We start from the raw sequence: 144179 nt of genomic DNA on the forward strand, positions 1-144179 counted from the left end.
ACTAAATGCTCTAAAGTTGCATGGAAGGGTCTATCAGACAAAAGACTCCAATCTAAAATTCCTTAGATATCTTCCAAAGGAATGGAAACCAATGACAGTCTCATTAAGAAACTCACAAGATTATAAGGAGTTTACTTTGGAGAGACTGTATGGCATCCTAAAAACCTATGAGCTTGAAATAGAGCAGGATGAAAGGATGGAGAGAGGAAAGAAGAAAGGAGGATCCATTGCACTAGTTGCTGAGTTGGAAAAGGAGAAGGAAGTGAAGATGGAAGCTGTTGAATCAACTTCAAGGGTTTGTGAGAAAAAGGGCAAGGGGCTTGCAGTAGAAAGTGAAGATTCTTTGAGCCAAGATGACATGAAGGACATTGATGAACACCTAGCATTTCTTTCCAGGAGATTTGCCAAGCTCAAGTTCAAGAAGAACTTTGGAGCAGCCAAGCCAAATAGAAACATGGTGGATAAATCAAAATTCAAATGTTTCAAATGTGGCTTGGCAGGGCATTTTAACAATGAGTGTAGGAAGTCAGATTCCCATAAGAAAAAGTTTGAGCCCATGGATTATAAGCAAAAATACTTTGAGCTGCTCATACAAAAGGAAAGGGCTTTCATAACATAAGAAAATGACTGGGCAGCAGATGGTCTGGATGAAGATGAAGATGTCAGCTATGTCAACCTAGCCCTAATGGCCAAGTCTGATGAGACAGAAACAAGTCCTTTAAGTAATCAGGTAATTACTACAAACCTTGCACATTTATCTAAAGCTGAGTGTAATGATGCCATAAATGACATGTCTACAGAGTTATATCATTTGCGTGTTACACTTAAGTCTCTTACTAAAGAAAATGCTAAAATCAAATAAAAAAATTTATTTTTAAGTGAGAGAAATAATGTGCTTGAGTCTCAGTTCATTGATTTTGAAAAATTAAGAATTGAGTGTAAAATTGCCAAGGAGGAATTAACCGAGTCCTTGAAGAAAGAGGAAATTCTAAAGAAGCAGCTCGAGCGTGAACAAGAGGTGATTAAAGCTTGGAAAACATCCAGGGATGTCCATGCTCAAATCACCAAAGTTCAAGGAATTAAGTCTTTCTGTGATGAAGCCTGGAAAAAGAACAGAGAGAAACTAGAACCTAATTTGGTAGATGGAGTGCTAACAGATGTAGACTCGACGGATGATGAGGATCATCCGTCGGATAACAAAAAGTGTTATCCGTCGAATGATGAAAATCCTCATCCGTCGGCTGTGAGCAAGCCTATCAGTAAAGCCAAACTTGTTAAGATGAATGAGAAGTATGGGTCTGTTTCCAAGAACTTTGTTTCAGGAGAATCGAGTCAGGTTAAGAAAGGGAAAAAGGCTAATGTTGGTCACATGACTGTCAAACAGTTAAGTGACAGACTTGAAAAGATTGAGGTAAAAACAAAGACTAAAAAGAAAAACAATAGAAATGGTAAAGTAGGGATTAACAAACACAATAACTACACACCTGATAAATATGCTCCTAGAAAAATCTGTATCAAGTGTGGTAGTGTAAATCATTTGTCTGTTAATTGCAAATCTGCCATGCCTACTTCCATGTCTGTGCAACCTCAATTTCCTAACATGAATGCCATGCCTCCCATGCCTATGAATGCTATGTCTGCACAGAATATGAATGCTCAGTTTGCTAACATGCCATTTGCACCTAATCCTTATTATGCTGCATTTAGTATGCCACAAATGCCATTTAGCGTGCCATACTGGAATAACATGTTTACTAATAGCATGCCATTCCCTGTTAATAATAATATGCATGATAATTTTGTTGTAATGAATGGTTTCAAAGGTCAAACTTAAATGACCAAGGATGAATCTGATATCCCTAAGTCAAATGAGATAAAGCCTAAGAAACAGAAAAAGAAAGCTAACAAGGCAGGACCCAAGGAAACTTGGGTACCAAAATCAACTTGATTTGATTTTGATGTGTGCAGGGAAACAAAAAGAATCTTTGGTACTTGGATAGTGGTTGTTCAAGACACATGACTGGTGATTCTACCCTGCTCACAGAGTTTAAGGAGAGAGCTTGTAATATCCGGGATATATCGTGTAATTATTTTTGTTAATAAATAATTAATATATGTGTTCGGTATCTATTTTGTGAATTATTTGTTAAGTGTTAAATGTGTTTGGATGTTTAAAAATATTATTAATTGAGTATTTTAATTTTTATATGTCCAAAATAAAATATAGATAATTGTCATATCTTCCTAATTATTTTTATGTTGATTTATGAATTTATAAGAATCATATGAAATTTATAAAATCTTTTTCCCGGTATTTAAAATCTATTTTATAAAAACAGGAACCAGCCGACGTCATCCATTATTACGTTTTTGGAACCCGAAACTCTTCCGAGAACTCCTTCCTAATCCAATTGTAATACTCCGAGCATATTCCATGTTTCAACTTTTTCGATCCGGCGTACGGTTTGTCCTGCGCGGGTCCCGGCGCAACATGTTCCATACAATATTCGTTTCGGTAAATCAATAAAACTCGTATTTTCGATAAACGGGAGCTTTTTATTAAACTATCCCAATTATCACCTCATAGTACGTGTAACCAGGTGCTGAGACCAAGACCGCAGTACAAATTGTACTGATTTGGATAATTGTCCCGAAAACCGATACCGTTTGGATCAGTTTTTATAAATAAACGTACCATTTTATATCCAGAATGATCCAATGGGATACTAATTTTCCGTAATTATAAATATCCTTTTACCGTATTTTATTTCGTATCAAAATCATTTGCAGTCAGCTAATATATAATTTTCCAGAGAAAAACCCTAAATTCATAAACCTTTCTGAGAATCAAACAGCAAAACGAAGGTGTTATTGATCTCTGTTTTCAAAGCTTGAGTAACCAAAACGAAGGATTTGAGGAGTACTATCAGATTCTGAGCTTCGTTTTACTGCAGAAACTAAGGTTATTTTTCTATATTTTTATTTATTTTCGAATTATTTTTATTAAAAATATGAATTTCTGTTCGGATGATTGCTTGTATGATTTGATGATTGTATGTTGTAGAGCTTGTTTTCCTGATGATTTTCATATGTCATACGACTGATTTGGAGTTCAATAACATGCTCAAAAGTGGGTTTAATTCTCGAATTTTAAAATTAGGGTTTATAACCCGTATGAATGTTTTCAATTGAAATTTGGGGCTTTTTGATTTAGGAGTTATTAGCTGTTGATTTATAGTGGGTTATGTTCCTTCTGAAATTTGTAATCGGTTGGTATATAGCTCGTTAATAGAGGATGTCTGAATCGAAGGGAGTTGTGTTTTGAAAATTTACGAAGTTCGCCGGAAACCGGCGATGTTTTTGGCCAATTTCCGGCCAGGACAGGGATGATTGATGTGTTTTGATTGCATAAATAAGTTCCTGCTAATGTGTAGATTAATTCTGGACAGTTTGGTGGCCTGAGGTGGCCGAAATCGTGTTCTCCGGCCACACTCCGGCAAGTCGGCGGCGGGGGTTTGCAAAATTGCAAACAGGCCCCTGGACTTTTGGGGAAGAAACAGTTTAGTCCCCCAGGTTTCCAGAGTTTGCATATTTTGGATTCCAGTTTACAAATTATATAAAAATCACATTTCCTATTTATTTTAATTATAAAAATTCATTTTTAATTTCTGAAAATTCCAAAAATTATTCTTTTAATTCCAAAAATTATTTTTAATTCAAAAATAAATCTGAATTAATTAGTTAATTAATTTCAGTCAATTTTTAATTGATTAATTGGTCAATTAATTTGAAAATTAATTGATTAATTGATTTAATTAACTATTAATTGATTTTAATTAATTATTTAATTAGATTTAATTATTTAAAAATGACTTAAAAATTTCGAAAAATAGTTCCGAGCTTTAAAATATTATTTTAAATTATTTTCAAGGCTCGATAATTATTATAAAATTGTTTTAAAGCCAAAATGGGCCAACTGAACCCTATTTATTACTCCGAAATTGATCCAACGACCCGTTTTAATTCCGAAAAATATTTTAAAAATCATTTTAAAAATCCGAAAGCCTATTTATGACCCGAGACTTCTTTATAAATGATATATCATTGATTACGTGACGTGTTATGTGTTATATGTGACTTATTGGTTAACTGTCGGTCTGTATATTGGATGTTTACTTGTTTATTGGGTGACACAAAGGGTAGATAGAAGTATGTGTTGCATAGAATCATATGAGTTGAATATTGATAGATGCTTATGATATGTGAGCAGAAGAGGCAAGGCGTGGGAAAGGGAAACAAGTAGTCGAGGAGTAAGACAGTCGTGACTGAAAGCGAGTGCAGTATAATAAGCTAGTACCAGGCAAGTGTTCTAAACTTTCTCAAGATATTATAGTGATTGATAGTCGTGTTTTATATTGCAAGTACTTTGAAGAACTGAACCCTAAACCCTGATTCCAGTTATTGATCTTAAGCTGTAAACCTGATTATTTCTAAACCATTGATTGTTGTATACCCAAATACGAACCTCAAATGTACGATACTACTCCACAAATACATACAAACTAATTATCAAACACTGAACCAGATTGCCTACACACTCAAACCATTGTATCTTATGCTTTGAAAGACCAAATCCTTGAAACCCTGAAATACTGATTCTTTTGTTATCCAATTCTTTCACTACCTAACAGCCAAGCTTTGGAAATGCCATATTGATCTTTATACAGATTGAAACCATTTTTCATTATTGAACGTCCAATTTTATTAATGATCATGTTCATTGTTTAATACTGTTTATTCTGTTATTATGGTAGAATTGGATTGTTTTTATAAATTGTGGACCAGATTCGTGGTCAGACCATATAATGGTCAAGTTAGGCCAATGTGTGTCTTAGATCCAGTAGTTAGAGCAGTGATGTGTGCTTTGCTCGGGGTTAGTGCGTGACTGATTAGCAGCCTAACCTTGGTTTTTAAAATGATAATATAATATCCAATTCTAAATCATAATTCATTGTTCAATTGTTATCGTAACCATATGTACCTGATGATCATTATTCTCAGTTTTGTCATTGTGACTTGCTGAGCTAGTTAGCTCATTTGTGCGCTGTTATTTATGTTCTTTTCCAGTTAAGAAGGAACCGGTTGGTACCGAGGATCCCCAGTCCAGCGCGAGAGCTAGGGGTTCAGGTTGATCGAGTTGAGCTAGTAGGCTTCTTTTGGGAGTAATTTAAGTTTGTAAAAGTTTGTAATAATGTTTAATACTCAGTTCTGAGTTTGGATAGTTGGGATTTGAACGGTTTGTAATATAAGTAACTGTGTTTGGCTTGTGTGTATACTTTAACCTGTTGCGGTCCGTGGTAGTTGGTAAGTAGGGTCACTGCATATTATTATCTTTATCATTGTTATAAACAGGTTATAAATAAGGTGTGTGTGGACCCCAAACTTCTGACCCGGGTTTGGAGGGCGCCACAGGTTTGGTATCAGAGCTACAGGTTATAAGTCACTGACACAAGCCTAGATTGACGGGAATGGGTAGATGGTTAGGATTAGAAGTAAGGAATAAAAAGATAGAACGTCACGAGGCTGAGTGCTACGGTATAACAGGTATTAGTATGATTCGCGTCGTGGTTCGAGATTCTTATATTGCGATATGATTTCAGATAGCAGCGATGGCCGACTCTTTCATCCCCGTATCAGTTGATCACTCAGAGCCTTCAGTTGGAGTATTGTCTTCGGATCCACGTCCTGTTGTTCCACCAATGTTGGCTATACTACCTCCACCTGTGTTGCAGCCCGTACCATTGCAGGCTATTCCACCCCCAGGCATGAGGCCACCTATCAGAGGACCCCCACCTGTTGATTCAGGCTTTACTAGTCATCAGTTTGAGGCTTGCCTAATGAAGCAGTGATTCCTACAGGGTCAGATTCAGGAATTATTGCATATTATGCGTACCAGATAGGTTGGGAGTGGTGAGAGGCGACTCAGAGAGAGGCTCCAGGCGTTTCGTAGAGCAGCTGCAGTGATGATTGCTGAGGCTGCACATGAGGACATCACCCCTGATTTCCTAGTGGAATGGGCTAAGTGGGTTCTAGAGGAGCTTGAGGAGATTGGAGGTCCAGACTTGCCATGAGTCAGAGATTCAGAGATGATGAGCAGTGTTGTTATGTTTGTGTAGTATGTACAGTAGTGTGGAGTGTGTATCAGTAGACTTTTGGGTTGTATTTACAGACTAGCTATGCTCACTAGTGAGTAGGTTGTTGTACCCTTTTGCTTTTACTTTCAAAGCGTCTTTACGCTTGTACTACCCAAAACTTTTGATCTATATATATCAGTACCTTTTTTCCTTTCCAGTATTGTCATTCATTTTACTGCACCTGTTGTACTTTACCTTATTTATTGCACCAGTTATACCCCTGTGATACCATGTACCCTGTTTTCCATAACTGTTTATATTCTGTAAAGAAGCATGCAATTTACTTAGTTACAACTGTTTTCAAAAAGAGATATTTCTATTTTACAAAATTTTTCTTTTCTGCAAAGAATTTGGTTTAAAAGCTAAATAAGTTGTTTGATTCTTTACAGAAAATGCCTCCTAGAAGAAATACCCGCACCAACACCCAGAATGAAGAAACCAACAACAACAATAACAACCAAGATGATACAAAGCAGAATGTGAACCCAGGACCTATAGACCCAGCATTAGCCCAGATTCTTCAAATCTTGGCCCAACAAACAGTTCACCTGGCACAACAACAACAAAGACAGACCAATTCCCAAGTAACTTTCAAAACTTTCCAGGTAGTAAACCCACCAGAATTCAAAGGTTCCTTACAACCGATTGAAGCAAATGTTTGGTTAAAGGAGATAGAGAAGGCATTTGCCTTAGTAAAAGTAGAATACGAACAGAAGGTTGAGTTTGCAAGTTACTATTTGAAGAATGAGGCCACCTATTGGTGGGAGATGGTGAAGATATTGGAAGGTACAGATGTTATTACTTGGGAGAAGTTTAAGGAATTATTTTTAGAAAAGTATTTTCCTCAGTTTGTCCAGGATCAGATGGAGTTGAAGTTTTTAGAACTAAAGCAAGGAAACATGTCGGTGACAGATTATGAAAGCAAGTTTGAGGAATGGTCAAGGTATGTGCCGTCGTATGTGGATACTGACAGGAAAAAGGCTAAAAGATTCCAGCAAGGTTTGAAACCATGGATCAGAGGGAAGGTAGCCATTTTTGAATTGGATACCTATGCAGGAGTTGTACAGAAGGTTATGATCGCAGAGACAGAGAGTGAGATGTCACAGAAAGAGAAAGAAAGCAAGAAAAGGAAATTTGAAGGAAATGAAGGTCAGTCACAACCAGGGAAGTTTCCAAATTTTAAGAAGGGCAAGTTTCATCCAGGAAGGAATTTTAATTTCAAGAGACAAAATACAAGCGATGGAGGCCAGGGCAACCGTCCAGTAAATGCGAATCAACCAAATCAGTTGAGATTAACTTTTCCAGATTGTCAGGTATGTGGGAAGAAGCATGGAGGAGTTTGTAATAAATTGAATGTAGTTTGTTTCAAGTGCATTCAGAAAGGGCACTATTCAAGGGAGTGCTGAAATCAGCCAGCAAGAGAGCCAGTAAATAAAGATCAGTCTATCCGGATTTACGTGCTTTAAATATGGAAAGCTAGGACATATGGCCAGGGATTGCAAGACACCAACCCCAGTCAGTAAAGCATTGAGGATTATGGGATCTACCCCAGCAATGAATGAGACTCCAAGGGCTAGAGTTTTTGATATGTTTGTAAAGGATGCTATCCAGGATACTGATGTTATGGCAGGTACGCTTAATGTGAATTCTTTATGTGCCAAAGTGTTAATAGATTCGGGAGCAACTCGATCATTTGTTTCACAAGATTTTGTTAGTAAGCTAAATTGCCCAGTTGAATATTTAAATAAAATAATGACTGTGGAATTAGCAAATCAAGAACGAGTATCTGTTAATCAAGTTTGTGGGAATTGTGAGATTGAGATTTTTGGTAGTAAGTTTTGTGTAGATTTGATACCATTTAAGTTAGGAGAATTTGACGTTATCTTAGGAATGGATTGGTTATCTAAGCACGATGCCCAGATAGATTGTCGAAATAAGAAGGTAATAGTGAAGACGCCAGATGAAAGAATAGTAACGTTCAAGGGCGAGAAACAAGTAAAGAAGTTCTTAACGATGATTCAAGCCAAGAAGTTACTACGACAAGGATGCGAGCATTTCGTTGCATATGTGATTGATAGGAGTCAGGAGTCAGCGAAACTTGAAGATATTCCAGTAGTAAATGAATTTCCAGACGTGTTTCCCGACGGGTTACCAGGACTTCCTCCAGATAGAGGAATTGAGTTTGCAATTGACTTAGCACCTGGAACAAAACCGGTATCTAAGGCTCCGTATAGAATGGCGACCATTGAGATGAAAGAATTAGCGAAGCAATTGCAAGAGCTGTTAGAGAAAGGAGTAATCAGACCCAGTGTGTCCCCATGGGGTGCACCGGTATTATTTGTCAAGAAGAAAGATGGAAGCATGAGACTGTGCATTGACTATAGGGAGCTCAACAAGCTTACAATCAAGAACAAGTATCTGTTACCCAGAATTGACGATCTATTTGACCAACTGGAGGGAGCCAAGTACTTCTCCAAGATTGATTTAAGATCGGGATATCATCAACTGAAGATTAAGCCAGAAGATATACCAAAGACAGCTTTCAGAACAAGGTATGGACATTACGAATTTTTAGTGATGTCTTTTGGATTGATCAATGCCCCGGCAGCGTTTATGGACCTGATGAACAGAATTTTCAAGGAATACTTGGATAAGTTCGTTATTGTGTTTATATACGATATTTTGATTTATTCAAAGGCGGAAGGGGATCATGCGGAACATCTGAGAACAGCTTTGGAGATTTTAAGGAAAAAGAAGTTATATGCTAAATTCTCGAAGTGTGAGTTTTGGCTATAGGATGTTCAGTTCTTAGGACACATAGTCAGTAATGAAGGGATCAAAGTGGACCCAGCAAAGATTGAGGCAATTACAAATTGGGAAAGACCGAGAACACCCACCGAGGTAAGAAGTTTCTTGGGATTAGCGGGATATTATCATCGATTCGTTCAAAAATTTTCAAGGATTGCAATACCATTGACAAAGCTTACACGGAAGAATGAAAAGTTTATATGGAACGACAAGTGCGAAGAAAGTTTTCAGAAATTGAAGCAACGATTAAATTACAGCACCTGTTTTGTCACTTCCAGATGATCAAGGGAATTTTGTAATTTATAGCGATGCTTCTCATAAAGGACTAAGATGCGTTCTAATGCAGCACGAGAAGGTGATTGCGTATGCGTCAAGGCAATTGAAACCACACGAACAGAAATATCCTACTCATGATTTGGAGCTAGCAGCCATAGTTTTTGCTTTGAAAATTTGGAAACATTATCTGTATGGAGAAAAGTGTGAGATTTACACGGATCACAAAAGCTTAAAGTACATATTCACACAGAAGGAGCTTAATATGAGGCAAAGGAGATGGTTAGAATTAATCAAGGATTACGACTGCTCGATTAATTATCATCCCGGTAAAGCGAACGTTGTAGCAGACGCGTTGAGTCAGAAGGAAAAGTTAAATGTGTTATCAGTACCTGAAGAGATATATAAGGAATTTCAGAAACTGGAATTGGAGATTAAAGTTTGCAGGCCTAATGAAACAAGAGTGTATAGTATGACTTTTCAGCCGGAGTTGCTAGGGAAAATAAAGAAGTGTCAGGAAGATGTAATGGATCAAGATATAAATCGTTTGGTAGGTGAGGAATTGTGCACGCAGAAGGATGACCAAGGTATTTTTAGGTTTTCTTCAAGAATTTGGATTCCACCGGTGATGGAGCTGAAGAATGAAATTTTTCAGGAAGCACATAATTCAAGATATTCAATCCATCCAGGGAGTACCAAAATGTACAGAGATTTAAAGGAAAATTATTGGTGGCCAGATATGAAGAGGGAAATTGCGGAATGGGTTAGCAGATGTTATACATGTCAGAGAGTTAAAGCCAAACATCAAAGACCAAGTGGATTGCTACAGCCATTGGAGATTCCAGAGTGGAAGTGGGAACATATTGCCATGGATTTTAAAGTTGGATTACCCAGGACAAGGGCTTATCATGATTCCATTTAGGTTATAGTGGATAGACTTACCAAGTCAGCTCATTTTCTGCCTATAAGTGAATGATTTTCACTCGACAAGTTGGTCCATATGTACCTGAAGGAAATTGTAGTTCGTCACGGAGTCCCGGTGTATCGTATCTGATCGAGGTCCAAGATTTAATTCAAGATTTTGGAAAAGTTTTCAAGAATGTTTGGGAACAAGACTGAATATGAGTACGGCTTACCACCCACAGACGGACGACCAAAGTGAAAGAACGATCCAGACAATCGAGGACATGTTACGTGTTTGTGCTATTGATTTCAAAGGAAGTTGGGACGAGCATTTACCTCTGATAGAATTTGCTTATAACAACAGTTATCATGCCAGTATTGGGATGCCACCCTATGAAGCCCTTTATGGACGCAAATGCAGATCTCCAGTGCATTGGGACGAAGTAGGAGAACGCAAAATACTTGGACCTGAACTAGTACAGCAGACAAAAGAAGTGGTTGAAATTATCCAAAAGAGATTGATAGCCGCACAAGACCGCCAAAGGAAATATGCAGACCAATCAAGGAAAGACATGGAATTCGAAGAAGGAAGCTTGGTATTACTGAAAGTATCACCGTGGAAGGGACTAACGAGATTTGGAAAGAAAGGAAAGTTGGGCCCAAGATATGTCGGACCTTTTGAGATTCTAAAGCGCGTTGGCAAAGTAGCTTACGGATTGGCGTTACCTCCGCACATGGAGCACATTTACAATGTTTTTCACGTATCGATGATTAAGAAGTATAATCCAGACTCCAGGCATGTAATAGAATATGAGCCAATAGAGCTTCAGGCAGATTTGTCATATGTAGAGAGTCCGATAGAGATTCTAGAGGAAAGAGAGAAGGTATTGAGGAATAAAGTGGTAAAGCTAGTAAGAGTGTTATGGAGAAACCCAAAGGTTGAAGAGTCAACCTGGGAGTTAGAAAGTGATATAAGAGAAAAGTACCCTCATTTGTTTTCTTAGGAGATTCTGAGGACAGAATCCTTTTAAGGGGGGGAGGATGTAATATCCGGGATATATCGTGTAATTATTTTTGTTAATAAATAATTAATATATGTGTTCAGTATCTATTCTGTGAATTATTTGTTAGTGTTAAATGTGTTTGGATGTTTAAAAATATTATTAATTGAGTATTTTAATTTTTATATGTCCAAAATAAAATATAGATAATTGTCATATCTTCCTAATTATTTTTATGTTGATTTATGAATTTATAAGAATCATATGAAATTTATAAAATCTTTTTCCTGGAATTTAAAATCTATTTTATAAAAACGGGAACCAATCAACGTCATCCGTTGTTACGTTTTTGGAACCCGAAACTCTTCCGAGAACTCCTTCCTAACCTAATTGTAATATTTCGAGCAAATTACATGTTTCGACTTTTTCGATCCGACGTACGGTTTGTCCTGCGCAGGTCCCGGCGCAACATTTTCGATACAATATTCGTTTCGATATATCAATAAAACTCGTATTTTTGATAAACGGGAGCTTTTTATTAAACGATCCCAATTATCACCTCATAGTACGTGCAACCAGGCGCTGAGACCAAGACCTAGTACAAATTGTACTGATGTAATAACCCCAATTTTTGGAATTTTTGAAACCCTTATGAATAGTGTTTTTGCTGATTATGCTGAATAAGAAAACTTTTCATGCCACACTTTGTAGAGGTTCTTTCAATGTCATTCTGAGATCTTATTAGTACTCTATATGGTATATAAGTGTATGTAAAGATCGTCAGAATCCAAATTCGAACACTTTGATTTTTCCCAAAAATCCACCAGATACCGAATAAATTGAGTATAAGGTAACAGGATAAAAGGATTTAAATTCAAGGAGTATAAGGAAGGATCATAAAAGGAATATAATGTATTGAGAAAGGTTAAGGAAACCCAAGTAATAAGATCCCGGGTATGATCCCTCAAACGATAAACGAGAACGAAAGTTAAGTGAACCGTATAACAGATCAGCGGTCATTAGCCAAGTAATTAGGAGCTAATCAAAGAGGTTAGTGATGATGATGTCATCACACCAACAAGAAGAGGAAAAGTGTGGGAAGATGACATAGGAGGATGACATAAGCATGACCAAAAGGGAAGGAAGTGTTGGTTCATTATAAACCACATAAATTTTACCATGGTTAAAAGGTAATTAAGCAGAACAAAAACAAAACAATCAAGCCAAGGCAAAACAAATCACAAAATACAAAGTGACTTCACCTTTCCATCAAGAAGCTCTCGGCTTCATCTCTTTTTCAAAGAAAGAAAAACTCAAATTCAAGTTCCAAGCCTTGTTAATTAGTGAGGTAATTATCTAAGGTTCCTTGTACAAAGATATAGATATCCTATAAGTCTAAGCTCCAAATTCCTTCACAATCTCTTCCTATAATTCATTGAAGAAGAGAGTGAATAGTGTTTTTCAAGAACTTGAAATTTTGATCTTGTGTTTTTGTTAAGATAAAGCTTTAGTAAGGATTTTCCAAGGTTGTTTCAAGCTCATTAGTTACTCCTACTCACAAGGAAGGTATAATCTCTTAACCTAGCATTATTATTGAATGTTAAGAAGCTTGTTATGAGTAGTATAGTTCATGAGAAGCATGGTTATTGAATATTTAGAGATTGGTTGGTTTTGTAATATTTTTGGAGTAGTAAATCTTGATTATTAGTTAATGAACTTAAGTAAGCTCTTAGTTCATGATTGAGAAGTAGTATAAATTGGAAATCTTGAGGTGTTGGGTTTGTTGTAGTATTGAGTGGATGGAGTTTGGTTGTAGTAATGATTGTGGATTGATTGTGGATTGATTTGGAGTAGTATAAAATTTGGTGATCGCGTAAACATAGCCGCCGTAATGCCCGAATTACCTTAAACTACTTTTGTTCTTAACATCAGGACCCGTGAACTCACTGTTAGGTTTTGACCATTGCCATGATTAGATAGTTCATGTTACGAGCTTCATTTTGATATGTGGTTCGCTTGAATCCGATGTATGGTTTTGGAGAAACGACCATTTTAAGTAACGGCGTTTCGTGACCGAACCATTACCCCTCGCCTTACTTTAAAACCTTGGTTAAGGCCCTTAAATGACTAATTGGAGTATGAAACAATTATGTAAAGTGGATTAGGCAGTAGGTAGAGTACTCGCAAAAGAATCGCCTTAAAATTCTTAATGGTTAATTTATTAAAAATGGTGGAGCCGAGGGTACTCGAATGACTTATGTGATTCGTTAAGCGTAGAAGTGACCATAAGCGAACGTTAGGGTTCAATTGGTTAAAGTCTAGTTTCTTAAGCGACCGGGGTTTAATTCCGACTTATGTTGTTGTTTATAGGTTATCGGACCCACTCTAAGCTTAAGTCTATCCGGGAACACTCAGGCAAGTTTTCTACCTGTTATACTGTTGTTGTGATGTATGTATGTATATGCATTATCTTATGATAGATGCATGTTGGTTAATTAGCAAAACTTGCGATATATTGGAGCATGCTGATATGGTTTATATGCATGTCTATTTCGAAATCTTGATATGTAATTGTTGATTCAATTGCTTATAATTGCATAATACCTATGCTAGAGATAAGCAGTAGTTGCGTATACTCTTAATATAGGGGACCTAAAGGCGAACATTTTCTAAAACCGGGAGTCGATGTTCCCAAGTATATTATATATATATATATATATATATATATATATATATATAGATAAAGTTTTCAAAACTATTAATCGAATAAGGTTTATTTGATAACTTTATTTTTATTAATAAATATTATTTTGAATATTCATTCAAGGACTTATGACTCCGTTTATTCTATTTAATGAATATTATTTTGAATATTCATTCGAGGACTTATGACTCCGTTTATTCTATTTAATGAATATTATTTTGAATATTCATTCGAGGACTTATGACTCCACTTATTTATTAAATAAGATTCTTTATTTTATTAAAGAATAGTGTTTCAATAATCAAACTTATTTTCGATTATTCAAATAAAGATCGTACTTTCGTATAAGTATATCTTTGGTTATTTATTATTCATTTCAAGTATGAGTTTTAAAACTTCTACTTCAATTATTTTTATAAATATCATCCTTGTGGGAATATTATTTAAATAATAATATTTAGATATTTTCTAATATATCGGGACTGATTTATTTCATTAAATCAGCATTACTCCAAACATTCTTAAAAATGTTTGTGAGTCTTCAAAATGATTTTAAAGTTAGAGCGGATCCCAAAACTCATTTTTATATTTAAGATCTTCCTTTCAAAGGGGATTTAATTATTCGCTCAAAACCAGAGGGATCCGGCTCTGTGGTGTATTTTATATTCGCAACGAGGTTGTTGTTTTGGTAAATGAATTGATTACTTACCCAACGTTCGGGAAGTAAGTCCATCTATTGAGTCAACATAAGCAACATGGGCTCAGTGGGCGTCCATGAAAGTGTAAGTGGCTCAGTGGGATTCCATCAAATGCGTAAGTGGCTGAGTGGCAGTCCAGCATAAGGTCCTATTGCGGCCAGGGTGATGACCAGTGGAGAATTTGTCCATCTACTAGTAGAAAAGGTTACTTATTGGTATCTTTGCCTGATCAGCAAGATATCAGGTTTATGCCAAGGTTTTCTCCTTTCCAAATTCATTGGATATTGCAACTCTGTTTATAATTTTCATAACAGAGGTTTTCAAGGAGTGTATGAAATGTATATATATATAGGTGCATATATATATCGGGACTTAATGAAGTATCTCGTAACTTCATTCTTTCAAATGATATTTCAAAGATTGAATCTATTCAAGTCTTATCTTGTGGTCTCATCTATGGGACGAACTTTTGAAACTAATTATAACTTGAACGGTGGTAGTTCAAGTAGTATTCAGAAAAGATATAAGTATATTGGAGTATCTTGTAACTTCATCTTTTGAACTTATATCTAGTAAATGATTATCTTATGCATATCAAAAATTTTCAGAAAAATGTTGAGACAAGGTTAGATATATGAGATCATCTTGCAACGATATTTTTATACAGTTATAAACTGGAACTCTGTGTATATTATACATGTCAGAGGATTTCAAAGATTGTGAAAAGTATATATATATATACTGAATATTTTGTGACGTGGTCGTATTAAGATATCAAACTTGGTTCATTTCTTCTTGACCAAGACTTTCATGAGTACTATGAGAATGCTCATATATTGTTAGTTATTATACATATTATTTCGGTGGGCTTGTTGCTCACCCTTGATTTCTTCTTCATCACACAACAACAGATTAAAAAAGATGAACAGGACCAAGCTTCCAATTCGCAAGCGGTTAGGCAATATTCCGCAGTTTTCTGGAAGCGTTGATGCCGCCGTAGCTGAGGTAGGAACTACCAATAGGCTAGGCTTTCAACTATTGATGAACCAGACTTATGTATATTATGAATTGTAATAATGGCAAAGAATATGTAAATTATTTAGAAACCCTTTTGAGGTGAAATGGTTTATAATTGTGGAATAAAATGACTTGTGTTATTTTTGGTATTCATCTCTGAGACTATAACTTGTGGTGTGTGTATATTGTGGGGTCACAGTACGCAGCAGTTGGTTGATTGTTAAGGTTAAGTATTATTAAGGGAAATGGAACTCGTGACAACCCGAATCCTCGACCCCGGATTTGGGGGTGTTACAGAAATGGTATCAGAGCCAAGCGTTATAAACCTCAGAGATGATGTGACGTTAAGATAATAGGTTCACTAAGATAATAAGAACTCTTGCCAAGTTCATAGTCGGGCTACCTAACGTAGTACTGACAGTTAAAAACCCTTACAGGAACCCTTATAAATATTATGATAGTAACTGTAATAACCCCAATTTTTGGGAAATTTTTGAAACCCTTATGAATAGTGTTTTTGCTGAATGAGAAAACTTTTCATGCCACACTATGTAGGGGTTCTGATATGGATATTCTGAGATTTTATTAGTACTTTATATGGGATATAAGTGTATGTAAAGATCGTCAGAATCCAAATCCGAACACTTTGATTTTTCCCGGAAATCCAATAGATACGGAAAGAATTGAGTATAAGGTAACAGGATAAAAAGGATTTAAATTAAAGGATTATAAGAGAGGATCATAAAAGGAATACAATATATTGAGAAAGGTTAAGGGAACCTAAGTAATAAGATCTCGGGTATGATCCCTCAAACGATAAACGAAAACGAAAGTTAAGCGAACCGTATAACAGATCAGCGGTCATTAGGCAAATGATTAGGAAGTTAATCAAGGGGATTAGTGGGGATGATGTCATCCAACCAATAGAAAGAGGACAAGGAGGGGAGGATGACATCATGAGGATGACACAAGCATGACATGGTAAGGAAGGAGGTGTGGTTGAATGAGAACCACACAAATTCAAGGGCAACAAGGTAATTGACTAAATCAAACACAAAAACAAAGCAACCAAGCCAAGTAAAATCATTTTCATCAAAATCAAAAAGAAACCAAGGCATTGTTCTTCATGCTCTCGGCCAAAACAGAATCAGAACACTAAAACTGCTGTATCTCCTTCATTTCTCACTCAAATATTGTGTTCTATAGCTCATTGGAAAGGTATTGAGATGGCCTACAACTCTTGTTCACAAGTCTCGTCCAAATAATCAAGGTAAGACCCTCATTTTTACAGTTCTTTAAATCGGACTTTTAGAAACTTCAAAGCCTAACTTTGTGTTCTTGATTTCTTTGGAAAGATCAAGCTTGTAGGAGGCTCCCTAAGGCTTCCTAGCAACTTAACACCTCCCAAGGAAGGTATAAACTTCAAACCCTAGCCTTTACTTTATTTGTTAGTAAGTTTAATGGTTGGTGTTGTGAAATGAGAAGCATGGATTGTGATTATTAGTAGTTTGGTTTGATTTGAAAGTGTTTTGGTAATTGAAGCTTGATTATAGTTCATAGGTCTTGATTGTGGTTGTTTGAGTTGAAAACCTTGGAGATTATGGACTGATGTGGTATGGTTTAGGTGAAGTTTTGTTGTATTGATGGTTATGAGTTGGTTGGTGGTTAATTGGAGTAGTTTAAACATTGGTAATCGCGTAAACATAGCCGTCGTAACGTCCGATTTTCTTTGGACTGTTTTTGTGCATAACATTAGGACCCGAGAACCCCCTACTAGATTATGACCACTGCCATGTTTAGATAGCTCATGTTACGAGCTTCGTTTTGATATGTAGTTCGTTCGATTCTGATGCACGGTTTAGGAGAAACGACCGTTTCAAGTAACGGCGTTTCGCGAACGAAACTTTTCCCCTCGCCTTACTTTGAAACATAGGTTAAAGACCAAAAAGGGTTAATTAATGTATGAAACATTTATGGTAAGTGTGTTAGGCAGTTGGTAAGACACTCGCGAAGGAATCGCTTTAAAACTCGTAAAGGTTAAATTATTAAAAATGGTGGAGCCGAGGGTACCCGAGTGACTTAAGCGAATCAGTGAGCGCAAAACAAGCGTTAGAGTCTAAGTTAGTTAAAGTATAGATTTACAAGTGATTTTGGTTTAATTCCAACTTACTTGTTGTTTATAGGTTACCAGACTCGTCCCGAGCCTTTTATCACCCCAAGTCGCTCAGGCAAGTTTTCTACCCGTTATAACTGTTGTTGTGATGTATATGTGTATATGCATGATTATGCGATATATGCATATTTGTTATTAGCAAATTCTTGCGATATATTGTAGCATGTGATATGGTATATATGCATGCCTGTTTCGTATTCTTTTCATATATATCTGTTGATTCAGTTGATAATACCTATGCTAGAGAATAACGGTAATTTGCATATACCCTTAATATAGGGACCCAAAAGGTGAAAACATTTTCTAAAACCAGGAGTCGAGGATCCCGAGTAGATTTTTTATATATATATATATATATATTTATATATATGTATGGTTATAGTTTTCAAAACTATTAATCGAATAAGGTTTATTCGATAACTTTATTTTATTAATGAATATTATTTCGAATATTCATCCGAGAACTTATGACTCCTTTATTTTATTATTGAATATTATTTCGAATATTCATTTGAGGATGTATGACTCCTTTATTTTATTATTGAATATTATTTCGAATATTCATTTGAGGATGTATGACTCCTTTATTTTATTTATTGAATATTACTTATAATATTCATTCGAGGTATTATGACTCCGCTTATTACTGAAATATATTCTTTATTTTATTAAAGAATAAGGTGTCAATAATCAAACTTATTTTCGATTATTCAAATAAAGATAATACTTTCATATAAGTGTATCTTTGGTTATTTAATACTCGTTTCAAGTATAAGTTTTAATACTTCTACTTCAATTATTTTTATAAAGATTATTCTTTATGGGAATATTATTTAATTAATAATATTCAGTCATTTTCTAAATATTCTGAGGACTGATTTACTTCATTAAATCAGCTTTACTCCAAACACTCTATAAAGTGTTTTCGAGTCTTCAAAATGATTTTTAAAGTCAGAGCGGATCCCAAAACTCATTTTTATATTTAAGATCTTCCTTTTTTTAAGGGGATTTAAATACTCGCTCAAAACCTGGGGAATCCGGCTCTGTGGTGTATTTTATATTCGCAACGAGGTTGCAGTTTTGGTAAATGAATTGATTACTTGCCCAATGTTCGGGAAGTAAGCCCATCTAATTGAGTCGGCATAAGCGACAGGCCGGGGTACGGTCTATGAATGTGTAAGTGGCTGGGTGGCAGTCCATCAACGCGTAAGAGGCCGGGTGGCGGTCCAGCACAAGGTCCTTATGTGGCCAGGGTGATGACCGGTGGGGGATTCATCCATCTACTAGTAGAAAAGGTTACTTATTGGTATCTTTGCCTGATCAGCAAGATATCTGGTTTATGCCAAAATTCTTTTCCTTCCAAATTCATTGGATATTGCAACTCTGTTCATACTTTACATGACAGAGGTTTTCAGGAAATGTATGAGAGATATATATAGGTGTATATATATATCGGGACTTAATGAAGCATCTCGTAACTTCATTTCATTCAATAATATTTCAAAGATTGAATCTATTCAAGTATTATCTTGTAGTCTCATCTATTTGATGAACGTTTGAAACTAATTATAACTTGAACGGTGATAGTTCAAGTAGTATTTGGAAAAGATATAAGTATATTGGAGTATCTTGTAACTTCATCTTTTAAACTTATATCTAGTTAATGGTTGTCTTATGAATGACAAAGATTTTCAGAAAAACGTTGAGACAAGGTTAGATATATGAGATCACCTTGCAACGATATTTTTATACAGTTATAAACTGGAACTCTGTGTATATTATGCATGGAAAGGATTTCAAATATTGTGAAAAGTATATATATGTATATACATATATACTGAATATTTTGCGACTTGGTCGCGTTAAGATATCAACTTGGTTCATTTCTTCTTGACCAAGACTTTCATGAGTACTATGAGAATGCTCATATATTGTAAATCACTATACATATTATTTTGGTGGGCTTGCTGCTCACCCTTGCTTTATTTCTTCATCACACAACAACAGTTAGGAAAGATGGCCAGACTCCAGCAGACCCAGCGCAAGCGCGTGGGAAGCGTCCCGCGTCTTCCCGTTGATGTTGTAGCTGCTATAGCTGCAGAGGTAGGTCTATTGTAGATCAGACCATCTACTTTTGAGAATCAATTATGTATAATTATAACTTGTGGCAGATAATGGCAATTAACTGTAAATTTATCAAGTAATCATTTTGGGTTGTAATAACTTTTAAATTGTGGATTCAAAGACTTGTACTTATTTAAATTTCATCTCTGAGACTATAACGGGTTGTGGTGTGTGTTAGTGTGGGGTCACAGTATAAGGTTATTATTATTAATTAAGTGAAGTGATATTGTGGAAAGAAAGACCGTGACGACCCGGATCTGACGACCCCGGATCTGGGGGTGTTACAGAAATGGTATCAGAGCTAAGCGTTATAAACCTCAGAGATGATGGGACGTTAAGATAATAAGTTCACTAAGATAATAAGAACTCTTGCCAAGTTCATAGTCGGACTATCTAACGTAGTACTGACAGTTAAAACCCTTATGGGAACCCTTATAAATGTAGCGATAGAAGCGTAGTTCGTTATCGTATATGGTAGCGGGACTCCGAACCCTGAAGTTGAGGAACATCAACGTGATGATGTTTTATTATTTATTGGGGATCAGATTATGGATCCGATAGAGCGTCCTAACGCGGGACCGGATGATGTTGATATTGAGGATGTAGCGGTTGAGGATGTTGTCCTAGAAGGGATAGTTGCTGAGGAGGATCCCATGGAGGATCCTGACAAGAATGAATAAAGGACCACTGAGGAATTGATGACCATGGTTAGGGCAACTACCAGAGGTAGGATTGGCCGGTCACTACCGGAGGTTCGTTCAAGTTGTAAAGATAGTAGCCCCTTTAACGCGGCTTACTCGTAAGACTGAGAAGTTCGAATGGACAGAGAAATGCGAGAACAGCTTTCAAGAACTGAAGCAGAGGTTGGTGATGGCCCCTATGCTGGCGTTGCCGGATGGAAAAAGGAGATTTTGTGATTTGTAAGTGACGCTTCGCATAAGGAATTAGGGTGCTTCTTAGCACAGCAAGATAATCGCGTCTGCATCAAGACAATTAAGGTAATATGAAATTCGATATCCCCGCCCATGAGCTTAGGCTCGTGGCAATAGTTTTACCCTAAAGATTGGAGGCACTACTTGTATGGAGAGAAGTGCGAGAATTACCTAAGCCATAAGTGCTCTAGTACATTCTTACGTAGAAAGAGCTCAACATATGCCAGAGGAGGCAGTTAGAGCTAATCAAGAATAATGATTGGGAGATTCTTTATCATTCGGGGAAAGCCAATATAGTGGCTGATGCCCTTAGTAAAAAGGAGAGACTCAAGATGATAATGTCTTTTGGAGAGTTTATAAGAGATTTTGAGAAAATGGAAATAGAAGTGAAGGTAACCGGAGCCGGTACCGAAAAGCTGTTTGAGATTGCAATACAGCCCGAATTATTGGAAAAGATCATATTATGCCAGAAAAAGTTATGAACGAAGGCAGAGAGCCAACAATTAGATAAAAGATTAATATCGAGAAAGATGATAAGGGAATAATGAGGTATTCCTATAGAATTTGGGTTCTGAAAGTTCAAGAGCGTAAGGATGAGAACTTAGATGAGAGCCATAGTTTGAGGAATAAGATTTAGAGCAAACCCTGAACGTGATAGTCAGGGAGGTCGCCATCAAGATAGAAGGAACCCATGACATAATGGAGTGGAAAATGAGGATTTTAAATTAAAAGATGACCCCAATTATGGGGAGTAGGATGAAACATTTCATACTAAGGAAACAGAAAGTCGAGTAAGGAAAGGAGACCCGAGACGGTACTCCTATACGACAATTCATGGACCTATCTAAAAAGAACTTAGACTATTATCCCCAACCACCACCCTGAGGAGACAGTGCGGTGAGAAATTCTTTCAGGACCTTTAAGTCGCTAAGCTCTCAGAGTTCCATGGAACAAGCTGACCCAGCCGAGGCAAGAGCCTGGCTAAAGGAAATATAGGAATCATTTGAGATTCTAAATGATTGACGAATCTCAAAAGGACTGTTTTTGTCACTTACCCTCCTAAGAGAGAGACCACCCGCTGGTGAAAGACCAAGAAAGGCACGGAGCCAGAGGTTATGATAAACTGATTTAAGTTCAGTCAATTGTTTTAGGAAAGTACTTCCCAAGGTTATGGAGATAGTGTAAAAGCTTTAGAGACAGAACAAAGGCAGACGAGTATGATGAATTATGAATCTAAGTTGTAAAAGTTATCAAGATTCGTTCTGAGGACACGAATCCAGAATGACGGGATGTATGAAATCAATGTTTATGTTGTTTTGGTCCATGAAATAATGATAAGAGAAAGGAAAATAAAAAGAAACTGAAGTGGAAAGGAATATAAAGGCAATAGAGTTTGAGGAATGATAAGGGAGTTGGGTATGAGGAAACCCTAAAGACTCGTAGCAATAGACATAGAAAAGTATGTAATCGTCAGGATGAGGGTGATATACCATGAGTTAAATTGATGGTTGAAGGTATAAGAGATACATATATATTATCCCCTGTAAGTTGGGAGGATTCGAAGAAACCTTGAGATAGTTCGAAGGATAAATAATGAGACGCGGATAGACTGAGGAGACAAGAAAGTAAGAAATTAAGAAAATTGGATGAAGGAAGTGACCTTCAAGAATGTGAAGTGTAAGACCGGTGGCTTGATACCCAGGAAGGGAGACGCCAGGTATGAAAGATATCCCAACATTGAGATGACTGTTGAGATAAACAACAAAAGTAAATAAGGATTTATTAAGAAGAAGTTCATGTTGAACACGACCAATATCTTCCAGATCATCCATGTGATCATTACCAAATCAGGAAAGAAAAGCGGATAACCATTTTTATCTTTTGGAGGCCATATGGATTGACCTTAACTTGAATAAGGATGCTATTGTGAAATTCGGTATAGACTATCGAGGTGGAAATGATTGAATAAGATACCCTTATCAGGGATATATGACTTTATTTATCCATGGAAGGATGCTTGTACCTTTTTAAAGGTGGAATTAAGGATAGAACATCGGTAACTTAAAACGAATCCTAGGGGAATGCATAAAGGTTGGCTTTTCACCCTTAATAGGGACAGTATGAGTTTTGACAGGATGAATTAGAAAGGGTTAAGGTAACAACAACCTTTAAGGATCAGTGGAGAAATTTTTCAGAAGTATATAGACAATGGTTCTAGTAATAGTGAATGGTATTTTGATATGCCCTGTATCTAGGGAATACAGGAGGAACGATTGAAGGATAACCTTAGAGGTTTTACAAGGAGAAAGGAAATATTCGAAATTCACAAGAATAAAAATGTTGATAAAGGAAATATGACATAATTATAATGATGCCAAGTGGGGCACGTGTTAAACCACGAGAAAGTATGGATCGGACCAGTAATGGTCGAAATTGTTCAGGGCAATTAGGACTTAAGATAAAAAATGTTCTAAGTATGATTGAGAGTCAGTCTTGACAGTGATTAGCCTCTAAAGATTGAGGCAATAACTTATGGAAAAATGGTGATATTTTTTTTTCTTTTCTTTCCCATCTGATTTTAAGGAAAATATCTTCACTCAAGCAGTGATCGGAAATAAGGTAGAAAATTTATTTGGAGGTGGTTAAAATGACATTGACTGTAAGGAAATTTTACTATCAGAAAAGGCCAAAGAGGTGGCCGACACTTTAAAGGTAAGTGGATAATTATAGGCGCGTATGCCAAAAGAAAACAGTGATGATGGTTAAAAATGTGAAGGTTGAATTATGGTTTGGAAGATTGACATTCCTTCTGATGACTGTGCAATACCCAACCGTAATAGTAGTTGGTAAAGGTTTAATTCGTGTAATCGCCAGGAACGGGCTATCTATCTTAGGAGGTACTATCTTGAGAATAATCCAGGACCATGTTTCAAAAAGGACTAAACGAACCTTTGAGTTAAGTCTTCTATTTAAGGCATATGACTAAGAATGGTATTAACCTGCTATCGTTGCTTTGATTGAAACTCTTCTGCAATTTTATCTACTTCATGTCATGAAAGTACGTCAGAGTTTGGAGTGTTCTTCATGAATTGTGATTGGTGGTTATGTTAACTCCTTAGGAGAATTAGATACGAGATGTATGGACTCCGTATGGTTAGATATTAAGATTTTATGGAAAAGTGAATGACGACAGTAGGTCAGTGGTGGACCATAGTAAGGCAGCAATGATTCTGCGAGTAATGAGCTGATTACAACCGTGAGAGTTGTATTGGAATGGGTGTTGAGATTGAGTACCACTAATCGGGTTGTGGTAGTGTATAAGTTATCATTGATAGACTAATTAAGTAGAGTATCTACCTAGTGAATTATTATTCTTTCTTATCAATAGAGAGTCGTATTATTATACGAGGAAGGTTGCGGTGCAAGCATAGAATTCTAGTAACGATGATGTATAGAATGAGATCCCAGATTCGATTTTCGATGTCGAGGGAGTTTCAAAGGTGATTGTGTATAAGCTCGAGGAAGAGCATGGGTCCATAGAATGATGGACGGGATAGCGAAAATATTTAGGCACGTGAAATGCGATGCTATAATACTTGATGTTGATATAAATACATATATGTTTTGTTCTTCTATGACAAACCTCTATAGTTCAGAGGTAGATTCCAAGCCAGATATTTCATGGCAATAAAAATTTTTTATGAATATACAATTCTCTTCAGTTCGTTCTTTTCTATTCTTTTCATTTCATGTAAGCTGAGAAGAACAACCCTTCTAGAAGGGGAGGTATTGCCGAATGACTATCTATCTGTGTGATAGAAGCCGAGTAGGATACCAGCTATTGTTTAATTGCTTGTCAAGTACTAAAGGCTGGCCACCTTCTGTACTAACTATGCGATATAACAAGTGTTCATGATCATAGTGATCTCTCAACAAATTCCTTTACTTCTATTTGATTGATCAAATTTTGGAAAATAGAAACAACTGAAAAAGGAGTAATAAAGTGGTGGTAGTATGCGGAATGGGAACACATTCGTGATACTAAGGTTGACGTGGTTATTAAAAGATTATAGAACGCTAACGAGCAAAAGTATAACCAGTATAATATTAGGAACGGAAGGTAGTAGCGATTACGAACTGGAAAAGAATGGGTATTGAGAAGCAAAAGCTCTAATGCTAAAAGCTATGATGAGAGTCTGTGTAGTAGACTTGAAAGAATTTGGAATGATCACTTAACACGGATTGAGTTTTCTTACGACAATAGATCATATGTCAGTATTGAGATATCGCCTTATGCGATCCTTGAGGGAAGACAATATCGATCTCCCTTATGTTAGGATGAAGTTGTAGAGCGCAAGATGCTCGGACCAGCAGTAGTCTAAAGGACCAAGGATATGATAGATCTAATCAGAGGACGGCTGGTAGTAACCCAAGATGGACATAAGAGGTATGCTGATTTGACTCAAAAAGGACAAAGAGTATGAAATAGGGGGCCTAGTAATGTTATAGGTATCCCCTTGGAAACCCTTGAAAAGGATTGATGAGGTTCGGAAAGAAAGGAAAGCTAAGTCTACAATTTGTTGGACCCTTGGATATATTAAGACGTTTGGGAAGTTAGCATATGAGCTAGCCCTACCCCCGAACCTGTAGCAAGTTCATAACGTGTTCCACGTATCAATGTTAAGGAAGTGTAATTCGGATGCCAGACAAATAGGGGCATATGAGCGCATAGACATGCAACCAGACGTAACCTATATGGAGCAACCAGGAAGGGTATAGAGTAAAAGGGAACGAGTGCTTAGGAGAAGGGTTATCAAACTAGTAAGAGTTTGATGGTAGAACCACAATGTGGGAAAATTTACTCGAGAGTTAGAAAGTGCAATGCTAAGAGAGTATCCATATTCATTTTCTATCTGATTCCGGGACGGAATCCTTTTAAGGAGGGGAGACTGTAATAACCCCAATTTTTGGGAAATTTTTGAAACCCTTATGAATAGTGTTTTTGCTGAATGAGAAAACTTTTCATGCCACACTATGTAGGGGTTCTGATATGGATATTCTGAGATTTTATTAGTACTTTATATGGGATATAAGTGTATGTAAAGATCGTCAGAATCCAAATCCGAACACTTTGATTTTTCCCGGAAATCCAATAGATACGGAAAGAATTGAGTATAAGGTAACAGGATAAAAAGGATTTAAATTAAAGGATTATAAGAGAGGATCATAAAAGGAATACAATATATTGAGAAAGGTTAAGGGAACCTAAGTAATAAGATCCCGGGTATGATCCCTCAAACGATAAACGAAAACGAAAATTAAGCGAACCGTATAACAGATCAGCGGTCATTAGGCAAACGATTAGGAAGTTAATCAAGGGGATTAGTGGGGATGATGTCATCCAACCAATAGAAAGAGGACAAGGAGGGGAGGATGACATCATGAGGATGACACAAGCATGACATGGGAAGGAAGGAGGTGTGGTTGAATGAGAACCACACAAATTCAAGGGCAACAAGGTAATTGACTAAATCAAACACAAAAACAAAGCAACCAAGCCAAGTAAAATCATTTTCATCAAAATCAAAAAGAAACCAAGGCATTGTTCTTCATGCTCTCGGCCAAAACAGAATCAGAACACTAAAACTGCTGTATCTCCTTCATTTCTCACTCAAATATTGTGTTCTATAGCTCATTGGAAAGGTATTGAGATGGCCTACAACTCTTGTTCACAAGTCTCGTCCAAATAATCAAGGTAAGACCGTCATTTTTACAGTTCTTTAAATCGGACTTTTAGAAACGTCAAAGCCTAACTTTGTGTTCTTGATTTCTTTGGAAAGATCAAGCTTGTAGGAGGCTCCCTAAGGCTTCCTAGCAACTTAACACCTCCCAAGGAAGGTATAAACTTCAAACCCTAGCCTTTACTTTATTTGTTAGTAAGTTTAATGGTTGGTGTTGTGAAATGAGAAGCATGGATTGTGATTATTAGTAGTTTGGTTTGATTTGAAAGTGTTTTGGTAATTGAAGCTTGATTATAGTTCATAGGTCTTGATTGTGGTTGTTTGAGTTGAAAACCTTGGAGATTATGGACTGATGTGGTATGGTTTAGGTGAAGTTTTGTTGTATTGATGGTTATGAGTTGGTTGGTGGTTAATTGGAGTAGTTTAAACATTGTTAATCGCGTAAACATAGCCATCGTAACGTCCGATTTTCTTTGGACTGTTTTTGTGCATAACATTAGGACCCGAGAACCCCCTGCTAGATTATGACCACTGCCATGTTTAGATAGCTCATGTTACGAGCTTCATTTTGATATGTAGTTCGTTCGATTCCGATGCACGGTTTAGGAGAAACGACCGTTTCAAGTAACGGCGTTTCGCGAACGAAACTTTTCCCCTCGCCTTACTTTGAAACATAGGTTAAAGACCAAAAAGGGTTAATTAATGTATGAAACATTTATGGTAAGTGTGTTAGGCAGTTGGTAAGACACTCGCGAAGGAATCGCTTTAAAACTCGTAAAGGTTAAATTATTAAAAATGGTGGAGCCGAGGGTACCCGAGTGACTTAAGCGAATCAGTGAGCGCAAAACAAGCGTTAGAGTCTAAGTTAGTTAAAGTATAGATTTACAAGTGATTTTGGTTTAATTCCAACTTACTTGTTGTTTATAGGTTACCAGACTCGTCCCGAGCCTTTTATCACCCCAAGTCGCTCAGGCAAGTTTTCTACCCGTTATAACTGTTGTTGTGATGTATATGTGTATATGCATGATCTTGCGATAAATGCATATTTGTTATTAGCAAATTCTTGCGATATATTGTAGCATGTGATATGGTATATATGCATGCCTGTTTCGTATTCTTTTCATATATATCTGTTGATTCAGTTGATAATACATATGCTAGAGAATAATGGTAATTTGCATATACCCTTAATATAGGGACCCAAAAGGTGAAAACATTTTCTAAAACCGGGAGTCGAGGATCCCGAGTAGATTTTATATATATATATATATTTATATATATGTATGGTTATAGTTTTCAAAACTATTAATCGAATAAGGTTTATTCGATAACTTTATTTTATTAATGAATATTATTTCGAATATTCATCCGAGAACTTATGACTCCTTTATTTTATTATTGAATATTATTTCGAATATTCATTTGAGGATGTATGACTCCTTTATTTTATTATTGAATATTATTTCGAATATTCATTTGAGGATGTATGACTCCTTTATTTTATTTATTGAATATTACTTATAATATTCATTCGAGGTATTATGACTCCGCTTATTACTGAAATATATTCTTTATTTTATTAAAGAATAAGGTGTCAATAATCAAACTTATTTTCGATTATTCAAATAAAGATAATACTTTCATATAAGTGTATCTTTGGTTATTTAATACTCGTTTCAAGTATAAGTTTTAATACTTCTACTTCAATTATTTTTATAAAGATTATTCTTTATGGGAATATTATTTAATTAATAATATTCAGTCATTTTCTAAATATTCTGAGGACTGATTTACTTCATTAAATCAGCTTTACTCCAAACACTCTATAAAGTGTTTTCGAGTCTTCAAAATGATTTTTAAAGTCAGAGCGGATCCCAAAACTCATTTTTATATTTAAGATCTTCCTTTTTTTTAAGGGGATTTAAATACTCGCTCAAAACCTGGGGAATCCGGCTCTGTGGTGTATTTTATATTCGCAACGAGGTTGCAGTTTTGGTAAATGAATTGATTACTTGCCCAATGTTCGGGAAGTAAGCCCATCTAATTGAGTCGGCATAAGCGACAGGCCGGGGTACGGTCTATGAATGTGTAAGTGGCTGGGTGGCAGTCCATCAACGCGTAAGAGGCCGGGTGGCGGTCCAGCACAAGGTCCTTATGTGGCCAGGGTGATGACCGGTGGGGGATTCATCCATCTACTAGTAGAAAAGGTTACTTATTGGTATCTTTGCCTGATCAGCAAGATATCTGGTTTATGCCAAAATTCTTTTCCTTCCAAATTCATTGGATATTGCAACTCTGTTCATACTTTACATGACAGAGGTTTTCAGGAAATGTATGAGAGATATATATAGGTGTATATATATATCGGGACTTAATGAAGCATCTCGTAACTTCATTTCATTCAATAATATTTCAAAGATTGAATCTATTCAAGTATTATCTTGTAGTCTCATCTATGTGATGAACGTTTGAAACAAATTATAACTTGAACGGTGATAGTTCAAGTAGTATTTGGAAAATATATAAGTATATTGGAGTATCTTGTAACTTCATCTTTTAAACTTATATCTAGTTAATGGTTGTCTTATGAATGACAAAGATTTTCAGAAAAACGTTGAGACAAGGTTAGATATATGAGATCACCTTGCAACGATATTTTTATACAGTTATAAACTGGAACTCTGTGTATATTATGCATGGAAAGGATTTCAAATATTGTGAAAAGTATATATATGTATATACATATATACTGAATATTTTGCGACTTGGTCTTGTTAAGATATCAACTTGGTTCATTTCTTCTTGACCAAGACTTTCATGAGTACTATGAGAATGCTCATATATTGTAAATCACTATACATATTAATTTGGTGGGCTTGCTGCTCACCCTTGCTTTATTTCTTCATCACACAACAACAGTTAGGAAAGATGGCCAGACTCCAGCAGACCCAGCGCAAGCGCGTGGGAAGCGTCCCGCGTCTTCCCGTTGATGTTGTAGCTGCTATAGCTGCAGAGGTAGGTCTATTGTAGATCAGACCATCTACTTTTGAGAATCAATTATGTATAATTATAACTTGTGGCAGATAATGGCAATTAACTGTAAATTTATCAAGTAATCATTTTGGGTTGTAATAACTTTTAAATTGTGGATTCAAAGACTTGTACTTATTTAAATTTCATCCCTGAGACTATAACGGGTTGTGGTGTGTGTTAGTGTGGGGTCACAGTATAAGGTTATTATTATTAATTAAGTGAAGTGATATTGTGGAAAGAAAGACCGTGACGACCCGGATCTGACGACCCCGGATCTGGGGGTGTTACAGTAACATAGTTCATTCTCGTATAGGGTAGCGGGGCACCGAACCCTGAGGTTCAGGAGCATCAGCATGAGGATGTTTTATTACATATTGGAGATCAAATTGTGAATCCAATATAGTACCCTAACGAGGGACCGGATGAGATTCATATTGAGAATGTTGCGGTTGAGGATGTTATCCCAGAAGGGATTGTTGCTGAGGAGGATCTCGTGGAGGATCCTGACGAGAATGAAGAGAGGACCGCTGAGGAATTGATGACCGTATTCAGGGCGACTACCAGAGCTAGAATGGCCGTGAGGGTGGCACTAGAGGATGAAGAGTTATCAAGGGCACAAAGGATAATGAGGGCAGAAGGAGTGGGGCCTTTCACGGCACCAATTATACCAGTATCAGACCCTCTTCCAGAGGTTCCTGTAGACATCCATGAGGTTCCACCAATTCTTGTTCCCTCCCCTGTACAGAGCCCAGCACCTACTGAGGAAATGCCACCTTTATCTCTTGCACCATTGTCACCTGATACCGTGCTTGGTTATTGTAACACCCCCAGATCCGGGGTCGGGGATCCGGGTCATCACGGTCTTTCTTTCCACAATATCACTTCACTTAATTAATAATAATAACCTTATGCTGTGACCCCACACTAACACACACCACAACCCGTTATAGTCTCAGAGATAAAATTGAAATAAGTACAAGTCTTTGAATCCACCATTTAAAAGTTATTACAACCCAAAATGATTACTTGATAAATTTACAGTTAATTGCCATTATCTGCCACAAGTTATAATTATACATAATTTGATTCTCAAAAGTAGATGGTCTGAACTACAATAGATCTACCTCTGCAGCTATAGCAGCTACAACAACATCGGGAAGACGCAGGACGCTTCCCACGCGCTTGCGCTGGGTCTGCTGGAGTCTGGCCATCTCTCCTAACTGTTGTTGTGTGATGAAGAAATAAAGCAAGAGTGAGCCTTACAGCTCGCAAGATAATACATAGTGATAACAATAATATAAGTATCTAAATGGATACTTACTAGAATCTTTATCATGTGTAAGATAATTACTTACTAGATATAAGTAAAAACAAGGAATGAAGTTACCAATACTTCACTACACTTATATCATTTATAAAGCTACTTGAACTACCACCGTTCAAAGTATTATAAGCTTTAAAAAAACATCCCATAGATGAGACCACAAGTTAAGACTTGAATAGATTCAATCTTTGAAATATTATTGAATGAAATAAAGTTACGAGATACTTTATTTAGTCCCGATATATATATATCCACATATATATCTCTTAAACATTTCCTGGAACCTCTGTTATGTAAAGTATGAACAGAGTTTGAAACATCCAATGAATTTTGGAAAGGAAAAGAATTTTGGCATAAACCAGATATCTTGCTGATCAGGCAAAGATACCAATAAGTAACCTTTTCTACTGTAGATGGATGAATTCCTCACCGGTCATCACCCTGGCCGCATTAGGACCTCGCGCTAGACCGTTACCCGGCCACTCACGCGTTGATGGACTGCCACCCAGCCACTTACACTTTAATAGACCGTACCCCGGCCTGTCGCTTATGCCGACTCAATTAAATGGGCTTACTTCCCGAACATTGGGCAAATAATCAATTCATTTATCAAAACAGCAACCTTGTTGCGAATGTAAAATGCACCACAGAGCTGGATCCCCCAGGTTTTGAGCGAGTATTTAAATCCCCTTTGAAAGGAAGATCTTAAATATAAAAATGAGTCTTGGGGTCCACTCTAACTTTAAAAATTATTTTGAAGACTCGAAAACATTTTTAAGAATGTTTAGAGTACTGCTGATTTATTAAAATAAATCAGTCCCGATATATTAGAAAATATCTGAATATTATTATTTAAATAATATTCCCGTAAAGAATAATCTTTATAAAAATAATTGAAGTAGAAGTTTTAAAACTTATACTTGAAACGAGTTTTAAATAACCAAAGATACACTTATATGAAAGTATTATCTTTATTTGAATAATCGAAAATAAGTTTGATTATTAACACCTTATTCTTTAATAAAATAAAGAATATATTTCACTAATAAGCGGAGTCATAATACCTCGAATGAATATTATAAATAATATTCATTAATTAAAATTAAGGAGTCATACATCCTCAAATGAATACCCAAGTAATATTCAATAAATAATATAAAGGAGTCATAAGTCCTCAAATGAATATTCAAGATAATATTCAAATAATAAAATAAACTGAGTCATAAGCCCTCGAATGAATATTTGAAATAATATTCGATTAATAAAATAAAAGAAGTCATAAGTCCTCGGATGAATATTCAAGTAATATTCAATTAAGTAAAATAAAGGTATCGAATAAATCTTATTCGATCAATAGTTTTGAAAACCATATCCATATATATATAAATATATATATATATATAATATACTCGGGAACATCGACTCCCGGTTTAGAAATATATTCACCTTTGGGTCCCCTATACTAAGGGTATACGCAACTACTGCTTATTTCTAGCATAGGTATTATGCAACTATAAGCATTGAAATCAACAGATAGATAACCAGATTACGAAACAGACATGCATATATACCATATCAGCATGCTCCAATATATCGCAAAAATTGCTAATAACAATCATGCACTTATCACAAGATAATGCATATACATATATTTACATCACAACAACAGTATAACGGGTAGAAAACTTGCCTGAGCGACTTGGGGTGATAAAAGGCTCGGGACGAGTCTGGTAACCTATAAACAACAAGTAAGTTGGAATTAAATCAAAATCACTTGTAAATCTATACTTTAACTAACTTAGACTCTAACGCTTGTTTTGCGCTCACTGATTCGCTTAAGTCACTCGGGTACCCTCGGCTCCACCATTTTTAATAATTTAACCTTTACGAGTTTTAAAGTGATTCCTTCGCGAGTGTCTTACCAACTGCCTAACACACTTACCATAAATGTTTCATACATTAATTAACCCTTATTGGTCTTTAACCTATGTTTCAAAGTAAGGCGAGGGGAAAAGTTTTGTTCGCGAAACGCCGTTACTTGAAACGGTCGTTTCTCCTAAACCGTGCATCGGAATTGAACGAACTACATATCAAAACGAAGCTCGTAACATGAGCTATCTAGATATGGAAATGGTCATAATCTAGCAGGGGGTTCTCGGGTCCTAATGTTATGCACAAAAACAGTCTAAAGAAAATCGGACGTTACGACGGCTATGTTTACGCGATTTCCAATATTTTAAACCATTCAAAACCATCCCAAATCAACCTCAAATCCAACATACAACCAACATCCATCCTTATCACATCATAACAACCCCAACCAATTCAATTTAATCATTCATACTTATGCCTAAGCTTAACTTTAATCATACTTAAGTTCTTTTAATCAAAACCACAACATTTACCATTCCATTTCACTACCATTTCAAATCCCAAACTCTAAATCACAACAACAAGCTACAATAGCACCCTACTAATCAAAATCATATTATAATACATAGGAATCTAGGGTTTGGAGATGGTATACCTTCCTTGAAGTGGTGGGAGGAGCTAGGAAGCCTTAAGAAGCTTTGAGAAGTCTTAGGAATGCTTGGATCTTCAAGGAAAACAAGAAAAACTTCAAGTTATAAACTTGAAAACACTATTCATAGTCTTCTTCTTTGATTAAATGAAGAAGATTGAGAAGGAATTAATGGCTTAAACTCATGATATAGCCCTAATTGAAGCATGAAGATGATTAGGGAATTTACTCACCAATTTAGGAAGCTTGGATCTTGAATTTTTTGAAATTTTCTTGCCTTTTGAATAGTGAAAAGCCGAGAGCAAAGATGAATAAGGCCTTGGTTTCTTTTTGATTTTGATCAAGAATGAATTTTCTTGGCTTGGTTGATTTGTTTTTGTGTTTGATTTAGTCAATTACCTTCTTGCCCTTGAATTTGTGTGGTTACAAAGCCACCACACCTCCTTCCTTCCCATGTCATGCTTGTGTCATCCTCATGATGTCATCCTCCCCTCCTTGTCCTCTTTCTATTGGTTGGATGACATCATCCCCACTAATCCCTTTGATTAACTTCCTAATTGTTTGCCTAATGACCGCTGATCTGTTATACGGTTCGCTTAACTTTCATTCTCGTTTATCGTTTGAAGGATCATACCCGGGATCTTATTACTTAGGTTCCCTTAACCTTTCTCAATACATTATATTCCTTTTTATGATCCTCTATTATAATCCTTTAATTTAGATCCTTTTTATCCTGTTACCTTATATTCAATTCTCTCCGTATCTTGTGGATTTCCGGGAAAAACCAAAGTGTTCGGAATTGGATTCTGACGATCTTTACATACACTTATATACTTCATAGAGTACTAATAATATCCCAGAATATCCATAACAGAACCCCTACATAGTGTGGCGTGAAAAGTTTTCTCATTCAGCTAAAACACTATTCACAAGGGTTACAAAAGTTGAAAATTTTGGGGTTATTACAGTCTCCCCTCCTTAAAAGGATTCCGTCCCGGAATCAAACAGAAAACAAATGGGGGTACTTTTCTAGCATTGTGCTCTCTAGTTCCCAAGTTGATTCTTCCACATTATGATTCTGCCATAGTACTCTGACTAGCTTGATCACTTTGTTCCGAAGCACCTGCTCCTTCTTATCCATAATCCTTACTGGCTTCTCCACGTAAGTTAGATCTGGCTGCATATCCACCTGCTCGTACTCCACTATGTGTCTGGCATCCCGATGATACCTCCTTAGCATTGACACATGGAACACATTATGAACTTGTTGCAAATTAGGGGGTAGGGCTAGCTCGTAAGCTAACTTTCCAATCCGTCTTAATATCTCAAAAGGTCCAATGTATCTTGGGCTTAGTTTTCTCAAAAGTCCCCTACTTCATATTCCTTGTCCTTTCGGGCTAGGTCTGCATATTTCTTCTGTCTGTCTTGGGCTGTTACAAGTCGCCCTCTGATAAGATCCACTATATCTTTGGTCCTTTGGACCACCTCGGGTCCGAGCATCTTCCGCTCTCCTACTTCATCCCAGTATAAGGGAGATCGACACCTTCTTCCGTACAGGGCCTCATAAGGCGGCATTCCGATGCTAGCATGAAAGCTATTGTTATAAGAAAACTCGACCAACGGCAAGTGATCATCCCAACTTCCTTTAAGGTCTATTGCATAGACTCTCAACATATCTTCTAGTGTCTGGATGGTCCTTTCACTCTGCCCATCCGTTTGGGGATGGTACACGGTACTCATATTTAACTTGGTCCCCGCATACTCCTGAAAGCTCCTCCAAAATCTGGAGTTGAACCTGGGATCTCGGTCTGAGACAATGGACGCTGGGACTCCATGTCGCGTCACTATTTCCTTAAGGTAAATGTCCACCAGTCTATCGACTGTGTATCTCTCATTGATATGAATGAAATGAGCTGACTTTGTCAGTCGGTCTATAATTACCCAAATGGCGTCGTGATTGGCTTTCGTCCTTGGCAAGCCTACAACAAAATCCATCGCTATTTGTTCCCATTTCCATTCGGGAATCTCCAGGGGTCGCAAAAGTCCACTGGGTCTCTGGTGCTCTGCCTTTACTCTTTGGCAAGTCAAACACTTTTTTACCCATTCTGCTACGTTCCTCTTCATGTTGGGCCACCAGTAATATTCCTTCAAATCCCTATACATCTTGGTACTTCCCGGGTGAATGGAATACCTTGAACTATGGCTTTCATCCAAAATCTCATCTTTAAGTTCTTGAACATTCGGAACCCAAATTCGGTAGGAGTACCTCATTATCCCTTTATCATCTTTCTCAGTATGGATCTCCTCTCCAGTCATTGACTCTCTGCCTTCATTCATTATTTTCTCCTGGCACAATCTGATCTTTTCCAATAACTCTGGCTGCATTGAGATCTCAAAAAGCTTTTCAGTTCCGGTTCCGGTTACCTTTACTTCTATTTCCATTTTCTCAAAATCTCTTATTAATTCTTCCGAAGTCGTTATCATTCTGAGTCTTTCCTTTCTACTAAGGGCATCAGCCACCATATTGGCTTTCCCTGGATGATAGAGAATCTCACAATCATAGTCCTTTATTAGTTCTAACCATCTCCTTTGGCGCATGTTGAGCTCTTTCTGCGTAAATATGTACTTGAGGCTCTTATGGTCTGTGAAAATCTCGCACTTCTCTCCATACAAGTAGTGCCTCCAAATTTTTAAAGCAAATACTATTGCCGCGAGCTCAAGGTCATGAGTAGGATATCTAACCTCGTATTCCTTCAGTTGTCTCGACGCATACGCAATAACTTTACCGTGCTGCATAAGCACACATCCTAATCCTTTGTGCGACGCGTCACTATATATCACAAAATCTCCTTTTCCGTCCGGCAATGCCAATACCGGAGCCGTTATCAACCTTTTCTTTAATTCCTGAAAACTGTTCTCGCATTTCTCCGTCCATTCAAACTTCTCTGTCTTACGAGTAAGTCGTGTCAAAGGGGCTGCGATCTTCACAAAGTCCTGTACAAATCTACGATAGTAGCCGGCCAATCCTATGAAACTCCTTACCTCTGTGGGTGTGGTTGGCCTTTCCCAATTTGAGACCGCCTCTATCTTGGAGAGGTCGACCAATACTCTTTCTTTATTGATCACATGTCCTAAAAACTGTACTTCATTCTGCCAGAATTCACACTTCGAGAATTTGGCATATAACTGTTCCTCTCTGAGTATTCCTAGAGCTATCCTCAAATGCTCTGCATGTTCTGCCTCAGTCCTTGAGTAGATCAAAATATCATCGATAAAAACTATCACACACTTGTCCAAGTACTTCTTAAATACTCTATTCATTAAATCCATGAAAGCCGCTGGGGCGTTGGTTAATCCAAAGGACATTACCAAGAACTCATAATGCCCATACCTTGTACGGAACGCTGTCTTGGAAACATCTTCGGGTTTAATCTTTAGTTGGTGATATCCAGTTCTCAGGTCGATCTTGGAAAAATAAATAGCATCCTTTAGCTGGTCGAACAGATCGTCTATTCTAGGTAATGGGTACCTGTTCTTTATGGTTAGCTTGTTCAAATCTCGATAGTCTATGCACAGCCTCATGCTCCCATCTTTCTTCTTAACAAATAAAACTGGTGCTCCCCATGAAGACACACTGGGTCTTATCATACCCTTATCCAAGAGTTCCTGCAATTGGATAGCTAATTCCTTCATTTCTAACGGGGCTAACCGGTAAGGCGCTTTTGAAACTGGCGCCGTCCTTGGGGCCAACTCAATAGCAAATTCAATCACTCTATCGGGTGGTAATCCCGGAAGTTCTTGGGGGAATACATCTTCAAATTCGTTGACTACTGGAATATCTTGTAAGTTGGGCACCTCCTTCTGCGTGTCCACCACATAGGCTAGGTAAGCCTCACTTCCTTTTCGTAGCATCCTTTTGGCCTGGGCCATAGTCAAAAATTTATGTGCCTGCCTCTTTCCTCTAAATATAACTTCTTTCTTCCCTGGGACATTTAACTTAACTTTCTTCCCTTTACAGTCTATCTGAGCATCGTTGCTAGATAGCCAGTCCATTCCCAAAATCACATCAAACTCCCCTAATTTAAAAGGAATCAGATCAACACTGAAAGATTGCTCCCCTATGCCTATCTCACAGGCGGGGTGAATCTGGTTAACAGGAATAATTTCATGATTGGCTATTTCTACTTGTAAGGGTTCTATCAAGGGTTCAGCCTTAAGTCTTAACTTACGCGCAAGGTCCTTTGATATAAAAGATTTAGTTGCTCCCGAATCAAATAAAACATTTGCACTGACTGAATTTAGAGAAAGGGTACCTGCTATCACATCTGAATCTTTCATAGCATCCTGGACTGTCATGTTGAAAGTCCTCGCAGTAGGTGGCTTATTAGAAGCAGCCCTGCTTGCTCCCGAAGCTGTTGGTTTGTTCATTGGGCATTCCCTCTTCCAATGACCCGGGCATCCACACAGATGACAATTGGTGGTTGGAACGACGGCAGGGGCTGACGAGGGGCATTTATTTGAGTAGTGGCCTTCCCGACCGCACTTAAAACAGGTTACTGGCTTTTCTTTACACTCCCCAGTGTGATTCCTTCCACATATGTTACAGGCTGGCAATGGGGGTCGAGACTGGTTGGAATAGGACATTCTTGACTTCTGGCCACCCTGGCTCACACTCACACTCATTGGCCGCTTAAACCCAGTGTTCTTTCCTGGTAGGGACACTGCTCCTCGATTAAATCTAGTTGGGAAGCTCCTTCCTGCGGAACCTCCACCCATGCTCATACTTTTCCTCTTTATTCCTTTCTTCTCTCTTTCCTTCTGCATCTGTTCACTTCCGACTTCTACAATCGTTGCCTTTTGCACCAGAGTGGCATAGTTCGTAAGCTCAAGGATTGCCACCCTATTCTGAATCCACGGTTTCAGTCCCTGCTGAAACCTCCTAGCTTTCTTTTCCTCGGTGCTCACAAACTCCGGCACAAACCTTGATAACTCAGTAAATTTCGCTTCGTACTCTGCTACAGACAAGTTATTCTGCTTTAGCTCCAAGAACTTGAGCTCCATCTGGTTTTCCATAAACCTCGGGAAATACTACCCCAGAAACAACTGACTAAATCTCTCCCAGGTTATAATAGCGTCTGTCTCCATATTTTTCTTGGCCTCCCACCAGTAGTTAGCTTCTCCTTTCAGAAGGTAGGTAGCAAATACAGTCTTCTGTGCCTCCTCGGTACTCAAAATCTCAAAAGATTTCTCCATTTCCTTTAACCATGCCCTTGCCTCAACTGGGTCGGCTGATCCGTGGAACTCAGGGGGCTTAAGGGACTTAAAAGCCCTGAAAGAGTTTGCCACTGCATTGTTACTTCCTTGAGGGGGTGGGTTGGGTTGACGTTCCAAATTCTGCCTTAGGAGTTGCATGAACTGGCCCATGGGATCCATGCCTGGGTTTGGTACTGGTTGCTCAACCTCGATTTCTCCTTCTTCAGCCTCTATCTCAAATCCCTCAACATCATATGTTTCCTCTTCCTCTTCATACAGGGAGTCATCCTGTTCCACATAATCCTCATCTTCATCTTCACTGTGTTCTTGGTTTCTATTGTCCTGATTATGGCTTCCCTGGTCCTCAGATCCAGAGTTCGCCCTAGTTCCAATCTTTCTTGGCGGCATGATTCTGATAATAATAAAAAAATTATTGGGAAAATTCAACGTTAGGTCACAATCATATACAACATTGTGCCTTGCACAGCTCTTATAATGGGGAGAACGTATATCGCAATTCTATTATTTTAAGAAAGTTCTAATACGAAGTGCAGTAATAATAATGATAAAAACAGTGATCCCGTCACTATGGAACTGAACCGAAAGGAAACATATATATACATAATGCGAGAAATACATAGTTTGATCTGGTCAAAAGTACAACAGTGCTACAGTCATCTGTCCCAAAAGTGATACACAAGAGTCTACCTGTCTAGTCAGAAAAAGGGATGCTATATACAAGTCAACTATCCCGGAAAATTGGCTCTTACTAAGGCCTCGGCTAACTAGACAACTAGACTATTCCATCATCAGTCCTGAATCATACACCGGAGCGGGTCAGCTCCCATACCCTTTCCATCGCACGACGGAAGATATAGTCGGCCTGCTGCCTGGAGCTCCTACCATGCCTGTCCCCCTGGAGCGATCTGAGCCTCGCTCGGGATGTGAGCTCTATCCCCGTAAGTTCCCTCCTCAAGGATCGGGGTATAGAAGCCCTAGTCTCATAAGCCCGGGTACGCCTACCCGCCCTCTCTACATCCAACTCCCTCCTGGCCTCATCTAGTCGGCCCTCGACAACAGCCACTCGGGTCCTCAGAACATCCTGAACATATCCATGAGCTAACGAAGACTGCCTGTAGGCAGGGTCAAGAGGTGGTGAATCCGGAGCCGCTGAGGGTGCCTCCTCGGTCTGCCTAGGCTCGGAAGTATGGGTCTCTGAGCTGTCATCATCGGGAATCCAAGATAGTGGTGTAGGGGTAGGGGCTCTGACCACCGGAAGTGTGGGTAATGGGGTACCAACATACACTACCATAGGTCCAACATGCTCCTCAGCTACTGGGACCTCATCCAGGTCCTCCTCATCTGGAATAGCAATAACCTTTGTCTCTGACTCCTCTGAGGGGTCCTCCTCATCTGAAATAGCAATGACCTCCGTCTCAGGCTCCTCTGAGGGGTCCTCCTCATCCTCCTCCATCTCAGGCTCCTCCTGATCCTCAACATCTAGCAATGCCTCATCATGCTCACGCTCGAACATCTCAGGGTCCTCTATCTCAGGCGCCTACACATTAAACGAGCTAAGTTACTATCATGATACTTATAAGGGTTCCCGTAAGGGTTTTAACTGTCAGCACTACTTTAAGTAGTCCGACCATGAACTTGGAAAGAGTTCTTATTATCTTTGTGAGTTTATTATTGTATCGTCGCATCATCTCTGAGGTTTATAACGCTTAGCTCTGATACCATTTCTGTAACACCCCCAGATCCGGGGTCGGGGATCCGGGTCGTCACGGTCTTTCTTTCCACAATATCACTTCACTTAATTAATAATAATAACCTTATGCTGTGACCCCACACTAATACACACCACAACCCGTTATAGTCTCAGAGATGAAATTGAAATAAGTACAAGTCTTTGAATCCACCATTTAAAAGTTATTACAACCCAAAATGATTACTTGATAAATTTACAGTTAATTTCCATTATCTTCCACAAGTTATAATTATACATAATTTGATTCTCAAAAGTAGATGGTCTGAACTACAATAGATCTACCTCTGCAGCTATAGCAGCTACAACATCATCGGGAAGACGCGGGACGCTTCCCACGCGCTTGCGCTGGGTCTGCTGGAGTCTGGCCATCTCTCCTAACTGTTGTTGTGTGATGAAGAAATAAAGCAAGAGTGAGCCTTACAGCTCGCAAGATAATACATAGTGATAACAATAATATAAGTATCTAAATGGATACTTACTAGAATCTTTATCATGTGTAAGATAATTACTTACTAGATATAAGTAAAAACAAGGAATGAAGTTACCAATACTTCACTACACTTATATTATTTATAAATCTACTTGAACTACCACCGTTCAAAGTATTATAAGCTTTAAAAAAAACATCCCATAGATGAGACCACAAGTTAAGACTTGAATAGATTCAATCTTTGAAATATTATTGAATGAAATGAAGTTACGATATACTTTATTTAGTCCCGATATATATATATCCACATATATATCTCTTAAACATTTCCTGGAACCTCTGTTATGTAAAGTATGAACAGAGTTTGAAACATCCAATGAATTTTGGAAAGGAAAAGAATTTTGGCATAAACCAGATATCTTGCTGATCAGGCAAAGATACCAATAAGTAACCTTTTCTACTGTAGATGGATGAATTCCTCACCGGTCATCACCCTGGCCGCATTAGGACCTCGCGCTAGACCGTTACCCGGCCACTCACGCGTTGATGGACTGCCACCCAGCCACTTACACTTTAATAGACCGTACCCCGGCCTGTCGCTTATGCCGACTCAATTAAATGGGCTTACTTCCCGAACATTGGGCAAGTAATCAATTCATTTATCAAAACAGCAACCTTGTTGCGAATGTAAAATGCACCACAGAGCTGGATCCCCCAGGTTTTGAGCGAGTATTTAAATCCCCTTTGAAAGGAAGATCTTAAATATAAAAATGAGTCTTGGGGTCCACTCTAACTTTAAAAATCATTTTGAAGACTCGAAAACATTTTTAAGAATGTTTGGAGTACTGCTGATTTATAAAATAAATCAGTCCCGATATATTAGAAAATATCTGAATATTATTATTTAAATAATATTCCCGTAAAGAATAATCTTTATAAAAATAATTGAAGTAGAAGTTTTAAAACTTATACTTGAAACGAGTATTAAATAACCAAAGATACACTTATATGAAAGTATTATCTTTATTTGAATAATCGAAAATAAGTTTGATTATTAACACCTTATTCTTTAATAAAATAAAGAATATATTTCAGTAATAAGCGGAGTCATAATACCTCGAATGAATATTATAAATAATATTCATTAATTAAAATTAAGGAGTCATACATCCTCAAATGAATACCCAAGTAATATTCAATAAATAATATAAAGGAGTCATAAGTCCTCGAATGAATATTCAAGATAATATTCAAATAATAAAATAAACTGAGTCATAAGCCCTCGAATGAATATTCGAAATAATATTCGATTAATAAAATAAAAGGAGTCATAAGTCCTCGGATGAATATTCAATTAATATTCAATTAAGTAAAATAAAGGTATCGAATAAATCTTATTCGATCAATAGTTTTGAAAACCATATCCATATATATATAAATATATATATATAATATACTCGGGAACATCGACTCCCGGTTTAGAAATATATTCACCTTTGGGTCCCCTATACTAAGGGTATACGCAACTACTGCTTATTTCTAGCATAGGTATTATGCAACTATAAGCATTGAAATCAACAGATAGATAACCAGATTACGAAACAGACATGCATATATACCATATCAGCATGCTCCAATATATCGCAAAAATTGCTAATAACAATCATGCACTTATCACAAGATAATGCATATACATATATTTACATCACAACAACAGTATAATGGGTAGAAAACTTGCCTGAGCGACTTGGGGTGATAAAAGGCTCGGGACGAGTCTGGTAACCTATAAACAACAAGTAAGTTGGAATTAAACCAAAATCACTTGTAAATCTATACTTTAACTAACTTAGACTCTAACGCTTGTTTTGCGCTCACTGATTCGCTTAAGTCACTCGGGTACCCTCGGCTCCACCATTTTTAATAATTTAATCTTTACGAGTTTTAAAGCGATTCCTTCGCGAGTGTCTTACCAACTGCCTAACACACTTACCATAAATGTTTCATACATTAATTAACCCTTATTGGTCTTTAACCTATGTTTCAAAGTAAGGCGAGGGGAAAAGTTTCGTTCGCGAAACGCCGTTACTTGAAACGGTCGTTTCTCCTAAACCGTGCATCGGAATCGAACGAACTACATATCAAAACGAAGCTCGTAACATGAGCTATCTAGACATGGCAATGGTCATAATCTAGCAGGGGGTTCTCGGGTCCTAATGTTATGCACAAAAACAGTCTAAAGAAAATCGGACGTTACGACGGCTATGTTTACGCGATTTCCAATATTTTAAACCATTCAAAACCATCCCAAATCAACCTCAAATCCAACATACAACCAACATCCATCCTTATCACATCATAACAACCCCAACCAATTCAATTTAATCATTCATACTTATGCCTAAGCTTAACTTTAATCACACTTAAGTTCTTTTAATCAAAACCACAACATTTACCATTCCATTTCACTACCATTTCAAATCCCAAACTCTAAATCACAACAACAAGCTACAATAGCACCCTACTAATCAAAATCATCTTATAATACATAGGAATCTAGGGTTTGGAGACGGTATACCTTCCTTGAAGTAATGGGAGGAGCTAGGAAGCCTTAAGAAGCTTTGAGAAGTCTTAGGAATGCTTGGATCTTCAAGGAAAACAAGAAAAACTTCAAGTTAAAAACTTGAAAACACTATTCATAGTCTTCTTCTTTGATTAAATGAAGAAGATTGAGAAGGAATTAATGGCTTAAACTCATGATATAGCCCTAACTAAGCATGAAGATGATTAGGGAATTTACTCACCAATTTAGGAAGCTTGGATCTTGAATTTTTTGAAATTTTCTTGCCTTTTGAATAGTGAAAAGCCGAGAGCAAAGATGAACAAGGCCTTGGTTTCTTTTTGATTTTGATCAAGAATGAATTTGCTTGGCTTGGTTGATTTGTTTTTGTGTTTGATTTAGTCAATTACCTTCTTGCCCTTGAATTTGTGTGGTTACAAAGCCACCACACCTCCTTCCTTCCCATGTCATGCTTGTGTCATCCTCATGATGTCATCCTCCCCTCCTTGTCCTCTTTCTATTGGTTGGATGACATCATCCCCACTAATCCCTTTGATTAACTTCCTAATTGTTTGCCTAATGACCGCTGATCTGTTATACGGTTCGCTTAACTTTCGTTCTCGTTTATCGTTTGAAGGATCATACCCGGGATCTTATTACTTAGGTTCCCTTAACCTTTCTCAATACATTATATTCCTTTTTATTATCCTCTATTATAATCCTTTAATTTAGATCCTTTTTATCATGTTACCTTATACTCAATTCTCTCCGTATCTTGTGGATTTCCGGGAAAAACCAAAGTGTTCGGAATTGGATTCTGACGATCTTTACATACACTTATATACTTCATAGAGTACTAATAATATCCCAGAATATCCATAACAGAACCCCTACATAGTGTGGCGTGAAAAGTTTTCTCATTCAGCTAAAATACTATTCACAAGGGTTACAAAAGTTGAAAATTTTGGGGTTATTACAGTTATCCATTTAAATCCCCTGGGTCTGCACCACCTGCACCCCATGGACTGCTAGATGCTACCACTCAGGCTTCTCTTATCGCCGATTATCATATGACTTTGGGTGGCCTGTCTGAGGCCCGTAATGTTAGGAGTGATCTATTGGATCGACTTACTGCACCAAGGATTGAGGGCGGGGTACTTCCGGCAGGATTAGCTTATAGCATGGACAGGATTGAGGCTACCACCCGAATTACAGCTAGAGGCCATCTTGAGGGTCAGGTTGATCCATCTCTACTTGCGACTATCTTAGACCTCATCACCTCTGTGATGGAGCAGGTTAGGGATGTTGTGCGTGCCCGTATTTTTTTGATCCATGGTAGTGTGCAGAGCCAGAGCGATCAGACAAGGGTTTCATGTAGCACCGCTTTTGGAGGATTAGCCTAAGTTATGAATGATTAGTTTTAATGACTAGATGATTATCTATGGTAGTACTTTTGGGATAGAAGCGATCAGATCAAATGATGTAATTCTCTTTAATGTGTTCAGTTGTTGTACCCTCGAACAAATGGTTATGTATATATTTAATTTCAGTTCAGATCAGTTTGTTTGTGATAAGTTCATATTGTTAATTGCACTATTAACACTTAAGAGAGTGTCATGAAGTTTATAGAAATTGAGAATTCATAATTTGCAATCATGCAAGGACTGAATGTAACACCCCCAGATCCGGGGTCGGGGATCCGAGTTGTCACGAGTTCCATTTCCCTTAATAACACCCAATCTTAATAATTACTCAACTACTCTGTACTGTGACCCCGCAATAAACATACACCACACGTTATAGTCTCAGAGATGAACATCCAAAAATAATCACAAGTCATTTTATTCCACAATTATCTGCCAATACACCTTAAAAGGTTTTCTGAATAAATTTACATTTTCTTTGCCATTATTACAATTCATAAATATACATAAATCTGGTACATCAAAAGTTGAATACTAGTCTATTGGTAGTTCCCTACCTCAGCTACAGTGACTTCAACGCTTCCCGAAGACTGCAGAACGTTTTCTAACCGCTTGCGAATCGGGAGCTTGGTCCTGTTCATCTTGTCTATCTGATGTTGTGTGATGAAAGAAGAAAGCAAGGGTGAGCAGCAAGCCCACCAAAATAATATATATATATATAATGATTAACAATATATGAGCCTTCTCATAGTACTCATGAAAGTCTTGGTCAAAAGAAATGAACCAAGTTTGATATTTTAATGCGATGAAGTCGCAAAATATTTAGTATATATACATATATACTTTTCAAAATCTTGGAAGTCCTCTTCCATGCATAATATACACAAAGTTCCAGTTTATAACTGTATAAAAATATCGTTGCAAGGTGATCTCATATATCTAACCTTGTCTCAACGTTTTTCTGAAAATCTTTGTCATACCTAAGATAATCATTTACTAGATATAAGTTTAAAAGATGAAGTTACAAGATACTCCAATATACTTATATCTTTTCCAAATACTACTTGAACTACCACCGTTCAAGTTATAATTAATTTCAAAAGTTCATCACATAGATGAGACTACAAGACAAGATTTGAATAGATTAAATCTTTGAAATATTATTAAAGGCAATGAAGTTATGATATACTTCATTAAGTTCTGATATATATATATATATATATCCACATATACATCTTCTTTATACATTTCCTGAAAACCTATGTCATGTAAAGTATGAACAGAGTTTGAAACATCCAATGAATTTTGGAAAGGAAAAGAATTTTGGCATAAACCTGATATCTTGCTGATTAGGCAAAGATACCAATAAGTAACCTTTTCTACTAGTAGATGGACGAATTCCCCACTGGTCATCACCCTGATCGCAATAGGACCTTATGCTGGACTGCCACTCAGCCACTTATGCATTTGATGGACTCCCACTGAGCCACTTACACTATCATGGACGCCCACTGAGCCCATGTTGCTTATGCCGACTCAATAGATGGACTTACTTCCCGAACGTTGGGTAAGTAATCAATTCATTTACCAAAACTGCAACCTTGTTGCGAATATAAAATACACCATAGAGCCGGACCCCTTAGATTTTTGAGCGAGTATTCAAGTCCCCTTTGAAAGGAAGATCTTAAATATAAAAATGGGTTTTGGGATCCGCTCTAACTTTTAAAAATCATTTTGATGACTCGAAAACATTTTTAAGAATGTTTGGAGTAATACTGATTTATAAAATAAATCAGTCCCAATATGAAAGAAATATCTGAATATTATTTAAATAATATTCCCATAAAGAATAATTGAGGTAGAAGTTGGGAATCTTATACTTGAAATGAATAGCAAATAATCAAAGATATACTTATATGAAAGTAATATCTTTATTTGAATAATCAAAAGTAAGTTGGTTATCGAAGCATTATTCTTTAATAAAATAAAGAATATTATTAAATACCAAGCGGAGTCATAATACCTCGAATGAATATTATAAATAATATTCATTAAATAAAAATAAGGAAGTCATACATCCTCAAATGAATATTCAAATAATATTCAATTAATACAATAAAAGGAGTCATAAGTCCTCAAAAGAATATTCAAGTAATATTCAAATGATAAAACAAACTGAGTCATAAGCCCTCGAATGAATATTCGAAATAGGATTCAATTAATAAAATAAAAGTTATCGAATAAACCTTATTCGATTAATAGTTTGGAAATCTATAACCATATATATATATAAGTATATATATATACATATATACAAAATCTACTCGGGATCCTCGACTCCCGGTTTTAGAAAATGTTTTCACCTTTTGGGTCCTTATAATAAGGGTATATGCAAAATACTGCTATCCTCTAGCATAGGTATTATCAACTGAACCAACTGATATATATAGCAAGGATACGAAACAGGCATGCATATATATATATCATAGCAGCATGCTTCAATATATTGCAACATTTTCTAATTAACCAACATGCATCTATCGCAAGATAATGCATATACAAGTGTATACATCACAACAACAGTATAACGGATAGAAAACTTGCCTGAGCGACTGGGGGTTACGAATGGCTCGGGACGAGTCTGGTAACCTATAAGCAACAAGTAAGTTGGAATTAAACCAAAGTCACTTGTAAATCTATACTCTAACCAACTCAGACTCTAACGCTCGTTTTGTGCTTACTGATTCTCTTAAGTCACTCGAGTACCCTCGGCTCCACCATTTTTAATAATTTAACCTTTACGAGTTTTAAGGCGATTCCTTCGCGAGTGTCTTACCAACTGCCTAACACACTTACCATAAATGTTTCATACATTAATTAACCCTTTTTGGTCTTTAACCTATGTTTCAAAGTAAGGCGAGGGGAAAAGTTTCGTTCGCGAAACGTCGTTACTTGAAACGGTCGTTTCTCCTAAACCGTGCATCGGAATCGAACGAACTACATATCAAAACGAAGCTCGTAACATGAGCTATCTAAAAATGGCAATGGTCATAATCTAGCAGGGGGTTCTCGGGTCCTAATGTTATGCACAAAAACAGTCTAAAGAAAATCGGACGTTACGAGGGCTATGTTTACGTGATTTCCCAAATTTAAACCATTCAAAACTAACCACAATTCAATCCCCAAATCAATCATACAACCAACATCCATCCAAAACACATCATAACAGCCCCAACAAATCCACATTAACCATTTATACTTATTCCCCACATGAACTAAAAGCTTTACTTAGGTTCTTTAACTAATTATCAAGATTTACAACTCCAACAATACCACAAAACCAACTAATCTCTACAAACTCAACCAAACTTCAAACAATCAAGCATCATGCTTCACATATACTATATCAAACATATTCATTCCTAATTACTCAAAACTAAAGCTAGGGTTTGTAGTTTATACCTTCCTTGGAGAGTGGAAAGTTACTAGGGAGCCTCAAAGAACCTTGATCTATCCTTATATAACCTTGATCTTGCAAATGAAATCAAGAACACAAAGTTAAAAATTTGAAAACACTATTCACCCTACTCTTTGGTGAATTAATTAGCTATGAAAATCATGGAATCTTGAGCTTAAACTTATGGCTCATCTAAGCTATGAATTATGGAAGCTAAAGAAACAAACCTCTTGATTTTTGAAGGTGTGTAGCTATGGTTTTGAAATTCTCATCCTTGCATTTTCCAAGAAAAGCCGAGAGCAAAGGCTTGAAGAAGATGAAATGATTTTTGTATTTTGCTTTGTTTTGCTTTTGGTTGGTTGTTTTTGATTTGTTTTAGATTAATTACCTAATTGCCCTTGATTTTGTGTGGTTAAAAAGCCACCACATCTCCTTCCTTCCTATGTCATGCTTGTGTCATGTTGTGGTGTCATCTTTCTCCCCTTGTCCTCTTCTCATTGGTTGGGTGACATCACTCTCTCTAATCCCTTTGATTAACTTCCTAATTGTTTGCCTAATGACCGCTGATCTGTTATACGGTTCGCTTAACTTTCGTTCTCGTTTATCGTTTGAAGAATCATACCCGGGATCTTATTACTTAGGTTCCCTTAACCTTTCTCAATACATTATATTCCTTTTTATGATCCTCTATTATAATCCTTTAATTTAAATCCTTTTTATCCTGCTACCTTATATTCAATTCTTTCCGTATCTAGTGGATTTCCGGGAAAATCAAAGTGTTCGGAAATTGGATTCTGACGATCTTTACATACACTCATATACCATATAGAGTACTAATAAAATCTCAGAATATCCACAACAGAACCCCTACATAGTGTGGCATGAAAAGTTTTCTCATTCAGCAAAAACACTATTCATAAGGGTTTCAAAATTTTCCAAAAATTGGGGTTATTACAGTCTCCCCTCCTTAAAAGGATTCCGTCCCGGAATCAGATAGAAAATGAATAGGGATACCCTCTTAGCATTGCACTTTCTGCCTAGTTTGATAATCCTTCTCCTAAGCAATTGTTCATTTTCACTCTATAACCCTTCCTGGTGGCTCCATATAGGTTACGTCGGGTTGCATGTCTATGCGCTCATATGCCCCTATTTATCTGGCATCCGAATTACACTTCCTTAACATTGATACGTGGAACACGCTATGAACTTGCTACATGTTCGGGGTTAGGGCTAGCTCATATGCTAACTTCCCAATACTTCTTAATATATCCAAGGGTCCAACAATTTGTGGACTTAGCTTTCCTTTCTTTCCGAACCTCATCAATCCTTTTCCCAAGGGATACCTATAACATTACTAGGTCCCCTATTTCCCATTCCTTGTCCTTTCGTGTTAAATCAACATACTTCGTGTTCCCATCTTGGGCTACTACCAGCCATCCTCTGATTAGATTTATCATATCCTTGGTCCTTTGGACTACTGCGGGTCCGAGCATCTTGCGCTCTACAACTTCATCCTAACATAAGGGAAATCGACATTGTCTTCCCTCAAAAATCTCATAAGGCGACATCTCGATAATGACATATGATCTATTATCGTAAGATAACTTAATCCGCGTTAAGTGATCATTCCAAATTCTTTCAAGTCTATTGCACAGACTTTCATTATAGCTTTTAGCATTAGAGCTTTTGCTTCCCAATACCCATTCTTTTCCAGTTCGTAATCGCTACTACCTTCCGTTCCTAATATTATACTGGTTATACTTTTGCTCGTTAGCGTTCTTTAACCTTTTAATAACCACGTCAATCTTAGTATCACGAATGTGTTTCCATTCCGAATACCACCATAATTTTACTACTCCTTTTTCAACTGTTTTTATTTTTGGAAGCTTGATCAATCATATAGAAGTAAAGGAATTTGTTGAGAGATCACTATGATCATGAACACTTGTTATATCGCATAGTTAGTACAGAAGGTGGCCAGCCTTTAGTACTTGACAAGCAATTAAACAATAGATGGTATCCTACTAGGCTTCTATCACACAGATAGATAGTCATTCGGCAATACCTCCCCTTCGGGAAGGGTTGTTCTTCTCAGCTTACATGAAATGAAAAGAAGAGAAAAGAACGAACTGAAGAGAATTGTATATTCATAAAAAAAAAATTATTGCCATAAAATATCTGGCTTGGAATCTACCTCTGAACTATAGAGGTTTGTCATAGGAGAACAAAACATATACGTATTATAGCATCGTATTTCACATGCCTAAATATTTTTGCTATTCCGTCCATCATTCTATGGACCCATGCTCTTCCTCGAGCTTATACACAATCACCTTTGAAACTCCCTCGATATCGAAAATCGAATCTGGGATCTCATTCTAGACCTCATCGTTACTAGAACCCATTTCTATACCGCAACCTTCTTCGTATGGGTAATACTACTCTTTATCGATAAGAAGGAATAAATATATCATAGGTAGATACTCTACTTGATTAGTCTATCAATGATAACTTATACACTACCACGACCCGATTAGTGGTACTCAATCTCAACATCCATTCCAATACAACTCTCATGGTTGTAATCAGCTCATTACTCGCAGAATCATTGCTGCATTATTATGGTCCACCACTGACCCACTATAGTCATTCATTTTCCCTGAAGTCTTAATAGCTAACCATACAGAGTCCATACATCTCGTATCAAATCCTTCTAAGGAGGTAACATAATCACCATTCATGATTCATGAAGAACACTCCTGATCCTGACATACATACATGACATGAAGCAATTAAAATTGTAGAAGAGTTTCCATCAAAGCAACGATAGCAGGTTAATACCATTCTTAATCATATGCCTTAAATAGAAGACTTAACTCAATGGTTCGTCTAGTCCTTTTTGAAACATGGTCCTGGCTTATCTCAAGATAATATCTTCTGAGATAGATAGCCTGCTCATGGCGATTACATGAATTAAACCTTTACCAACTACTATTAGGGTTGGGTATTGCACAGTCATCAGAAGGAATGTCAATCTTTCAAACTATAATACAACCTTTACGGCTTCAACCATTATTACTGTATTCCTCTGGCACGAGCGCCTGTAATTGTCCTCTTACATTTAAAGTGTCGGCCACCTCTTTGGCCTTTCCTGATAGTAATTTTTCCTTACAATCAATGTCGTCTTAACCACTTTCACTAATTTTCTACCCTATTTCCGATCACTGCTTGAGTGAAGATGTTTTCCTTAAAATCAGATGAGTAAAAAAAAATATCACCATTTTTCCATAAGTTATTGCCTCAGTCTTTAGAGGCTAATCACTGTCAAGACTAACTCTCAATCATACTTAGAACATCTTTTATCCTAGGCCCTAATTGCCCTGAACAATTTCGACCTTTACTGGTTCGATCCATACTTTCTCGTGGTTTAACACGTGCCCCACTTGGCATCATTATAATTACGTCATATTTCCTTTATCAACCTTTCTATTCTTGAGAATTTTGATTATTACCTTTCTCCTTGTAAAACCTCTAAGGTTATCCTTAAATCCTTCATCAGGTACACCCTAGGCACAGGGCATATCAAGATACCATTTATTAATACCAGAATCATAGTCTATATACTTCTGAAAAAATTTCTCCATTGATCCTTAAAGGTTGTTAATACCTTAATCCTTCCCAATTCATACTGTCAAACTCATACTATCCCTACTAAGGGTGAAATGCCAACCTTTATGCATTCCCCTAGGATTCATTTTAAGTTACCGATGTTCTATCCTTAATTCCACCTTTAGAAGGTACCGACATCCTTCCATGGATAATTCAAGTCATATATCCCTGATAAGGGTGTCTTATTCAATCATTCCCACCTCGATAGTATATGCCTAATTTTCACAATAACATCTGTATTCAAAATGGGGTCAATCAATATGGCCTCCAAAAGATAACAACGGTTGTCCGCTTGTCTCGCCTAATTTGGTAACGATAACAAGGATGTTCTGGAAGATATTGGTCGTGTTCAACGTGAACTTCTTCTTAATAATTCCTTATTTACTTTTGTTGTTTATCTCAACAGTCATCTCAATGTTGGGATATCTTTCATACCTGGCGTCTCCCTTTCTGGGTATCGAGCCACCGGTCTTACATTTCACATTCTTGAAGGTCACTTCCTTCATCCAATTTTCCTACTTTCTTACTTTCTTGTCTCCTCAGTCTATCCGCGTCTCATTATTTATCCTTCGAACTATCTCAAGGTTTTCCTCGAATCCTCCCAACTTAAAGGGGATAAAATATATATAACTCTTATGCCTTCAACCATCAACTTTAACTCATGGTGAATCACCCTCATCCCAATGATTACATACTTTTCTATTTCTATTTCTACGAGTCTTTAGGGTTTCCTCATACTCGACTCCCTTATCATTCCTCAACTCTATTGCCTTTATACTCCTTTCCACTTCAGTTTCTTTTTATTTTCCTTTCTCTTATCAGTATTTCATGAACCAACATAACATAAGCATTGATTTCAAATGTCCCGTCATTCTGGATTCGTGTCCTCAGAACGAATCTTGATAACTTTTACAATTTAGATTCATAATACATCATACTCGTCTGCTTTTGTTCTGGTTCTAAAGCTTTTGCACTCTCTCCATAACCTTGGGAAGTACTTTCCTGAAAATAATTGACTGAACTTAAATCAGTTTATTATAATTTCTTGCTCTGTGCCTTCCTTGGTCTTTCACCAGCGGGTGGTCTCTCTCTTAGGATGGTAAGTGATAAAAACACTCTTTTGTGATTCGTCAATCATTCAGAATCTCAAATGATTCCTATATTTCCTTTAGCCAGGCTCTTGCATTGACTGGGTCAGCTTGTTCCTTAGAACTCAGAGAGCTTAGCGACTTAAAGGTCCTGAAAGAATTCCCCACTACATTGTTTCCCTCAGGTGGTGGTTGGGAATAAGGTATAAGTTCTGTTTAGACAGGTCCATGAATTTCCGTATAGGAGCACCGTCTCGGGTCTCCTTATCTCGCTCGACTTCTGCTTGCTTAGTCTAAATATTTCTTCCTACTCCCCATAATTGGGGTCATCTTTTAATTTAAAATCCTCATTTTCCACTTTATTATATTTTGGGTTCCTTATATCTTTATTGCGACCTCCCTGATTATCACATTCAAGGTTTGCCCCTAATCTTATTCCTTGTGGGGGCATATTACTTGGAAAAATTTTGAGAATCTCTGGATATTTGTCTTACTTACTTTGCTTAAGTCTTTCCCTCGTTCAGTCCTTGCACGATTGCGAATTATGAATTCTCAAGTTCTATAAACTTCATGACACTCTCTTAAGTGTTAATAGAGCAATTAACAATGTGATCTTATTACAACAAACTGATCTGAACTGAAATTAACGAATATATACATAACCATTTGTTCGAGGGTACAACAACTGAACACATTAAAGAGAATTACATCATTTGATCTGATCGCTTCTATCCCGAAGGTACTATCATAGATAATCATCTAGTCGTTAAAACTAATCATCCGTAACTTAGGCTAATCCTCCAAAAGCGGTGCTGCATGAAATTCTTGTCAGATGGTTCAGACTCTGCACACTATTATGGATCAATAAATGCGGGCACGCACGACATCCCTAACCTGCTCCATCACAGAGGTGATGAGGTCTAAGATAGTTGCAAGTAGAGCTGGATCAACCTGACCCTCAAGATGACCTCTAGCTGTAACACGGGTGGTAGCCTCAATCATTTCCATGCTATACGCTAATCCTGCCGGAAGTACCCCACCCTCAATCCTCGGTGCAGTAAGTCGATCCAATAGAACACTCCTAACATTACGGGCCTCAGACAGGCCACCCAAAGTCATCTGATAATCAGCGATAAGAGAAGCCTGAGTGGTAGCATCTAGCAGTCCATGGGGTGCAGGTGGTGCAGACCCAGGAGATCCAAATGGATAACCAAGCACGGTATCAGGTGACAATGGTGCAGGGGATAAAGGTGGCATTTCCTCAGTATGTGCTGGGCTCTGTACAGGGGAGGGAACAGGAATTGGTGGAACCTCATGGATGTCTACAGGAGCCTCTGGAAGAGGGTCTGATACTGGTATAATTGGGGTCGTGGAAGGCCCCACTCCTTCTGCCCTCATTAACCTTTGTGCCCTTGGTAACTCTTCATCCTCTAGTGCCACCCTCGCGGCCATTATTGCTCTGGTAGTCGCCCTGACTACGGTCATCAGTTCCTCAGCGGTCCTCTCTTCATTCTCATCAGGATCCTCCATGAGATCCTCCTCAGCCACAATCCTTTCCGGAATAACATCCTCAACCGCAACATTCTCTATCTGAACCTCATCCGGTCCCTCATTAGGGTACTCCATCGGATTCACAATTTGATCTCCAACTTGTAATAAAGCATCCTCATGCTGATGCTCCTGAACCTCAAGGTTCGGTGCCCCGCTGCCCTATACGAGAACGAACTATGTTACTATCACGATATTTATAAGGGTTCCCGTAAGGGTTTTAACTGTCGGTGCTACGTTAGGTAGCCCGACTATGAACTTGGCAAGAGTTCTTATTATCTTAATGAACTTATTATCTTAACGTCACATCATCTCTGAGGTTTATAACGCTTAGCTCTGATACCACTTCTGTAACACCCCCAGATCCGGGGTCGGGGATCCGGGTTGTCACGAGTTCCATTTCCCTTAATAACACCCAATCTTAATAATTACTCAACTACTCTGTACTGTGACCCCACAATAAACACACACCACACGTTATAGTCTCAGAAATGAACATCCAAAAATAATCACAAGTCATTTTATTCCACAATTATCTGCCAATACACCTTAAAAGGTTTTCTGAATAAATTTACATTTTCTTTGCCATTATTACAATTCATAAATATACATAAATCTGGTACATCAAAAGTTGAAGACTAGTCTATTGGTAGTTCCCTACCTCAGCTACAGTGACTTCAGCGCTTCCCGAAGACTGCAGAACATTTTCTAACCGCTTGTGAATCGGGAGCTTGGTCCTGTTCATCTTGTCTATCTGATGTTGTGTGATGAAAGAAGAAAGCAAGGGTGAGCAGCAAGCCCACCAAAATAATATATATATAATGATTAACAATATATGAGCCTTCTCATAGTACTCATGAAAGTCTTGGTCAAAAGAAATGAACCAAGTTTGATATTTTAATGCGATGAAGTCGTAAAATATTTAGTATATATACATATATACTTTTCAAAATCTTTGAAGTCCTCTTCCATGCATAATATACACAAAGTTCCAGTTTATAAATGTATAAAAATATCGTTGCAAGGTGATCTCATATATCTAACCTTGTCTCAACGTTTTTCTGAAAATCTTTGTCATACCTAAGATAATCATTTACTAGATATAAGTTTAAAAGATGAAGTTACAAGATACTCTAATATACTTATATCTTTTCCAAATACTACTTGAACTACCACCGTTCAAGTTATAATTAATTTCAAAAGTTCATCACATAGATGAGACTACAAGACAAGATTTGAATAGATTAAATCTTTGAAATATTATTAAAGGCAATGAAGTTATGATATACTTCATTAAGTTCTGATATATATATATATCCACATATACATCTTCTTTATATATTTCCTGAAAACCTCTGTCATGTAAAGTATGAACAAAGTTTGAAACATCCAATGAATTTTGGAAAGGAAAAGAATTTTGGCATAAACCTGATATCTTGCTGATCAGGCAAAGATACCAATAAGTAACCTTTTCTACTAGTAGATGGACGAATTCCCCACTGGTCATCACCCTGGTCGCAATAGGACCTTATGCTGGACTGCCACTCAGCCACTTATGCATTTGATGGACTCCCACTGAGCCACTTACACTATCATGGACGCCCACTGAGCCCATGTTGCTTATGCCGACTCAATAGATGGACTTACTTCCCGAACGTTGGGTAAGTAATCAATTCATTTACCAAAACTGTAACCTTGTTGCGAATATAAAATACACCATAGAGCCGGACCCCTTAGATTTTTGAGCGAGTATTCAAGTCCCCTTTGAAAGGAAGATCTTAAATATAAAAATGGGTTTTGGGATCCGCTCTAACTTTTAAAAATCATTTTGATGACTCGAAAACATTTTTAAGAATGTTTGGAGTAATACTGATTTATAAAATAAATCAGTCCCAATATGAAAGAAATATCTGAATATTATTTAAATAATATTCCCATAAAGAATAATTGAGGTAGAAGTTGGGAAACTTATACTTGAAATGAATAGCAAATAATCAAAGATATACTTATATGAAAGTAATATCTTTATTTGAATAATCAAAAGTAAGTTGGTTATCGAAGCATTATTCTTTAATAAAATAAAGAATATTATTAAATACCAAGCAGAGTCATAATACCTCGAATGAATATTATAAATAATATTCATTAAATAAAAATAAAGAAGTCATACATCCTCAAATGAATATTCAAATAATATTCAATTAATACAATAAAAGGAGTCATAAGTCCTCAAAAGAATATTCAAGTGATATTCAAATGATAAAACAAACTGAGTCATAAGCCCTCGAATGAATATTCGAAATAGGATTCAATTAATAAAATAAAAGTTATCGAATAAACCTTATTCGATTAATAGTTTGGAAATCTATAACCATATATATATAAGTATATATATATACATATATACAAAATCTACTCGGGATCCTCGACTCCCGGTTTTAGAAAATGTTTTCACCTTTTGGGTCCTTATAATAAGGGTATATGCAAAATACTGCTATCCTCTAGCATAGGTATTATCAACTGAACCAACAGATATATATAGCAAGGATACGAAACTGGCATGCATATATATATATATATATATATATATATCATAGCAGCATGCTTCAATATATTGCAACATTTGCTAATTAACCAACATGCATCTATCGCAAGATAATGCATATACAAGTGTATACATCACAACAACAGTATAACGGATAGAAAACTTGCCTGAGCGACTGGGGGTTACGAATGGCTCGGGACGAGTCTGGTAACCTATAAGCAACAAGTAAGTTGGAATTAAACCAAAGTCACTTGTAAATCTATACTCTAACCAACTCAGACTCTAACGCTCGTTTTGTGCTTACTGATTCTCTTAAGTCACTCGAGTACCCTCGGCTCCACCATTTTTAATAATTTAACCTTTACGAGTTTTAAGGCGATTCCTTCGCGAGTGTCTTACCAACTTCCTAACACACTTACCATAAATGTTTCATACATTAATTAACCATTTTTGGTCTTTAACCTATGTTTCAAAGTAAGGCGAGGGGAAAAGTTTTGTTCGCGAAACGCCGTTACTTGAAACGGTCGTTTCTCGTAAACCGTGCATCGGAATCGAACGAACTACATATCAAAATGAAGCTCGTAACATGAGCTATCTAAACATGGCAATGGTCATAATCTATCAGGGGGTTCTCGGGTCCTAATGTTATGCACAAAAACAGTCTAAAGAAAATCGGACGTTACGAGGGCTATGTTTACCTGATTTCCCAAATTTAAACCATTCAAAACCAACCACAATTCAATCCCCAAATCAATCATACAACCAACATCCATCCAAAACACATCATAACAGCCCCAACAAATCCACATTAACCATTTATACTTATTCCCCACATGAACTAAAAGCTTTACTTAGGTTCTTTAACTAATTATCAAGATTTACAACTCCAACAATACCACAAAACCAACTAATCTCTACAAACTCAACCAAACTTCAAACAATCAAGCATCATGCTTCACATATACTATATCAAACATATTCATTCCTAATTACTCAAAACTAAAGCTAGGGTTTGTAGTTTATACCTTCCTTGGAGAGTGGAAAGTTACTAGGGAGCCTCAAAGAACCTTGATCTATCCTTATATAACCTTGATCTTGCAAATGAAATCAAGAACACAAAGTTAAAAATTTGAAAACACTATTCACCCTACTCTTTGGTGAATTAATTAGCTATGAAAATCATGGAATCTTGAGCTTAAACTTATGGTTCATCTAAGCTATGAATTATGGAAGCTAAAGAAACAAACCTCTTGATTTTTGAAGGTGTGTAGCAATGGTTTTGAAATTCTCATCCTTGCATTTTCCAAGAAAAGCCGAGAGCAAAGGCTTGAAGAAGATGAAATGATTTTTGTGTTTTGCTTTGTTTTGCTTTGTTTTGCTTTTGGTTGGTTGTTTTTTATTTGTTTTAGGTTAATTACCTAATTGCCCTTGATTTTGTGTGGTTAAAAAGCCTCCACATCTCCTTCCTTCCTATGTCATGCTTGTGTCATGTTGTGATGTCATCTTTCCCCCCTTGTCCTCTTCTTATTGGTTGGGTGACATCACTCTCTCTAATCCCTTTGATTAACTTCCTAATTGTTTGCCTAATGACCGCTGATCTGTTATACGGTTCGCTTAACTTTCGTTCTCGTTTATCGTTTGAAGGATCATACCCGGGATCTTATTACTTAGGTTCCCTTAACCTTTCTCAATACATTATATTCCTTTTTATGATCCTCTATTATAATCCTTTAATTTAAATCCTTTTTATCCTGCTACCTTATATTCAATTCTTTCCGTATCTAGTGGATTTCCGGGAAAATCAAAGTGTTCGGAAATTGGATTCTGACGATCTTTACATACACTCATATACCATATAGAGTACTAATAAAATCTCAGAATATCCACAACAGAACCCCTACATAGTGTGGCATGAAAAGTTTTCTCATTCAGCAAAAACACTATTCATAAGGGTTTCAAAATTTTCCAAAAATTGGGGTTATTACACTGAACGAGGGAAAGACTTAAGCAAAGTAAGTAAGACAATTATCCAGAGATTCTCAAAAATTTTCCAAGCATTATGCCCCCACGAGGAATAAGATTAGGGGCAAAACTTGAATGTGATAATCAGGGAGGTCGCAATTAAGATATAAGGAACCCAGAATATAATGAAGTGGAAAATGAGGATTTTAAATTAAAAGATGACCCCAATTATGGGGAGTAGGAAGAAATATTTAGACTGAGAAAACAGAAGTCGGGCAAGATAGGAAGAACCAGGATGGTACTCCTATTGGGCAATCCATGGACCTGCCTAAAATAAAACTTATACTTTTACCCCTAACCACCACCTTGAGGAAACAATGTGGTGTGAAATTCTTTCAGGACCTTTAAGTCGCTAAGCTCTCAGAGTTCCTAGGAAATAGCTGACCTAGTCGAGGCAAGAGCCTGGCTAAAGGAAATACAGGAATCATTTTAGATTCTAAATGATTGACGAGTCACAAAATCCTGTTTTTGTCACTTACCCTCCTAAGAAAGAGGCCACCCGCTGGTGAAAGACCAAGAAAGGCACGGAGCCAAAGTTTAGAATAAACTGATTAAAGTTCATTCAATTGTTTTCGGGAAAGTACTTCCCAGGGTTATGGAGGTAGTGTAAAAGCTTTAGAGCCAGAACAAAAGCGGACGAGTATGATGAATTATGAATCTAAGTTATAAAAGTTGTCAAGATTCATTCTGAGGACACGAATCCAGAATGACGAGATGTTTGAAATCAATGCTTATGTTGTGATGGTTCATGTAATGGTTGTAATGGAAACGAAAATAAAAGACTGAAAAAGGGAAGAAGTATAAAGGGATATAAAGGAAATAGAGTTGAGAAGTGATAAGAGAGTTAGGTATGGGAAACCCTAAGAAACCCTTGCAATAAATATAGAGAAGTGTGTCATCATCAGCGCGATGGTGACCGATCATGAGATAAATTCAAGATTTGAAGGCGTAAGCGATACATATAGTTAATTCCCTTGAAGTTGACAGTATTCGATGAAAATTTGAGATTGATCGATTGATTAATAAGGAAACACGGATGGACTGAGGAGACAAGAAAGTAAGAAATTAGGAAAATTGGATGAAGGAAGTGACCTTCAAGAATGTGAAGTGTAAGTAACGCATGTGAATTGATACCCAAAAAGGGAGACATCAAGTATAGAAGATATCTCAACATTGAGATGACTGTTGAGATAAACAACAAAAGTAAATGAGGATTTAGTAAAAAGAAGTTCACGTTGAACATGACTAATATCTTCTAGAACATCCCTGTTATCATTACTGAATCAGGCAAGAAAAGTAGATAACCGTTGTTACTTTTGGAGGCCATATTGATTGACCTCATTTTGAATACAGATGTTATTATGAAATTGGGCATATACTATCGAGATGGGAATGATTGAATAAGATACCCTTATCAGGGATATATGACTTGATTTATCTATGCAAGGATGCAAGTACCTTTTTAAAGGTAGAATTAAGGACACAACCTCAATAGCTTGAGATGAACCAGGGGGGATGCATAAAGGATGACATTTCACCCTTAATAGGGACATTATGAGTTTGGGTAGTATGGAACGAAGGACTAAGGTGACAACAACCTTTAAAGATCAGTAGAGAAATTTTTCAGAAGTACATAAACAATGGTTCTAGTATTAGTACATGGTATTTTGATATGCCCTGTATCTAGGGAATACAGGAGGAACGATTCAAGGATAACCTTAGAGGTTTTACAAGGAAAAGGGTAATATTCAAAGTTCTCAAGAATAGAAATTTTGATAAAGGAAATGTGACGTAATTATAATAATGCCAGGTGGGCACGTGTTGAACCATAAGAAAGTATAGATCGACCCAATGAAGGTCGAGATTGGTAAAAACGAGAAGGACCCAAGATAAGAGATGTCCTAAGTATGATCGAGAGTCAGTCGTGACAATGTTCACATCTAAAGACTAAGGCAATAACTTATGGAAAAATGGTGATATTTTTTTTTCTTCTCTCTCACCAATGCTTAAGGAAGAGCATTTTCACACAAGCAGTATTTTGAAATGAGGTAGAAAATTTAGTTGAAGGTGGTTAAAATGACATTGATTATAAGGAACTATTACTATTAGGAAGGGCCAATGAGGTGGCCGACACTTTAAGTGTAAAAAGACAATTATCGGCGCTCGTGCCGAAGGAATACAGTGACGATGGTTAAAGCCGCGAAGGTTGTATTATGGTTTGAAAGATTGACATTCCTTCTGATGATTGTGCAATACTCAACCGTAATAGTAGTTTGGTAAAGATTTAATTCATGTAATTGCTGTGAGCGGACTATCTATCTTAGAAGGTCCTATCTTGAGAATAAGCCAGGACCATGTTTCAAAAAGGACAAAATGAACCTTTGAGCCTTATGTCTCCTAAATATAGACATATGATTAAGAATGGTATTAACCTGCTATTGTTGCTTTTATTGAAACTCTTCTGCAATTTTATCTGCTTCATGTCATATTTACGCCAAGTTCAGGAGTGTTCTTCATGAATCATGGAATGGTGATTATGTTGCCTCCTTAGAAGAATTTGATACGACATGTATGAACTCCGTATGGTTAGCTATTAAGATTTCATAGAAAATGAATGACTACAGTAGGTCAGTGGTGGACCATAGTAATACAACAATGATTCTGCAAGTAATGAGCCCATTACTTGCAACCATGAGAGTTGTATTGGAATGGATGTTGAGATTGAGTACCACTAATCGGGTCGTGGTGGTGTATAAGTTATCATTGATAGACTAATTAAGTAGATTATCTACCTATTGAATACTTATTCCTTCTTATCAATAGAGAGTCGTATTACTATACGAGGAAGGTTGCGGTGCAAGCATAGGATTCTAGTAACGATGATGTCTAGAATGAGACCCCAGATTCGATTTTCGATGATGAGGGAGTTTCAAAGGTGATTGAGTATAAGCTTGAGGAAGAGCATGGGTCCATAGAATGATGGACGAAATAGAAAAAATAATTAGGCATGTGAAATGCGATGCTATAATACCTGATGCTGATATATATACGTATATGTTTTGTTCTCCTATGACAAACCTCTATAGTTCAGGGGTAGATTCCAAGCCAGATATTTTGTGGCAGTATATTTTATATATATACAATTCTCTTTAATTCATTCTTTTCTCTCCTTTTCATTTTGTATAATCTGAGAAGAACAACCCTTCCAGAAGGGGAGGTATTTTCGAATGACTATCTATCTGTGTGATAGAAGCCTAGTAGGATACCACATGTTATTTAATTGCTTGTCAAGTACTAAAGGCTGGCCTCCTTCGGTACTAACTATGCAATAGAATAAGTGTTCATGATCATAGTGATCTCTCAATAAATTCTTTTACTTCTACACGAAGGACTAAGCTTTCGAAGATGGAGGCAGCTAGAGATGAAGTGGTACCAAGTACGGTGGTATTCCGAATCTAACACGTTCATGATACTAAGGTTGACGTGGTTATTAAAAGGTTATAAAACTCTAGCGAGTAAAGGTATATCTAGAATGGTATTCTGTACGGAAGATAGTAACGCTTACGAACAAGAAAAGAAGGAGTATTGAGAAGCAAAAGCTATAATGCTAGAAGCTATGATGAGGATCCGTGCAATAAACTTGAAAAAATTTGGAACGATCACTTAACACGGATTGAGTTTTCTTACAATGATAGATGATATGTCAGTATTGAGATGTCGCCTTATGAGATCCTTGAGGGAAGACAATGCCGATCTCCCTTATGTTAGGATGAAGTTGTAGAGCGCAAGATGCTCGGACCCGCAGTAGTCCAAAGGACCAAGGATATAATAGATCTAATCAGAGGATGGCTGGTAGTAGCCCAAGATGGACATAAGGAGTATGTTGATTTGACTCGAAAGGACAAAGAGTATGAAATAGAGGACCTAGTAATGTTAAAGGTATCCCTTCGAAAGGATAGATGAGGTTCAAAAAGAAAGGAAAGCTAAGCCCACGAATTGTTGGACCCTTGGATATATTAAGAAGTATTGGGAAATTAGCATATGAGCTAGCCCTACCCCCGAACATGTAGCAAGTTCATAACATGTTCCACGTATTAATAATAAGGAAGTGTAATTCGGATGCCAGACAAATAGGGGCATATGAGCGCATAGACATGCAACCAGACGTAACCTATATGGAGCAACCAGGAAGGGTTATAGATCAAAAAGGGACAAGTGCTTAGGAGAAGGGATTATCAAGCTAGTCAGAGTTTGTGGTAGAACCACAATGTGGGAAAATTGACTTGAGAGTTAGAAAGTGCAATGCTAAGAAAGTATCCCTATTCATTTTTATCTAATTCCGGGACGGAATCCTTTTAAGGAGGGGAGACTATAATAACCCCAATTTTTGGAATTTTTGAAACCCTTATGAATAGTGTTTTTGCTGATTATGCTGAATAAGAAAACTTTTCATGCCACACTTTGTAGAGGTTCTTTTATTGTCATTCTGAGATCTTATTAGTCCTCTATATGGTATATAAGTATATGTAAAGATCGTCAGAATCCAAATTCGAACGCTTTGATTTTTCCCGAAAATCCACCAGATACAAAAAGAATTGAGTATAAGGTAACAGGATAAAAAGGATTTAAATTTTAAGGAGTATAAGAGAGGATCATAAAAGGAATATAATGTATGGAGAAAGGTTAAGGAAACCCAAGTAATAAGATCCCGGGTATGATCCCTCAAATGATAAACGAGAACAAAAGTTAAGCGAACCGTATAAAAGATCAGCGGTCATTAGCCAAGTAATTAGGAGCTAATCAAAGAGGTTAGTGATGATGATGTCATCACACCAACAAGAAGAAGACAAGTGTGGGAAGATGACATAGGAGGATGACATAAGCATGACCAAAAGGGAAGGAAGTGTTGGTTGATTATAAACCACACAAATTTTACCATGGTTAAAAGGTAATTAAGCATAACAAAAACAAAACAATCAAGCCAAGGCAAGGCAAAAAAAATCACAAAATACAAAGTGACTTCACCTTTCCATCAAGAAGCTCTCGGCTTCATCTCTTTTTCAAAGAAAGAAAAACTCAAATTCAAGTTCTAAGCCTTGTTAATTAGTGAGGTAATTATCTAAGGTTCCTTGTACATAGATATAGATATCCTATAAGTTTAAGCTTCAAATTCCTTCACAATTTCTTCCTATAATTCATGGAAGAAGAGAGTGAATAGTGTTTTTCAAGAACTTGAAATTTTGATCTTGTGTTTTTGTTTAGATGAAGCTTTAGTAAGGATTTTCCAAGGTTGTTTCAAGCTCATTAGTTACTCCTACTCACAAGGAAGGTATAATCTCTTAACCTAGCATAATTATTGAATGTTAAGAAGCTTGTTATGAGTAGTATAGTTCATGAGAAGCGTCGTTATTGAATATTTAGAGATTGGTTGGTTTTGTAATGTTTTTGGAGTAGTAAATCTTGATTATTAGTTAATGAACTTAAGTAAGCTCTTATTTCATGATTGAGAAGTAGTATAAATTGGAAATCTTGAGGTGTTGGGGCTGTTGTAGTATTGAGTGGATGGAGTTTGGTTGTAGTAATGATTGTGGATTGATTGTGGATTGATTTGGAGTAGTATAAAATTTGGTAATCGCGTAAACATAGCCGTCGTAATGCCCGAATTACCTTAGACTACTTTTGTTCTTAACATCACGACCCGTGAACTCACTGTTAGGTTTTGACCATTGCCATGATTAGATAGTTCATGTTACGAGCTTCGTTTTGATATGTGGTTCGCTTGAATCCGATGTACGGTTTAGGAGAAACGACCATTTTAAGTAACGGCGTTTCGCGACCGAACCATTACCCCTCGCCTTACTTTGAAACCTTGGTTAAGGCCCTTAAATGACTAATTGGAGTATGAAACAATTATGTAAAGTGGATTAGGCAGTTGGTAGAGTACTCGCGAAAGAATCGCCTTAAAATTCTTAATGGTTAATTTATTAAAAATGGTGGAGCCGAGGGTACTCGAATGACTTATGTGATTCGTTAAGCCATAAGTGAACGTTAGGGTTCAATTGGTTAAAGTGTAGTTTCTTAAGCGACCGGGGTTTAATTCTGACTTATGTTGTTGTTCATAGGTTATCGGACTCACTCTAAGCTTAAGTCTATCCGGGAACACTCAGGCAAGTTTTCTACCCGTTATACTGTTGTTGTGATGTATATATGTATATGCATTATCTTGTGATAGATGCATGTTGGTTAATTAGCAAATCTTGCGATTTATTGGAGCATGCTGATATGGTTTATATGCATGTCTGTTTCGAAATCTTGATATGTAATTGTTGATTCAATTGCTTATAATTGCATAATACCTATGCTAGAGATAAGCAGTAGTTGCGTATACCTTTAATATAGGGGACCTAAAGGCGAACATTTTCTAAAATCGGGAGTCGATGTTCCCGAGTATATTATATATATATATAGATAGATAGATAGATAAAGTTTTCAAAACTATCAATCGAATAAGGTTTATTCGATAACTTTATTTTTATTAATGAATATTATTTTGAATATTCATTCAAGGACTTATGACTCCGTTTATTCTATTTAATGAATATTATTTTGAATATTCATTCGAGGACTTATGACTCCACTTATTTATTAAATAAGATTCTTTATTTTATTAAAGAATAGTATTTCGATAATCAAACTCATTTTCGATTATTCAAATAAAGATCGTACTTTCGTATAAATATATCTTTGGTTATTTATTATTCATTTGAAGTATGAGTTTTAAAACTTCTACTTCAATTATTTTTATAAAGATCATCCTTATGGGAATATTATTTAAATAATAATATTCAGATATTTTCTAATATATCGGGACTGGTTTATTTCATTAAATCAGCATTACTCCAAATATTCTTAATAATGTTTGCGAGCCTTCAAAATGATTTTAAAAGTTAGAGCGGATCCCAAAACTCATTTTTATATTTAAGATCTTCCTTTCAAAGGGGATTTAAATATTTTGCTCAAAACTTGAGGGATCTGGCTCTGTGGTGTATTTTATATTCGCAACGAGGTTGCTGTTTTGGTAAATGAATTGATTACTTATCCAACGTTCGGGAAGTAAGTCCATCTATTGAGTCGGCATAAGCAACATGGGCTCAGTGGGCGTCCATGAAAGTGTAAGTGGCTCAGTGGGATTCCATCAAATGCGTAAGTGGCTGAGTGGCAGTCCAGCATAAGGTCCTATTGCGGCCAGGGTGATGACCAGTGGAGAATTTGTCCATCTACTAGTAGAAAAGGTTACTTATTGGTATCTTTGCCTGATCAGCAAGATATCAGGTTTATGCCAAGGTTTTCTCCTTTCCAAATTCATTGTATATTGCAACTCTGTTTATAATTTTCATAACAGAGGTTTTCAAGGAGTGTATGAAATGTATATATATATAGGCGCATATATATATCGGGACTTAATGAAGTATCTCGTAACTTCATTCTTTCAAATGATATTTCAAAGATTGAATCTATTCAAGTCTTATCTTGTGGTCTCATCTATGGGACGAACTTTTGAAACTAATTATAACTTGAACGGTGGTAGTTCAAGTAGTATTCAGAAAAGATATAAGTATATTGGAGTATCTTATAACTTCATCTTTTGAACTTATATCTAGTAAATGATTTTCTTATGCATATCAAAGATTTTCAGAAAAATGTTGAGACAAGGTTAGATATATGAGATCACCTTGCAATGATATTTTTATACAGTTATAAACTGGAACTCTGTGTATATTATACATGTCAGAGGATTTCAAAGATTGTGAAAAGTATATATATATATATATATATATATATATATACTGAATATTTTGTGACGTGGTCGTATTAAGATATCAAACTTGGTTTATTTCTTCTTGACCAAGACTTTCATGAGTACTATGAGAATGCTCATATATTGTTAGTTATTATACATATTATTTTGGTGGGCTTGTTGCTCACCCTTTCTTTCTTCTTCATCACACAACAACAGATAGAAAAGATGAACAGGACCAAGCTTCCAATTCGCAAGCGGTTAGGAAACGTTCCGCAGTTTTCTGGAAGCGTTGATGCCGCCGTAGCTGAGATAGGAACTACCAATAGGCTAGGCTTTCAACTATTGATGAACCAGACTTATGTATATTATGAATTGTAATAATGGAAAAGAATATGTAAATTATTCAGAAACCCTTTTGAGGTGAAATGGTTTATAATTATGGAATAAAATGACTTGTATTATTTTTGGTATTCATCTCTAAGACTATAACTTGTGGTGTGTGTATATCGTGGGGTCACAGTACGCAGAAATTGGTTGATTATTAAGGTTAAGTATTATTAAGGGAAATGGAACACATGACAACCCGAATCCCCGACCCCAGATTTGGGGGTGTTACAACTGATTTGTATAATTGTCCCGAAAACCGATACCGTTTGGATCAGTTTTTATAAATAAACGTACCATTTTATATCCGGAATGATCCAACGGGATACTAATTTTCCGTAATTATAAATAGCCTTTTACCGTATTTTATTTCGTATCAAAATCATTTGCAGTCAGCTAATATATAATTTTCCAGAGAAAAACCCTAAATTCATAAACCTTTCTGAGAATCAAACAGCAAAATGAAGGTGTTATTGATCTCTGTTTTCAAAGCTTGAGTAACCAAAACGAAGGATTTGAGGAGTACTATCAGATTCTGAGCTTCGTTTTACTGCAGAAACTAAGGTTATTTTTCTATGTTTTTATTTATTTTCGAATTATTTTTATTAAAAATATGAATTTCTGTTCGGATGATTGCTTGTATGATTTGATGATTGTATGTTGTAGAGCTTATTTTCCAGATGATTTTCATATGTCATACGTCTGATTTGGAGTTCAATAACATGCTCAAAAGTGGGTTTAATTCTCGAATTTTAAAATTAGGGTTTATAACCCGTATGAATGTTTTCAATTGAAATTTGGGGCGTTTTGATTTAGGGGTTATTAGCTGTTGATTTATAGTGGGTTATGTTCGATTGGTATATAACTCGTTAACAGAGGATGTCTGAATCGAAGAGAGTTGTGTTTTGAAAATTTGCGAAGTTCGCCGGAAACCGGCGATGTTCTTGGCCAATTTCCGGCCAGGACATGGATGATTGATGTGTTTTGATTGCATAAATAAGTTCCTGGTAATGTGTAGATTAATTTTGGATAGTTTGGTGGCCTGAGGTGGCCGGAATCGTGTTCTCCGGCCACACTCCAGCGAGTCGGCGGCGGGGGTTTGCAAAATTGCAAACAGGCCCCTGGACTTTTGGGGAAGAAACAGTTTAGTCCCCCAGGTTTCCAGAGTTTGCATATTTTGGATTCCTGTTTACAAATTATTTAAAAATCATATTTCCTATTTATTTTAATTATAAAAATTCCTTTTTAATTTCTAATATTCTAAAAATTATTATTTTAATTCCAAAAATTATTTTTAATTCAAAAATAAATCTGAATTAATTAGTTAATTAATTTCAGTCAATTTTTAATTGATTAATTGGTCAATTAATTCAAAAATTAATTGATTAATTGATTTACTACTCCGAAATTGATCCAACGACCCGTTTTAATTCCGAAAAATGTTTTAAAAATCATTTTAAATATCCGAAAGCCTATTTATGACCCGAGACTTCTTTATAATTGATATATCATTGATTATGTGACGTGTTATGTGTTATATGTGACTTGATGGTTAACCGTCGGTATGTATATTGGATGTTTACTTGTTATTGCGTAATTTTCAATCTGTTAATCGGATTTGGGTGAAACGAAGGGTAGATAGAAGTATGTGTTGAATAGAATCGTATGAGTTGAATATTGATAGATGCTTATGATATGTGAGCAGAAGAGGCAAGGCGTAGAAAAGGGAAACAGGTAGTCGAGGAGTAAGACAGTCGTGACTGAAAGCGAGTGCAGTATAATAAGCTAGTACCAGGCAAGTGTTCTGAACTTTCTCAAGATATTATAGTGATTGATAGTCCTGTTTTATATTGCAAGTGCTTTGAAGCACTGAACCCCAAACCCTGATTCCAGTTATTGACCTTGAGCTGTAAACCTAATTCTTTCTAAACCATTGATTGTTGTATACCCAAATACGAACCTCAAATGTACGATACTACTCCACAAATACAAACTAATTATCAAACACTGAACCAGATTGCATATACACTCAAACCATTGTATCTTATGCTTTGAAAGACCAAATTCTTGAAACCCTGAAACACTGATTCTTTTGTTATCCAATTCTTTCACTACCTAACAGCCAAGCTTTGGAAATTCCATATTGATCTTTATGCAGATTGAAACCATTTTTCATTATTGAACGTCCAATGTTATTAATGATCTTGTTTATTATTTAATACTGCTTATTCTGTTATTATGGTAGAATTGGATTGTTTTTATAAATTGTGGACCAGATTCGTGGTCAGACCATATAATGGTCAAGTTAGGCTAATGTGTGCCTTGGATCCAGTAGTTAGAGCAGTGTCGTGTGCTTTGCTCGGGGTTAGTGCGTGACTGATCAGCAGCCTAACCTTGGTTTTTAAAATGAAAATATAATATCTAATTCTAAATCATAATCCATTGTTCACTTGTTATCGTAACCATATTTACCTGATGATCATTATTCTCAGTTTTGTCATTGTGACTTGCTGAGCTAGTTAGCTCATTTGTGCGATGTTATTTATGTTCTTTTCCAGTTAAGAAGGAACCGGTTGGTACCGAGGATCCCCAGTCCAGCGCGAGAGCTAGGGGTTCAGGTTGATCGAGTTGAGCTAGTAGGCTTCTTTTTGGAGTAATTTAAGTTTGTAAAAGTTTGTAATAATGTTTAATACTCAGTTCTGAGTTTGTATAGTTGGGATTTGAACGGTTTGTAATATAAGAAAGTGTGTTTGGCTTGTGTGCATACTTTAACCTGTTGCGGTCCGTGTTAGTTGGTAAGTAGGGTCACTGCATATTATTATCTTTATCATTGTTATAAGCAGGTTATAAATAAGGTGTGTGTGTGGACCCCAAACTTCTGACCCGGGTTTGGAGGGCGCCACAGAGCTGGCCCAAGTATTACTTTTGGAGATGACAGCAAGGGTTATACTGTGGGATATGGCTTGATTTCAAAGGACAATGTCATCATTGAGGAGGTTGCCTTAATGGATGGTCTCAAACACAACTTGTTGAGTATCAGCCAGCTTTGTGATAAAGGCAACTCAATAACCTTCAATTTAGAAGCCTGTGTTGTGACTAATGAAAGAAGCAACAAAGTGGTTCTCACTGGTGTGAGAAAAGGAAATGTGTACCTAGCTGATTTCAACTCATCTAATGCAGAATCTGTAACTTGTCTTCTCAGTAAAGCAAGTCAGTATGAAAGTTGGCTATGGCACAAGAAGCTATCCCATTTAAACTTCAAGACCATGAATGAGCTACTAAAGAAAGAACTGTTTAGAGGCATTCCTCTAGTGGAGTTTTCTAAGGATGGACTGTGTGATGCCTGCCAAAAGGGGAAGCAGATTAAAGCATCATTCAGGAAGAAACTTGATTCAATAATTGAAGAGCCTCTGCAACTGCTTCATATGGATTTGTTTGGACCAGTCAATGTGTTTTCCATCTCAATTGTAGATGATTTCTCAAAGTTCTCTTGGACATATTTCCTAAAGTTTAAAGATGAGGCTAGTGAAATCATTATCAATCACATAAAGCAAGTCAATAATCATCCTGATTTCAAGGTTAGAAGAATCAGGAGTGACAATGGAATTGAGTTCAAGAATTCTGTCATGAGAGCATTTTGTGAGGAAAATGGGATTCTGCATGAGTTTTCAGTATCAAGGACTCCACAACAGAATGGAGTAGTGGAAAGGAAGAACATATCACTTATTGAAGCTGCAAGGACAATGCTTGAAGAATCTAAACTGCCAACCTATTTCTGGGCTGAAGCTGTAAATACTGAATGCTACACTCAGAATATTTCTCTGGTTAATCAAGCTAGATGCATGACTCCCTATCAATTGTTCAAGAACAAGAAACCAACTCTAAATTTTCTTCATGTCTTTGGCTGCAAGTGCTATATTCTGAGAAATCAAACTGATCAAAATGGGAAGTTTGATGTTAAAGCAGATGAAGAAATTTTTGTTGGGTATGTTGTTGGGAAAGCATATAGAGTCTACAATCTAAGAACCAACATTGTTGTGGAATCAATACATGTTGTGTTTGATGATAAAAAGATTGAAGGACTGAAAGATGGAGATTACCATAAGAGCCTCAAATTCGACAATGTGGAGATGGTTAGTGATGATAGTGATGATGAAAGTGATCAAGAAACAGTATCTAAGGATAATGTAGATAAATCTTCTACCAATGAAGCACAAAACTCAACATCTGTCGAGTTACATAATGCTTCATCCGTCGGGAGGCAATCTGCGTTATCCGTCGGGAGACAACCAGCTTCATCCGGCGGTACTCAAAATTCACCATCCGTCGGGTTATCACAAGGAGCAGGAAGTCAAAATAGATCACCTATAGAAATTTCCCCTTTCTCAAATCAAAGATCCACAAACTCAGGGGGAGTTTCTAACAATCAAAACTCAATCACACATCAAGACAACAATGAAGTTTCTTCATCTAGAGCTAATCTACCTCAACAAAGGAAATGGACAAAAGATCACCCCTTTGAGCTTATCATTGGTGATGTTTCTTCTAGAGTTCAAACAAGAAGAGGAACTCAGGAAGAATGTCTATACAGGAGCTTTCTTTCCAAGGAAGAACCAAAGAAGGTAGAAGAAGCTTTGTTGGATCCTGATTGGATTTTAGCTATGCAGGAGGAGCTAAACCAATTTGAAAGGAATAATGTATGGAAGCCGGTGCCCAAGCCTAAAGGAAAGAGTCCAATAGATACCAAATGGGTATTCAGAAATAAGATGGATGAAAATGGCATAGTAGTCAGGAACAAAGCTAGATTGGTTGCTAAGGGCTATTGTCAGCAAGAAGGAATAGATTTTGATGAAACATTTGCTCCTGTTGCAAGACTTGAAGCCATCAGAATCTTCTTAGCCTATGCAGCCCATGCCAATTTCAAGGTCTATCAAATGGATGTCAAAAGTGCCTTTCTGAATGGAGATTTGGAGGAAGAAGTCTATGTCAGTCAACCTCCTGGCTTTGAAGATCCAAATTTTCCAGAACATGTCTATTATCTTTTGAAAGCACTTTATGGACTGAAGCAAGCACCTAGAGCCTGGTATGACACTTTATCAAAGTTCCTTTTGGAAAATCACTTCACAAGAGGTACTGTAGATAAAAATTTATTTTTCAGAAATGTTAATGGCTCTAGTATACTTGTTCAAATTTATGTAGATGATTTTATTTTTGGCTCTGCAGATGAGAAACTTTGCAAAAAGTTTGCCAAATTGATGCAAAATAAGTATGAAATGAGTATGATGGGAGAACTAACTTACTTTCTTGGCTTACAAGTTAAGCAAGTTAGTGATGGAATATTCATTAGTCAAACTAAATATATTTTTGATCTTTTAAAGAAGCTTGATCTAATGGATTGCACATCTGCAAAAACTCCCATGGCCACTGCAACTAAGCTTGAATTAAACAATACTGAAAAGTCTGTGGATATTTCAAGTTATAGAGGCATGGTTGGCTCACTTCTGTACTTAACAGCTAGTAGGCCAGATATAATGTTTACTACATGTTTATGTGCTAGATTTCAAGCTGATCCTAGAGAATCTCACTTAATAGCTATTAAAAGAATTTTCAGATATCTCAAGGGAACACCAAATCTTGGCATTTGGTACCCTAGAGATTTTGGTTTTGATCTAACTGGTTATTCAGATGCAGATTATGCAGGTTGTAGAATTGATAGAAAAAGTACAACAGGAACCTGTCAATTTCTAGGAAACAAGCTTATGTCCTGGTTTAGTAAAAAGCAAAATTCAGTCTCTAGTTCTACAGCTGAAGCTGAATATATTACTGCTGGTAGTTGTTGTGCACAGATATTATGGATGAAAAATCAATTGCTAGACTATGGTTTGCAAGTTGAAAGGATTCCTATTTTCTGGGATAACACAAGTGCAATTGCCATCACTGAAAATCCAGTACAACATTCAAGGACAAAGCACATAGATATCAAGTACCATTTCATAAGGGAATATGTAATGAATGGTATTGTGGAACTACATTTTGTTCCAAGTGAGAAGCAGCTTGCAGATTTCTTTACCAAGCCACTGGATGAATCCACATTCTCAAGGTTGGTAAGTGAGTTAGGTATGCTTAATTACTCTTAAATCTATCTGAGTTAATTTGCAAGTTGAAATGCAGCCAGAAACTTAATTGATTTTTCAGTCTTGGATGAAATTTTGGCTAAGTCAAAATTTACATCTCGACGGATGATCTTTATCCATCGAGTTTGATCATCCGTTGATATATTATTTTCTAACAATAATCAATTATGTTTTTGGAATATTTTATGTCTCGACGGATAACAGTTTATCCTCATCCGTCGAATTGTCTTAATCTCAGCCGTTAATTTCCTGTACATTATCCATCCAGTATACTTACAGTTTATAAGCATAACACGACGGATAATGGGTGGAATTTTTTTTTCAGTTTATTTTTAAATGGCTATTTTAGGCAATTTCTATTGGTTACTTTATTTTACTTTATTATTTTTATCAGTTATTTTTGAGATAGTATAAAAGCTTATTTCATTGCAATTGCTTTTCTTTTAACATTCTCAATTCAACTGCTTTAATTTCATTCTCTCTCAAAGTACTTACTCTCTTTCTCTTCAAGCTCTTATTCTCTAACAATGGCACCTGTTGTAAAGATTATGTCTCAAACTGGGTTCATTTATAAGAAGAACAATTTCACCGCACTAGTGAACAAGGGTATTCAGCAATCTGGAGACTATCACAAGATGATGGACTTTGTGAAGAGTTGCAAGCTCAACTATGCCATGCTGGAATCACCCACAATCTTCTGTGAAGTTGTTGAAGAGATGTGGACCACTACTACCTACAACTCTACAGATAAGACCATCACTCTAACCATTAAAGGTAAAGAATTCTGTATAAATAGTGATGTGATAAAAGCATGTTTCAAAATTCCTGATAATAATGTGACTTCACCACACACTGACACTGATATAATCAATATGCTTAATTCCATGCACTATGCACTTCCTACTTCTAAACTGAGTGATATTAGGAGAATGGGTCTTAGGATAGAGTAGAGTTTCTTATGTGATGTAGTTATAAAGGTTTTCTCAGGCAAGATCAGTAATTTTGATTCAGTGAATATTTCCATGCTCTACATGCTAGTTACAGATAAATTCTACAATTTCAGTGACCTTGTCTTGTTTGAATTAGGTTTTAAATTAGGAGAGTTAAATAAAAGAGGTAAGAATGTGTATTATGCTAGATTCCTTATGTTATTAGCTAACCACCTCTGTGAAGAGATTGTGCTTGAGAATCCCAACAACAAACTAGATTGTTGGGTTCAAGAGAGAAGGCTCATTGCAGATTTGAACAGGGCCAATCATCACAAGGATGTGCCAATGTTCTATTTTCCTGTAATGCAAGCACCTCAGGTAAGTGAGGTAAGTTCACCTATCCCTATAACTATTCCAACCTCCACAATTTCTTTGAGTTCAAGTTTGGTTATGGCAACTGTGTCAATGACCAAACAGTTGCCTACCAAAGCTGTCAAACCTACAATTATTTCAAAATACAAATCAAAAAAAGCCCCCTCTGGTATCTCCTAAAAGATGCTAGTTGAAAAATCCACTAAAACCAAAGAGGGGAGTGTGAAGGAGGGTAAGTTAGGTGAGGGAAGGGGTGAACATAAAAGAAACCCCAAGAATAAGGTTGGAGAGTTGAGTGAGTCCCAGCCAAGCCACACTGCAGTTTCCCAACAAACTGCAGTGCTTAAAAAGGAGAAAAGCTCATTTCTAGCTGCATCCTCCCAAAAGGATGTAGTTATTGAACAAAGCTCTCAACCAAGAGCACATTCCATGAGGGTTAGGGACACAAGCTCACCCCAAACTTATGCCAGAAAAAAGAAATCTAAAACCTTTGGGGATGCACAGGGTACACACACTGTGCAAACTGGTGCTAAAGACACAGTCACTGCACCTTCACAAATTCAGTTTGATATGGCTCTAATAAATGTGGAGTCACGGCCAAAATCTCTAGTTATAGAAGCACCTCAAACACCAAACTCACCAACAAATTCTCTGGATGTGGATATGATAAACACATCAATTCCTAATTCCCCTTCTTTAACTCTGTTGGGGAAGCCAAAATCTAGTGCAAGTGAGAATCATCTTTTAGATGATTTGTTGGCTCACTTGCCAATTCTTTCAGGAACTGTTGTGTCATTTGTGCCTAAAATATCTTCAATTAGCACAGAGTCAACAATAGTTTCAATTCCCAGCTCATTCATTTCTACTCTCTCGATGGATATTGCTCATCCGTCGAGTAGTGATTGTGTCCCGACGGATAAGCCTAACAGCGGTTATCCGTCGGATAGCAAAACCACTCACTCGATGGATATCACTCATCCGTTGAGTATCTATGCACAACTTCAAACTTCTATTATTTCCAGTGTAGAAGATTTAGTGGTTGTATAGTCACTCTTAGGATTGAGAGAGAAGAATGTTTTGAGTGAAAGTCTGGGTTGCTCCCAGGAAAAAGGAGAGGAAATAAGTGAAAATCTGCAATCCATTTCTTCAGGATTGGAAAAAGAGAGTGAGAGGAGTCCCGCCTCAGTAGGTGAAGGTGAGGGCGTGAGGATGGGGAGCCAGGGTGAGACCCTGATGCAACAAAAGAGAGAAAATGAGAGAAATGCAGGTACTGGAGCAATAAGGATGGATGTCATTGCTAGTGAGTCAATGAATGTCCAAGATGTAGACATGGAAGAACTATCTCAGCATCCTAAACCTGTTATAGATTCCACTTCCCTTGATACTAAGGCATTTACTCACCCTGTTCCAGCTTATCAACTTCTAGCTGAGCAGGGCAATGACAATGCAGAAAGGATGCTGAATTTGGTGCATACCACACAGTCTATAATGAGAGCTAAGGATGCCATCACAGCTTTTCATTCTACAGCTGGTGATGTGGACTATGAGACCGGTGGTTCAGCTGATTTCTTTGGAGATGGGAGTGGGGATAATGAAGATGAAGCAATGGACATAGGGGGAGAAGTAGGCTCAAGTTCAAGGTCAGGTATGCTATCATGGGCATTCTCAAAGCACTGTGATGAGCATTACTTCAAGACAACCCTGATCCAGTTAATCAATCAGACAAATACTACTCTTCAAACCACTACCAATGCTAGCACCAAGAAGCTCCTTCAGGCACATCTAGCCTCCCTGTAACTTCAACAAATCCAGGGATTCCAGCATGCTAGGGATGTGAACACCATGAAGGGTGATATTGAGGAGATGAAGAAGGCCCTTTCAGACATGATAGATCTAAACTTCCAGAAGCTACAATGCTTGACATCAAGAGGCAATTAAGAAAAAATACTGATCTGTCAACCAAGATAGATGCCTTGGACACAAGAATGTCAGCAATGGAAGCATCTTTAACTGACATTCATCTCCATCAAGCCCAACAGACTGATCTACTTCAAAAACTGGTGGTTGCTCAAACCCCCTCCTCTACTCAACTTGATGATAACAAAAAGGGGGGGAAAGGATCAAGTGAGGGGGAGAGGCTTCAAATTCAAATCAGTAAAGTAATTGTACATCAATTACTATCTCAAAGTCATCAGTTACAGATAGTATAGATCTGATCAATACAGCAGCAACCAATTTAAGAGCAGCTGATAAGGAAAAGTTGAGTTTAGTTAACTAGGAGAAGATTGATGAGGAAATACAAAAGAAGTTTGAACTTGTCAAGGAGCCAGTTAAGTCATCCATCCATCACTCTCAAGTCAAGCAAATTAGTGTGAATGAGATCAGTATGAACTATCTGGAAAAAGGACAGTCTTCCTGCATCAAATCTCCAAAGGTTGAAATAATTCTTAAACCAAGGGTAAACTACTCAAAATCATCATTGAAGAACCCTTTGGACACTGTGTATGAGACACCTAAGCCTGATGAGAAGAAGCTTCTGTCAAGGTCAATTACTTTATACAAAGATCCAGCTGATTCAGCTTCCAAAAGGAGAATTGCCAAGATTTTCAAAAATGGGAAAGAAATTTGTGTGGTGGCTGGACATCCTCAATTTGCTCAAGCAAAGAGAGAAGAAAAGGCTAGATTGAAGCAGGAAAAGAAGCAAGCTGCTGTGGACGCTAAAAAGACTAAACAAAAGAAAGTGCAGATTGTTATATTGGCCAAGCTACATGCTGTAAATTCATCACAACAAATTCCTTCTCAACCATCTGAAGCTATTGAATCAAAGAAGCAAGTTGAACAACAGAAGAAATCTCCAAGAAAGAAGGAATTGGCTAAAAGAACTAAAAGGAAACTGGATATTGTTGACAAGGAATTGGAAGATCAATTTCCTAAGGAATCCACACCATCTACAACTCAAGCATCAAAGCCCTCTGTGGTATTTGAAGATATCAGGGTGGTGGATCCCTACAGGTATATTCATGGTGAACTTATTGTGCCCAAGGATGAGCTGATAGAATGGGAGAACATACCAATTCCTGACTTCAATCTACCAATCCATAGCAAGCCAAAAAGAACAAAGTCAAGAGCAGTCAAGAAAGTGAAGTTGTCACCTCTCAAATCCAAATCTCAAGTCAAAGATCAATCTAAAGTCAGTAAGGGAGACTATCTGTACTTGTGTGACATCAAAGAATTTTCTGATCTAAACCTCTATCTGGATGAACTAGATGAAGTGAGAGGAATTGATGCATACAGAAACCTACCTGAAAGGTTAGTGTTCAAGTACAAAGGAGGAAAGGAGATTCAGTGGCCTCTTCACAGGATCCTTCAAGAAAGCCAAGCTGTACTGATTAAAGTTTATTCATCCTTCAAGAAGAACTTTGGGTTCAACATTACTGCAAGAAGATTGGTATTGAAGAAGATTGAAGAACTAAGGAGTGTTAGAGCTAAAGATGCACTCCCAAAGACTCTAATCATCCCTTACACAGGGAGAACAGTGCATCCAAGGCCCTACTAGCTGATGGAGTTCATAGATGACAAAGGTATGAGAAGATTCTTCAGATTAGAAGACCAATTGAGCATCTCTAGCAATGAGACTCTTTTGAAAATGCAAGGAAAGCTGAATCTCTCAGAATCTGATGAACTGAAATTCCACAGGCAGCTCCAAAATCAGATTGAGGAAAATAACAGAAAGCTTGGAAAGAGATCCAGACCTTCAAGAAACTAGACAAATCTACTCAGGCTAGAGGAGCATCTTGAAAAATGACTGTGAGCAAAACTTTATACATTTTTGTTAATTAAAGCACTTTTCAGTAATATCTATTTTCTCTTAAAGTTATATTTTTAGGGTGTTTTGTTATCATCAAGTATCTCTTAATTTATGGCTACAATTCCAGTAGACATAAATTGGGGGAGATTGTTGTGTATATGTTGTGTACTTGATGATTTCATGAACAAAACACCTTAGTAGTTCTTACTTAGTGAAATAATGTAGCACTCGATGGATAAGATTTATAGTCCCGACGGATGACTCATTATAGTCCCGACGGATGATCACTTATTATCCATCGAGTGAGTAGCTTATGTAACAATAAGTCTGTAGCACACTTCTGCATTCACCATTGTATAGATTCCGTAAGTAGTATTCAAGTCATGTTGACTTTAACTAGATATGCAGAATAGGTTGATTAATTGTACATAAATGATGTCTTGTAATTCTGCATAAATGAAATGAAGTCAAGTGCCAGTTTGCTACCCGACGGATAACCTATAATGAAGTTGATGGATGATCAAATAGACAACCCGACGGATGTTCAATAACTCGACGGATGATCATGAACCCGACGAATAAAGAATTCAAATATCTGTTGACAGTGACAACACAGTCACATGCGTCGAGTGGATGCAAATGGAGTGTGGTAGCCTATTCAACTGGGTTTTCGAGAACAAAGAAGCATTGCCATTTCCATGCTATTATGAAGATATTCAAAGATGTTGGAATAGAGTAATGAAGTAGCATTGTAATAGACTAGATAGTTTTTGTTTTATTATCCTGTCTTATTACTTTGTAATCTTGGTGATATATATAAACCAAGTAGTAGCAACTAAGACACTATCGATCTAAGCAAGAAAGCAGAGAAATATTTGTAAGCAGGATTCTTAGCATTTCTCTGTAGTCTTAGAAGTTCAATTGTTGTAAGAAGCTGTGAGCATTTTTACACATAGGGTTCTCTCGATATATAATATATATCTCTAGTGGAATCATTCAAATCCACCAGAAAGTTTTTAAAGACTCTTGTTTTTAATTACTTGTGTTTTGATTCACTTAAGTTTTTATTCCGCATTGTGCTAATCAATACACTTATATTTATATTTGAGTTAGAACATTTTATTTCAAGAAAAAGTTTCAAGAATTCCATTCAACCCCCCTTCTGTAATTCTTGTCATATTGTTAAGGGACTAACAGCCTAGTAACTTAAAGTCTTTTATAGTTTAGGATTGCTGACCCAACATTCACTACATGGGTATTAATTCATAAATCTTTAGAAATCTCAACTATTGCACAACTAAATAAACCATTTAATATATTTATGTGTGTATAATATGGTTGGCAAAGTTTGTTGGAGGTCATAACTCACTTACACTAAATTCACCCAACCTTAGACCGAGCTTGTGGAGTCTTATGGTGGTCGTAACTCACTTACATTGAGGAGCCACCCAACCTTAGACCGATCAGTAAAAAAAACCATATGTGTATATAGTAGTAGTGTTGTGGAGATAAAGAAAAACATGGAAATCCCTTGTTAAACTTGACCGATAGATAGTGCTAAGTAATGAAGTGTTCAAGATCTATTCTAGTATTCAACCTGGGGCTATTAACTCGTGTGACTTGTCATGTTGAAACTTGTGTGTCTTTCTTCTTGGTTCATTAGAGAGCGTTTTTTTAATCTAAGCCCACACACACTCTGTACTTGTTTTAATTATATGGTAATATTGTGTATGAGCTTGATATGTCTAAATTTGGTGCATAAGCTGAGGGTTACATCTGACTTGACATAAGCTATTATATTTGAGATCTTTTTTATTGTCAATCATTTAGGTGCATCCACCGTAACCTGAAAAATTTATAGTCATGGTCAAATTTTTCATGCTTAATATCTTATTAAGAAACAGTTTTACAAAAGTAATGAAAACTTTGTTGGGTCGGTCAGTATTACGATACCCGTTCTAGCGAAGTTGCAGTTCCAAGTATTTCGCCCTTCACTTTGGAAGTAAAGGTTTATAGCTATGGATACAAGCACAAGCTTACCATCTGCGAGAAAATATTTCCCGCTTATGATGTAGTCTATATAACTGCACGCATAGTCTATATTCTCTTGTAAAAACTTAGAAGGGATTCCTAGTTTTAAAATACACCCGGAATGCGACCGTTCACAATCAAAAAATTAGAATATAGAATACTAGAATCTATAAGTTTGGTCGGTAGTCTGTCTGATTACCGTAATTAGGGTAATATTGAAAATAAAATACTTTTATATATAGATAAATATGCACAACAGAATTATAATATGTCTAACTGTTTTCGTTAAACACAAAAATAATATATAAAATTCACCCGGCTGGGCTAACAAAATTATAATATTAATCCAATTTTATATAAAAAACTAAAAAAATTACATATACTTAGTTGAATTTGAAAAAATAAATATTATTGATCCCGCTAAAAATATTATATTATTAAACCGGACTATAAATAAATAAAAATTTGAAAGAAAATTCGTGGGATCGATATAATGTCATCAAACTAAAATAAAATAATACATATTATCAATTCGGTGTAAAATAAAATAATAATCACCTCGAGCTAAATAAAATTAAACAAAATAGTAAGTATAATTAGCTGGATTTGGCGGCCGGGCTAAACAAAGTTACACTCTTGATCCAATACTAAATAAAAAATTATAAAACTATATATATTTAGATGGATTTGAAGAATCGGGCTAAAATAAAATAATAAATATTATTGATCCCGCTAAATTTATTATATTATTGAACCAGACTATAATAAAATAAAATTTTGAAAGGAAATTCGTGTGGTCGAATGTCATCAAACTAAAACAAAGTAATACATATTATCTATTTGGTCTAAAATAAAATAATAATCACCCTGGGCTAAAATAAAATAAACAAAATAGTAAGTATAATTAATTTGATTTGGTTGATATAACGGGTCTCAAGCTAACATAAATTTTTGTCATTAACACATAAAATTTTATTATTGATCTGGGTTTAAACATATTAAACTAACATAAATCTGAATATAGTTAGTTGGATTTGGTCGTTTAACAGACTAATGACAATTTGTATATTATTGATCTCAGCTAAAATTTACCTTTTAATTAAATATAATAATCATTCGTAAACACACCTATAAATATCAATAAAAATATAAATTTCAATCCTTATATTATTTTTTAAACTGTAGTATCATTAATTAACTTATACACCTTATGTGTATATTAATAAGTATTATCAAATTATATTATTAAAAATTCAAATAAATAAATTTCATAACTTAATTTTTTTACTTCAAACTAAATTTTAAAAAATTTATGTAATATTAAAATAATCCGTACGTGACACGGGTTTTAGACTAATCTATATTATATTATAATAGACGAAACATTAAAAGTTTGGTAGTTGGTCGGTACTTGCTGAAATTACTTATTTACCCTTAATTATTATTCTAATTCTAATTGGCATGTTGGTGGATCAGTTAATTTTAATTATAATTGATATTGAAGTCAATTTCCTTCACCAATTTAAATTCTATTTCATATTCAACTCTATATTATTATTAATTGATATTAAAGTCAACTTCTTCTACCAATTTTAAATTCTAATTCATATTTAGTTTTATATTATTCTTATTGATATTTCGGACTAAAATCAATTTAAGAAAACTAAATATAATTAGTTGAATTTAGTTTGATATAATGTACCCCAGATTAAGACAAAATAATAAATACTACTTATACGACTAAAAAATTATATCATTAAACTAGGATAAAAAATAATATATATTAGTCATCCAAGTTAAAAAATAATATTATACAATTGATCCAAACTAACACAAAATTATAATCAAAATATAATTCAACCAACTAAAACAAAATCATATATATTAATTATCCAAGCTAAACAAAATTAACTTATTGATGCGAACATAAAAAGTTAAAATTAAACTAAAAATAATTAGTTGAATTTGGTCAGAGAAATGGGTCTCGGGATAAAATAAAATAATATAAACCGCTTATACGGGATAAATAATACTAAATTAATTATAATTCATATTCGTTGGTACTTGCTGAAATTATTTAATTAGCCTTAATTAATTATTCTAATACTAATTGATCAGTTAGTCGATCGGTCAATTCAAATTCTAATTGATATTTGAGCCAACTTCGTCTACCAATTTAAATTATATTCACATCCAACTCTATATCATTATTAATTGATATTAAAGTCAACTTCTTTTACCAATAATAAATTTTAATTCATATTTTATTCTATATTATTTTAATTGATATTTAAGACTAAAATCAGTTTAAGCAAACTAAATACAATTAGTTGAATTTAGTTGATACAATGTGACTCGGATTAAGAGAAAATAATAAATATTATTGATCTGGCTTAAAAATTATACCATTGGATTAGGATAAACAAAATAATTTATACTATTATATTAAATACGAAATAAAGAAAGTTTGGTTTGTAGTCTAGAAGATATAATGTCATCGGACAAAAATAAAATTATACATATTATCAATTCGGTCTAAAACATAATAATTTTTTTCGGGCTAAAATGAAATTAAGCAAAAACTAAATATAATTAGCTGGATTTGATTGACATAACGGGTTTGAAACTAAAACAAAGATTTGCTACCTCGGGGTAAAACAATATAATAAATACTACCGATCTAGCTAAAAAGTATTTTATCAAACCGGGTTACAACATAATGCGTTAGTCGATATAATAACATCAGAATAAAATAAAATATATTATCTATTCGGCTTAAAATAAAATATTATTTAACCAGAGCTAAAATAAAATTAAAAACAAACTAGATGTAATTAGATGGTTGATATAACGGGTCTAAAGCTAAAACAAAATAATGTATATTATTGATCTACGCTAAAACTAAAATTAAATTCAAACTAAAGGTAATTCTTATATTATTAATTCTTGTTAAAATAAAATTAAAGTTCACCTAATTTGTTGTTAGGTATAACTAAGATCCGACTTTAATAGCTGAAATATTAAAAATTTGATTAAAGATATGTGTGTAAAATATTTAGGGTTATATAGTTACAGGTTTTTTTCAATTTCTATAATATATAAAACTATTTAATAAAACTGAAAATAGAGATGATTGATTAGTTAGTATAATATGCTATTCATCTGTGCTAAAAAAATAATACAATTAAATCATGATAAATCAAAATTAAAATAAGAAAATAACTATATCAGCTAAAATAAAATAATATGTACTATTGTTCGGGTTAACATAATTTTTTATAATTGATATATAAACTTTTTATTATTGATCGGAGTTTAAACAAATTAAACCAAAATAAATTTGAATATAATTAGTTAGATTTGTTCGGTATACCAAATTAAAGATAATTCGTTAACTACTGATGTGACCTAAAATTTATCTTTTAATTAAAATATAGTTATTTTTTATAAATATACCTATGAATTTGAACAAAATTAAATCTTTCCATCTGTGATATTTATTTAAAAACTAAAATTTCACTAAATTATACACATATATACATATTTAAAATAATTATCAAATCATATTAACAAAAAATTCTAATAAATAAATTTCAGAATTTAAAATTATCACTTCAAATTAAATTCAAAATTTATATAACATTAAAAACAATCTGTGCATCGCACGAGTTTTAGGCTAGTATGTATATATAAGTGAAATAGAAAAATATCTACGATATTAAAGGTACCTGGAAGTCTCTTTCGCCTCGTATTTTTTTATTCGCTTTCCGATAAGGTAGCTGCCTAAAAATAAATAGAAATATGTAATAAAATTGTTAGCGCATAACAGTGAGAATATGCATGTCGTCATAAAAAATGAAATAAAACAGACTTAAATAAAATGGCTATGATAATTAAAATACAGAGCATATTACTAGTTGTGTAGATTAAGATCAAAATTTAAAAATAAGATTTAAATAAATTAAAATGAGTATGGATCTGAAATTTTGAAAATGAAACATGCATCCTTTTTGCACAGTTTTTACACACCTTTTGCACAATTATTGCTCATACTTTGCACATATTTTATGCATACCTTCAAATTCCTTTTGCAACAAAAGATATGTATGTAACTTGACTTGAAGAAGACGAGTACGTAGAGTGTGTATACATAGAAGTAGAGGACCTTCTTAACTAGTTTAAACGTACACGGCCACGGCCAAAATCAGTGGAGATTGTACTAGGTTCATGGGTCATTCGATTCGTAAAAAAATGGAACTGACCCAAATTCGTTATTAAAGTGGAAATTTGAGCTCAATATCAGGCTTCAAGCTATTTTATGAAGCCAAATTCGAGGCTTCTGGATTCAAGTCATAACTACGCGGTACATGAATATAATTGTAAATTTTATTCATCTAGCCGGAAAGGACTAGTACATAATTATATTATTTTTACATTATAAAATAGATCTTTAACTTCAGGGATGTGCGAATGGGCAGGTACCATAATCTGAATAAGCAATGAAAATTCATCAAACTCAAAATTTACCGTGTTATTAATTTTTTTTTTCACATGAGGTATATAAATAACTTATTCAGATCGGTCCAAGTTACGATCCCCGTATTACGATCCCCGTATTCGAGAAATCACAGTCCCATTCACTTTTACCTTCCTGTTAAAAGTACAGATTCATCCTCTGGAGGCATAATACTCTTATTAAATATAGTTACATAATTTTTTTGTTCTTCTAAATAAATTTATAATTTTCAAATTTTTATACAAAAAATTAAAAAATTTTACGGAAATATACTTCTTAGTTGTCTTAAAGTACGTGTCAAACATGTGAAAAAAATATAAAAAAATGAAAGGAACGGAGGTAATACTTTATATATTGTTAATAAGAGTTGGTGCATTGGTCGATAGTTTTGCTTTTCTAAACATAGGTTAAAAGTTCAACTCACTCACTTGTATGCGTGTGCGTTTATTTAACTGAAAACATAATTTTTATATATTTAAATAATTTGACTATTAACGTCAAATATAATAAATTTAATTATCGATAATTATCCAACATCCTAATTATAACTATTAGATTTAAATATTTTATGTACATAAATATCTGAATTTTTCGGGTTTCGAGTTCTAACCGGATTTGGAACGGGTTTCGGGCCAAGTCGGTTGATCCAAATCCAGATCCAATCTCTTTCGTTTCTAAAAATAATATCCAAATCCAAAAAATTGGGTTCGGGTAAATATAAATGGATTGGAACAAGTCGGGTCTCCGTCGGTTCGGGTAAAATTGTCATCCCTACTCTCATCCTAAAATAAATATATTTGACACAATTTCTTATTATTTTAATTCGAATTATTAACCGTACTATAGTCTAATCGAGCCTAGTCACATTGTCAGGCCCATCTCGAACTGGATTAAAAAAGTTTGATCTTGAGCTCGGATTCAAGTTTTACCTAATTTTAGATTTCAAACTCGAAATTCAGCTCCTAAAATGGTCCGGTAAGTTCGATCCAACTAAATATATAAAACACAAATAAAAGCTTATGATCGATTCAACTCGAATTCGATCCGACTAAATTTATAAAATACAAATAAAATATTAAATATTAATATACAAATAATTTTTTAATAATTTGGTTTTTACAAAGGCTAGATGAGAATTTGAGAATTTCACAATCTACCTAGACTATAGGGATTAGGGACTCTAGTCATTAGTCATGTTTCAAGAAAAGGGGAATTACTCGTGTAAGAAATCACAAATGGATGATTGAACCCGGCATAGAAAGTTTGAAGACAGGGCCATTTTAGCGAGGGCCGTGGAGAAAAATCGAATTAAAACCGAAATCGAACCGAAACCGGTAAAAACCGCACATAGCTGAATCGTACAAAACGAAACTGAAATCGAAAATTTAAAAACCAAACCGATATTAGTGGTTGCGATTCTGGTTTTAGATTAAAACTGAACCGAAATAAACCGAACAAAATCGATTATTAAAATAAATAAATAAATAATATATATATATATATATATATTAAAATAAAAATTATATTCATATATTATTAATATATTATAAACTATAGTTTTATATGGGCATCAAGAGTCTGGGATAAAACAGAAGACTAGGTTCTGACTTGGTACCGCAACTCATTTTTATTGCTAATGTTATTAGCCATATATTCAGAAGTTTAGCCTTATCTATGGTGATTATAATGGTACAGTACAAATTAAAAAAAGAACAAACTAATATACTACTGTGTATTCCATCATTGTAATTATAATTATGTAAAACAAAATTAGTTTTTCTTTTTACTTTCGGGTCTTTACTATTAATTTTAGACGATAAACATTTTTCACATTTTTATTTTTTGGATTTTATAAGCGAAAGCGAACCGATTAAAACCGAAAATCGAAATTTTGAAACCGAAAACCGATCTGGCGATTTGGTTTTCGGTTTTTAATTTTAAAAACCGAGATTATGCGATTTCGGTTTCAATTTCGGTTTAATTTTAACATAAAATCGTACCGAACTAAATCGTGCTCTCCCCTAATTTCAGCCGCATAACAGCTATAATTTATTCCTAAGAACAAGTTTAGATTAAAAAAATCTCTAACATCCGATACTTTCGACCTCAATCTCTCTCAACTACACTTTCAACCTCCGTCTCTCCCACTTTTCATTAAATTGAATTAGGGTAAACTTCTCACTTTTCACTGTGTTGAATTAGGGATTCTTTTATAAGTGGGGGTGTATTTAATTGGGATTTTGAAGGATTCTTATGAATTTTAGAAATCATGGGGTATTTAATTTGAATTTTAAATAATCCTTTAAAATCCGAATCCGAAGGTATTCAACAAGAATTGGAAAAAATCTTTTAAAATCTGAGTGTATTCAAATTAGATTTTAAAAAGTCAATCAAAATTTGGTGGTATTCAATTTGGATTTTAAAAAATCTATCAAAATCCCGTGGTATTCAAAAATTCATGGATTTTCTTTTATTTAAAAAAATTGTGGATTTTGATGGATTTGCTAGTACATTTTTAATATCTTGAAATCTCTTCAAAATACATGAGATTTTGATGGATTTCTAAAAGACTCCACAAAAACTGCAAAACTCTGCAAAATTTCGGATCAACTCCGTCAAACTCCACGAAGAATTAAAATCAACGAAAATCTTTTAAAATCCATAAATTATTAACAATCTTTTAAAATCTGAAATGAATACAAAACCTCTCTTGTATTCTCTACTATTCTTTTGATTTGTCTTCTCTTAAATCCTAGTTTAGTTTTTATTTCTCTTTTACATGTGTTTCGGTTTTCAGTTAAAGTTTTAGTTCAAGTCACAAATTAGGCTTTCAATTCCCTGTAAAATGGGGAATATTAACCTACATGTTTGTATGACTTGTGTTTTTGTGTTGGTCATTTTTTAAATTTCTGTTTTTTTGTGGTCGTCCTTTTATGTATTTTTTGTGTTTTATGTCCTGTTTTCTGTCTTGTAGTGAGTGAAGTTTTGTGTTTTGTATTTTTTTCTCATTATTATTTGTTTGTTTAGAATTCAAGGTGTTTATAGTTTTGTGTCTTGTACAGTTCAAAGTTGTATAATTGTTTTCTGATTAGGTACTACTAGGGACTACTTACATTTTTTCTGACATAGGCTTTGGTTCAAGTATTTTCTATGCAATGTCGAAAAAGTACTGAGAATTGTTGCAGTTGTTTATAGATTATTGAGTTTTTGAAATTGTTGAAGTTTAGTACTTTTAAGTTGATTTTTAAAGTTTATATCAACTACGTGGAATTTGTACATGATTTAATACACACCATCTTAATTAATTTTGGGAATATTTTCTGTTACCACTGTAAAATTGGCTTTTCTCATTCGTACCATCAAATTATTGACTTTTACGGTAGGTGACCTGTACATTTGATTACCCTTATTAGTTATTAATATAATTAACTTGGGGCTGATTAAGGACATAATTTGATCTGGAGGAATTTGTTGGTGATTTATCTGTGAGGAGGATACTGCCCGGTACTATTATTTATGATTACTAAAATGTTTCAAATTTTTTGAAGTATCTTTAGTACATAACTTTAACTAGTGACGGAACAAATGACATTTGGGGAAGCGCTATGTTAGTATCTTTTTTTAGGCACATTTACAAACTGCCTGATTTAATTTGTGTGCTACAGGTCTGAGTCTGAGTCGATAAAGAGGATACAAATAGTTTTCCCAATTATTTTTCCCCTACTTGTGATGCAAAATAATTTTAATGGTCGAAAAATCACATATATTTGTACTCTGTCTCTTTGAAACAATGTTAAATTACACACAAGTTCTTGTAAAGGTTTACTTTAAGACAGTCATTATACTTCAATAGTTGATTTACAAAGACTTAGAAAACCATTGGTCTCAAACTTCATGAAATTGTAGTAGAAGTAAACTTGACAAATGTTATTTCTTAAAAACTTGTTCGGATATCTTCAAGGTTAGAACGGTTCTTGTTGGTCTGATGACAGATGAATGCTCCACAGTGTTGTCAAGGTCATTGAAATTGATTCCTTCTAATAGTGTTGTTCATTTAGTGCCCACATGCTGGCAGGGGTTTATATGTGGTTTACTTTAGTGTAGAGTGAGGTTTAAATATAGATGCCATGGTCAAATTATTCTTTAGTGCAATTCACTCATACAGAAATTGCTTGTAATATCCATGCTGGAAGTATGAACTACTATCTTCTTAAGAAATTATTCAAGTAGCCCTGTAGCCTAATGGTTCAAATTCATACTTGTAATTTTACTAGAATGATCTATTACACCAAGTATCTTGAAATTTTTGGATCAAAATAACTTTTCATGTGATTATAATCGAGATAGGTGACACTATTCTTCATATGGTCTTCTTGATTCTGAAATTAATTCTGGAATTTTCATGAACTTGTATTCAGCTTGCTTGACAATTGCTATCTAATAAACGGACTTGATGAACAATGATTTATGTGATATTATGGAAATTAGAGTTACCTTGGAGTTTGGGAACTCAAAGCAAACCCTTAGCTTTCTTTATACTTTGACTACACGCTAGAAGTTTTATACTTGAATTACAGCAAAAATCTGATTGTACTTTGCACATTAATCTGATCTAACTCGGTTTCTCATTTAACACCTTAAGTGTTATTTTTTCCAACTTAAAAAAGTTGTAACCAACAAATTTGCTACTTTTCTTCTTGGGTTTTCTCTTCATATATGCTTATCGAAAGTTGCACTATCTTGCAAGTTTCTTGTAGAAATTGTAAAACCTTTTTCAACTAGGTAATATACTTTATTAGAGAGCAAATTTATATTATTCTCAACTTGGATTATGTTAATGCCTATTGGAAGTCATTCAATTCTTACTTGCAGGTTTTAATTGCAACGATATTCAGAGGCGGATCTAGGGGAGTTGGGGGGTTCTGGCCCCCTCTAAATTTCTGAATATTATTGTTGTAATATTAGAAAGAGTTGTATTGTTGGCATAGCTCAGTTGGTTTTCTCCCAGTGTTATGTGATATAAGGTGAGAGTTCGATTCCATCTACTGTTCTTAAATTTTATTATTTTTGCTAATTTTTTTTATAATTTTTTTTTACATCGAGTGATCTGATAGGTGTTGAGGCCAGAGGGACTAGTCTAATTTCAAGAGGAAAGAACCTTAGAAAAACCGGTCTGTTGTTTTTGCTCTTACAGATCGATTAAGCATTCTCTAGGTTTGGTAGCACCATCCATACAATGTAATCTCATTGATCAAATGAAGTCTGTGCACAAAAGTTTATGTTATTCTTATTTAACAAATTTGTAATGGCAGTATGTATTATCTTTTTCATTATTGCCATTTTGGGTATTTTTACTTCCATAGTACTGTATTATCTTTGTCATTATTTCCATTTTGGGTATTTTTATTTTCATCATTTAGAGCTTGAGTACGATTCCTCTTTTCAGCCTATCGTAGTTAGTTCAGAAGTGGAAGCATTTTTCTGTTGATTATATATGTGGAAACTCATCAATACATGGGTATGATAGATATGGCCCGTGTTACCAGGGGCGGAGGCACGCTATCGCGAACATCAGCGGCCGCGTACCTTAAAATCTGACCAAACCTTAGCAAGTAGAACAAACCTTTATGTAATCGGTGATTTGACCAACCAAATAAATAGTATATGTTAGGAACCAATTTTCTGCACGGACGGTCTTCGACTGGAACTGCAAGGAGAAGAATGTGAGGTTCTGCCCCTGATTCACTTACGGTATGAGAATCAATAATGGATTTTTCGTGTGTAAGATGGAACGTACAAGTATTGTAAGAGTCCCCAAATAGTGTATGAATTTGTATATATTAAATTGTGTTTGTCTCTCTACCAACCTGGATGAATCCTTATACTAAGTATTCTCCACTCTCGGTGGACAGTTGAGTGAACTCCGGATGGTCAATGTTGAGGTAGAATGTGGCACGTTAGTTTGTTCCCTCTTCTTCGGCCTTGGACTGCTTCTTCCCCTTAGGGCTTCCTTCAGACTGGGTTCCTAATGTGGACTTATTTCAGTCCGGCCATTCCTGGGCTTTTATGTCTTCGGCCCATAAAGTAAAGGATTTATGCCCGCAAAAGGGTTTAATTCAGCGGGCTCCAACATGTCCCCTGACTTCGGGCCCCCTCTAAATTTCTGAATATTATTATTGTAGTATTAGAAAGAGTTGTATTGTTGGCATAACTCAATTGGTTTTCTCCCAGTGTTCTGTGATATAAGGTGAGAGTTCGATTCCATCTACTGTTCTTAAATTTTATTATTTTTGCTAATTTTTTTTACATCGAGTGATCTGATAGGTGTTGAGGCCAGAGGGACTAGTCTAATTTCAAGAGGAAAGAACCTTTGAAAAACCGGTATGTTGTTTTTGCTCTTGCAGATCGACTAAGCATTCTCTAGGTTTGGTAGCACCATCCATACAATGTAATCTCATTTGTCAAATGAAGTTTGTGCACAAAAGTTTATGTTATTCTTATTTAACAAATTTGTAATGGAAGTATGTATTATCTTTGTCATTATTGCCATTTTGGGTATTTTTACTTTCATAGTACTGTATTATCTTTGTCATTATTGCCATTTTGGGTATTTTTACTTTCATCGTTTAGAGCTTGAGTACGATTCCTCTTTTCAGCCTATCGTAGTTAGTTCAGAAGTGGAAGCATTTTTCTGTTGATTATATATGTGGAAACTCATCAATATATGGGTATGATAGATATGGCTCGTGTTACCAGGGGCGGAGGCACGCTACCGCGAACATCAGCGGCCGCGTACCTTAAAATCTGCCCAAACCTTAGCAAGCAGAACAAACCTTTATGTAATCGGTGATTTGACCAACCAAATAAATAGTATATGTTAGGAACCAATTTTCTGCACGGACAGTCTTCGACGAGGTTCTTCCCCTGATTCACTTATGATATAAGATCAAATAATGGGTTTTTATGAGTAAGATGGAACGTACAAGTATTATAAGAGTCCCAAATAGTGTATGAATTTGTATATGTTAGATATATTTGATAATGTCATGTCTAATATGATTTGTGTTTAGTTTTCAGATCTTATTTGAACAGAACAAATCAGTACTTAACTGAAATCAGCACTTCTACTGAAGTTAGAACTTAAGATATCAGTACTTAAGGTTCAGGAGATATTTATCAGGAGATAATATCAGGACTTAAAGGAAACTTTTAGATAAGAAAGGCGGCTGATTGAAAGGAAAGAAGATCAAGATAAACATAAGAAGAGATGTGCATGAAGAAGGAATTCTGTGAAGAATGGAATACTTGGAAGAAAAGATAACTGATTGATATATTTTAGGAAGCAAAATTATTTTCCATATCAATTAACGATTATCTTGTAACTGTGTAGTATATAAACACAGACATAGGGTTTATACTATATGTGTTATCATTATCGAGTATATCATTTATTGTAACCCTAGCAGCTCTCGTGATATTTGTTCATCACTGAGAGAGGACAGTTCCACATTTGTAAGAGAGTTTAGTAAAGTTTGTTTTCTGTTACTTGTGTTCGTTGAATTTGATTTGATTGTGATATTTACTGTATTCAACCCCCTTCTACAGTGTGTGTGACCTAACAAGTGGTATCAGAGCCTATCTGTTAACACACAAACAGTTTAAGATCCAAAAACAATCATGTCTGAAGCAGAAACTCCAACCAAGCCCACCAAAACTGAAGAACCTTCAAAGACTCAAATCCATAGTCGATATGAGGCTATTAGAGTTCCCATACTGAAACCATCTGAATATCCCATATGAAAGGTGAGGATGACTATGTTTCAGGAAGCTACAGATCCAGAATATCTTGACAGAATCATTGAAGGACCTCATAAGCCAACAAAACTCGTTGTTGTAGTTGCAGGTGAAGCAGCAAAGTCTGTACCAAAGGAGAAGAGTGATTACACTGCTGAAGATATCGCATCAATTGCTAAGGATGCTAAGGTACGACACTTGCTGCATAGTGCCATTGATAATATAATGTCAAACAGGGTAATTAACTGCAAGACTGCAAAGGAGATATAGGATGCCTTGGAGACAAAGTGTCGGGGAACTGATTCGATTAAGAAGAACAGGAAGACAATACTCACTCAAGAGTATGAACACTTTGACTCAAAGCCTAATGAGTCATTGACTGATTTATATGACAGATTTGTCAAACTCTTGAATGATTTGTCACTAGTTGATAAGGAGTATGATCTTGAAGATTCAAATCTTAAATTCCTGTTAGCTCTTCCTGAAAATTGGGATTTAAAGGCCACAATTATAAGAGACAACTATAATCTTGAAGAAACAACTCTTGATAAAATTTATGGGATGCTCAAGACTCATGAACTTGAGATGGAACAAAGAAGCAAAAGGAAAGGAGGAAAGTCAAGAACAGTTGCTCTTAAGGCTGAGGAAGAATCCCCCAAAGCAGCTACCTCAAGGAAAGGCAAGGGAAAAGCGCTCATCACAAAGTCTGATACTGAGTCATCAAGTTCAGATAGTGATGATGACTCAGAAACTGAAAGCTTGCCTGAGATGGATGCTGATGAAGAGATGATGAAGCTGTGTGCTCTTATGGTGAAAGGAATCACAAGGATTGCATACAGAAAGTTCAGGAAGGGAAAGAAGTTTTCCAGGAAAGGTGCAAGTTCTAATAAGAAGAGTTTCAGAAAATCTGAAGGCAAAGGAGGGAAGTCTGACAGAGGAGATTACACAAATGTCAAATGCTACAACTGTGGTGAGAAAGGCCACATATCTCCTGATTGCAAGAAAGTGAAGAGTGACAAAGGCAAGGCTCTTGTCACAAAGAAGAAAAGCCGGACAGACACTTCAGATTCTGAAAGTGAGGTGAACTATGCCTTGATGGAAAATACTGATAGCAGTCCTGAAGCTGCTGAGTAAAAGGTATCTCAAACTACTTATGCCTTTCATACTGATGATATTAATGAGTTGAGAAGATATCTTAAAACCATGTTCATTAGTTATAGAGATCAAACTTTAACATGTGAAATATTAACTTCTAAAAATCTTGCTTGTAAAAAGAGAAATGATTATTTAGAAAAAGAGTTAGTCATGTTCCATCAAACTCAGAAAGATAGAGATGATGCCTTCTATTTTAGGGATGAAGTACTTAAAATGAATGAATCTCTAAAAACTGAGTTAGAAAAGGAAAGAGAGATTATCAGGACTTGGACTAACTCTGGCAGCACAACTCAGAATTTGATAAGTAGTGGAAATTGGAAAGAGGGCTTAGGTTATGGAGATGATAAGAATGATAAAGGAACTGTAGAAATTAAGCCTATAGTTGTTAAACAAAAGCCAAAGTTAAAACCTGTTAAGTTTGTAGTTGTAAAGTCTGGTACTGAGAAATCAGAAGTAAAAGAGGAATTAATTTCTAACAAACTAAAACAGGAAAAGATAACTGAAGTTAACGTAGGCTTAATGACAAAGAAGCAGCTTAAGCATAAGCTGAAAGATGTTAAGAATGTAAACAAGGTAAAGTCACCTAGGAAAAATAGGAATGGAAAGGAAGGTGTGAATAAAAGCAATGATTATAAGCCTGTTCCTAGTGCTCCTAGAAAAACATGTCATAACTGTGGAAGTTCTAACCATCCGGCTTCTTTTTGCAGGAAGAATAAGAACATAAACTCCTTACCTTCAAAGTCAGGAGTTAAGAGTCAGTCTGTTAGATATAGGCCACAAAATCCTTGTTTTCATTGTGGTAGTTTATGGCATTCTATTTATACTTGTAAGGAATATCATAGTTTGTACTATGATTATTATCAAATAAAACCTTCTTTAAAGAAAGTTAGCACTGTTCCTTCTAGTGCAAGTTCTGATACAAAGTCTGATAGTGTAAATGCTGATAAGAAAAATGTTAACATAAACTCTGATGCTAAATCCGCTGCAAATGTTAAAAAACTTAATAAGGCCAAAGGATCCAAGCAAGTCTGGGTCCTTAAAACTAATCTTTAGTGGACTTTGTGATTGCAGGGCAACATGAAAAATATCCTAGTTCTGGATAGTGGATGCTCAGGATATATGACTGGAAATAAAGCCCTGCTATCAGACTTTATGGAGAAAGCTGGCCCAAGTGTTTCTTATGGAGATGACAACATTGGAAAAACACTGGGATATGACAATATCACTCTTGGGAATGTCATCATTAAAGAAGTAGCTCTAGTCTCAGGACTTAAACACAATCTGCCGAGTGTTAGTCAAATCTATGACAGAGGTTATCATGTGGATTTCTTTGAAGAACACTTTGAAGTTGTAAGCAAATCTACAGGCAAAGTTATTCTGAAAGGATACAGGCATGGTAAAATTTATAAAGCCAAGCTTTCAACAAGTACTGATGGTTCTGCAATCTGTCTATTGAGTAGAGCATCAATTGGAGAAAGCTGGAATTGGCACAAGAAACTCTCTCATTTAAATTTCAACAATATAAATGAACTAGTCAAGAAAGATCTTGTGAGAGGACTGCCAAAATCAGTATTTGCTCCTGATGGCCTTTGTGATTCATGTCAGAAGGCTAAACAAAGAAAATCGTCATTCAAGAGCAAGACTGAATCATCAATTCTTGAGCCTTATCACCTACTACATGTAGATCTATTTGGTCCAGTGAATGTCATGTCTATTGCAAAGAAGAAATATGCTATGGTCATAGTAGATGAGTTCACCAGATACACATGGGTGTATTTCTTGCACACAAAAAGTGAAACTGCATCTATCTTGATTGATCATGTCAAGCAACTGGATAAATTGGTCAATGATTTTGTGAAGATCATAAGAAGTGATAGTGGCACTGAGTTCAAGAATTTGATCATGGAAGAGTTCTGCAAAGACCATGGAATCAAGCAGGAATTTTCTGCTCCCGGAACTCCACAGCAAAATGGAGTTGTTGAAAGAAAGAATAGAACTCTTATTAAAGCTACATGAACTATGCTTGATGAAGCAAAACTACCAACCTATTTTTGGGCTGAAGCTGTGCAGACTGCTTGCTTTACTCAGAATGCAACACTCGTTAACAAGCATGGAAGGACACCATATGAGATGGTGAAATAAAAGAAGCCAAATCTGAAGTATTTTCATGTATTTGGATGCAAGTGTTTTGTTCTTAAGACTCACCCTGAACAGCTATCCAAATTTGATTTAAAAGCTGATGAAGGAATTTTTGTTGGATATCCACTTTCCACAAAAGCCTTCAGAGTCTACAATTTAAGAACAAGGGTTGTCATGGAATCTATCAATGTCTCCTTTGATGATAAGAAGATTAATGGACTTGAAGATTTCAATGATCATGATTAGCTGAGATTTGAAAATGAAGACTTAAATTCTGATACTGAAAATCCTGACAGTCAAAATCCTGATACTGCAAACTCTGATGGATTAAACTCTGATGTTATTGAAACTGTGGTGACTACGCCAAAGGAAGATGCACCTGTGCAGGGGGAGCATACTGAAGATATAACCACATCTCAAGAAGCATCAGAACATTCAACTGGCTCTTCAAGTTCTGATTCATCAAGTGATAATAAGCCAAGTTCTGATAATTCTGAAAACTCAATTTCTGAAGGATCCAACTCAGAGAGCATAGTTTCAGGGGGAGCATCAGAAAATGTTGATGAAGATAGCATGGATCATGGGGGGGCATCCAGTTCTAGAGAAAACCTTCCATCTGCAAGGAAGTGGACTAAATCACATACACCTGACTTAATTATTGGAAATCCCGATGCATGTGTCAGAACTAGAACAACTACTTCAAGTGAATGTCTCTATAATTCTTTTCTTTCTCAGACTAAACCAAAGAAAGTGGAAGAAGCTCTTCAAGATGCTGATTGGGTGCAAGCAATGCAGGAAGAGTTAAATGAATTTGAAAGAAACAAAGTCTGGACCCTAGTGCCAAGACCAAAGAACAGATCTGTTGTTGGTACAAAGTGGGTGTTCAGAAACAAAACTGATAGTGATAGCATAATTACAAGGAATAAAGCAAGGCTGGTTGTAAAAGGATATTCTCAACAGGAGGGAATTGATTATGATTAAACATTTGCACCAGTTGCTAGATTGGAAGCCATAAGGATATTTTTGGCTTATGCTGCTCATAAAAAGTTTACTGTCTTTCAAATGGATGTAAAAAGTGCTTTTCTCAATGGAGAATTGGAAGAGGAAGTATATGTTGAACAACATCCAGGCTTTGTAGATTCCAAATTTCCAAATCATGTCTATAGGCTTGATAAAGCACTTTATGGCCTTAAGCAAGCTCCAAGAGCATGGTATGAGACTTTAGCTCAGTTTCTTCTGGAAAGTGGATTTAACAGAGGAACTATTGACAAAACTCTGTTCTACCTCAACCATGAAAAAGACTTACTTTTGTTTCAGATATATGTTGATGATATCATCTTTGGTTCTACAAATGACAGACTTTACAAGAAGTTTGCCAAACTGATGCAGTTAAGATATCAAATGAGTATGATGGGGGAACTTAGCTATTTTCCGGGCCTTCAAATCAAGCAGAATGAAGAAGGCACTTTTATTTGTCAAACCAAGTACACCAGAAATTTGCTGAAGAAATTTGGAATGCAAGATTGTTCAAGTGCATCCACTCCCATGGCCACTGCAACAAAATTGGATAAGGATACTGGTAAATCAGTAGATATTACTGATTACAGAGGTATGATTGGCTCTCTACTCTATCTAACTGCTAGTAGACCTGATATCATGTATGCTACCTATCTTTGTGCAAGATTTTAAGCAGATCTAAGAGAACCTCACTTAACAGCTGTGAAAAGAATTTTCAAGTATCTTAAGGAAACAGCTGATCTGGGATTTTGGTAACCTAGAGAATCAGACTTTAAGCTAATAGGTTACTCAGATGCAGATTTTGCATGTTGCAAAATTGATAGGAAAAACACAAGTGGAAGCTGTCAATTTCTTGGAGGCAGATTGGTTTCTTGGTTTAGCAAGAAACAAAAGTCAATTTCCACATCAACTGCAGAAGCAGAGTACATTGCTGCAGGAAGCTGTTGTGCACAGATTCTTTGGATGAAGAATCAGTTACTGGATTATGGGTTAACATATTTTAAAATCCCTATTTACTGTGATAATCAAAGTGCTATTGCTATGACAGGTAATCTAGTTCAACACTCAATGACAAAGCACATCAACATAAGGTACCACTTCATAAGGGAACATGTGGATGAAGGTACAGTGGAATTGCACTTTGTTCCCACAGATCAACAACTAGCAGATATCTTCACAAAACCACTGTGTGAAGCTACTTTTACAAGATTGGTAAATGAACTTGGAATGGTTTCAGGTTCTTTCTCTAAAACTGCTTAGTTTTTGTTCTGATGCATCAGACTTTATGATCAATATTTACAGATATTATCATCTTTGTGTAATCTGTGCTTAATTGAAAATTGCTTAAGTACTGATTGTTGTCTGATGTGAATTTCTAAACTCTGATAGTGATATGAATGTTTCTGTGATTATTCAATCCAATGAGGATAAATATGCTAAATGTTGGCCTAGTAGTCTTTAATATACTAACAAATCCCATGTTTGAAGTAATTGTTTATGAGGAAATCTGTTGACACGAACAAATTATGGTATTGAGCTTAGTTCAGTTTACTTTGTGATCTTATTACTAAGTCAAAAACTAGAATAATGCTTCTCATCTGTTAAGTTCTGATGCTAGTAAATCTTGTGAATGTACTAAGTGCTGATAAGCCTCACTTATCAAAAGAAAAGGAAAAGAAAAAGAAATAAAAATCAGGTACTCCTTTGAGATCTAGAGTAAAAATTGTGGAAGGGAAGACCCAAGTGCATTGCTGGTATTAAGTAATATGCATCAGAAAAGCAAAAATAAATATTTTTTTGGTGACTTTTCACACTCTATGATTACTGGAGAAATACTCTGATAATAGCATAAATTCTGCTAAGTAGTCGTGACTCACTTACACTGAGAAGCCACTGTAAAATGGAATTTCAAAAGATGCATAAAATAAGCACAAAACAGTTGAGGTGGACTCATGTATGAACTCATTCTAAAGTAGACTTCAGAATCATGACAGATTTTGAGCAAAGTTCTTAGTTATGCCTTATTTCTAAGATGTACTGAAGTGAATCAGACTTTAATCTTTATCTGATATTTAGCTTACTGCACACACATACACTCTATATGAATGATGAAAATTACTGTGGTGATAAATGTTGTTTTAGATAAATGTTTAAGTGTCAGTTACATAAATTCTGAGGACAAGTTATGATGGAAGTTCTGATGACTAAGTTCTGAAGAAACAAAATCAGAATTTGTGTGAAGAATTACAGAAATAGGCATTCACTTTTCGAGTTAAGAAATCATGTTCTGATGACTGTTAAGTTCTGATATAAGTCTAAGTTCTGATATTAAACTCTGATTCTGTACTTGACTTATTTGTGGTTAAAATCTGAAACAGTCTTCTTTAAAATCAGAATATGATTGGGTAAGATATTAATAGTCAATATAATTTGGGTTAATGGTACACGTCTATGCACAGTAATTTTTAATTGTTTCATGTGCGCATTAAATCCTATTTTAAACATCCAATGGCTGCTTTTATTCTCATCAGTATAGGGAGATGAGGTAGAATTACTTCTACCTATAATCATTCAATTTCCCTCGCGTCTCTTGGCATTCTATTGGCTATATAAACCAACACCTCATTCCATCCAAAACATCTCTCATTTTCTCTCAAACTCATTTCTTTTTCACTCATCACAACCATGGTTCATTACAATTTAGTTTTGAACTATGACTCCTTCACTATCAATATGAGGTGTACAGAATGGCAGCAGGAATGGCATGTCACTGCCATTCCTGATGAAATTTGGGACTCAGTTCCCCAAGAGGTCCTCACAGACCTCTTGTTCTTCTACATGGACTACCATCGCCATCTTGAGCGACTGGAAGAGGAACGGCTGGAAGCTCTCAAACAGCAGGAGCGTATTATACGTCTTGCTGTTCTTTTTGTTGAGAGTAGGAAGAAGAAATAATTTCTGCTCCCTGTTTCTCTTCACCGTTAGCTTTGTCTGGCTTCTTAGCTTAGGACAAAAGCTGTTGATGTTAGGATTTGTAGCTTAGGACAATCTTGTACTTTTAAGCATGTAATTTAAATTTCATAAAATGTATTTGCTCAATATATTAATGAAATTTTATATTTTTGCAAGATTTTGTCTCTGAGTCATTTGATATTCTTTTAAATCCTGATACTAACCATATTCTGATGACCTTTTTAGCACTGATACAAATCAAGTTCTGATTCTGACGTGGCAGTATTTGTTTACTTGGTTTATTAATGGTCATTTTCTTATTGGTTATAATTTTACAGAATATTGGTAAGGCAGTAATAATTTTAAGTGGGAACAGTTTTAAAATTTAAAATAAAACTGAACACCCTTGATTAATGGGATTACTTGTTAAGTGGAACGGTTTTTCCTAGAAAAACTGCATGTGATAAGTAATGATTACTGAATACCCGTGCCCATTAAATATCTTTTACTGCTGCATGTCTGACAGGTGTCTCAACGGTTACTTTTTCTACCGTGTATAAGTAAAAGAGTGAAAAGATTGTAAAATCTTTTATTTACTTTCATATTTTCTCTCTCTCTCTCTCTCTCTGTACTTCTATTCTCTCTCATCTACTGACGATTTTTCATACAGACATTTTCTCAAACACCTTACAGGAAATTTTCTTTCTCACGAATTCTCATGGCACCCAAGGACATAATCTTCGATGGAGCAACATTTGTTCCTAATAACTTCTCTGCTATTCTTAGCAAGTCAGAAGCACCCTCTGAACTTCACTTCATTCAGGACTTTCTTGCTAGTTCTGATATTGGGTATGCTCTGACTGAACCCGAAGCAGTTTCTGGTACTCAAGTACTGGAGTTCTGGAGAAGCGGTGTGTATGATGATGGTGGTGCTCAAGGGTCCCCAAGTATTATTTTTTCATCTGGGGAGGATGAGTATGTTGTGACATTGTCTACGGTTCGACAAGCACTGCAGCTACCTGAGAACTGTGTCTATTCTACTGTTGACGAGCCAGTTCTTCAAAACATGATGGTCAGTCTGGGATATGAAAGAACATTGGCAAAGCTGGGCCAGTTGAAGAGATCTTTCATAAGGAGGGAATGGAGTTTCTTCTTTGATTGCATAACTAAAGCTTTTACAAACAAATGTTCCAATTTTGATGCAATTCCCATATTCAGCCAACAAATCGGGTATGCTCTTATAAATCGAACTAATTTTGATTATGCACGTGCTGTTTTAGGTTTTATTAGGGATAGAATGAATGAAGATAGATCTACTATTTATTTTGCTAGATTTTGTCAGCTTATTTATAGTTTCTGTTGTGATAATAAGCCTCAAGGTTATGGTGAATTAATTTCATCATTCAGAATAGCTAAAAGAGCTTTTACTGACTTATTATCTACTGATAATAAGAAGGCTGTGTTAAGACCCCTCTTAATTCCTTTATCTGTCAAACAAGCCTTAATAACCTATGATCCTGTTAAGTACACTGCATTATATCCTGATGTTCAACCATCTGAACCTCATCCATCAGCACCTACCACCTCTACTCAACCACCACAAACTTCTCAACCTCAACCATCAGAACCCACAGTGTAGCCTTCATCTTCCAAACCTAAGAGGACTAAGAAAGTACCTCAGACATAACAGAAGAGAAGGAGATTCATTCTGCGAGATGAATCAGATGCTGAGGAACAGGTTCCTGTATCAGAACCTATTGTTCAAGAAGCTGAGAAGGTCTCTTCTCAGAAGAATGATGATGTTGGGAGTTCTAGGCCTCTAAAAAGGCTTAGAAAGCATAATACTGATGATACAGCTCCTAGAGTCACCTTAAAAGCTAAAATATTCAAAACATTGGCAAAAAGGCCTGAAGATTCTGGTAAAGGAATGGAAGCAGCAGGTAAGGAAGGGGATCAGGAATCTCTGATCTCACAAGACCCTGTTGACGCTCACAATTCTCCTAGTGCTGATTCAGACCCTCATGCTACTCATCACTCACCACTACATGAGCTAGAATCTATTCACATTCCTACACCTCCAGTATCTCCAGTAAATGCTGATACCCAGGGGCCAAGTGATGAAATTGACATTCATAACTTGGAATTGCCTCAAGTTTTGCACCTAGAAGCTCCAACAACTCAAGTCACTCCACCAATAACATCAATTTCTGATGCTGATTTCAATTAAGAATTGCCTACAACACCTTCTCTGCATCTAGATACTGAAGATCAGATTTTAGGTGAGCATCAGAATATGGATGTTGATCAGAACTTAGTTGGAGATCAGCCCATAGAGGATGATGTTGAAGCCTCCATAGCCTCTCATACTGTACTTTTATCAGAGGATGCTGAAGATGTTGACTCTGTAAGTTCTGATGCTGCAAATGTTGATGATACTGGTAATGCTGCTATAAATGCAGATGCTGATGCAGCTGGTCCTTCTGGACATGCACCTCTATAAGCTCCTTCAAAAGCCGAGATAGTCAAGAAGTTTGTTACAGGGGAAGCACCAGTTCCTTGGATTGAAACTCCTAGAGGACAGGAGTGGACTAAGGAGTGGAACACAATTACTTTTGTTCCTTCTGAAAAGATTCTTGCTCAACACTTGGCAAAAGCTGATGAGATGCTAGTCAATGATGATTTCAAGACACAACTAAGAGTTACTGCACTTAGTACAAGGCACCTTCAAGGTCAACAATCAGTAACTCAGGCCAAGGTGGACAAGACTCAAGAATCCTTAAATCAGCAAGATACAGTTGCCAAGCTGGACAAGAAGATATTTTTCAAACCTACCTTTGACAGAATTGCCTACATTGAGAAAAACCAAGAGAAGCAACAGTCTCAGATTGATGAAATTTTGAAAAATCAAGCTTCCCAGCAAGATCAACTCAATGAGATCCAATCCTCAGTGGAATTGCTTCTCTCTCTTCTTTTACCTGCTGATGCCAAAAAGGGGGAGAAGGTAATTAAGTCCAAATGCAAACCTGTTAAGACACTGAAGAAAAAGGATGATGGTAATGATCCGGGAAACTCTGGAATGGGTGGAGGTCGTGGTCAAGGTGGAGGTCTTTTATCAAGTAGAGCTGGAACTACAAGTCATAGAACAAGTTCTGATACTGGGAGAAGAATAACCTCTGATACTGGTAAAAGGATAAGTTCTGATGAACTTTTGGAACTTGATGAAGAAATTTCAAGACAGTTATTTCTGAAAGAAAATCCAGGAATGGACTTTGAGAGTCTAATGGAAGAAGAAGCTAGACTTAAGTTAGAAAAGGTCAACTCCAAATTTGAAGCTTCTGTTGTTAAAAAGAAACTTCCTACGGCTAAAGGCATTGTGATAAAAGAAAGGACAAATCCTGTGGCAACCAAGACCAAATCACAATTGCAGATAGATCCAAGGTCCAAGGGCAAAGAAAAAGTTGGTGAACCTGTAAAGGTTTATGTGCCTCCTATGGATGAAGAAATTTCTGTTGAAGATGCTGATCTTACTATGACTTCAAGGAAGATTTCTAAAACAACCTCTGACATGGCTCAAGTTGTTCAGAGTAAAGATATAGTTAGTTTTGATATAACAATGAAGCAAGCAACCTCTGACATAGCTCAAGTTGGCTTGATATCAGAAGATAAGTCAATGGAAACCTCTGACATTGCTCATGTTAAATCCTCAAAGTTACTCCTACCAGGATTCACTAAAGCCACACAGACTCAACCTTTGAAGACTGCGACAAGTGGTTTTGAAGCAAGAGTGGTTACTAGAAAGGAAGCAAGAGATAAATCTGGATTGGGTAGTGCTGATGAAAGAAGAGTGCAAAACACAACCAATGATCCAACTTCCTTAAGTGAACCAGGTATTGGAGCAACTCCTGAAAGATTGAATCAACTAGAATCTGTACAGATGGTCTACCATACTTTCTTGAAACAATACATCTTGTTATATTTCATGACAGATGGAAGGGTTTACCATATAAGAGAAAATGCTATACCACTGAAGTATTTTGAGGAACTAGAACATGTTTTATTCTTACTTCAAGTGAATGACAGAATAACAGAAAGTGCTGCAAATTATTTGAAGACTCAAATTCAGAGACAGAAAAGGCTTTATTCTGTAAAGTCTGACAACACATATTGTCCCAAGTACAGAGATCACAGGGGTGATATTGTTGATATGAAGCCTAATACTGCAAAGATTAGAACATATCTTGGTATTAAGGGACTTGAATTCAATCTAGAGTCTGACAAAGCCTATATCATAAGACTAGATCAGGAGTTGAGAAAAGCAAAAATTAATATCTCAGATATGCTATCTTCCAAACTGGTGAAGATACTGCAGAACTCAAAGATGGTAAAAGGAGAATGATTGATGAACTCAGATATGCTGAGAGATGTTTGTTAAAGAACTATCTCAGAATAACTCCTGACATCGAAGAGATCAGAAAGTGAAGCCAAGTCAAGATCTATAACTGCTCAAATTCTGATGTTTATACAGACTGAAGTTGTTATCAGAAGTTAAAGTTGGTAAAGCTTTAAAGACTGTAAGTTGTAGTTATCTAGTCAAATTCTCATGCATTTGTACTTAATGTTTTTGACATCATCAAATATCTGTTAAACTTGTATATTATGCTAATTTACAAGTTGGGGGAGATTGTTAGATATATTTGATAATGTCATGTCTAATATGATTTGTGTTTAGTTTTCAGATCTTACTTGAACAGAATAAATCAGTACTCAACTGAAATCAGCACTTATACTGAAGTCAGAACTTAAGATATCAATACTTAAGGTTCAGGAGATATTTATCAGGAGATAATATCAGGACTTAAAGGAAACTTTCAGATAAGGAAGGCGGCTGATTGAAAGGAAAGAAGATCAAGACAAACGTAAGAAGAGATATGCATGAAGAAGGAATTCTGTGAAGAATGGAATACTTGGAAGAAAAGATAACTGATTGATATATTTTAGGAAGCAGAATTATATTCCATATCAATTAGCGATTATCTTGTAACTGTGTAGTATATAAACACAAACACAGGGTTTATACTATATGTGTTATCATTATCGAGTATATCATTTATTGTAACCCTAGCAACTCTCGTGATATTTGTTCATCACTGAGAGAGGACAGTTCCACATTTGTAACAGAGTTTAATAAAGTTTGTTTTCTGTTACTTGTGTTCATTGAATTCGATTTGATTGTGATATACACTGTATTCAACCCCCTTCTACAGTGTGTGTGACCTAACAGTATATATTAAATTGTGTCTGTCTCTCTACCAACCTGGAATAATCCTTATACTAAGTATTCTCCACTCTCGGTGGACAGTTGAGTGAACTCCAGATGGTCAATATTGAGGTAGAATGTGGCACGTTAGTTTGTTCCCTCTTCTTCGGCCTTGGAATGCTTCTTCCCTTTAAGGCTTCCTTCAGACTGGGTTCCTAATGTGGACTTATTTCAGTCCGGCCATTCCTGGGCTTTTATGTCTTCGGCCCATAAAGCAAAGGATTTATGCTCCAAAGGGTTTAATTCAGCAGGTTCCAACATGTCCCCTGACTTCAGTCAGAAAATTTTCGGACAAAGTGCATGATTTTCCTTAGCACTAAATTCTTCGGGCAGCCAAAAACTTAAAAAGAAAGCCAAAAGAGTTTCCTGAAGACCGTTGTTTCGCGTTCAACTATAACGAACTTGATTACTCGGGAGGAGGGGTCAAATGAACTCTAAGAAGCCTCTTAAGACATTAGTCTGCAATTTAAAACTTGCCTTCATTCATTAATTCTTTTCTACATTGAGACATTACGTGATTTTCCTTTGGACTTTTACGAGCATTTTGCTTCGTCGTATTTTGGCTTTATTTTACCCTAGCGTAATTTTTACGCTTCTTTGATTATATAACTGGCTTAACTTCGGTTTGTGCCTTAGAAATTTTTTAGCATTTGTATCTTCGGCCTTTGCCTTGAAAAATTTAAGCAATTGCATTTTCGGCATTAGTTTTGCCTCAAATAATGGTGTTTTCGGCTTATTCCTTAGCAATTTTTAGCATTTGCATATTCGCTTTTACCTCAATTACATCTTTGACTTACTTTAATTGCACCTTCGGTTATCGTCTTAACAATTTTTTAGAAATTGTATCTTCAGCTTTGCTTTGGCGATTTAAAGAAATTGCGTCTTCGACTTTAGCCATAGTGATTTTGCAAAATTTTGGTAAATCGCATCTTCGATTTTTGTTTCGCATCAGTAATGGTGTCTTCGGCTTTTGCCTTAGCAATTTCATCTTCGGCATTTGCCTTAATTGCATCACCTTAGCAATTTTTCAGCATTTGCATCTTCGACTTTTGCCTTGGTAATTGTAAGCAATTGCGTCTTCGGCTTTATCCTTAGCAATTTTATAAAAATCCTAGCCGTTAATTTTTTGAACATTATCCATCGGATTTACTTACAGTCTGTAAGTATATCACGACGGCTAATTGACAGAATTTTGACAGTTTATTTTATTTTTAAACAGCTGTTTTGGGCAACTTTGATCGAGTCTTTAATTTCTAACCTTAATTTTTATTCCTCTTTAATTTGAGAATACATAAAGCCTTCTTCAAGTTTATTTTAACTTTTATTATTCTCAATTGCAACTTACTGCTCTCTTCTTTCTCAAAGAAAAAACCTCTTTCTCACTGCAAATTTCCTCACTGCAAATTTCCTCACTTTAGCAATGGCACCAGCAGTAAAAATCATGTCTCAGTCAGGGTTCATATATGAGAAGAACAACTTCGCTGCACTTGTGAACAAAGGGATTCCAACATCTGAAGATCTTCACAAAATGATGGATTTTGTGAAGGGATGCAAGCTTAATTATGCCATGTTGAAAACACCCGCCATCCACTGTGAAGTTGTGGAGGAGATGTGGACAACTGTTGTGTATCAGGCCACTGACAAAACCATCACTCTCTCCATCAAAGGTAAGGAGCATTGCATTAACTGTGACATTATAAAAGCATGCTTTAAAATTCCAGATAACACTACTACTGAATCACACACAGATGCTAATTTAGTTACCATGCTTAATTATATTGGCTATGCTCTTCCCACCTCTAAGTTAAGTGAGATTAGAAGACTAGGTCTTAGAAAAGAGTGGAGTTATCTATGTGATGTAGTTACCAAGGTATTTTCTGATAAAGTGAGTAACTTTGTTTCTGTGAACATAACCATGTTTAACATGCTCTATATGTTAGTTACTGATAAGTTCTATAATTTCAGTGACTTGATAATGTTTGAGTTAGGTTACAAGTTAGGGGAAATCAAAAAGAGAAGTAAAATGTGTATTATGCTAGATTCTTTATGATTCTTGCTAACCATCTTGTTGAGGATTTTGTCACTGAGAACCCAACCAACAAACTGGATTGTTGGGTTCAAGAAAGGAGGGTGATTGCAGATCTAAACAGAGCAAGTCATCACAAAGAAGTGCCCCTTTTCTACTTTCCAATCATGGAGGGCGCTCAGGTAAGTGAGGTATGCACCACTGTCTCTACTATTCCAACCTCCCAAATTTCTTTGCCTTTGAGTGTGGCTATGGCATCTGTGTCAATGACCCAATAGATGCCTACCCAAGCCACCAAAATAAAAATTTCAAAATCCAAGACAAAGAAAGCCCCCTCTGGTGTCTCTTAAAAGAAATCAGTTTAAAAATCTACCAAAACTAATGAGGGGAGTGTGAAGGGTGGTAAGGTAGGTGAGGGACATGGTGAACATCAAAGAAACCCCAAGAATAAGATGGAGAGATGAGTGCACCCAAGCCCAGCCACACCACAGTTTCCCAACAAACTGTGGTGATTAATAAAGAAATTAGCACAACTCTAGTTTCATCCTCCCAAAAGGATGTCACTATTGAAATAAGCTCCCAACCAGGAGCACATGCCAAGAGGGTAAGGGACACAAGCTCACCCCAAACTTATGCCGGAAAGAAGAAATTCAAAACCATTGGGGATGCACAGGGAACACACATAGTGCAAACTGCAGTTAAAGACTCAGTCACTGCACCATCTCAAATTCAGTTTGATGTGGCTCCAATAAATGTGGAGTCGCAGCCAAAATCTTTAATCATTGAAGCCACACACACACAAGACTCTCCCATAAATTCTTTGGATGTGGACATGATTCACACATCAACACCTGATTCCCCTTCTTTAACTCTGTTGGGGAAGCCAAAAATCAGTGCAAGTCAGCATCATCTTCTAGATGATTTGTTGGCTAACTTGCCAATTCTTTCAGGGACCGTTGAGACATCTGTGCCCAAATTCTCATCAATCTGCACAGAGTCTACAATAGTTTCCACTCCAAACTCTATCATTTCTTCCATCCCGACGGATATTGTTCATCCGTCGGTTAGTGATTGTATCCCGACGGATGTACCTAACAGCAGTCATCCGTCGGATTCTCTAACTACTACACCGATGGATGTTCCTCATCCATCGATACTCACTACACAACCTAATTTTTCAACTGTTGTCACAAGTGTAGATGATCTAGTAGTAGTATAATCACTTCTAGGACTGAGGGAAGGGAGTGAATTGAGTGAGAGGCTGAGTTGCTCTCAGGCAAAAGGAGAGGAAAAGAAGGAAATCATGCAGGCTATTTCTTCCATCTTGGCAAAAGAGAGTGAGAGGAGTCCCACAATAAAAGGTGAAGGTGAGGGTGTGAGGGTGGGAAGCCAAGGGGAGCCCTTGATGTAAAAATAGAGAGAAATTGAGAGAAAAGTAGGTACAGCTGAATGGGAAGAGCCCATTATAAGTGAGTTATTGTATGTCAATGAGGCTGACAAGAAACAACTAATCCAGCAAGAATATCAAGCTATTTTAGACTCTGTTTCTTTTGAAGCTGAGGTATTTACTCACCCTATGTCAGCATATCAAGTTCTAGCTGAACAGGACAATGAGGCTATAGAAAGAATGCTTAACTTGGTGTATACAACTGCCTCAATGCAAAGAGCAAATGATGTTATCACTACCATGCCTTCTACAGTTGGTGATGATATTGATTATGACACTGGTGGTTCTGAAGAGTTCTTTGGGGATGAGGGTTATGATGAAGAAGAGCCAATGGACATAGGGGGAGAAGCAGGCCCTAGCTCCAGATCTGGTATGCCATCTTGGGCATTTTCCAAAGATTGTGATGAACATCATTTTAAGACCACTCTCATCCAAATCATTAAAAAACACAGACTGCTCTTCAGGCCACCACTAATACTAGCAGCAAAAAGCTTCTTCTACATGCACACCTTAACTCTCTACAATTACATCAAATACAATCATATCAACACAATCTGGATGTCATTTCTATCAAAACAGAGATTGACCAAGTGAAGAAGGATGTCTCTGAAAGATTGGATGTTAAATTTCCAAATGCAACAATGCTTGACATTAACAAACAGCTAAGGAAGAATTCTAGTCTTGTCACTAAAGTGGATTCCCTGGATGCAAGACTAACAGAAATAGAAGCATCTCTTACAGGTATCCAGTTATATCAAGCACAACAAACTCAATTGCTTCAAAAGCTGGTGGCTGCACAGACTTCTACCTCCACTCTACTTGATGATAACAAAAAGGGGGAGAAAGAAGATTCTCTTGTCCCAGTTAGTTATAGAGGGTCAAGAAGTGAGGGGGAGCAAGTGCTAAACATCCAAGTCAGCAAAGTAATTGTTCCAACAATTACATACACAAAGCCACCAGTATTGGACAGTATTGACATTATTCAATTAACAGCTGCTAAGTTGAAGTCAAGGGAACTCATCAATCAAAGTGAGGTTGTGGCTGTTGAAAAAGCAGTAGAAGCAAAGTGGCAAAAGATAGATGAAAGCATCAAAGAGAGATTTGGACAGATAGAGAAACCAGACAAGATCTTTCACCACCACTCACAAGTCAAGCAAATCTCTGTTAATGAAATGAGTCTAGGTAGCCTAGAAAAGGGACATAATTCATGCATAAAGTCTCCTAAGGCCAAAATGGTTTTGAAGCCAAAACGAAATTATCCAAAGACATCAGACAAGAATCCCTTGGATCTCATATTTGAGACTCCAAAACCAGATGAAAAGAAGCTGTTGGCAAGGTCCATTGCATTTTTCAAGGATCCAGCCGATTCAATACTAAAAAGGAGAATTGCCAAAATCTACAGGAATGGTAAAGAGATATGTGTGGTGGCTGGACACCCTCAGTTTGCAGCAGCTAAGAAAGAAGAAAAAAAATGAATCAAGCAAGAAAAGAAGCAGGCTGCTCTAGATGCTAAAAAGCTCAAACAGAAAAAGAAGCAAGATGCTATCTTGGCTAAACTTCAAGCTGTCAAAACTACAACTGAGATCTCTCAGAAACCACCAGTGATTACTGAAGCTTAAGATCAGAAAATGCATCAGGAACCACAATAGAAAAGAAAATTCAGATACAAGTTCCATTCAAAAAGAAAATTGGACTTCAGTGATGAGGAAATGGAAGACTACATTCCCAAATAGTCTACAACTTCAACTCAGACATCCAAGCCCTCAGTAATACATGAGGAATTCAAGGTGGATCCAACAAAGAACTTTCATGGTGAGCCTATAATTCCAAAGGATGAGCCAATAGACTGGGATAGTTTGCCAATTCCTGAACTAAATTTACCTATCTTCAACAAGCCAAAGAAAACAAAGATAAGAGCAACCAAGAAGATCAAGCATGTAAATCTAAGAACCAAGACCTTAGCCAAATCTCAACCCAGAGTCAACAAGGAAGATCTTTTATATATATGTGATATCAAGGAGTTTTCAGAAATAAACCTCTACTTGGATGAAATGGAAGAAGTGAGAAAAATAAATGCTCACAGACATCTTCCCGAGAGACTGTTGTTTAAATACAAGGCAGGGAGAGAAATCACATGGCCTCTTCACAAGACTATTGAAGAAAGATGTTCTGTACTGATAAAGATCTACTCATCCTTCAAGAAGAACTTTGGATTTAATGTGACTACAAGGAGGTTAGTTCTAAAGAAGATTGAAGAGGTAAGGAGTAATAAAGCCAAAGATGCACTACCAAAGACTCTATCAATTCCCTTCACAGGAAATAGAGTGCATTTGAGGCCTTATTGGCTGATGGAATTCATGGATGACAAGGGTGTTAGAAGATTTTTCAGACTAGATGACCAATTGAGTATCTCTAGCAATGAGACTCTATTGGAAATGCAAGAAAAGCTGGATCTATCTGAAGCTGATGAACTTGAATTCCACAGACAACTCTAGAATCAAATAGAAGAGAATAACTGGAAGCTTGGGAAGAAATCTAGATAATCAAGGAAATAGAAGTCATCTGCTCAGTCTAGAGGAGCTCCTTAATAATGATTGTGAGAACTCTTTGTACAATTTACCTTGTTCAATTTTCAAATAAATTGTGTAGCACTTGTCCATTTTATCTACTATATCTCATTCTGTACATTTAGGGTGTTTTGTCATCATCAAGTTTCTCTTAATTTATGGCTACAATTCTAGTGGACATAAGTTGGGGGAGATTGTTAGGAATATATTGGGTACTTGATGATAAGATTAACAAAACAACTTAGTAGATTTAACTTAGTGAAATTTTAGCTATCGACGGATGTTTAATTACTGTCCCGATGGATGATAACTGAACATCCATCGAGAGTGTAGCTTATGTAACAATAAGTTTGTAGCACATTTCTGCAAACAACAATGTGTAGATTCTGTAGGAGTACTTAAGTCATGTTGACTACTAGTTGATATATAGAATAGGGTGACTAATTGTAAATATAAGATGTCTTATAATTCTGTATAAATGAAATGGAGTCAAGTGACAGAAAAAGGCTCCCGACGGATGGTTCACAAAGTCTCCCGACGGATGATCAACAAAAGCTCCCGACGGATGATCAACAATGTCCAGACGAATGATCTAATTCAAATAGCTGTTGATAGTGACAACAAAGTCACATGCGTCGGGTGTTTGCAAATAGAATGTGGTAGCCTAATTGCAGGTGTTAGAGAACAAAGAAGCATTACCATTTCCATGCAATTGTGAAGACAGTCAAAGATACTGTAAAGAGTAATGAAGCAACTTGATTTTAGACTAGATACATTTTGTTTTATTTTCTTGTCCTATTATCATGTAACTTGGTGATATATAAACCAAGTGTAGTAAGTAGAACATTTTAACTAAGTAAGCTTATTTTTCAGAGAAACATATCAAGCTGTATTCTGTAAGAATTTCTCTGTAGTTTTGTTTGTTCAACTTGTAAAGCAGCTGTGAGCTATTCAAAGCTTCACAGAGTTCTCCAATTGATATATATATATATATATATATATATATATATCCGGTGGATACTTTCAAATCCACCAGAAAGTTTTAAAAGCTTGTGTTTTTATTACTTAGTGTTTTGATTTTTATTACTCTTTTATTCCGCACTATTGCAAATCAAACACTGTTATATTTATCAAGTTAGAACATTCTTAAAATTGAAAAAGTAGCCAGAATTACATTCAACCCCCCTTCTGTAATTCTTGTTGTATTGTTAGGGAATAACAAAGAATAATCATGAAATCTATACATGTATCTTTTGATGATAAGAAGATTACATGTCTAGAAGATGCAGATGACCATGACAAATTGAGATTTGAAAATGAAGTACCTTATGCTGACCTTTTAAGTCCTGACTCTAATACAGTAAATCCTGATATCACTCAAAGCTCTGAGGTTCCAAAGAATAGTGGAAATTCTTCTAACACTGAAGCATATGTTGAGGGGGAGAAACATGACTCAAATCCAGAGACTATTACAAGTGATTCAACTCAAGAAACATCAGTAGAAAGATCATCAGACTCATCTTCCTCAAATTCTGATGAGTCAAATACTGATAACAATGGGAACACTGATTCAGGGAGAACATCAGGAAACAATAGTGGTACTAATCAAAGAAATAACAGAGAGTTCATGGATCAAGGGGGAGGTTCGTCTTCAATGAGTCAACTTTCATCTGTAAAAAAATGGTCTAAGTCACACACACCTAACTTAATCATTGCAAACCCTGACATGGTGTAAGAACAAGAAAAGCCACTCAGAATGAATGTCCCTACCATTATTTTTTATCTCCAACTGAACCTTAGAATGTTGAAAAAGCTCTGCAAGATGCTGAATGGGTTACACCAATGCAAGAGAAACTCAACGAATTTGAAAGGAACAAAGTCTGGACTCTTGTGCCACGACCAAAGAATAGATCTGTTGTTAGCATAATGTGGGTGTGCAGAAACAAAACTGACATTAAGGGCATTATCACAAGGAATAAAGCAAGACTGTTTGCAAAGGGTTACTCACAACAAGAAGGCATTGATTATGATGATACATTCGCTCCAGTTGCAAGGCTTGAGGTAATTAGAATCTTTCTTGCCTATGCTACTCAAAAAAAGTTTAAGGTGTTCTAAATGGATGTGAAGAGTGCATTTCTAAATGAAGAACTTGAAGAGGAAGTTTATGTTGAACAGCCTCCAGGGTTCATTGATCCAAATTATCCAGATCATGTCTTCTTACTGGATAAAGCATTCTATGAACTGAAACAAGCTCCAAGGGCCTGGTATGAAACACTTGCTCTAGTTCTGCTAGAAAGTGGTTTTACAAGAGATACAATTGACAAAACTCTCTTTTATAAATACCACGGTAAGGACTTGTTATTTGTACGGATATATGTTGATGATATCATTTTTGGATCTACTAATGATAAACTCTGTGAGAGATTTGCAAAGTTAATGCAGTCCAGGTATCAAATGAGTATAATAGGAGAATTGATTATTTTATGGGGTTACAAGTTAAACAGACTATTAAAGGGATCTTCATAAATCAAACCAAATACACCAGGAATTTACTAAAAAGATTTGGAATGTAAGACTGCTCAACTGCATCAACTCCCATGGCCACTGCAACCAAGTTAGATTTAAATATTAGTTCTTCAGTAGATATAACTAACTATAGAGGTATGATTGGCTCACTCCTTTATCTGATTGCTAGTAGACCCGATATCATGTATGCTACCTGTCTCTGTTCAAGGTTCCAAGCTGATCCTAGAGAACCTCATCTATAAGCTGTGAAAAGAATTTTTAAGTATTTCAAAGGCACCATGAATCTGGGATTATGGTATCCTAGAGATTCAGACTTTAAGCTAATTGGATATTCAGATGCTGATTTTGTAGGATGCAAAATAGAAAGGAAAGTATTTCTGGAAGCTGCCAACTTCTTGGTGTCATATTAGTTTCTTGTGTTAGGCCACACAACACTATAGAAGGGGGTTGAATATTGTGATATCCCGTATTTTCAGAATTATTATTACTATTATTTGAATATGTTTATGTGCTTTCCTGATTTAGAAAGAATAAAATGGTGGAATTTTATTCCTGTTTCATGGGTTCGTGTCTTTGATTGGATTAATGTGATAATTAATAGCTGTTATTAATATTTGGTAGTATTGTGAAAGTATTTAAATATTTTTACTATTTTAAAATTTTCTCTGAAAGCCGATTATTTATCGATGTCAGTAAAACTGAGTGTATTTTCCCGTCTTGAGAATCGAGTGGATATGTTACTCGCCTCAATATTTAATCTGTGTTAAAAATATTATCTGATATTTTTACCGTGCTCACCCGGATATAGGGTAAGGTTTAAAAATATTTAAAATAATATTTTACAGCTATTTTGGTACGTGTTGAATGAACTATTATGTGTTTAATATTATTTAAAGTGTGTCTTGCTATGATTTAATACGCGGTGGATTTATGTGTGGTCCCGTAAGGACCATAGTATTTTTCGGATACTCGTTATGTGTTTAAAAGACGTTTATATGAAAGTATAGGTGATCTGGACGCGTGGCCTAGTGCGTTTAATCGATGTACTTGTTTTATTTTATTTTGCATGCATTTGCATTCGTTATCTTTATTTTCAGGGTTTATTTTAAATTTATAAAGTATTTTAGTTTCGTAAAAGTGATCGGGTCGGGACCCGACCGGGATGTCAAAACCCGCAAATTTCGTACTTATATTTTTATAAAAATTTAAGATCATTCGAATGTTGCGTGTTTTCGTATTGTTTTTTTATATTCGTAATTTTTGTGGAATTTTAGTATATAATTTGTATCCATATAAAAATATTATTTATATGAATATTCCCGTAGTTTATTATTTACTTCAGGCTAGGTATTTAAATTACGAGAATAAATAGGTATCGAATGGTGATTTATCGGGATTAATTTACGGGTATAAAACCACCTTGTAGTTATCTGTACTTTTTATTAAAAATCAAAATACTATCAGATAATTATAAACATTTGCTTTCGTTTATCCTATAAACTTTCTAGAACTCGGTATCAAAGATCAATCTATAGCAGGAGAATTATTCAGTCGCTTTTGGCGTTCTTCATACTGGATTGAAGCCTGTAACAAGACGAATCTTTTGACACCAGAATCATGTTATAAGGTAGAGTATTGCTCGGACCCCGTTCGTCGGAATCGACGAAATTGGGATCTTTATAATCGTTGATTGTTTGATGTTCTTGATGTAGAATTAATCTTCCTGAGTTCATTTGAAGACCACCCATATACAAAATCATGTCGTTTTATTGATAAAAATGTTAGTTCAAGTTTGGTGTTTATATTTTTATTTTCTTTGATTTCTGAGCTTGATATTCATTGTTTGTTAATATAATTGGTTGTATTAGATTATAGAAAGCATGAGGATCGATTTGATATGTGATTTGAATAGTTTTGGTTCGATTTTGGTTAAAATCATTTTTGACCGGATCTTTGAATTCGATTTCTGTTTTCGTAAGTGGATAAGTGATTGTGTGATTGATGGGTTTAAATTGTACAAGAAACGAGATTTAATTTCATAGGTAGATCATTGATTTTGGTGGAGGATTGAGAGAGTTTGAATTCGCCGGAAAAGCTCGAAGCTTTGGCCGGTTTTCATGGTTGTTTGATCGGAATTTGGTTTTTTCCGAATGATTCTGGTTAATCTGAGATGACAGGAATGTTAGGAATCATTTGGGAACGTTTTAGTACCAGAACGATCTGTGGTTGTTGATTTCTTGTAGCCGGAAAACCAACCGGAATTCGGGCACGCTGTCGGAATCTGGGAAACCCAATTTCCGGCAGCCTATTCTTGAAGCTCCGGTTGAGTTCTTCGTGACCCGAATCCCCGACCCGTTTCCCCGAATTTAAAACCCGGTTTTAATCTGAAATTTCTCAATTCCCAATCAAAATGTTGTTTCTGCATTTTCTGATTTAAAAATAAATCAAAATTCAGTTTTTAGTTTTAAAATTATTTTCTTTTATTCTAAAAATCATTATTTTAATTCTGAAAATTTATTTTAATTCAAAAATAAATCCAAATTATTTAGTTAATTAATTCTAGTTGATAATTAATTATTTAATTAGTCAATTAATTTAAATATTAATTGATTAATTAATTTAATTAGTTATTAATTAATTTTAATTGATTATTTAATTAGATTTAATTGTTTAAAATTGATTTAAAAAAATTCTGAAAAATAGTTTAGAGCTTTAAAATATTATTTGAATTTTTTTTCCAGGCTCAATAATTTTTATAAAATTATTTTCGGGTGTTCGAGCCCTATTATTTTATTATTAAATGATTCGGAAACCGTTTTAATTCCGATAAATGTTCAAAAATTCATATTAAATAAACCGTTCGTCCGTTTAATACGAAACGAACGCCTCTAGACTCAGAAAAATATTCTGCTTTCATTAAAAATACTTTCGAGACCCAAATCCTTTTCTTTTAAAAGGTCGCTTATTTTACGAATCATTCTGAGTCGATTATTGATCGAAAAATCATATTTTGACCCGATTTCCGTTTTAAACGTATTGAGTCAAACCTTTTGACGAACTGAGTCATATGTGATATGAATTATGTGATACGTGGATTATGTGCTTACGTGCTATGTGGATTATGTGCATATGTGGACCAAGAGTCATGTATTTGTCTGTTATAATTATGTGTGGGCTATCATATGGGTAGACGATAGGCTTTTGACGCGTAGTTCGTCGAGTGATTATCGATTAGACGATTAAAGTTCTATATTTTAATTATAGATGCGGATCTCTCGAGTTGATTGGGACAAGACGTTGGATAAAGAATGAGATGGAATGACATTGGATAGCTGGCTTCTAGCAATCGCAGGAGCAGTATATCGGTGAAGTGTTGAAAATAAAGACGATGATATTTTGAGACAGAATGTCAGAATAGATGCGGTTTTGCGAGTGTGACTAACTGCTAAAACCCAAAGGCAAGTACCCCTGACTTCACTTATCGTTCAAGTGATATTTATTTTAAATTTTATCATGCAAGTATTGCTTTCCCTATTCAGTTCGAGATAGATAAATGTTTTACATATCGCTGAATTAAATAATTCTGTTTATGCAAATATTCTTCTGCTACTATTCTATGTTCAGAATAGCAAAGTGATTTTACTTATCAAACTATTGGATTTATAAATGTTTTGGATTTTGAGAAAGATGATTTTGTTGCAAGTATTCCTGCCCAAGTGAATGAGGGAATAAAATTGTTTCGTAGATAAATGTTTTACATATCGCTGAATTAAATAATTCTATTTATGCAAGCACTCTTCTGCTATTCTATGTTCAGAATAGATTTACAAATGTTTTGGGTTTTGAGAAAAATGATTTTGTTGCAAGTATTCCTGCCCAAGTGAATGAGGGAATAAAATTGTTTCGGGTGTCGAGTATTATGACCCCTTTTCAATAAAAGGTTTTGAGATTGAATGGTTGCTGATTGCGTAAGAGGCCGAAGCATCGGTCCAGCGTGAGCTATTATACAGAAGTGTAATACGGAAGTGTAATATCTTACAAGGCTTGTTATGCCTTTTCTGACGCCATATAGGTACCTTATGTCTTCGGGATACGGGTAGTACCTATATTAACGGTATGGCTGCGGGATACCGGTGTTGTTTCATGACTGATCATCAGGAACATCATAGTGCATAATTTGGTTCCAATCGATATTATTATATTGCTTTTGATAATCTTATAAGGAATGATTTATCAACTGTTTTGGTTTTGAATAAAGGTGGAATACAGTTTTGATTCGGTTGCTGATTAATGTCGATATTTAAGTTGTTGTTAAATATCAAAGATGGTATTAATGCAGATGATTGATGTTGACTTCCCTATTTTAGCGCGGGTAGGTTGTGAGCATCAAAGTTCGTATTGATATCTAATTTGATATGACAACAAAATAAGTATTAATTTCAAGAGTTCGGTTTTGAGTAAAGTTTATGATTCAATCCATAATCATTGTCTCATGTTAGAATTGTTTACGATATTTCTGTAAACACTGTTTTACGAGTTTTATTCTCGTCAAGATTCAAAGTATTGCTGAAGCATTTCGCTCAAAAATATCAAATTGGTTTTGAATATAATTAAGGAATTAAATCTAGGATTCCTCAACTAAAATTTTATGATTCAACAACTATGATTTTAAATGTTCTGCTCTAATGCAGATGTCGGTTTTATATCAAAACGACCCTATATATGTCATAATGATCTTGCTGAGCATTTCTTTCGCTCATACTTGCCTGTTTTTAAATTTAACCTCCAGTGAGGATTAGCTTGCTATTTAGCCGTGTAATTCGAGGAAGCAAAGAAGAAACTCTTGGAAGGTGGTTGGTCCAAGGTTGCGGGCTAGTGTAAGTTTTATTGTGTAAAGTTGTTTATATTATATTATATTATAGTTGTATATTTTATTTGGGCCTAGTATACTTCATTTCGAAGTTATACTAGTGGGTTTAGTTTCGAGTTGGAATTTATTGAAAGGAGTTTTAAAAGAAAGTGAAAAATTTATTTGTGGAATTTGGAATTCTTGTTTCTAGAACTGTAACCTTAAAAGATCTTGGATTAGTTGGGGTCATTTATGCTAAATATCTTCCACGAGCATTTATTTATCGATTAAACAGGTTGATTTGGATTGAGGTTTCATAGTGACGACCAAATCCTCTGACCCCAGGATTTGGGGGCATTACAAATATAGTGTTTATACAATCAAATCGATTTAGGAACACAAGTATGTAACAGTAATCAAGTTTATTCAATATAATAAGCTCTGTTACAAAGTAGGTTAAACTACTCTCTCAGTGATGAACAATATCACTAAGAGCTGCTAGGTTACAATAAATAATGTTCTCGTTAACTTAACACATCTAGTGTAAACCCTAAGCTTGTGTTTATATAATAAACAGTTACAAGATATCTTCTAATTGATATGGAATATAATTCTGTCTCCTAAAATATATCAATCAGATATTATCTTCTGTAGTCCTATAGCTGTCCAACTCCTAAAGCATATCTTCCTTTGTTTTAGTCCAGATCATCTCCTGCAAATCAGCCGCATTCCTTATCTGAAGTCTTCCTGCACTTAAGTTCTGATATATCTTCTGATGCCTTAAGTTCTGACTTCAGTAAGTTGTGAACTTTTAGTAAGTCCTGATAAGTTCTGCTTTTAAGTTCTGAAACTAAACACAACAGATTAGTCATGACATCACAAATATATCTAACAATCTCCCCCAAATTGTAAATTATGAAAAATATACAAGTTAATAGATTTGATGATGTCAAAAACATTTAAGTACAAATGCAATGAGAGTTTATTTAGACAACTAATTACAACTTACAATACATGTAGCTTTACCAATATCACTGGAACAATATGAATCCAAAGTGATTCCTTGTGAAGTCTTTTACCAGCTTGTCTTCAGCTTTTCTCAGAACTTCAACTAACTGTGCTTTGACTTGCATCAGTTCTTCATCGTTATTGTCACCAATTTGATAAATGGCTGTTCTGAGTGCTGGAATAGGTGTTCTTTCAAGGCCATCTCCAAGTCTGATAACTCTAGAATGTGAAGAGTCTTCATTATAGCATAGACACTTTCCTTTCAGAATAACTTCCACCTTAGCAGAGTTCTTCCTCATAGGAATTTCTCTTCCATCATCTTTAGTTATTTTTGGAATGTACTGAGAAGTCTTTGTACCAGAGATCATGAGAAGATCTCTTATAGCCTTCAAAATATATTCTGACCATCTTTTTGTAACATCAGACTTTAATTCCAGAAGATAGTGAATATGTTGAAGCTTTTTGACAGACTTCTTTGGCACATCAGTAATCAGCTAGTCTGTAAGTTCTGCCTTCATTGAGAAATAAGATCAATTTCTCTTTTAGATCATCTTTGTCATGAGCATCTATCATAATTTGAGCAGACAGCACTTTGTCAAGGTGCTTTTGTTTGATTTGTTCATATGGTTTATCTCTCAACATGAAAGGATCTCTGAGAGTAACTTCTACTTCTGTATGTATATGTTCTTCATCAGAACCTAATCCAGCTCTATATCTAGGTTGCTTGGCTCTCAACCCAAATGTTGCAAGTTGGTTAATCATTAGATTTGACTTAGGTTCCATTGGAGTAGCTTTCTTCCATAACACTTCCTTTTATCAGCAGTTGTCATCTTGTTCAAATCAACTTGAGCTCTGTCAGAGGTTGATGTCTTGATGACTTGATCAGAATTTGCTATTTCATTTATACCTTGCTATTCTGAAATGTCTCCACTCTGAACAACTTGAGCTATGTCAGAGGTTGTCTTAGATTCTTCTGTTGTCTTCTTTCTTTTCAGAGTTTCAACAGTTCCATCTTCTGCAGCTGTATCATCAAAAACCTGAACCATTTTGCATACAGGATTCATCAGGATCTGACGAATCTTCATTTTATGCTTCTGTATTGGTTCATCAATCTTTGCTTTCCCTTTTGCTTTAGGATCAATTTCAACTTGTGATCTTGTCTTGGGATTTGAAACCTCAGAAGTTGACCTTTCCTTGATCACAATGCCTTTTGTTAGGTCACACACACACTGTAGAGGGGGTGAATACAGTGTATAGTACACTCAAATTGAACTTTAAGAAATTAAGTAACAGAAAACAAACTTTATTGAAACAATAAACTCTGTTACAGTATGGAACTGTTACCTCTCAGTGATGAACAATATCACGAGAGCTGCTAGGGTTACAATGAATAATCTTCTCGAATAATGATAACACTTATAGTATAAACCCTATGTCTGTGTTTATATACTACACAGTTACAAGATAATCGCTAATTGATAAGGAATATAATTCTGCTTCCTAAAATATATCAATCAGATATCTTTTCTTCCAAGTATTCCATTCTTCACGGAATTCCTTCTTCATGCATATCTCTTCTTATGTTTATCTTGATCTTCTTTCCTTTAATCAGCTACTGTCCTTATCTGATCATCCTTCAGCACTTAAGTTCTGATATCTAACTTCTGATGATTATCTCCTGATAATATAAGTACTGATATCCTTAAGTCCTGACTTCCAGTATAAGTACTGATCAACAGTTAAGTACTGATTTATCCTATTCAAATAAGATCTGAAAGCTAAACATAAAACATATTAGCCATGACATTATCAAATATATCTAACAATCTCCCCCAACTTGTAAATTAGCATAATATACAAGTTTAACAGATATTTGATGATGTCAAAAACATTAAGTACAAATGCATGAGAATTAGACTAGATAACTACAACTTACAGTCCTTAAAGCTTTACCAATATTCAACTTCTGATAACAACTTCAGTCTGTACAAATATCAGAATTTAAGCAGTTGTAGATCTTCGACTTGGTTTCATCATCTTCTGATCTCTCTGATGTCAGGAGTTGTTCTGAGATAGTTCTTCAACAAACATTTCTCAGCATATCTGAGTTCATCAATCATTCTCCTTTTGACATCTTTAAGCTCTGCAGTATCTTCACCAGTTTGAAAGATTGCAGCTCTGATACCACTTGTTAGGTCACACACACACTGTAGAGGGGGTGAATACAGTGTATAGTACACTCAAATCTAACTTTAAGAACTTAAGTAACAGAAAACAAACTTTATTGAAACAATAAACTCTGTTACAGTATGGAACTGTTACCTCTCAGTGATGAACAATATCACGAGAGCTGCTAGGGTTACAATGAATAATCTTCTCGAATAATGATAACACTTATAGTGTAAACCCTATGTCTGTGTTTATATACTACACAGTTACAAGATAATCGCTAATTGATATGGAATATAATTCTGCTTCCTAAAATATATCAATCAGATATCTTTTCTTCCAAGTATTCCATTCTTCACGGAATTCCTTCTTCATGCATATCTCTTCTTATGTTTATCTTGATCTTCTTTCCTTTAATCAGCTACTGTCCTTATCTGATCATCCTTCAGCACTTAAGTTCTGATATCTAACTTCTGATGATTATCTCCTGATAATATAAGTACTGATATCCTTAAGTCCTGACTTCCAGTATAAGTACTGATCAACAGTTAAGTACTGATTTATCCTGTTCAAATAAGATCTGAAAGCTAAACATAAAACATATTAGCCATGACATTATCAAATATATCTAACACCTTTTTTCTTAGGCCTTGGAGGTTTCTTTGCATTAGAAGCTTTAGACTTAGGATTTGTCTTCTCAGCTGCAGATCTAGCTTCTTCCTCCTTTAGATTCTCTAAACCCATTCCAGGATTATGCTTGAGAAACAATCTCTTAGCAATTTCTTCATCAAGTATCTGAATCTTGGGATCTTTATAGTAGACAGTAGTCTCCCTTCCCTTAAGCTTCAGAGTTTTTAAAAACTTCTGAGAGTCTTGACTTTCAGCTTGAATCAGAATATCAGAACTTGATATCAGACTTTGACTAGCAGAACTTGCTTTCAAAACTTGAGCATTCACAACTTTAGAACTTGTCTTCTTCTGTGTAGAAGATTTGCTAGAGTCAGAAATTAATTTCTGTGAAGAAACTTTGCTACTTTGCCCTTGACCTTTGCCCTTGCTAGGGTTTCCCTAGTCATCTTCAGAATTATCCTTTTTCTTCAGTACTTGAGTAGTTTTGCATTTGTATTTAACTACCTTCTCCCCTTTTTGGCATCATCAGGTAAGAGGAGAGAGAAAAAAAGTTCTACTGAAGATTGAATTTCATTTAGCTGTGTTTGTTGAGAAGCTTGATTCTGCAGTACCTCATTCAGTTGGGCCTGCTGCTTTTCTTGAACATCTGCTAGTTTATCAACTTGCTCCCTGAGAAGTTTGAGGACTCTTGTCTTGTCAAGACCTTGAGTCATGCCTATCTATGTAGCAGTGTCTTGAAGTTTAGCAATCTTTTCTTGAGTAGCATCATGAAGACCTTGTAGATGTCTAGTACTCAGAGCAGTGACTTTGAGTTAATTCTTGAAATCAGAACTTGTCATCAACTTTTCAGCCTTAGCCACATGTTTTAATAGAATAGTAGAGCTGGGAAGAAATGAAGTATCATTCCACTTATTGATCCATTCAGCTCCTCTGTGAGTTTCTTCACATGGAACATGAGCATCTTCTTCAACAAACTTTTTAAGTATTGCCTCCTTTCCAAGAATTGGAGCATTAACTGGAGCACTGCCTCCAGAACTTGCCAAATTCTCCTCATCTTCTGACAAAATCAAAGTTTATATAACAGAAGGAGAGGCTGGAGCAGCTTCATCTGTTTCATGATCCAAATCCAGAATTGGAGTAGTAGGAATATCAGCATTTAATGGAGAAACAGGTGGAGTTGTCACTTGTCCTTGTGGTGCTTCCAAAAACAAGACAGATGGAATGTGCAGCCTATGAATATCAATTTCAGAAGGTGTGATCACTGTTTATCTTGAACAGTGTCTTCGGCTTGAGATGGAGGTGGCAAAGCTTCAATCACTATAGGTGCTAATGAGATCAGAGATTCCTGATCTCCTTCCTCAGCTTCTTCATATTGAGCTTGTGTAATTTTCACACCTGCTCTCTTTTTCTTTGATCTTTTGGATGGTGGAGGAGTTGCTTAAGCAACATCAGAACTTGAAGTTCTTTTCCTTTTTAAAATTTCAGAACCCTCAGCTTTAGTCTGTTTCTGAGGAGAGACCTCAGTGACTTTAACTTCCTTCTGAAAAATTACCTTTTCAGCTTCTACTGTCACAGATTCTGATACAGGAACCTGGACCTGTTCATCTTCATCAGATTCATCCCTCAGAATGATCCTTCTCCTTCTCCTTGGTGGAGAGTTAGGCATAAAAATAGTTTTTTAGGCCTAGAGGATTTGTCAGATTTTACATCTAGTACTTTTTGAAAAGTACAAGAGGTTTTGGATTTGAGAGGTGAGGATTTGATGAGAGGTGCTGATTGTTGTAGTTGAGAAGATTGTGCTGGTTGGAAATATGTTCTGATGGTAGGCTATGGTTGAGAGTTGGAAGGTTGAGTTGGTGGAGGTTGAGAAGTAGAGGGCTGTGTAGGTGCAACATCAGGATATATGGCTGTGTATGTGTTGGGGTCAGAGTTTACTAAGAATTGTTTGACTGATGTAGGAATTTGAAGGGGTGTTAGTATCTCTTTATTATTATCAGTAGATAACAAGTCTGTGAAAGCCCTTTTAGCAAGTTTAAAAGGGTGGAATTGTCTCACCAAAGTCTTGAGGTACATCAGAACAACAGAAACTATAAATAAGCTGACAAAATCTAGCAAAATATACTATGTTTCTATCTTATTTCATCCTATCACCTATAAACCCTAGAACAGCACTAGCATAATCAAAATGAGTCTGAGTAAGAAGAGCATACCTAATTTGCTGACTCATTATTGGGATTACATCAAAGTTTGAGCATTTGTTGGCAAAAGCTCTAATGATGCAGCCAAAAAAAAAACTCCACTCCATTCTTATGTAGGATCTCTTCAGTTGTCCCAGCTTGGAAAAACCTTTCTCATAGCCAAGATTGGCCATCATACTCTGTAGTTGTGGATCTTCAATCTGAGCATTGAAATTGCAATTTTCAGGCAGATGTAGTGCTTGTCGAACAGTGGATAAAGTAACCAGATGCTCATCTTCACATGTTGTGAAAATAATACTTGGGGACCCATTTTTACCACCATCATCATAAACTCCACTCCTCCAAAACTCCAGTAGTTGTGTTCCTGAGAGTAATTGTGGTTGGGTCAGAGCATACCCAATCTCACTGTTAGCAAGAAAGTCCTGAACGAAGTGAAGATCTGATGGAGGTTCATTCTTGTTGAGAATAGCCATGTAGTTATTGGGGACGAACTTGGCTCCATTAAAGATGATGTTCTTGGGTGCCATTTCTGTAAGAAATTAAGTGAAGAGTTGTATGTACGAAAGGTGTTTGATAAAATGCCTGTAAGAAAGTCCGTCAGAAAATAGAGAGAAAATAGAGAGAGTAAAATAACAGAGATTAGAAAATAGTAAAAGTAGGTAAAAGATTGTTGAAATCTTTTAACTCTAGTATTTATACTCTCCACGTGACAACTGCTCTTTTTGGAAGTAGAACAAACATTTTACACCTGGCAGCATGTAAACAGTCAAAATAATATTAGTGGGCATGGTAAACATGCAGTAATTATTGCTCACATGCAGTTACCAAAACAAACACGCAACCCATTAACCAAAAGATTAGCAATGTTTTTCTCTCACTTAATTATTTTCTGGAAAAAAAAGACCATTACAGTAAATATTAGAAATAAGTCAAGTAAATAAATAATGCCACGTAAGCATTAGAGTTTCTATCAATATTTGCATCAGAACTTGACTATTATCAGAATTTAATGGTCATCAGAACATGGCTTTTGTACTCAAAAAGTGAATGATTGTTTCTATGATTCTTCACACAAATACTGACTGGTTTCTTCAGAGTTTAATTATCAGAACTTTCATCAGAACTTGTCCTCAGAATTTATGCAAATAATACTTAACTGTTTATCTGAAACAACTTAATCACCATAGTAATTTTTATCATTCATATGGAGTGAGAGTGTGTGTATGTGCAAAGGATCAGATAAAGATTAAAGTATGATAAACTTCAGTATATCTTAGAAATAAGGCATAACTAAGAAAAATGATTAAAATCTGTCTTTAATTTTGAAGTCTAATATAGAATAAATTTATGCAAAAGTCCACTTCAACTGTTTGTGCTCATTTTATGCATCTTTTGACATTCTTTTTATAGTGGCTTCTCAGTGTAAATGAGTCACAACTGCTATCAGAATTTATGATGTTATCAGGGATATTTCTCCAGTAATCAGAGAATGTGAAAAGTCACCAAGAAAAATTAATTTGCTTTTCTAATGCATATAACTTAATACCAGCAATGCACTTGGATCTTTCCTTTCACATTAATTACTCTAGATCTCAAAGGAGTACCTGATTTCAAATTTTCTTTCTTTTATTTTCTTCAGATAAGTGAGGCTTATCAAGCTTGTAGTTTATCCTTAAGATTTACTGACATCAAAATTTGACATATGAGAAGCAATAATCTAGTTTGTGACTTAGTAATAAGATACACAAAGTAAATTTGACTAAGATCAAAATCAGAGTTTGCTTGTGTTATGGATTTCCACGTAAATAACTAATTCAAACATGGGATACACAGTTTGTTAAAGACTACTAAGTCAGCATCACACAAATAATCCTCATTGGAGTGAATAGTCACAGAATATTCAAAACACTTTCAGAGTTTATAGAATCAAATCAGACAACAATCAGTATTTAATATATTACAATTTAAGCACAGATTACAAGGAGATAAGACAGTCTGTAAACATTGATCATAAAGTATGATGTATGAGAACAAAAACTAAACATATTTTGAGAAAGAACCTGAAACCATTCCAAGTTCATTTACCAGTCTTGTAAAAGTAGCTTCACTATAGTGGTTTTGTGAAAATATCTTCTAGTTGTTGATCTGTTGGAACAAAATGCAATTCCACTGTACCTTCCATCACATGTTCTCTTATGAAATTGTACCTAATGCTGAAATGCTTTATCATTGAGTGTTGAACTGGATTACCTATCATAGCAATATCACTTTGATTATCACAGTAAATAGGTATTTTAGAAAATTCTAACCCATAGTACAGTGCTGATTTTTCATCCAAAGAATTTGTGTACAACAGCTTCTTACAACAATATATTCTGCTTCTGCAGTTGATGTGGAAATTGATTTCTATTTCTTGCTAAACCAAGAAACTAATCTTCCTCCAAGAAATTGACAGCTTCCACTAGTGCTTTTCCTGTCTATTTTGCATCCTGCAAAATCTGCATCTGAGTAACCTATTAGCTTAAAGTTTGATTCTCTAGGATACCACAATCCTAGATCAGCTGTATTCTTGAGGTACTTAAAAATTCTTTTCACAGCTATTAAATGAGGTTCTCTTGGATCAGCCTGAAATCTTGCATAGAGACAGGTAGAATACATGATATCAGGTCTACTTGAAGTTAAATAGAGTAAAGAGCCAATCATACCTCTATAGTTAGTAATATCTACATGATGCTCCAGTATCCTTATCTAACTTGGTGGCAGTGGCCATGGGAGTTGATGCAGTAGAACTGTCTTGCAATTCAAATTTCTTGAGTAAATTTCTGGTGTACTTGGATTGATTTATGAAAGTACCTTCTTCAGTTTGCTTGACTTGAATTCCAAGAAAATAGCTCATTTCTCCCATCATACTCATTTGATATCTTGACTGCATTAGCTTTGAAAACTTTTCACAGAGTTTGGCATTTGTAGAACCAAAAATGATATAATCAACATAGATTTGGACTAAAAGTAAGTCCTTGCCATGGTTGATATAGAACAAAGTTTTATTAATTGTTCCTATGGTAAATCCACTTTCCAGAAGAAATTATGCTAGGGGTTCATACCATGCTCTTGGAGCTTGCTTTAGGCCATAGAGTGCTTTATCAAGTCTGTAGACATGATTAGGAAATTTTGGATCTACAAATCCTAGAGGTTGTTCAACAAATACCTCTTCTTCCAATTTTCAATTGAGAAAAACACTTTTCATATCCATTTGAAAGACTTTAAACTTCTTGTGAGCAGCATAAGCCAAAAATATTCTTATGGCTTCCAATCTAGCAATTGGAGCAAATGTTTCATCATAGTCAATACCCTCATGTTGAGAGTAACCTTTAGCAACCAGCCTTGCTTTATTTCTTGTAATTATGCCATCAATGTCAGATTTATTTCTGAACACCCATTTTGTATCAACAATTGATCTGGTCTTTGGTCTTGGCACTAGGGTCTAGACATTATTTCTTTCAAATTCATTTAACTCTTCCTGCATTGCTTGCACCCAATCAGCATCTTGAAGAGCTTCTTCCACTTTCTTTGGTTCTATCTGAGATAGAAAGGAATGATTTACTGACATCAGAACTTGACAGATAAGAACCAAGAATCTAGTTTGTGACTTAGTAATAAGATATACAAAGTAAACTTGACTAAGCTCAATATCAGAATCTGCTTGTGTTAATGAGTTTCCACATAAACAACTAATTAAAACATGGGATTTCTAGTATGTTAAAGACTACTAGGTTAGCATCTAGCACAGTTATCCTCATTGGATTGAATAGCCACAGAACATTCATAACACTTATCAGAGTATATAAATCCACATCAGATAACAATTAGCATTTAATGAATTTTCAAATTAAGCACATATTACATATAGATAATACAATCTGTAAACACTGATCATAAAGTCTGATGCATGAGAACAAAAACTAAGCAGATTTAGAGAAATAACCTGAAACCATTCCAAGTTCCTTTACCAATCTTATAAAAGTAGCTTCACATAGTGGTTTTGTGAAGATATTTGCTAGCTGTTGATCTGTTGGAACAAAATGCAATTCCACTGTACCTTCATCCACATGTTCCCTTATGAAATGGTACCTAATGCTGATGTGCTTTGTCATTGAGTGTTGAACTGGATTACCTGTCATAGCAATAGCACTTTGATTATCACAGTAAATAGGGATTTTAGAAAATTCTAACCCATAATCTAGTAACTGATTCTTCATCCAAAGAATCTGTGCACAACAGCTTCCTGCAGTAATATATTCTGCTTCTGCAGTTGATGTGGAAATTGACTTTTGTTTCTTGCTAAACCAAGAAACCAATCTGCCTCCAAGAAATTGGCAGCTTCCACTAGTGCTTTTCCTGTCTATTTTGTATCCTGTAAAATCTGCATCTGAGTAACCAATTAGCTTAAAATCCGATTCCCTAGGATACCACAATCCTAGATCAGCTGTACCCTTAAGGTACTTGAAAATTCTTTTCACAGCTAATAAGTGAGGTTCTCTTGGATCAGCCTGAAATCTTGCACAAAGACAGGTAGCATACATGATGTCATGTCTACTTGCAGTTAGATAGAGTAAGGAGCCAATTAAACCTATGTAGTTAGTAATATCTACTGATTTACCAGTATCCTTATCTAACTTGGTTGCAGTGGCCATGGGAGTGGATGCAGTTGAACAATCTTGCATTCCAAATTTCTTCAGTAAATTTCTGGTATACTTAGATTGACAGATAAAAGTGCCTTCTTCCGTTTGCTTGACTTGAAGGCCCAGAAAATAGCTGAGTTCTCCCATCATACTCATTTGATATCGTGACTGCATTAGCTTTGCAAACTTCTCACACAGTTTCAATTATTAGAACCAAATATGATATCATCAACATATATATGTACCAAAAGTAAGTCTTTTCCATGATTGAGGAAGAATAAAGTCTTGTCAATTGTGCCTCTGTGAAATCTACTTTCCAGAAGAAATTGAGCTAAAGTCTCATACCATGCTCTTGGAGCTTGCTTAAGGCCATAAAGTGCTTTGTCAAGCCTGTAGACATGATTGGAAAATTTAGGATCTATAAAGCCTGGAGGTTGTTCAACATATACCTCTTCTTCCAATTCTCCATTGAGAAAAGCACTTTTCACATCCATTTGAAAGACTTTAAACCTCTTGTAAGCAACATAAGCCAAAAAGATCCTTATGGCTTCTAATCTAGCAACTGGGGCAAATGTTTCATCATAATCAATACCATCTTGTTGAGAGTAACATTTAGCAACTAGTCTTGTTTTATTCCTTGTAATTATGTCATCACTGTCAGTTTTGTTTCTGAACACCCATTTTGTACCAACAACTGATATGTTATTTGGTCTTGGCACTAGGGTCCAGATCCTTATTTCTTTCAAATTCATTTAACTCTTCCTGTATTGCTTGCACCCAATCAGCATCTTGAAGAGCTTCTTCCACTTTCTTTGGTTCAGTCTGAGATAGAAAAGAATGATAGAGACATTCATTTGAAGTTGCAGTTCTAGTTTTGACACCTGCTTTATGATCTCCAATGATTAAATTAGGTGTATGTGCTTTAGTCCACTTCCTTGTAGATGGAAGTTGATCTCTAGAACTGGATCCTCCCCCATGATCCATGTTGTCTCCATAAGCATTTTTTGATGCTCCCCCTGTAGTTATGCTCTCTGAGACTTCAAAATTTGAATTTGATTTTTCAGGAGTTGAAGAATCAGAGCTTACAGAATTATCAGAATTTGGCTCATCAGAACTAGATGAATCAGAACTTGAAGAGCCAGTGACAGGTTCTGATGCATCTCGAGAGTCTTGAGATGTGGTAGGTTCTTCAGCTTGCTCCCCCTAGACAGGTGCAGTTTCTTTGGAGTTATTACCACAGTTTCAACGACATTAGAACTTAATCCATTAGAACTTACAAGATCAGGATTTAAGTCATCAGAATTTCTAGAATCAGAATTTAAATCTTCATTCTCAAATCTCAGCTGATCATGATCATCAAAATCTTCAAGTCCAGTAATCTTCTTATCATCAAAAGAGACATTGATAGATTCCATGACAACTCTTGTTCTTAAATTGTAGACTCTGAAGGCTTTTGTGGAAAGTGGATATCCAACAAAAATTCCTTCATCAGCTTTTAGATCAAATTTTGATAGCTATTCAGGATGAGTCTTAAGAACAAAACACTTGCAACCAAATACGTGAAAGTTTTTCAGATTTGGCTTCTTTTTCTTCACCATCTCAAATGGTGTTTTTCCATACTTGTTTATAAGTGTAGCATTTTGTGTAAAACAAGTAGTCTGCACAGCTTCATCCCAAAAATAGGTTGGTAGCTTTGCTTCATCAAGCATTGTTCGTGCAGTATCAATGAGAGTCCTTGTTCTTTCTTTCTACAACTCCATTTTGCTGTGGAGTTCCAGGTGCAGAAAATTCTTGTTTGATTCCATGATCTTTGCAGAACTCTTCTATGATTGAATTCTTGAACTCAGTACCATTATCACTCCTTATTATTTTAACAGAATCTCTGATCAATTTATCCAGCTGTTTGACATGATCAGTTAGAGTAGATGTTGTTTCAGTCTTCTTGTGCAAGAAATACACCCAAGTGTATCTTGTGAACTCATCCACTATAACCATAACATATTTCTTCTTTGCAATAGACATGACATTGACTAGACCAAATAGATCAACATGTAGTAGGTGATAAGGCTCAAGAATTGATCACTCAGTTTTGCTCTTGAAAGAAGATTTTCTTTATTTTGCCTTCTGACATGAATCACAAAGGCCATCAGGAGCAAATACTGTTTTTGGCTAGTCCTCTCACAAGATCTTTCCTTACAAGCTCATTTATATTGTTGAAATTTAAATGAGAGAGTTTCTTGTGCCAATTCCAGCTTTCTTCCATTGATGCTCTACTCAACAGACAGATTGCAGAACCATCAGTACTTGTTGAAAGTCTGGCTTCATAAATGTTACCATACTTGTATCCTTTCAGAACCACTTTGCCTATTGAATTACTTATAACTTCACAGTGTTCTTCAAAGAAATCCACATGATAACCTCTGTCACAGATTTGACTTATACTCAACAGATTGTGTTTAAGTCCTGAGACAAGAGCTACTATTTCAATGATGACATTCCCAAGATTGACCTTGCCATATCCTAGAGTTTTTCCAATGTTGCCATCTCCATAAGAAACTTCTGGGCTAGCTTTCTCCATAAAATCTGATAGCAGGGCTTTATTTCCAGTCATATGTCCTGAACATCCACTGTCCAGAACTAGGATGTTCTTCCTGTTGTCCTTGCAATCACTAAAGATCACTAATAGTTAGTTTTAAGGACCCAAACTTGCTTGGATCCTTTGGCCTTTTTAATTTTGTTAACATTTGCAGCGGATTTAGCATCAGAGTTTATGCTAACATTTTTCTTATCAGTATTAACAGTATCAGACTTTGCATCATACTTTACACTAGAAGGAATTAAAGCAACTTTCTTCAAAGAAGGTTTTAATAGATAATAATCATAGTACAAACTATGATATTCCTTACAAGTATAAATGGAATGCCATATACTACCACAATGAAAACAAGGATTTTTTGGCTTAAACCTAACAGACTGACTCTTAACTCCTGACTTAGAAGGTAAGGAGTTTATATTCTTATTCTTCCTGTAAAAAGAAGCCAGATGGTTAGACTTTCCACAGCTATAACATTTCTTTCTAGGAGCATTAGGAATAGGCATATAATTGTTGCTTTTATTCACACCTTCCTTTCCATTCCTATTTTTCTTAGTTACCTTTACCTTGTTTACACTGGTCATCTCTTTCAGCTTATGTTTAAGCTGCTTCTTTGTCATTAAGCCTATGTTGACTTCAGTTGGTTTATCCTGTTCTAATTTTTTAGAAATTGACTCTGCTATCACTTCTGTCTCAATATCTTTCATCTTTTCAGAATCAGACTTTACAGTTTTAGCTACAAATTTAACAGGATTTACCTTTGTCTTAGTAGTCTGTTTAACAATAATTGGCTTAACTCGTTCAGTTCCTTTTTCAATTTTCTCATCTCCATAACCTAAGCCCTTTTTCCAGTTCCCACTACTTAGTATATTCTGAGTTGTTCTACCAGAGTTAGTCCAAGTCCTGATAATCTCTCTCTCTTTCTTCTCTCTCTCTCTCTCTCTCTCTCTCTTTATAACTCAGTTTTTAGAGATTTATTCATTTTTAGCACTTCATCTCTAACATAGAAATCATCATCTCTATCCTTCTGAGTTTGATGGAACATAACTAACTCTTTTTCTAAATAATCATTCTTCTTTTAAAAGCAAGATTTTCAGAAGTTAATCTTTCACATGTTAAAGTTTGATCTCTATAGCTAATAAACATGGTTTTAAGATATAATCTCAACTCAGTAATATCATGAGTATGAAAGGCATAAGTTGTTTGAGGTACCTTTAACTCAGCAGCATCAGAACTGCTATCAACATTTGCCATCAAGGCATAGTTTTCCTCATCTTCAGAATCTGAAGTGTCTGTCCAGCTTTTCTTCTTTGCGGTAAGAGCCTTGCCTTTGTCACTCTTTCCTTTCTTGCAGTCAGGAGATATATGGCCTTTCTCACCACAGTTGTAGCATTTGACATTTGAGTAATCTCCTCTGTCAGACTTTCCTCCTTTGCCTTCAGATTTTCTGAAGCCCTTCTTATCAGAACTTCTACCTTTCCTGGAAAACTTCTTTCCCCTTCTGAATTTCTATAGGCTATCTTTGTGATAACCTTCACTATAAGAGCACACAGCTTCATCATCTCTTCATCAGCATCCACTTAAGGTAGACTTTCAGTTTCTGAATTATCATCATCAGAACTTGATGATTCTAAATCAGACTTTATGATGAGTGCTTTTCCTTTTCCTTTCTTTGAGACAGCCACTTTGGGGGATTCCTCCTCAGCATTAAGAGCAACTGTTCTTGACTTTCATCCCATGTCTCTTGCTTCTTTGATCCATCTCAAGTTCATAAGTGTAACACCCCCAAATCCGGGGTCGGGGATTCGGGTTGTCACGAGTTCCATTTCCCTTATCAATACTTAATCTTAACAGTCAACCAACTACTGCGTACTAGTGACCCCACAATATACACACACACACCACAAGTTGTAGTCTCAGAGATGAATACCAAAAATAACACAAGTCATTTTATTCCACAATTATATACCATTTCACCATAAAAGGGTTTCTGAATAATTTACATATTCTTAGCCATTATTACAATTCATAAATATACATAAGTCTGGCACAACAAAAGTTGAAAGCCTAGCCTACTGGTAGCTCATACCTCAGCAACAACGGCATCAACGCCTACAGGAAACTGCGGAACATTTCCTAACCGCTCACGAATTGGAAGCTTGATCCTGTTCATCTTGTCTATCTGTTGTTGTGTGATGAAAGAAGAAAGCAAGGGTGAGCAACAAACCCACCGAAATAATATGTACAATAATTAACAATATATGAGCATTCTCATAGTACTCATGAAAGTCTTGGTCAAAAAGAAATGAACCAAGTTTGTTATCTTAACGCGACCAAGTCGCAAAATATTCAGTATATATATACATATATACTTTTCACAATCTTTGAAATCCTCTGACATGTATAATATACACAGTATTCCAGTTTATAACTGTATAAAAATATCGTTGCAAGGTGATCTCATATATCTAACCTTGTCTCAACGTTTTTCTGAAAATCTTTGACATGCATAAGATAATCATTTAATAGATATAAGTTTAAAAGATGAAGTTACAAGATACTCCAATATACTTATATCTTTTCCAAATACTACTTGAACTACCACCGTTCAAGGTATAATCAGTTTCAAAAGTTCATCACACTGATGAGACTACAAGATAAGACTTGAATAGATTCAATCTTTGAAATATTATTGAATGAAATGAAGTTACGAGGCACTTCATTAAGTTACCGATATATATATCCACATATATATCTCTTATACATTTCCTGGAAACCTCTGTCATGTAAAGTATGAGCAGAATTTGTAATATCCAATGAATTTTGGAAAGAAAAGAATTTTGGCATAAACCCGATATCTTGCTGATCAGGCAAAGATACCAATAAGTAACCTTTTCTACTAGTAGATGGATGAATCCCCCACCGGTCACCACCCTAGCCTCATTAGGACCTTGTGCTGGACCGCCACCCGGCCTCTTACGAGTTGATGGACTGCCACCCAGCCACTTACACTTTGATATACCGTACCCCGGCCTGTCGCTTATGACGACTCAATTAGATGGGCTTACTTCCCGAACATTGGGCAAGTAATCAAACTGTTTTCTCAAAACATCAACCTCATTGCGAATGTAAAATACACCACAGAGCCGGATCCCTAAGGTTTTGAGCGAGTATTTAAATCCACTTCGAAAGGAGGATCTTAAATATAAAATGAGTTTTGGGATCCGCCCTAACTTTTAAAAATCATTTTGAAGACTCGAAAACATTTTTAAGAATGTTTGGAGTAATGCTGATTTAATAAAATAAATCAGTCCCAATATATTAGAAAATATTTGAATATTATTATTTAAATAATATTCCCATAAAGAATAATCTTTATAAAAATAATTAAAGTAGAAGTTTTAAAACTCATACTTAAAATGAATATTAATAACCAAAGATATACTTATACGAAAGTATGATCTTTATTTGAATAATCGAAAATAAGTTTGATTATCGAAACATTATTCTTTAATAAAATAAAGAATATTATTTAGTAAATAAGCGGAGTCATAAGTCCTCGAATGAATATTCAAAATAATATTCATTAAATAGAATAAACGGAGTCGTAAGTCCTCGAATGAATATTCAAAATAGTATTCATTAAATAAAATAAACGGAGTCGTAAGTCCTCGAATGAATATTCAAACTAATATTCATTAAATAAAATAAACGGAGTCATAAGTCCTCGAATGAATATTCAAATTAATATTCATTAAATAAAATAAACGGAGTCATAAGTCCTCGAAAGAATATTCAAAATAATATTCATTAAATAAAATAAACGGAGTCATAATTCCTCGAATGAATATTCAAAGTAATATTCATTAATAAAAGTAAAGTTATCGAATAAACCTTATTCGATTAATAGTTTTGAAAACTATATCAATATATATATATATAAATATATATATATATATATATATTATACTCGGGAACATCGACTCCCGGTTTAGAAAATGTTCACCTTCGGGTCCCCTATACTAAGGGTATATACGACTACTGCTTATCTCTAGCATAGGTATTATGCAACTTATAAGCAATTGAATCATCAATTAGATATCAAGATTACGAAACAAGCATGCATATATATCATATCAACATGCTCCAATATATCGCAAGATTTGCTAATAACAATAATGCACTTATCACAAGATAATGCATATACATATATATATCACAACAACAGTATAACGGGTAGAAAACTTGCCTGAGCGACTGGGGGTGGTAAAAGTCCTGGGATGAGTCTGGTAACCTATAAACATCATATAAGTTGGAATTAAACCAAAGTCGCTTAAGAATCTATACTTTAACCAATTAGACCCTAATGTTCGCTTTTGCGCTTAACAATTCACTTAAGTCGCTCGAGTACCCTCAGCTCCACCATTTTTAATAAATTAACCATTAAGAGTTTTAAGGCAATTCTTTCACGAATACCCTACCAACTGTCTAATCCACTTTACATAATTGTTTCATAATCCAATTAGTCATTTAAGGGCCTTAACCAATGTTTCAAAGTAAGGCGAGGGGTAATGGTTCGTTAGCGAAACGCCGTTACTTAAAATAGTCGTTTCTCCTAAACTGTACATTGGATTCAAGCAAACCATATATCAAAAAGAAGCTCGTAATATGAACTATCTAATCATGGCAATGGTCAAAACCTAACAGTGAGTTCACGGGTCCTGATGTTAAGAACATAAACAGTCTAAAGTAAATCGGGCATTACGACGGCTATGTTTACGCGATTACCAAATTTTATACCACTCCAATTAATCCACAATTGAACCCACAATCAACATTACAACCAAAATCCCTCCAAACCTCACCACATCAGTCCATTACTTCATGTTTTATCCAACTCATTCAATCACAAAAAAAGCTACTAACCATACTAAGGTTCATTAACTAATAACCAAGATTCAACCATCAAAATCTCTACAAACTCAACCAAACTTGAAACACACAAGCACCATGCTTTTATAAACTATAACAATCAAAACCACTCCTAAACATTCAAAGTAAAGCTTAGGGTATGAGGTTTTACCTTCCTTGGTGAATGATAAGTTGCTAGGAAGCCTTAGGGAGCCTTGATCTATCCTCCTACTAGCTTGATCTTTCCAAAGAAATCAAGAACACAAAATTAAATTCAAGAAAGTACTATTCACCATCTTCTTGAATGATTTATAGGAAATGCTAGGAAAGGATTTTGAAGCTAAGATTCCTAGGAAGTATGTAACTTAACTAGGAGAAGCTAGGATAATTACCTTGTAATTTAGCAAGTGGAGGAGCTTGGACTTCCCTTTTTCTAAGAAAGAAGCCGAGAGCTTCATGAAGAAAAGAGAGAAAATGATTTTTTTTGCTTGCTTGGTGTATTTGTGTGGTGTTTTGTTAGCTTGGTTAATTTAGAATTTACCATGGTAAATAATGCTTGGCTACAAATCAACCAACAAAACAATCTCACTTGTCATGCTTATGTCACCTTTCTTATGTCATCCATCTGCCACATGTCTTTGTCTTGTGGTTTGATGATGTCACAATCCTTGGCTTCTTGTACAAGCTTGTCTCTTGGTCGCTTATTTGTTTTACGGTTCGCTTAACTTTCGTTCGCGTTTATCGTTCGAGGGATCATATCCGGGATCTTATTACTTGGGTTTCCCCTAAACCTTTCTCAATATTTTATATTCCATTTATGATCCTCTCTTAAAATCCTTGAATTTAAATCATTTTTATCATGTTACCTTATACTCAATTCTTTCTGTATCTGGTGGGTTTTCGGGAAAAATCAAAGTGTTCGAATTTGGATTCTGACGATCTTTACATACACTTATATACCATATAGAGTACTAATAAGATCTCAGAATAACAATAAAAGAACCCCTACATAGTGTGGCATGAAAAGTTTTCTTATTCAGCATAATCAGCAAAATCACTATTCATAAGGGTTACAAAAAAGTCCAAATTTTTGGGGTTATTACAATAAGTCTTGAGCATTCCATAAATTTCATCAAGAGTAGTTTCATCAAGAGCATAGTTATCTCTTATAATAGTAGCTTTCAAATCCCAACTTTCAGGAAGAGCTAAAAGGAATTTTAGATTTGAATCTTCAATGTCATATTCCTTGTCCACCAGTGACAGATCATTCAAGAGTTTGAGAAACCTGTCATATAAGTCAGTTAATGACTCATCACTTTTTGAGTCAAAGTGCTCATACTCTTGAGTGAGTATAGTCCTCCTGTTTTTCTTGATTGTATCAATTCCCTGACACCTTGTCTCCAAATCATCCCTTATCTTCTTCGCAGTCTTGCATTGAATTACCCTATTTGACATGACATTATCAATGGCACTATGCAGCAAATGCCTTACCTTTGCATCCTTGGAAATATATGAGATATCTTCAGTTGTGTATTCACTTTACTCCTTTGGTATAGTCTTTGCTGGCTGATCTGCAACTACAACAGAGAGCTTGGTTGGCTTATGCGGTCCTTCATAAATTCTGTCAAGGTATTCTGGATCTGTAGCTTCCAGAAATATAGCTATCTTCACTTTCCATATGGGATACTCAGAAGGTCTTAGCATGGGAACCCTGATAATAGTCTCAAATCGACTATGGGTTTGAGTCTTTGGAGTTTCTTCAGTTTTAGCGGGCTTGGTTAGATTTTCTGCTTCTTCAGACATGATTATTTTGGATCTTTACTGTATGTGTGTTAACAGATGGGCTCTGATACCACTTGTTAGGTCACACGACACTGTAGAAGGGGGTTGAATACAGTGTAGGAATACAATCAAATTGATTTAAAGCACAAGTAACATAAAACAAATGTATTTGATATAATACACTCTGTTACAATGGAACTGCTCTCTCTCAGTGATGAACAAATATCACGAGAGCTGCTAGGTTACAATTGTATGATCTTCTCGATGATGGTAACTCTTATAGAGTAAACCTATGTCTGTGTTTATATAGACACACAGTTACAAGATAACTTCTAATTGATATGGAATATAATCCTGTCTCCTAAAATATATCAACCAGATATCTTATATAATTCTTCAAGTCCTCTAACTCTTTCCATGCATATCTTCTTCTTATATTAGTCTCGATCTTCTTTCCTATAAATTAGCTTCCTTCCTTAACTGTTAGTCCTCCAGTACTTAAGTTCTGATATCCATCTTCTGATATTATCTTCTGATAATCTAAGTCCTGATATCCTTAAGTCCTGACTTCCAGTAAGTCCTGATTTCAGTAAGAACTGATATTTCCTATTAGTTAAGATCTGAAAACTAAACATGAAACATATTAGACATGACATATAAAATATATCCAACACTTTCTTTACTAACTCGTTTATGTTGTTGAAATTTAAATGAGATAGTCTCCTTGTGCCAATTCCAGCTTTCTTCAATTGATGCTCTGCTTAAAAGACAGATTGCAGAACCATCAGAACTTGTTGAAAGTTTGGCTTCATATATGTTACCATGTATATAACCTTTTAGAACCATTTTTCATGTAGAATTACTTACAACTTCACAGTGTTCTTCAAAGAAATCCACATGATAACCTCTGTCACGAATTTGACTTACACTTAGCAGATTGTGTTTAAGTCCTGAGATAAGAGCTACTGTTTCAATTATGACATTTTCAAGATTGATATTGCCATATCCCAGAGTCTTTTCCATGTTGCCATATCCATAAGAAACTCCTGGGCCAGCTTTCTCCACAAAGTCTGATAGAAGGGCTTTATTTCCAATCATATGTCCTGAACATCCATTGTCCAGAACCAGAATATTTTTCCTGTTGCCCTGCAATCACAAAGACCACTATTGATTAGTTTTAAGGACCCAGACTTGCTTGGATCCTTTGGTCTTATTAAGTTTGTTAGCATTTGTAGCGGATTTAGTTTCAGAGTTTATGCTAACATGCTGTTTTTTCAGATTTTATATCAGACTTTATATCAGACTTTATATCAGACTTTGCATCAGAATTTATACTAGAAGGAATTATACTAACTTTCTTTAAATAAGGTTTTATTTCATAATAATCATAGCACAAACTATGATATTCCTTACAAGTATAAATAGAATGCCATAAACTCCCACAATGAAAACAAGGATCTTGTGGTTTAAACCTAAGCAGACTGACTCTTAACTCCTAATATAGGAGGTAAAGAGTTTATATATTTATTTTTCCTGCAAAAAGAAGCAAGATGGTTAGAGTTTCCACAATTATAGAATTTCTTTCTAGGAAGCATTAGGAACAGGCATATAATTATTACTTTTATTCACACCTTCCTTTCCATTCCTATTTTTCCTAGCTTCCTTTACCTTGTTCACAATTTTAATCTCTTTCAGCTTATACTTAAGCTGCTTCTTTGTCATCAAGCCAACATTTACCACAAGTTGGTTTATCTTGTCTTAGTTTGTCAGAATTTACCATAGATTTTGACTTGTCAGAATTTGATACAAACTTGACAGGATTAACCTTAGGCTTTTCAGCTTTCTTGGTAAAGTTTGGTTTAAATGACACAGTTTCCTTTTTTTCTTTATCATCTAGGTAACCTAGTCCTTCTTTCTAATTTCCACTTTCTAAGATTTTCTGAGTTGTTTTTCCAGAGTTAGTGCAAGTTTTGATTATCTCCTTTTCCTTTTCTAATTGAGATTTAAGAGATTTATTCAGTTTTAGCAGTTCATCTTTAACATACACAGCCTCATCTCTTTCTTTTGGAGTTTGATGAAATATAACTAACTCCTTTCCTAAGTAGTTATTTCTGTTTCTTAGAGCAAGACTTTCAGATTTTAATCTTTCATTTTCTAAAGTCTGATCTCTAAAACTGATGAACATGGTTTTAAGATATAATCTTAGCTCAGAAATATCATCAGTATGAAAATCAAGAGTTGAATGAGGTACCTTCAATTCAGCAGTTCCAGAACTGCTATCAGCATTTGCCATTAAAACATAGTTCACCTCTTCTTCAGATTCTGAAGTGTCTACCCAGTTTTTCTTCTTTGTGATAAGTGCCTGGCCTTTATCACATTTCCCTTTCTTGCAATCAGGAGAGATGTGGCCTCTTTTCACCACAGTTGTAGCATTTGACATTTGACTTGTCTCCTTTGTCAGACTTTCCGTCTCTGCCTTCAGACTTTCTAAAACCTTTCTTGTCAGAACTTCCACCTTTCCTGGAAAACTTCTTACCCTTTATGAATTTCTTGTAGGTTATCTTTGTGATTCCCTTCACCATAAGAGCACACAGTTGCATCATCTCTGCATCAACATCCACTTCAGATAAATTTTCAGATTCTGAATCATCATCATCAGAATATGATGACTCTGAATCAGACTGTATGATGAGAGCCTTTCCTTTGCCCCTCTTTGAGATAGCCACTTTAGGAGATTCCTCCTCAGCTTTAAGTGCAACTGTCTTTGACTTTCTTCCATGCCTTTTGCTCCTTTGATCCATCTCAAGTTCATGAGTCTTGATCATATCATAAATTTCATCAAGAGTAGTTTCAGCAAGGTCATAGTTGTCTCTTATGGTAGTAGACTTCAAATCCCAATTTTCAGGAAGAGCTAAAAGGAATTTTAGATTTGAATCTTCAAGATCATATTCCTTGTCCACCAGTGACAGATCATTCAAGAGTTTGGCAAATCTGTCATATAAATCAGTTAATGACTCATCAGATTTTGAGTCAAAGTGCTCATACTCTTGTGTGAGTATTGTCTTCCTGTTCTTTTTGATGGATTCAGTTCCCTGGCATCTTGTCTTCAAAGCATCCCATATTTCCTTTGCAGTCTTGTATCCAATTACCCTGTTTGACATGACATTCTCAATTGCACTATGAAGTAAATGCCTTACCCTTGCATCCTTGGCAATAGATGAGATGTCTTCAGGTGTGTAATCACCTTTCTCCTTTGGTATCATCTTTTCTGGTTGGTCAGCAACTGCAATAGAAAGCTTGGTAGGCATTATATGGTCAATCATTAATTCTGTCAAGGTATTCTGGATCTGTGGCTTCCAAAAACATAGCCATCTTTACCTTCCATATAGGATACTCAGATGCTCTCAGTATGGGAACCCTAATACTTTTATATCGACTGTGGGTTTGATTATTTTGAGTATCTTGAGTTTTGATGGGCTTAGGTGGAGTTTGTGTTTCATCAGACATGATTATAAACTGGATCTCACTGTTTGTATATCAACGGAGAGGCTCTGATACCACTTGTTAGGTCACACAACACTTTAGAAGGGGGTTGAATATAGTGTTTATACAATCAAATTGATTTAGAACACAAGTATGTAACAGTAATCAAGTTTATTCAATATAATAAGCTCTGTTACAAAGTAGGTTAAACTACTCTCTCAGTGATGAACAATATCACTAAGAGCTGCTAGGTTACAATGAATAATGTTCTAGTTAACTTAACACATCTAGTGTAAACCCTAAGCTGTGTTTATATAGTACACAGTTACAAGATATCTTCTAATTGATATGGAATATAATTATATCTCCTAAAATATATCAATCAAATATTATATTCTATAGTCCTATAGCTTTCTAACTCCTAAAGCATATCTTCTTTTGTTTTAGTCCAGATCCTCTCCTGAAAATCAGCCGCATTCCTTATCTGAAGTCTTCCCACACTTAAGTTCTGATATATCTTCTGACGCCTTAGGTTCTGATATAAGTTCTGACTTCAGTAAGTTCTGACTTTCAGTAAGTCCTGATATTAAGTTCTGAAACTAAACACAACAGATTAGCCATGACATCACAAATATATCTAACATCTTGGTATAGCAAGAAACAAAAGTCAATTTCCACATTAACTGCAGAAGCAGAATACATTGCTGCAGGAAACTGTTGTGCTCAGATTCTATGGATGAAGAATCAGCTACTGGATAATGGGTTAGACTATTATTTATTCCTATATATTGTGATAATCAAAGTGCTATTGCAATGACAGGAAATCCAGTGCAGCATTCAATGACTAAACACATCAGCATCAGATACCATTTCGTAAGTGAACATGTTGAAGCAGGTACAGTGGAATTGGTATTTGTTCCAATAGATCATCAAGTAGCAGATATATTCACCAAGCCTCTCTGTGAAGCTACTTTTACAAGATTGGTGAATGAATTGGGAATGATATCAGGACAATTCTAAAACTCTGATAATTAAGACTGCTAATATTCTTAAAGCATGGTATCTTATTATGTGTTGGTACTTATTAAATACTGATTATTGTGATAGATGTTGATGCCATGATAACATGCAATTATGCTAAATGATCTTATGTGAAAACTGCATGTTGAACTACTGATTATGCGTACATGCTCTTTTATTAGTTAAACTTACTTTGACTAATTGATTATGTCAGTAGTTGATAAGTCATGATAGTCGTAATTAAAATACTGATAATAGTCAAACCATGATTGATTGTTATACTTCAATGATTATTTTGAATTTATTCGAAATAAATTGTTATGCAGTATTTTTAATTAATCAGTGAGTTAGTGGAATATCTTTTAATTGCTTAAATGGGTTAGCTACTGATGCAAGTATCTAGTAATACTTGAGTACTTACATTGGGAATAGGAATCTGAAGAGAGAGATTACTTTTTATTTACCTAGATACGCGTAATAGTGTATTCACATTATGGTTAATTATTACATGGTTAATCAAAGAGTCCCTTCAGTTTCTAACTTCCCTGCTATAAATACAACCCTCCACTCTCAAAACTTCTCACTGCCTTTTTCTTACTCAACTCATCATCTTCTCAATACTTTATTCACAACCTCACTCATCAAAATGGTTCAACCCCAGTTTTACACATGTGACGGTGGATGCTATCTACCGATTTTTAATCCTAGTGATGAAAAGATGTACTTTGA

The sequence above is a fragment of the Apium graveolens genome, chromosome 8, assembly GCF_009905375.1.
Source record: "Apium graveolens cultivar Ventura chromosome 8, ASM990537v1, whole genome shotgun sequence".
NCBI lineage: Eukaryota > Viridiplantae > Streptophyta > Magnoliopsida > Apiales > Apiaceae > Apium > Apium graveolens.